At 39.0% G+C, this 101,605-nt stretch overlaps 1 protein-coding gene across 2 annotated transcripts; it reads left to right on the top strand.

The window, feature by feature from the left end:
* Positions 1-52,232: 52,232 nt before the first annotated feature.
* LOC779362 (signal transduction regulatory protein SAP-2) lies at positions 52,233-101,028 on the top strand. 2 transcript variants are annotated; one of them, XM_041572198.1, is made up of 5 exons: positions 52,233-52,394; positions 85,056-85,248; positions 95,416-95,479; positions 97,744-97,876; positions 100,592-101,028. In XM_041572198.1, the coding sequence occupies exons 2-4, from the start codon at positions 85,112-85,114 to the stop codon at positions 97,873-97,875; spliced, it is 333 nt and encodes a 110-aa protein (XP_041428132.1). In that variant the 5' UTR covers positions 52,233-52,394; positions 85,056-85,111; the 3' UTR covers position 97,876; positions 100,592-101,028.
* Positions 101,029-101,605: the final 577 nt, after the last annotated feature.

The following is a 101,605-nucleotide window of genomic DNA, read 5'->3' on the forward strand; positions in this document are numbered from 1 at the left end:
CAATAGCAGCAATGATCCCGGACTTCAAACTTGTCACAGGGGGTCACCATCTTGGAAAGTGGGCTCTGAGCAGCTGTTGAGGAGCTAAGCTTAGGGGTCGGCGCAAATTATCAAGCAGAAAATGAAGTTGGCCTGTAATATAAGCTGATGCTGCAGGGCTGACTATTAAATGCTGGTGCTAATTGCACTGGTTTCTGTGCTGCTATGTAGTAATTATCTGTATTAATTGCTAATCCGCCTTATACAGTGACATTTCTATTCTGTATATTGTGAGTGGGTCCCTAAGCTCAGTAAGTGACAGCAGCACAGAGCATGTGCAGTGAATCAGCAGAAAAGAAGATGGGGAGCTACTGGGGCATCTTTGGAGACACAGATCTTTACTGCTAAAGGGTTGTGGTTGCCTTGGGCTGGTACAGAAGCACAAAACATAAATGTACAACATTTCTAGCCTACTTATTTAGTTTAACTTTCCTTGTCCTATTAGAGGGCCAATATACCTTCCCCCTTTTCCCACTCTAGTTCAATGAATAGGGCTTAATTAAGAAGGAAAATTCTATCCCAAGAATGAACTTTCTACCTAATAAACTGCAACATGCATATCCAGAATGCTTGGGACCTGGGGTTTTCCAGATAAGGAATCTTTCTATAATTTGGATCAGCATATGCCTTGGACCTGTTATCCAGAATGCTTGGGACCTGTGGTTTTGCAGATGAGAGCTTCAATCGTTTTTAAAATTAGTGCCAAGCTGTTCTGAAAAGTATATCCCTTCTGCAGTACAAAAATCCCTCTACTCGCGGCACACGCATGCGCAGATATTGTCAGAGGTGCCCTGCACAAGCGCACACCATTCTTTCATCCCTGTGAAGCGATGAAGTTCAGATCACGTGACCAACCCCGAACGTTATCTATGACTTCTCTGCATTCTCTCACACGCCAATAAGATTAATGCTAGTTAAGTTAAGGGAAAGCTTTCAAGCTCCTGCCCTCGCTTTTTTTAAGTGTGCAAATGAGCCAAGGAGCAGGGGACGGCAAATGGCAGTAGTGTACTGGTCCGTCTGACTGAGGTCTGTACTAATAAAGCATTATTTTTTTGTGTGGTCAAAAAGCTGTGTAGTCAAATTCTTATGTGTGCTTAGTATCTCTACAGACTTCATGTTATCAGCATAAACCTCCAGGGCTTGAGCATGCTCAGTTTGCTCCTCTCCCCCTTCCTCTTCCCTTCCAGAGAAACTCAGGCAGGAAATTGTCACACCAAACTAATATGGCAGCTGCTATCCTCAACAAACAGAGAGCTTCTGGAGCTGAAATTGTAAGCATAAACTTTATGAAGAACGGGGAAATTTAAATTCATAATTAGTGCCTTGTCAGTATGCATACCTAATCAAACATATTCCTCTTAATTTTACCATGATGTGTGGATGGAAATAGTGTAATCATGACTAATCAACCAGTTTAAGCACCCTCTTCACAGCACTCATTTCATCATACATGCACGAGAACTTGGTCTGTCAACATCTCTGGAGGGACAGTAGTGAGATCATCCCTTTTTTTTTTCTTTGTTGAGTAAATATTTTTAACTGGGTGTATCAATATATAATACACAAAAGCCATGAATATCTTGTAAATTATATCCTTATAAACGGTGAGTTCTGATGTCATCAGTTATAAACGGTGAGTTCTGATGTCATTTCTGTCACATGACTCACTCAAACTTGTGTATTATAATAAATAAAGTACCCCCAGTTGCAAAATATGAGGATATTAGAAGTTACCTCGGAGTTCCATGACCTGTATAAAAACACTCGGCCTTCGGCCTCGTGTTTTTATATGGTCATGAAACTCCTCGGTAACTTATAATATCCTTATATTTTACAAAAGGGGGTACTTTATTCACTATATATATATATATATATATATACCTCACGGGGCAGCTTCTGAAATCTGAAGCAATTCCTGCCGGTGATTCATATACTTGCCAGCAGGAAGCTACTTCAGGGAGATTAGTCCCTGGACGACTAATCTTCCTGTCTGCCAACACTTTTAAAGTGGCCATAACATAGATGTAACAATTACGATCTTTCCAAGAAAATCGTTCGTTTCAATACACACGTGTAGAGCTGAATCGTACGATGAACAGATAGAAGCAATGGAATTCTATCTGTATCTGACGATTTAGCACTAAAATGGATGATGTTTGGGTGTCTTCAAAGGCACCCGATCAAAATTTCCCGTCCAGCCCGATCGACGAGCCAACAAATATCCAAGTCTTGCCGATATCGGTCGGCTCTTTTCCCACCATACACGAACTGAATATTGTACGAAAATTCGTTTTATACAATATCTGTGCGTCTATGGCCACAAGCAAAAAAAAAAAGCACAATTTTTTAATCCACAGGGCTTCTTTTTGTAAAAGCAATTTCCTTCTATCAGCTCCTCTCTGTGGTTCCTGAATCACTGTGCTGTGACTTTTTTTCTACATAGATTAACATAGCATGAGATGGGGTATCTGTGTCAGTATTTGCTTTAAAATTCTTGTCTAAAAAGTACTTTTAGTCTGGCTTTTATCTGTCTGCCAGTCTGTCCTACGTATATTTTTCTGCAGGGACATTTTAACATATGCGCAACCCCTGCTGTGTCACAGGTAGCATACTGTTTCAATTGGATAATGTTGCCATTAGTAGGATGTTGTACAACTACACCTTTAATAATCGAAGGGCAACAAACACAGTGAAGACATGGAAAAGTATCAGGCTTACTTTTAAATATTCTTTCCATCCACTTTGGCCAGTGAGGCTCTGCAGGGCACAAAACATCCCTTAAGGTAGGACCTTTTTTATAACTGAACATAGGTGGTTGTGAGCAGATTTTGCCTAATGTTTTCTCCCCATAGAGGATCACTCAAAATCTTTTAATGATTTTTTCAATATAGTCACTTTGTTTCGCGTATTTACTAACAAAGGGTATTCTCTGTTCTTTACCCCTCCCCAAGTCTACTTGTAGTGTGCTTCTTGACAACCCCCAACTTGTTTAGCAGTATTTATGAGGGATCTTTCATTGCAACCTTATTCTTTGAACCTTTCAGTTAAGGTGGATGCTGCTTTCCAATACCTCTCATTACTTGAAGCTATTCTTCTAACCCTAACGAATTGCCCTTTCGGGATTCCTCTAATACAATGCTGTCCAACTTCTGTGGTACCGAGGGTCGGAATTTTTCTGACCTACGTGGTGGAGGGCCTATATGCCTCCTCCCCTGTAAATAACACAGCACCCCCCAGCAAATGATTAAACACCTTGGGGCCCCTAACAAGTATTTCCAAATGCTAACAAACCCCCACCAGGTTCACCTACCACAGGCAGAGCATGGCAAACACAGGCAGATTAGGGCAGGCAGAGTATGACACATGCAGACACACAGGGAGCATAGGACAGACAGAGTATGACATGCAGTATAGGGCAGGCAGAGTATGGCACACACAGGGAGTATAGGGCTGGCAGAGTATGGCACACACAGGGAGTATAGGGCTGGCAGAGTATGACACACACAGGGAGTATAGGGCTGGCAGAGTATGGCACACACAGGGAGTATAGGGCTGGCAGAGTATGGCACACACAGGGAGTATAGGGAAGACAGAGTATGGCACACACAGGGCAGTTTCAGTCTGGGTCTGAGGCATGAAAAGTACAGGGGCTTTTAGGGGTGTGAACAACAGAGGTGTTACAGGTGTGTACAATGTAGGGGGATTACAGGTGTGAACAATGTAGATGATTACAGTCTGAATTTGAGATGTAAACAATGCAGGGTCCAGTTAATCTCAGTATTGAAACATTTATAATTAACACAAGTTAAGCATGACTTTTATGTGGGGGCCACACAAGGAGGGGGGTCGCCAGTTGGACAGCACTGCTCGAATACATTGGGGATTATGAAAGATGGAAATATTTAGTAAATTGTTTCTATCAGTGGCCTTTCTATATAGGGCAGTGATCAATTTACACCTATACACCACAAGCTTAACATCCAAGAAGACTTTGAGGTTTCAGCGATGAACTGAATAGTGGGATGCCTGGTATTCGCTTCAGAGACCATTTTCATGAAACAAGGAAACTTCACTCTTCCAAATGACTAAAATGTCATCCAAAAAAGTAAATACATCATGATAAATTCACTGTATTGAAAAAAATAGATTTTCAATCATGCGGACAAACAGATTAACTAATGAAGGTGCAACTGCAGCCGCCATTGATGTTCCTTTCAGTAGTATTCACCTTCAACTCTGAAATAGTTTCTTATAAGACCAATGTTCAAACAATCAAGTAGAAAATAAATCAAGTCATTAGATAAAGTGGTCCCAAGTAAAACCTCTTTTATACACTTTAAACCTTCTTCCTGTGGTATTGAAGTATATAGGCTCTCAATATCGATACTGCAAAGTGTATCTATAGTCACGGCTGGTAACATAGTTAAATGGTTCAATAAGCCATTTGTGTCTTTTAAGCATGTATTAATAATCTTAACCACTGGCTACAAATATTGCAGTCAACAAATTAAGAGAGGGGTTCTAAGACTGAGCCTGCAACTGAGACAATCAGTCTCCCTGGAGGGTTTTCTAGTGACTTATATATTTTGGCTAACAGATATAGAACAGGAGTATGAGGATGGTTAGTCATCAGGTCTCTTATCGTATCTTACTTATCAGTACTCTTTTTGATTCTTCCATTATTAAATGCTTCAGTCACTAGGTTACAAATTTCTTTCATTATATCATGTTCAGGGTCTTATTGGATTATTTGGTAATGTCCTGTCTATGACCTATGGTTAAGGGGTCTGTTAGATTAGGGATGAACTCTGCACTCCGTACCTTCAATTGCTTAGTGATAGCACTTCTAAAAAGGTTTCAGGACCCACTTGTCCTTAAGTAATGGAAAATAAACGGCAGGATTAAAGTGTTCTTCTAAGACTTTGACCAAATCCTAAGAAAATGGCAATAGTGTGTTGCCCTCAATTTAAATGGCCGTGGTATTATCGGACCTACTTACAATCGGTAAAAATAGTGATCAGCGTGTATCTGTAGAGCCTTCACAGGCTTCGGAATACCTTTGGGACCGTAATAATGAAGCAGTGTGGTAACCCTCTCCGGTGGTCCAGATACAGGATGTACTTACTAGATGCAGGATGTAAAGGAGCATGTCTCAAAATACGGTGGACGTAAGAGCGTAAGGCTGGTCTGTGTAAGAGCGGGGTTTCCGATGTTAGCCCCGCAGACGTGCAGAGCTTTTCTTCCGATACGGTCCTCTTTCTCCGTGTGGATCGCAGCCACGTGGTGTGTCTGTTCCTTATTCACAGTTGGTCTTGGCATTGCTCCTAATTTCGCAAAACGTTAATATTGTTTTGTGCAAGTATTTTTAGGTTAATAATGAATATGGGTGCACCTTTTCTTCAATTAGAATTTATTAAATACTTTTATTAGTTATTGCAAAAGCCTTATGCGTTTCATATATGTCTATAATTCCACAGGGGCATTACACATAGTACAGTACTATGGGAAAAGTCCCTGAGGATCCACACGGAGAAAAAGGACTGTTATCTTGTGTTCGGGAGCTGCTATCTGGTTACCTTCCCATTGTTCTGTTGTCTGGCTGCTGGGGGGAAAGGGAGCGGGTGATATCACTCCAACTTGCAGTCCAGCAGTAAAGAGCAACTGAAGTTTATCAGAGCACAAGTCACAGGACTGGGGGCAACTGGGAAACCGACAATATGTCTAGCCCCATGTCTGATTTCAAAATTAAATATAAAAAAAATCTGTTTGCTCTTTTGAAAAACGGATTTCAGCACTATTAACTGATGCATTTTGAAAAAATAAAAATTTCCCATGACGGTATCATTTAATGTATTAATAAACAGTGATATTTACTCTATGAGGCAGTGCGCCCTCCAAATATTTTTTTCTCTTTTGGTCTTGAATGTCACGGCTTATACTGCTTCAACACCTCCCTCCTGTATCCATCATTGTCCATGATAACAATGGCACCTCCTTTTTTTGCCTTTTTAATTATGATGTTCTCATAAGTGCCGTTTTCTCATCATGTGATATGTTAGGTTTACTTTTCACAGGATTGCCCCACCATTTTTTAACTTCATTAATCAATTTAAATGCAGTTAAGGCATCACTATTGATTAAAGTCAGTTTGATACATAGGTTTATCACCCAATCCCTTATGTAATAAGTCTAGTTCTGCAGGGGTTAACTCATAAGAGGATATGTTAGCAACATTACTTTCCTTTACCCTATGTTCCTCTGTCTGCTTGGGTACTTTCCCCTTAGAATTGGAGTTACATAATGGTTTCTATTAGGGTCTTATATATTTTTCTCAGCTAAATGTCCTGTGTCCCCAGTACATCTAATCCTCCTGTTCCCTATTTACTAGTTGGAGTGGAGAGCACGAATCAAACCAGACGGGGCAGCATAATGTACCCATGGGTCCCATATCTTTTAAAATTGAGTCGGTTTATCATTTAAAATACTTGTCAATTTCTCATTAACTAAAATCCAGCTTATTTGCAAATAACATTTTCTAAGAACTTCATACGCTACCGATCTTACTAAAAAAATGAAAACACTGAGAAACAATAGAAGGTAATTGGCGGCAAGTGGATTGATACAATAATTTTTTTTAATTGTACTTTCTTTCTTCGCTGCTTAGAAAGCACATTCTGTGCAGACACTTTAGATCATTGTCAGTTGCAATTAATTTTTAAATTGGTTCCTAGGGTAATGTGAGGTAAAATATATATATCAGGTTATTTCTGGGCATACGTTTAGCCTATGTTTCCATTTTTTCCCCAGTATATCTTGTATTTATGCCTGCGGCGGCAAAATGTATTAACAGTTTAACAGAATCATTATTCTGGTGTTCATCAAAAAGGTTTTGGGTGTTTTCTTCTTTGTAGCTAGGACTATACAATAACATATACTACTTGAAACAATGTCTTCAGGCTACCAGGAGATGGTGGTGTAGTACAACAGAAATTCTCTTCCTCAACCCAGTACAATTCTACTGTGCAGATCTGCTCATAAGCAGCATAGAACATTTTTTTCCTTCTGCGGACATTTCTGTTTGTCTAATAATGACTATAAGGATAATGGCAGATGGGACATTTGTAGTGATGGGCGAATTTGTGGTGTGTCGCCGAAAAATGTGCTTTTTTTACTGCGAAATTTGTGAAATGGCGAAAAATTTGCGAAACGGCACCGCCATCTAGTTTTTTTTCGCTGTGAATTCGCACCTGGAGAATAAATTTGCCCATCAATAGACATTTTCATGCCTGTGCTTCAGCGGGGCCATCAAAATGCCCAAAGTTGCATTCCTACCAATATTAAAGGGGATGTTCAACTTTAAATCAACTTTTAGTATGATGTAAAGAGTGATATTCTGAAACAATTTGCAGTTAGTTTGCATTTTATATAATTTGTGGTTGTTTGAGTTATTTAGCTTTTTATTCAGCAGCTCTCCATTTTGCTATTTCAACAGTCTGGTTGCAGGGGTCCAAATTACCCTAGAAACCATGCACTGATGAATAAGAGAATGGAATATGAATAGGAGAGGTCCTGCGGGTTTTCCAGATGGAGTCAATGACCCCCATTTGAAATCTGGAAAGACTCAGACAAAGAAGGCAAATAATTCAAAAACTATAAAAGAGAAAATATGACGGCCAACTGAAAAGTTGCTTAGAATTAGCCATTCAATAAAAGTTAACTTGTAACTTGTAAAATGTCCCTTCTAACAGGGCCCTTAATGATAAACCTGCTCAATACGAACATTAACCCTTACTATGTCTCCTCTGTTTTGAGATAAGTCTCTTGCGCAAGCCTGTCAAAGATAAATGCCATTAATTTGGGGAATGACAGATTGCCGGCCATTTAATGGCTATGGGCCATAGTGCAGACCAATTGAAATGTATTGTATTGGAAGGGATTCCACCGCTTAAATATGGAGGTAACCGGGAGTTGAAGCTGAAGCAGAGAGAGGTGTGGGGGATTCACAAACTCAATACACTTGCACCAAATGGGTTAAATAGAGATTACAACTTAGTAGACATAGTAAGGGTTAATGTTGCGACTAAGTTCGTTACCTTGTACCCCTGATGTCATTTCCTGTTTGAGCTGTTTAAATGTTTGGCTTACATATGTACTTTGTGACTACCTGTTAAAGCCAGAGAAAGGGCACAATGCTGGCCCGAAACGTCGCAAATTAACAGGTCATGTATGATGTAACATTGTGAACTTTTATCTTTTTAATACACTTTTTTTCCACTATTTTTGCATATATTGAGTGCTGCCTTTTTCTTGCCATAAATAATAAGACCTGATATTAAATATATAAAAGTCTTATTCAGTCCATGTACTTACGTATAATATTCCAGTGTCTCATGCAAGCCACTGCCTGGTTGCTAAGATAAAATGGACCATAGCAACCAGATAGATGCTAAAATTCCAAACTGGAGAGATGCTGAACATAAAGCTTACTTATTAAAAAGCATTAAGAAAATAGACTGACTCATTGCAACTTGTCTAATTGGACTGAATGAAAGGTCGCAGGTAAAAACGATATTACATCCGACGCGACACGACACGACTGTCGGATGTGGACCCCGAAAGCTGCATCTTCATCCGACAGACCGTGTAGTTCCGACTTTTCATTCCATTCAATTATATCTTGACGGTCGCGACTCCATCCGACTTGACGATCGCGACTCCATCCGACTTGTCGCTCGCATTTTGTCACCAGGGTGGCGATCCAACGAAAAACGATTGTGGAGTTAAACCCTTAATCTTACTTTCTTAGCAGATTCCTGGGGGGTTCATTTATTGGTACACTAAAATGTTTCCAGTGGCCTATTGTTAACAAAAGTTTTTGTTTTGGTGCAGAGTTTTTCTTGACAACTAGAAGAAAGGTATTTACATGATTTAGTAATAAACAGGATATGCTGATTTCGCTGGCTTCCCACTCATGCTCTTGCTGCAACACGTTACCCCACTTTTACTCGTCTGCATGATTATTTATGGTACCCTCGGCTTGACAATCCACGCTCTTCCCAAAGATCTGTCTCTTAAGCCCCCCCACCTTTATGGTCTTTTATTTAAATCGAATTTTCATTTATTACTTCCTGAAATAGTTCCATGATCAAAATTATGCTTTTTCACCATCACCCTTAAGTATTGGAACGTGCAAAGCAAATTCCTGGTATAACATGGGGAAACAGAATATAAATCCTCTGCAGCTGTTTTGTGTTTTGGTTTAGAGCAGGGGTCCCTTTTTTTACCTATGAGCCACATTCAAATGTAAAAAGAGTTGGGAAGCAACACAAAGCATGAAAAATTTCCTTGGGCTGCTAAATAAGGCCTGTGATTGGCTATTTGGTAGCCCCTATGTGGACTAGCAGCCTACAAGAGGCTCTACTTGGCACTATATTTAGTTCCAATTCCAAGCCTGGAATTAAAAAATAAGCCCCTGCTTCGAGGACACTGAGAGCAACATATTGCTCACGAGCTACTGGTTGCCGATCACTGGTTTAGAGTCATGCAGAAAAGCATTGCTCTCATTTCTTCCATTGTTATACCTAGCTTCATTATATCACTATATCCTTAACAAATACCGGTAAAAAATAACTTTTCTAAACGGTAATATCTCATATTTCAAGTGCATACTTACCATGCCCAATGGCATTGGGTGCTGAAATTGTCCCCTGCTGCCTTGCATTGAATTGGGGAATGGGAGTGAAAAATTACAGCACTGGAACTGGCTGTTCAGACCAAAAGGCACCAGTACAGGTCTGGGATACTTTATTTGGAAACCTGTTATCCAGATAACTCTAAATTCTGGAAAGACAATCTCCAACAGAATCCATTTTTAGCAAATAATACACATTTTTAAATTGATTTCTTTTTTCTCTGATAATAGAACAGTAGCTTGTACTTGATGGTAACAAATCTGCACAAATCCATATTGGAGGCAAAACAATCCTATTGGGTTTATTTAATGTTTAAATGATTTTTTAGCAGAATTAAAGGGATTCTGTCATGATTTTTATGATGCAGTTTTTATTTCTAAATTACACTGTTTACACTGCAAATAATTCACTAAAAATAATATAAAACTGCATTCCTGAACCAGCAAGAATATCCTTCATAAAGCTACAGCAACTGGCTTCTGATTCGAGAAGGTGATGTCGGGAGCTGCTGTGGAACGCACACATAGGTGTCTGGCACAACTGAAGTCGCCCTATTGCCTTTATAGAGAACAGGAAGAGAACTTTTTAAATTGTATTTTTACATAGAGCACTTAAAATAGGATGTATTGTGCAGGGTAAATGTATTGTTAGAGGGGTATAGAATGGATTTTGAAATTCATAATTTTTTGTGCTACTGTTCCTTTATGTGCTATTCTCATATCTACCAGGAAGCTGTTATCTGGTTGCCTTCCCATTGTTCTGCTGATGGGCTGCCTGGGGGGGGAGGGAAGGGGTGATATTACTCCAACTTGCAGTGCAACAATAAAGAATGACTGAAGCTTATCAGAGCGCAAGTCACATGACTGGGGGCTCCTGGGAAATTGACAATATGTCTAACCCATGTCAGATTTCAAAATAAAATATGAAAAAATCAGTTTGCTCTTTTGAAAAACTGATTTTAGTGCAGAAGTCTGCAGCATTAGTAACTGATGCATTTTTTAAAAACATGTTTTCCCATGACAGTGTCCAAGGCAGTGATCCCCAACCAGTAGCTCGTGAGCAACATGTTGCTCTCCAACCCCTTGGATGTTGCTCTCAGTGGCCTCAAAGCAGGAGCTTATTTTTGAATTTCAGGCTAGGAGGCACGTTTTGGTTGTATAAAAACAGGTGTACTGCCAAACAGAGCCTCAATGTAGGTTGAGAATCCACATAGGGGCTATCCAATGGCCAATCACAGCACTTATTTGGCACCCCAGGAACATTTTTCATTCTAGTGTTGCTCCCCAACTCCTTTTACTTCTGAATGTTGCTCACGAGTTCTAAAGGTTGGGGATCCCTGGTCCAAGGTATGGTTCTATGTACCATAGCATCAACTGTAGGCAACTGGGGTTTCTGTTTTTAATTTTGTCCAAAATCAGTGCTGTTTAGTTTAAAAGCAAACATCTGACTGCAATTGATTAATTTACCTGAGCAAATTTTGTGATCTTTATTAAACGGGGGGAAGCTATTATGAGTGAAAGTTACACTCAGCAGACTTTATAGCAGTGGTACGTCAGTTTGAGCTGTATGTACTGTAATGCAGTTTTGCTAATTGTACAGTGCTGGGCTAGCAGAGTGCATGTAAACCTCCTACATAGGGGATTTTATCAAATGTGTTTCATTAACAAGAAAAACAAAAACACGCACAAGCCTAGAAATCTTCCCAGAAATAGCTTGCAGAAAGATGCAAACTGATTAGGTAATAACACCAAGCTCATTCTGCAAGTCTGAAACTGTGTGCAAAGTTGGAGGAATAAGTTTTAACATATGCTGACATGGGGAGTCCTGACGGATTCCCAGCAGTTCAACGATTTCCCCATTTTACTGAACGTCAAGAACATTTTTCTCACGGTTAGGAAAGGTTTTCTTAAAATGATTTTAATTGACAGGTCAGATACATTGGCTTGTGCTCCTTTTGCTCAGATTTCGTATTATTAATCAACTCCGATTCAAAGCTCTATGTAGAGAGACAAATTGCTGAGAGGAGGCTATGGAAGAATAACATCATATTATCTTTAAAAATAACCAACTATAACACACCCAACAAGCTGCATGTAGATAAACAAATTGAAGGGGATACTGAAGTGTAACTTTATTCTTTATATGAAGACTATGGGACCCATTCACTAAGTTCGAGTGAAGGAATAGAGGTAAAATAGTTCAAATTTCGAATGGTCGTATATGGCTACTTTGACCATCGAATGGGCTACTTCGACCTTCGACTTCGAATCGAACGATTCAAACTAAAAATCGTTTGACTATTCGATAATCGAAGTACTGTCTCTTTAAAAATTTTCTTCGACTCCCTAGTTCGCCAGCTAAAACCTACCAAGGCCAATGTTAGCCTATGGGGAAGGTCCCCATAGGCTTGCTAACACTTTTGTGATCGATGTATTAAAATCCTTAGATCGATGGATTAAAATCCTTCGAATCGTTCGATCCGAAGGATTTAATCGTTCGATTGAACGATTATTCCTTCCATTCCAAACGAATTGCGCAAAATCCTTCGATATTCAAAGTCGAAGGATTTTAATTCGGCAGTCGAATATCGAGGGTTAGGGTTAATTAACCCTCGATATTCGACCCTTAATACATCTGCCCCTATGTATTACATCTAACTGTCTTTTAAAATAACCGACTCTGGCACAAAGCTGCATGTAGATAAATTACCGAGAGTGGGATACTAAAGAGTAACTGGATTATTTCAGAAATGGAACAGAACTTTTAACGGATTAGATTTAGGAAGTTTCTAATTTCCACGAGTTGAAGTTTATATCAAAGAAATTGCTGTGGGACCGCAAGGCACCTTTTCATAAATAAGTATTTGAAACTGGCTAAACACTCGAAAATCTGTTCATTTGAACTCAGAGCAAGAACTTGATTGGCATAGGCCCTTCTGGACATTTGCTCAGCAATTCCTCTGAATAGTGAACCAATTAAAGTAGTAGATCACTTTTAAAATAACATTTGGTATAATGTAGACAGCGATATTCTGAGTAAGCTCGTCAGTTTGGATTTCAGAAACTGCCTGGTTGTTAGTATCCAGGGAATGGTTTTTAATGACAGACTAGAAGACAAAGTATATTTTGAAAATCTAACCTTCAATTACACCGTAAAAGTTGACTTCTAGGTGTACTACCTCTTTAAATCTATATCTTTACATAAAATAAACAGCATTTCTTACAGTTGATTTCACATTTTAAAAATGCTCACCACCAAGTACATGAAGTACTATGTATGTTTTCTTCTGACTCTCTCACAGTTTCTTTACTAGGCCTACTCATAGCCAGTTGACTGCCAGTTAGTACCTCTCTCAGCAGGTGCTTGGCTTCCAGCTGAAGCTGCTCTTTGGTGGCAGTGGGCTACCTCTAGTACTTGGAGGATCATTGCTTCTCTATCTTTTATCAGTACCAGTCCCACTATAGGAGAGAGACGAGGACGTTTGCGGAGACTCCCCAAGGGAACTTGGAGCCTCCCTGTCTGTATGAATGGTTTTATTTTTCCTTGCTAATAGTAATTTAAACTGGGACAGTTAAGGATAAGACATGTATCGTATGCATCAGTATGACCTCTCTTCTAAACTATATGTTCATTTTACAATAAGACATTTCTGTACAATTGTGGAGTATAATGTCTACTCATCAACATTTACTTTGTTTACTTTATTTGTTTTTTTGTTGAGGCCGAAGAGTTCTATTTTGCACACACATCTTGCCTGTCACCGTTGTCTGTTTAATTAATAGTTTAATAGCACGGCTTTCACGCTGCGGTGATTTTTCTGATTAAAAATGGAAAATACAGTAGATGTTTGCAAAATGGGAAAATTAAAAAAGGGAGGGGAAATTGAAATAAATGATCACACCTACGTTGTCTTTTCTGCAACCCTACCTCAGGATACAGAAGTTGGGAAATACAGTATGTTTCTTTTATATTGCATATAATATAAGTGACAAGAATTCCTAGCCACATGGCTTTGTCTATAAGTATAGATACCCTTTGAAACCTCGTACTTTTGGTATGCTTCACATGTATTGGGTGCAGGGCATGAGTCTGGTAGGGGCCTATTGGGGCTCTTTGTTTCTTAGTTTTGGATTTGATTGTTCTCTCCTTTCCTATCTCTGCAATTTAATGGTCTCATTCCCCTCTCTGCTCTGTCTGGGACTGCCATTAAAGGAGAAGCTCTTTGTTTCTTAGTTTTGGATTTGATTGTTCTCTCCTTTCCTATCTCTGCAATTTAATGGTCTCATTCCCCTCTCTGCTCTGTCTGGGACTGCCATTAAAGGAGAAGCAAAGTCTTTTTGCACTTGGGAGTGCCAAATGTTAGGCACCCCAAGTCATTATATTGACTTCCCTGAAACCCCGGGCCAGTGCTCCTATCAGCAGAAAACTGCACTGGGCCGGGGTTATTTCAGCGAGCACCACGGAGCAATCCTCTTCCGGTTTCAAATTTCCCGGGGCAGACGCATGCGCAGTAGAATGAAATAGCCAACTCTTTAGTTATACTTTGGCTTTTCACTCTACTGTGAATGCGCATCCGTGCAAAAAAAAAAAACGGCTGGAAGAACCCCGGGCCGGTGCCGTTTTCTGCTGATAGGAGCACCGACCCAGGGTTTCCGGTACGTGAATATAATCACTTGGGGGTGCCTAACATTTGGCACCCCCAAGTGCAAGAAAACTTCAATGTATTCTTCTTAATGGGTTATGTAATAAAAGTTTGCCCAAGTGAAATAAAATAAACAAAATTGGGGGGTTGTGGAAGCACTCTTAAGACTAAATTAAAGTATATTTAAGTATAGTGGAGGTGCTACTTACAATGGACTTCCCTGGGCCCCTGCCTTTTAAGTAATTCAGTATAAATGCAAGTGCATGTGTTTAAGGACAGGGGTTTTTTGTTACAAAGTTATGATCATAAAGTTGAGAAGCCACCATACCACGTCACGGTAAACCCCATATGGTGGTCCCTAACTTGTTTACCTCTGGTCATAGTAGTGTAAAGGATTTTGTGCCTCTCTGCATAGTAGAATTAAATTAAGTAAATGTCTGCTGAGGTTTGGTTTCAATCTGAAGGCGAAATCCTTCATTGCCTTGTGGCTTTTAAGAGGGAGTAATTGCCCAAACCAACGCCCATTTTTTTAAAACAATGTAATGACATACAAGTAGTGAAGGCAAAGTAAAACCAAATGCACAGCTGCACACTTAAAGCATGTGTATATAAGTATGTGTGTCAGTTGGATGTAAAGAACTAAAAATATACGAGTGAACTAAAATAAATAAATAACGGAGAAACAAAATTAAGTGTAATAATAAGAGTAATAAGTGTAAATGGATTCAAAGTGTTACTTGGTGCAGTTAAAAACATGGGACCACCATTAGTTTGAAGGGGTGGGTATGGGGTGCTATTAGAAAACCACATGAAGCTCAACCAACCAGCTAATACAATATACAAAATTGGGGGATTGTGGGAGTACTCTTAAGGCTAAATTAAAGTATATTTAAGTATAGTGGAAGGCCCAGAGAAGTGCATTGTAAGTAGCACTTCCACTATACTTAAATATACTTTAATTTAGCCTAAAGAGTGCTTCCACAACCCCCCAATTTTGTATGAAATAAAATAACTCATATAAACATTTATTGGTGACTTTGGTCAGAAAGCATTTATTTATCTATCCTTCCACTGACCACCTTTCAGGGTTACAAAACATCTGGCGACACAAGATTGCTGTTTAGATTCTACAACATGGAATCAGCTCCTAAGTAGAGAAAGCTTCCACCCTGTTTCTATAATGGCTTTGTAAAGAGTAAATATAATTAAGTAATTGTATTTTTATATTAGTTTACTGATGTTCTCGCCAATAGATAACACCTTACAACAGGGAATCCCCTGAAGGGGGAATGTTCTAAAAGTAGGTGTCCCTTAGTGTAAATCAAAAGCGAGGGCTTTGCTTTGGGAAGTCTATATTAGGAAGTGAGTGGTTGGCCCAATCCTCCTTGGTTGATGAAATTGTGAATTCATGTAGCCAAGTGCCTTTACCTCAGTAGAGCACCTTATTATCCAGCACCAGCTAGTGTTATGGCAGCTTCTGTTGAGCTCAGGGACACGACCTTAGGATTAGGGTGGGCATAGGGAGAAGATAGACATGCTTTGGTTCTCTGTTTTTAAACTGTTCATTGTACAAAGGTGAACTCCAGTTTCATCAATAAAGTGTTCATCCAGGAAACTATGTACTAGTAGGTTTGGTGGCTGTAGTGAGATAGGATTTAGGAGGGATATTAATTAATAATTTATTTGGACAAATTTCATATCACAACATTTTCAGTGTCTCCATGTGGCCATGGACATGGACAATTATGATATTGGCAGGAAAGATCATTTGTTTTTTAATACAGAAATTTAAAGCTGAATCGTCGGGTATACAGGTAGAAACAATATAAATCTACCTATATCTGACTCAGCAGTAAACAGTGGCTAATGTTCGGATACCTTCAAAGGCCCCCAATCAAAATTTTCTGACATGCCCGATCAACGAGCTGACCACTATCCAAGTCTTTTGCCATTATCAATCGTCTCATCACCCATACACGCACTGAATATCGTACAAATGTTTTGTACAATAATATCTGTGCATTTGTGGCCACCTTTAGATGTTATTAAAGTCAGCGTAATGCAGTTCTGCACAAAAATGACATGCTATTCATATGTGGATAGAAAACTGAAGAACTGGATTCCAGGAAGTGATAACTGGACCATGGGGATCTGTACTTGGTCTACTGTTTTTTTTAATCCCTATTTTATTATAAGTAACAATGGCATTCCTAGCCGGAATGCAATAATGTCTTCACACTTGAGAAAGGGCACTATTAGCCCGAAACATGTCGAGCAGCATGAATAAAAATAAACACTAGCAGTTAATCTGCGTCTGAGTGCTCTCCTCTCCCTCATTGAAAACAGGGAATGCAATACATGTTTTAATTTACCAATTATGTTATTGCAGTAGTTGAAATGGCTGATGTAAGTAGGGATGCACCGAATCCACTATTTTGGATTCGGCTGAACCCCCGAATCCTTCGCGAAAGATTCAGTCGAATACCGAACCCAATCCAAATCCTGGGGAGGGGAAAACATTGTTTACTTCCCTTCCCGCCCCTAATTTGCATATGCAAATAAGGATTCGACCAAATCCTGCTGAAAACGGCCGAATCCTGAACCGAATCCTGGATTCGGTGCATCCCTAGATGTAAGGCTATTATAAGACTTCCCATGCTGGAGTCGTGCATTGGGTTGGGTACCAGTGGAATGCCCGCAATATGATTGGGACTGGATTTTACTTGATTTGCCCAGTGTGCGGGTGGTCCGTGGGCACCTGATCCACTGCCATGTGTGTGTGTGTGTGTGTGTGTGTGTGGGGGGGTCGGGGGGCCTACAGGGGCCAATCCAAAGGACCGCCATATGGGGTTTACCTTGATGTGGTATGGTGGCTTTTCAGCTTTATGATCATAACTTTGTAACTAAAAAACCTCTATGGTTATGTCAGTAGCACTTCCCTTATACTTATATACATTTCTACTTAGCAATTTGAGTGCTCCCACAACCCCCCTTTTGTATTTGCTATTGTAGCCTGAAGCTTTAGCTAAACTTCATGTGGTTTGTAGCACCCTCCATACCCACCACGATCAACTAATGGTGGCCCTATGTTTTTAACCGCACTAAATCACACTTCTGACACCCATTTACATTCACTATATCTATTACTACACTTATTTAACTTATCCTTTACTTATTTTAGTTCACATTTTTCTTATTTATACCTATATTAACACATATACTTATATATACACTTTCTAAGTATGCACTTATATATTTCATTTTACTTTGTCTTTACCATTTTCATAATATACTTTTTTTTTTAAAAATGGGAGTTGGTTTGGGCAATCACTCTCTCTTAAAAGCTGCAAGTTAGCAGCGGGGGAGGATCTAGCCCTCAGACAGAAACCAAGGTTCAGCAGATTTCTACTTTAACTAATGCTATTATGCAGAGAGGCACAGGATCCTCAATACTATGACTGGAGGTAAACAAGTTAGGCACCGCCATATGGGGTTTACCTTGACGTAGTATGGTGGCTTTTCAACTTTATGATCATAACTTTGTAACTAAAAACCCCGGCTTTGTGAACACATGCATTTGCATATATACTGAATTACTTAGACAGGGGCCCAGGGAATGTGCACTGACCCATATGGTTATGTCAGTAGCACTTCCCTTATACTTATATATATTTCTACTTAGCAATGTGAGTGCTCCCACAATCCCCTTTTGTATTTGCCAATCCAAAGGAAACACACCTAAATCCTAATGGTAAAAATCAACAGTTGTGACGTCACTTCAGGGCAATGTGATGGCATTTCCGGGCAATGTGACAGCACTTCTGGGCAATGTGACGTCACTTCCTGGCAATGTGACGTCACTTCCAGCCAACACAGCGATCAGTGCAGGGAGCAGGTAGGGTCGAAATACTGTACATGTCGTTGGGAAGGCAGGTAAGCAGATCTAAGTCAGGCTAAAGGAAAGCAGGTTGGACGCTAGTCTTGAAAAACAGACCCATGCAGGTCTGCTAAGAAGCAGCAGTTGAGTGCTATGTAGTATCTGACTGGCCATAGTGAAATACAAACAGTTACCCTTACATGAAAAATAAGGTGGAAAATAGAAGACTGGAACATAGATTCATCTTACATCATGTATATTTGTAATTTGAACAACAGACAAGTTTTGTGATGTTAACAACTGAAGTGCCAAGATCTGTTTTTTCTCACAGCTACGCTGATGTCTAAATGGATGCCTTGCAGTGCAGATGTGAAATGTGTGATCTGCTTCAGGCACTTGTTTGGCAGGATGAGTACAAAAAAAAAAAATGAAAGAAGAGAAAAAGATGAAAAGTTTGAGGCTGTAATGAGATATACATCACAGGATTGGCAGCAAAATATATGTTAAAGAACACCATGCTGAAAACAGCAGCTGCACATGCCCATTTTAAAGGGTAAAGGCTTGAGGGATGTATCCTCCACTGGAGTTTTTCAGCTCATGAATGCTGCCGAGGAGTCTGTTATTAGTTGTAATAGGAGCTGTCTAGCTCCAGCAATGACCGACGTTTCCCATTAATACTAACAACAGATTTCTCATCTCAGTCTGGCCTCTACTTTGTTTTTTGGAGCTAGATAATGTACATGCCTACTGTACCATGAGCCTAAAGAGATTCTGTCAACTTTAGATCAGATATTTAAGTCAGGATCTAGGGTGATAGATTAAGGGTTTCCATTGACAAAAACACGTATTTAAGTAAGACAGGAGAATTTCTTATTATTATGACTCTTAGTTTTGACCATGATATCACTGTACAAATATATAAAAGTCCGGACACTGCAGCTCATCCATCTGTTTTGTTTGCTTATTGCCCCTATAGATTGTGACAATACTCATGCTTGCAGTCATCCTCAGTGGCCTGGTGCCTCAGTTTGCTGACCCCCCACATTTTAGGAGAAGAGTTTTAGATGGATGTTAGTACCAAGTAAATATAGACTGATTTAAATATTATAAAAGACAGAATAAAGGCCTTTACAGCATTGAGATATAAGATGATTATACACATAAATATGCTAAATTAGAAGATCTCATTGAGGAGATCCCATCCAATGAGAAGATCTCATTCCATGAGAAGATCTCATTCCATCCCATCCCATCCCATGAGAAGATCCCATCCCATGAGAAGATCTCATCCCATCCCATCCCATGAGAAAATCTCATCTCATGAGAAGGTGCTCAGTTTGGCTACTTATGTGCTGGGCCAGATCAGTCTGATCCAATTGTTTGGCCCTAGCCAACAATCAGATAATAATGCAGGCCCATTGGGAGAGGATCACATCAACTTGCTGATACAATCCTTGCCCATTGAATTTTTTAACCTGCCTGATAGATATCTGCCTGATTTCAGGGAGGAACTTGGACAGGGCCCAAACATGGGCTGCTGACCAGGTCTGAGGTCACTAAATCAAAAGGGAAGAAAATGTACAATCACTGGGGTAAGGTTGCCAAAATGTTAGGCGCCTGACATCCTGGGCCCGTACTGCTGTTTGCTGCAGGGCCACAGTGATGATCCAAGAAGAAAAAGAAGATTGTGACAGTACCCAGGACCAGTGCTGTTTTCCGAAAACAGGAGCATAAGCTTGGCATCTCAGGTAACCTATTATAATCACTGAGATGTGTCATTTGTTACCTTTCCTTCTCATGTGTAGGTTCAGTAGTAATGTGTGGGTCAGGAAATACTCAACCCGCACCTGACCCTAACCTGCAAATCTTAACTTGTACCCAACCCTAACCCACAAAATGTTGCCATTGTAGTACCTGACCACTACCTGTGTCATCTCGTTCTGTACACTACTTCTGTGCATGCCTCTGGTTCCAAGACATGGAATCTTTGGGAGCAGTGCAGGAGTACTTCCCCAATATGACCCGCACTCAATCCAAACCTGCAGTGGTTGGCCAAATTTCAAACCAAACCTGCCCAACTGGTGGTCAACCTGGTTGGATCTCTGGTTTAGGGTCAACCCGCACATCACTACTGTTATGCTTTAGTTGCATTCAATATTAATTATACACCGTTTGGATACCCTACTATGTGGTTCTAAGGGCTGTCTGTTATGAGACATTTTCTGGCCATACACAGGTCAATTTATGTATTTATCATCTCCCACAAGACTGAGAAAAAATAAATTGGGCAGGTGCCTTTACTTCCTGCCCCTATTTCTGGCCCTTCTGCATAAGTCCCTATGGTGATTAGTGATGGGTGAAAAATGTTACCATTGTTGAATGTGCAGCGAATTTGGCAGTTTTGCCGATAAAACCGGACGCGTGCGGCAAAGAAATTTGATGCGCGACAATTTTTACATATATATATATATATATACATATATATATATATATATATATATATATATATATATATGCATGAGATACATTTGCTGAGGTTAAGTATGGAACATCATCAGCTGTAGACAAAAGCCCGTCTCTGTTATCTTTTTGAAGCTAAAATTTTACAACCCTCTGAAATGCTTTGGAACTTTCACAGGCATCCGGAGTCTGACTAATGATTGCAGCTGCACATAAAATAGAAAGATTAGCATCTCAGTGGCCTGCTTAATATGTAAATGTAGCCAATGATGTGCCAGTGCTCTTAATGCAATAATGTAGACTCCAGTTTCATATTTTACCGCTGGGTAGGAGCAATCGATATGCAATGCTGATGTCCCTAAATGATTTACAAGGTACATTCCCTTTTAACCAACTGAAATGCATATTTAATGCTTCCTGTTTACTCAAAGCAGTTAATGGCATGTGTGTATTGTGCTATGTTATGTTACATTGTTGAGATGAGAAACTTTTTTGCTCCTCTTTAAAGAGCTATAAACAATAAAAAAATGCTTCATATTAATGGGCTATCACCCTGCAGTTGTTTGAACTGTTTATTTGGTTCAGTAGTTGCAATAGCATTTACATAAATAAATTCCATTTTAGCAGTAGGGGCTGCCATGTAGTATACTAGTCTACTCTCAGAATACAATACTTTTACACATGGGGGGGTCACTGGATACAGGTCCATGCAATGGCCATTTAAATATAAATCAAGGGTCAATTCCAAGAATTTTGCAGCTGAAAAAAACCCACTTAGAATAGCCCCTTCTGGGACTGCATTTTTTAGGTATCCCTTCCATTGGTCCTCTTTTGTTTACCCAATAATAAAGGGTAAATATCATCACATATGGCATTTGTGATCCCATCCCAAGCTTATCAATAACTGAAATAACTGTGTCATGTTTTCATTGATATTCAGAGATCAGGGTTTCAAAAAAAAATATATATATATACATATACAGGAATAGGTCTCTTATCAGGAAACCCGTTATCTAGAAAGCTCTGAATTTATTGGAAGGTTATTTCCCATAGACTCCGTTTCAATTAAATCATTTAAAAATGATTTCCTTTATCTCTGTAATAATAAAACAGTACCTTGTACTTGATGCCAACTAAGATATAATTCATCCAGAAACAATCCCATGGGGTTTAATTAAAATATAAATGATTTTTTTTTTTTAGCAGACATAAGGTATGAAGATCCAAATTATGGAAAGATCCCTTATCCCGAAAACCCCAGATCCCAAGCATTCTGTATAACAGGTTCCATATCTGTTTCTCACTTTCTCTTTTGCTTTATATATATATATATATATATATATATATATATATATATATATATATATATATATATATATATATATATATATATATGTATATATATATATATATATATATATATATATATATATTCCGGAACACTTTAAAGTTTGCTGTTAGGTAGACCAAAACATATCCTCAAAACATCCCCATTGACTAAAATGACAATAGCTTCATGAACGCTCATACTAGTGTTTAGCAGAACTGTATTCGTAACTCTCAGGTTCCTGTGGGTGCAAAGGGATCCTGTCTTTACTGGTCTATCATATGGCAATCTTGCACAAAGTGCAGAGCTACATGTATTCCAAAATTAAAAAGTTACAAAAATCTTTATTATAGCATGAGTTCTTTTACATCTTACTATCTACATTAGGGATGCACCGAATCCAGGCTTCGGTTCGGGATTCGGCCAGGATTTGGCCTTTTTCAGCAGGATTCGGATTCGCCGAATCCTTTGGGCCAGCCGAACCGAATCCTAATTTGCATATGCAAATTAGGGGTGGGGAGGGAAATTGTGTGACTTTTTGTCAGAAAACAAGGAAGTAAAAATGTTGCATCCCTAATATACATATACTGCAGGGTTGGTTCTCTTCGACTCTTACTTGGCCTGCACATTATTGAGTACAAAGGTGTTGTTTTAACCCTTTTAACTCATTACTTTAAATCATGCTATAAAAGCAATGTTTGTAACTAGTTCTGGAGTGCAGAATTATACATAACATTTGGGATGCTAGGGATTATCTGCGCTCCAGTGAATTTCTACAATAGCACTTAAAGAGGTTGTTCGCCTTCCAAACACTTTTTCAGTTCAGTTGTTTTCACCATAAACAAATACATTTTTCAATTGCTTTACCGTTTTTTATTTTTTACCGTTTTCCCAAAATGTAAGTTTAACGTTTAATGCTCCTGTCTAGTGTTTCAGTCTGGCAGCTCAGTGATCCGGCATGTTCTGAACTGTTACAACTTGCTACATTTTGTTGATACATTTCTCAGCTGCATCTGTGAATATTGGCAACTATTGTGTCCGTTCTAACAGCTGCTTTTAATGGAACTCCCCTGAGTTCTGCTCAGCAGGGACAAAGATAACAAAGAAATAGCTAAATGTATCAATTTAAAACCAGTTAAAGAGTTCCTGTCATCAGAAAACATGTTTTTTTTTTCAAAACACATCAGTTAATAGTGCTACTCTAGCAGAATTCTACACTGAAATCCATTTCTCAAAAGAGCGAACAGATTTTTTTATATTCAATTTTGAAATCTGACATGGGGCTAGACATTTTGTCAATTTCCCAGCTGTCCCTGGTCATGTGACTTGTGCCTGCACTTTAGGAGAGAAATGCTTTCTGGCAGGCTGCTGTTTTTCCTTCTCAATGTAACTGAATGGGTCTCAGTGGGACATGGAGTTTTACTATTGAGTGCTGTTCTTAGATCTACCAGGCAGCTGTTATCTTGTGTTAGGGAGCTGCTATCTGGTTACCTTCCCATTGTTCTTTTGTTTGGCTGCTGGGGGGGGGGGGAGGGAGAGGGTGATATCACTCCAACTTGCAGTACAGCAGTAAAGAGTGATTGAAGTTTATCAGAGCACAAGTCACATGACTTGGGGCAGCTGGGAAATTGACAATATGTCTAGCCCCATGTCAGATTTCAAAATTGAATATAAAAAAAATCTGTTTGCTCTTTTGAGAAATGGATTTCAGTGCAGAATTCTGCTAAAGCAGCACTATTAACTGATTCATTTTGAAAATTTATTTTTTTCCCATGACAGTATCCCTTTAAAGAGTCGGCGACCCCCCTCCCAGAGCTGCCTTAGAATGTGAAAAATGAAACTTTACACTTCAGTAAAAAAAAAATTGTCCCATATAGAAAATAGAAAGTAATTGGAAAAAGTCTCCAAAATCAAACATAGGGATTGCACACTCAGATAAAAAGTCCAAGTTTATTACATCAAAAAGCGTACATGATAAATGGTCTACATGTTTCAACCACAGTGGCGGTCTTCATCAGGGGAAAAACACATCAAGTACAAAAAGAGATAAAAAGGGCACTTTTGATTTTGGATTTAACTAATTAGGAGGCTTCATTTGAGCAGTCTCCTTGGGATTAATACCTTAGTATTGATTTAGAAAATGGGTGTGCGCTTTCTAAATGATAGCTTCCTATTTCTGGTGAACTACCTGAAACCAATTGAACTTAAAAAAGTGTTTGAAGGTGAACAACCCCTTTAATATACCTCACCAGTTTATAGTGTTTTACAGGGCAGTATGTAGGCCCCGGATGAAAGTGCTTATTGAATAAGCAACAAGGGCTGAGCTTTTGAACCTTTTATGTATCAGTCAGGGGCATCCATATATAAGGTCCTATAAGGTCCTGTAAAAAGGTAAGTGCTGGAAAGGGCATCTGCATGGCAAGGGTTTCCCATAGAAAGTAACAATTCTAATTATATAAACAGGTATGGGATTCGTTCTCCAGAAACCCATTATCCAGACAGCTCTGAATTATGGGAAGTCCATCTCCCATAGACTCCATTTGAATTAAATAATTCAAATTTTTTAATTCAAATGTTTTATTATTCTCTGTAATAATAAAACAGTAGCTTGTACTTGATCCCAACTAAAATATAATTAATCCTTATTGGAGGCAAAACAATCCTATGGTTTTAATTAATGTTTAAAGGATTTTTTTTTAGTAGATTTAAAGTTTGGAGATCCACATTATGGGATGATCCCTTATACAGTAAATCCTATGTCCCAAGCATTCTGGATAACAGGTTCCATACCTGTACTTAGAACTTCTCAAACCATCATTCCAAGTTTTCATGGAGGATGGGATACTAAATAAGAAACATTTTTAAATAGAATATTAGGACTCGAGCCAGAGCTTGACCATGTTGTCTTGGCTGACATATAGAACTATATTAGAGTACTGCATATGTTTTATTCAGGTGTTCCTCCATATGTAACCTCTCATTGTATTAATATCTGAACATTATTGTTTAAGAGGTGGTATACATTTTTTAGTATGTTATAGAATGACCTATTGTAAGCAACTTTTCAATTGGTCTTCATTATTTATTTATTTTTATAGTTTTTTTAATTATTTGCCTTTTTCTTCAAACTCCTTACAGCTTTCAAATGGGGGCCACTGACCCCCTCTAAAAACAATTTCTCTATAAGGCTACACATTTATTGTTATTGCTACTATTTATTACTCATCTTTCTATTCAGGCCCTCTCCTATTCATATTCCAGTCTTTTATTTTAATAAATGTATGGTTCAGTAATTTAGGCCCTAGCAACCAGATTGTTGAAATTGCAAACTGGAGAGATGCTGAATAAAAGCTAAATAACCACAAATAATGAAGAATGAAAACCAAATTGCAAATTGTCTCAGAATATCACTCTCTACATACGTAGGGCAGATTTAATAAGCTCTAGTGAATTTTCAAAGTTAAAAAAGTTCGAATTTCGAAGTAAATTTTTGGGTACTTCGACCATCGAATAGGCTATATTCGACCATTCGAATAAAAAAAAAACGTTTGATAAATTCGGTGAAAAATCCTTCGACTTCGATATTCAATTCGAGGGTTGAATTTCAAAGTTTTTTTAACTTTGAAATTCGACCCTTAGTAAATCTGACCCTTAAAATTAACTCAAAGGTGTACAACTGCTTTAAGAAATAAACTGACCAAGGAAAGAAGAAAAAAAAGCCTTTTACATTATTTAACCAATGTCACTCAAATTGAAAAAGAGAGGCTCCCTGCTAGACCTTATGATTAGTTCTGCCTGATACAGAATAAGAAATGGATTTTAAATATGCAGATGAATTAACCGCTACAATTTCAGAACTAGCTGAGCATAGTAAAAAGATATCTGCCTTTATGACTAATGTTAAAAATTTAAGTTGTCGGAAAAATATGGGAAAGAGTAGGAAAATCAAAATGTATATGGGACATAAAAAAATGAATGGATGTTACAATCTTACTGAAACAAAGTACCAATCTCTAAAACTAAAGTAAAATATTTTAATAAATAAAGGAGGATAAGGATGGATACATGAACGGAGTATTATCCCAAGGTAATGGCACAGTTCAAAATAAGAAACTGAGCCCTGCAGTAAGCACACATTCATTTTCAGACATAATATTATGTACCCTTACATGATCTTTGAAATAGGAACGCTGGGCTATTTCTCACTGCCGATAACTCACTATAACATTTGTTTCATACCTTCTCCTGAAAATTAGCTTTGGTGTTTGAGACGCAAAAGCATATTGTGGAGGGTCAGTGGGGATTTACGTGACTTCATCAAATGGGGTGTTGACTATTGAGTTAACTTTTAGTATGATGTAGAGAGTGATATTCTGAGACAATTTGCTATTGGTTTTCATTTTTTATTACTTGCGGAGTTATTTCGCTTTTTATTCAGCAGCTCTCCAGTTTGCGATTTCAGCAGTCTGATTGCTAGGGTCCAAATTACTCTAGCAGCCATGCACTCAAGAGACTGAAATATGTATAGGGGAGGGTCTGAGTAATAAAAACTAGTAATAACTTTTACTTTAATAGCCTTACTGAGCATTTGTTTTAGACGGGGGTCAACGACCCCCATTTAAACGCTGGAAAAGAGTCAGATTTAATTTAAAAACTATAAAAAAATTAAATAATGAAGACCAATTGAAAAATGGTTTTGAATCGACCATTCTATAACATACCAAAAAATAACTTAAACGTGAACACCTGGGTGTGAAGGTTGGGCTTACAATAGTTTCCTGGAGCAAGTCACCACTGTGAGCACTGTAAACTATTATATAAAATCAATATATCTGCCTATACTATCCCTGTGTTAATATGATCAAGTGGATACAATTATCTATAGTATCTATGAGTGATTGAATATTGTACCCTCAGCTTTGAGTTAACGTTTGGTATGATGTGATGTTCTGAGACAATTTGCAATTGGTTTTAATTTTTTATTATTTGGGGTTTTTTCCCGTAATTTTGCTTTTTATTCAGAAGCTCTGCAGTTTGCAATTTTGGCAAGCTGGTTGCTAGTGTGCAAATGACCCTAGCAGCCATGCATTGGTCTGAATAAAAGACCGGCATATAAATAGGAGAGGGTCTGCATATCAAAAGTAGCAATACATTTGTAGCCTTCCAGAGTGTGAGAGTGAAAGTGGTTAACCCTTCCTCCATCAATGCATTGAGAGAGAGTCCTGTGTAATGCAAGCTCTACCCAAAGTCTGAGTTGGGTAAGAATAAGAACAAGCAAGGTCCAATATTGCATTCCATAGTGCTGCTGACATATTATGCAGTGCTATACATACGGTAAGTCCTTGTCCCTGGAGTTTCAATCTAAGTTTCCTAACTAATACTACAAACAGGCTGTTCAGGACCCAATAAACTTCCCTTTATATGTTAATTGGGTCCTGCAGTGGGCAGGAGGAGACCCAAACAGAAATTTCTTTTATTTTTATTAAATTTAAGTCTCATTCCCCGCACTACAAGGCAGCAATACAAACCACTGAGATACTGCCTGTGTATGAAAAACGTTTCTACTTCCACTTCTTGTAAACTGTGTCAAATACATTCTCATGTGTAAAACGAGCAATTACAATTCATTAAACATCAGTTCTTTTTTGTTACTTTTCCCCCCCAGATGATCGAAGCATAGGTGATTAAGTCACTATTCACAGGTCAATTTAATGCCTTATACTCATTGTTTCCCAATTGTACTATATATCCCTGCACTTTAAAAGGTTATGGCACCCAGTGCTCTTCCAGAGAACAACTACTATCATAGCACCCTTAATTGCCTGTCAAGGCTTCTCTAACCAAGCACATGAAACACTGTACTTTTGGCCTTGGGGTTTTCAATGTTTTGCCATGGGAATAGTGACAGGCAATTATGTTTTTTTTGTTATTCTCTGCAACAGCAGTCAAAACACCTGGTGTGCTATACATATAAAACATATAGCTATTCTGAATAGGAAGCTACTTTTTTCATTAATACCTATTCTAATTTCTTGGACAATATTGATGAAAAGTTATGCATAAGAGCGCGCGTGAGCAGCCATAATAAAGAGATCAGTACTGACAGCATGAGACACACAGATGTAACAGTGAGACAGAGGTGTGAAACTGTTTGCATAGGTAGGGTGTTTATTTCCACAGCACACTTCCTATGTACAAGAAACAAATTAAAGGCACATTTCTGAGAAAACAGCGAGAAAGAAAGGCAGAACCGCACATACAGTAATTCGATCTTAGAGCACGGGTCCCCAACCTTTTTTACCCGAATATATTAAAAGAGTCAGGGAGCAAAACCAGCATGAAAATATCCCTTGGGGAGCCAAATAAGGGCTGTGATTGGCTACTTGGTAGCCCCTATGTGGACTGGCAGCCTACAAGAGGATATACGTGGCACTATACTGAATTTGTATACAATTAAAACTTGCTTCCAAGCCTGGAGTTCAAAAATAAGCGCCTGCTTTGAAAGCAACATCCAAGAGGTTAGAGAGCAACATGTTGCGCAGGAGCTACTGGTTGGGGATCACTGATTTAGACTAGGATAGGAATTCCTATAAGAAATATAACAGCCACGTATACAATGGTCTGAAATCAAAAGTAGCATGATGCTATGGATGCTGGTTTTTTTTATGGATGTTGGGTTTTCATTTGGAGGGGTTGAACTTGATGGACTTTTTCTAACTATGTAACTATTCAACTGTGCTAACACTAGTACACTAGTTACTTAGATAACACAGACATGCATTCTTTATCTATCTGTACAAAGTCACAAGGACTTTACCATACCTCCCAACTGTCCCGGTACAGTCCCGATTTTGACAGCTCAACCTGCAGTCCCCCATTGGACTGAAATATCCCGACTTTCGCAGCCAGAAGAAGATACAATGGTTCTAAAACTTAATTTAAAAAAAAAAAAGGCTTTTGGCAGAGAGCACAGAATATGTGACAGCTGCGCTGTCTAACTATTTAAGATAAGCAAAAGATACAATTGTAACTGTTTAAGATAAGCAGGTCTCTTGGGAGAACTGTGACTCGCAGCTTAAAGGGCAATTCACCTTCATTAGTAAAACTTTAATAACACATAAAACCTGACCCTAAAACCCCCAGAAATGTGTTCAAACTTTCCATAGCCTGCCAAATTTTGTAAAATGGATATGTATTTAGAGGGTGTGGTCAGACAATGGGCGTGGTCAAAAAATTTGGCTGCGCTAGGTTGGAAGGTATTCTTAACTGTGACTGTGTGCTAGATATGCACTTGAACTCTGTTCAGTGTCGGACTGGGACACCAGGGGCCCACCCAAAAACCTTAGATCAGGGGCCCACTCTCAGTACTATTTTTCTTCCTCTCCTCAGTCAATCTTTATTTTTCTACTCTCTATTCTTTACATACTATGAACTATTATTCCATCTATTTAGCTTCATAGAAATAGGGAATGGCCATGAAATCAGCCAAATGTTTAACAGCATGAGGGGCCACGGACACCTGGGCCCACCGGGAGTTTTCCTGGTATCCCTGTGGGCCAGTCCGACACTGACTCTGTTTCTTCTGTTAGCAAGTTACTTTGCCATTCTCTTCTGAAACTGGCAGTCTGTATCTGTGCATTTCTCAATGTGGATCATATGTATTGTTTGCTTTTATGCCTATAGTATACAGCAGGGGTCCACAACTTTTTTTTTTTTTACCTGTGAGCCACATTGAAATGTAAAAAAAATTGGGTTTTTAGGTTAAAACCCATGAAGGGAAAACAGCAGCAACAACAACAAAAAGCTTTAGTAAACAAAATGCAAATTTTTGATGAGCATGAAAAACACACATAAGGAACTTGAATTAAGCATTTCACTGAGGAAAAAGACAATGTTTACTTACATTTTCATAGGGAATAAAGGGGTTTACAGCTTAGCTACATGTTCCATACTGTATCAGGTGATTCCCTTTTATGTAGAATGGATTGGCATGTTCTGTCCCCAACTTGAGGCAGTGCAGTCAAATGCTTGGGGTATGTGACAGCAGGGAATGAAGCCTTTTAGGGTCTGGCCACACGAGCAGATTCGGGGAGATTAGTTGCCCTTAGGGGCGACAATCTCTCCTACTGCCTTCCCACGGACGACTTCGCAAAACGAAGCGCCGCTTGTGCATTGCCACAGGCGATTTTCATTTTAGCCGGCGGAGGGCAGGGAGAAGGCAGTTTGGGGCGATTTTCGCCCCAAAAAAGACCTGGGACCTGTTATCCAGAATGCTTAGGACCTGCTTAGGATGCTTTCTGGATAGCGGATCTTTCCATAATTTGGAACTAATAGAAATTCATATACATTAAACAAACCCAATAGGCTGGTTTTGACTCCAATAAGAATTAATTAAATCTTAGTTGGGATCAAGTACAAGCTGCTGTTTTATTACTACAAAGAGAAAGGAAATGGTTTCTAAAAATGCTAATTATTTGATTAAAATGGAGTCTATGGAAGATGGCCTTCCCTTAATTTGGAGGGTTTCCAGATAACGGATCCCATACCTGGGATAAATAAATGTATATAAGCTTATATACATGTGGGAGCATACTAAGATCCTGTAAAGAATATAACATTGCAATTTAGTGAATAGGAAGAAGTTTTTAGCTGTATCTGTAACTCTGTAACCAGGGCAAGCTGACACAAGGCATGATTTAGTTATAAGGTGCTCTGCTGTGAGAAATGTGCACGTTCATTGGAAAAAATGTGCTTCTGCTACACTGTTTCATGTAAGCTGAAGAGTGTTGAATATTAATTAGACTATTAATTAGTTGCTGTAAAAGCCTATGGGGCCGATCTACTAACGATAGCAAAAATTTGCCAACATGACGTCAGTTTGTTACTTCGCCGGTTTACTAACAGGCGCAGGTGTAACTTTGCTTCACTAGCGGTAATTCGCTACCTTATGCCTTGCGAAGTTGCACTACGTAACTATGCAAATTCACTAAGATGCGTATTTTACTGAACGTTACCTCTTGCCCCAGACTTGCCTTTGCCACCTCAGACCAGGCGAAGTGCAATAGAGTCGATAGGACTTCCTCAAAAAATAGTTAAAATTTTTTCTAAGTCCCAAAAAACGCTGGCGACTTTTCATTTTTCAGGGTGATAGGCTCCAAAGATCGTACATTTTTTCTGGGGTCCCTACATTTCCTAACATATGGCACATAAACTATATACTGGGCTCATGTATAGGGCAAAATAAGATAACAACTTATTTGATTTTGTTAAAGTTTTCCAGGCTTGTGTAATGTAATGTATTTGCTGCTACATATACGTCCATTCAACTTTAACTTCCCGCCATATGCAAATTAGGCAACAATACTGCAACTTCGCTTCGCTTGCTGCAGTAACGCTAGCGCAACTTCGCCATCCCTGGATGCAACTTTGGATTTTAGCGAATTAGCGTTGTCCTGGCGAATCTACGCCTGGCGAAGTGTTGCGATGTAAGCGAACCTGTCGCTGGCGAATATTCGGAGGTTAGTGAATTTGCCCCTATGTCCCTTGTTGCGGTAGAAAAATAACGTTTTATTATTTAAAACAATCTGTGTGTTATAGGGCTCCACGCCTTTTTCTTGGTACTCACAGTTCCTGCAGGGGGCTGGGGATGTAACATTTGCATTGCTAACAGTAATCAAAAGCAGAGCTGCCCATGGTATTATTCACTCCCTTTTTAATTAGTGGTGAGGATATTGACGACTATTCTCTGGGAATAGAAGATTTTGATCTATCTCTGTCTCAGTATATCATTTTTTTATATATGAAGTGATTATTGATGCAAACTAAACACACGCATAAAATAGTTTTAAAATGTGAGTTGATGTTGCACAAATATTGTTACATTGGGGAAATAAACTCTGGTATTCATGGAAGAATGGGACACTGAAAGGGACAGCTTCCAGGGACTTCCAGACTCATGTAAACAGGGGTGAGCTGACAGATTGCTGCAGCTGACAGCTAAGTGGTTGACCTGTAAAACTAGTTGTAAGCATGTGTTGTACCCGGAGCACTTGTTAGTCATTGTACAAAGGCACTGCCAATGACAGGGAGATGGAGAGTGTTGTGCTTTCTATTTCTGACAAAGTTCAGAAGAATTCCTAGGGAACGGACACGAATAGCTCTCTTGCAGCTGTGACAATGCCTGTAAATGTATTAAAATGTTGTCTCGTATTAAAACATAACTATGCGGGGGGAAACAGTTCTAATTCAATGAGGCATTAGCAATGCTTTTTGGATTGACTTACAAATGGGTTTCCTAATGTTATCTATGAGAAAAAAATGGCTTGGTGGAATTTAAGGCAATTTGGCAGAATTTCCTTATTTCTAAAGGAATAATGGCAACATAGGAATCTGACTTCTTTTGATAAACACTTCCTTTTTCATCAAAGGGTTGGTTCACCTTTAAAATAACTTTGATTATGTTATAGAACGACCAATTCTAAGCAACTTTTTAATTTGTTTTCATTATTTATTTATTATAGTTTTATAGTGATTTGTCTTTTTCTTCTGACTCTTTGCAGCTTTCAAATGGGCGTCGCTGTCCCCTTCTAAAACAAATGCTCTGTAAGGCTACAAATGTATTGTTATTGTTACTTTTCATTACTGATCTTTCTATTCAGGTCCTCTCCTATTCATATTCCAGTCTCTTGTTCAAATCAATGTGTATTTTTATTTATATAGCACTACTACTGTATGCAGCAGGGTACAGAAGCAGAACAATTCAGGGGGTCGCTGCAAAATAAATACAAATAAAGATAAAAAGATTAAGCATGTCAGAGAGACATGAGGATGGAGGTCTCTGCCCCATAGAACTTACAATTTAAACTAAAAACCTAACTAAACTAACTAACTAAAAAGCTAATTTCATTAATATAGTGTGAGTATTAAAAGCATTATAAAAAGGCACATGTGCTAACATTCTGGGGTAAATTTACTAAGCGGCGAAAATTCACAAGCAACGGCTTTGAAGCCATCGCAACACTTTTCCAGGCAAAAATTCGCTCAGACAACGCTCATTTACTAAGATACGAAGTTTCGTTCCGGCCGATCAACGTTGGCGAATTTCCGCTACCGTTACTTTGGCATTGTGAGCAAATTAAAGCGAAGATGTGCTAGCGTTCAATTCTGCCTAGCGCTTAAGAGGTCTTGCACTCAGGCTTTGCATATGGCAGGAAATTTAAAGTAGAATGCACTTCTTTATGTTAGATGGTGCATCTAATACATTACATTTACACTGATAACTACACATGTCAAGGGAACCTTAATAAAATCAATACAGTTGTAATAATGCCCTACACATAAGCCCCACTGTAAAATAATGTTTCCATATGTTAAAATATATGGGGGAAACCGGTTACACAAAATACATTTTAAGACTTTTGCAGCCTATAACCCTGAAAAAAAGGACTTTTCTGAACTTAGACTTTTTGCACTCAAAAATATGATGTAAGTGACAGAAGAATGAGGAAGATCTATGCACTCCAGTGCACTTCGCCTGGTCTGAGCTGGCAAAAGCAAGTCTGGCGAAAGAGGTAACGTTCAGTAAAATCCGCATCTTAGTGAATTTGCGGAGTAACGTCCATTCGCCAGAGCGAAAATTCTCCTTGTGATAGAGTGCGAATCACTGCTATCGTCTATCTCCTTCGCTAGCGAAATGACACCTGCGCCCATTAGTCCCTGAACGCGGTAATGCTGGTGAATCTTCACCAGCGTTAGTCACTTCACCCTTCAGTAAATCTGCCCCTCTGAATTACCAAGTGGCAATGCTGTGAAGTTTAGAAACCATAGTAGTCAGTGGGAGGTTTTCCAGAACCTGAACATTATATCAGACTGAAGATAAGTCGGTCACTGTTAGAAAGGCACAAAGGGGAGGCAGGACTGTCTCTTTTGCTCTGGAGCCCAGTACAGGTTTAACATTTTACCCCCTCCCTCTAAACAACGTGAAAACCATACAAAACCTAGATTCCCCTCCAGGTCCGGACTGAGAATTAAAATAGGTCCTGGCATTTCAGGTACACAGAGGCCCAAACAGCCCTCACCAGCCCACTAAATACTGACTTTCTATAGCAACTTATAGCAGCCCCTCTGGCATTTGCCAGAATCCACAGATTGCCAGTCCGGGCCCCTCCTAAACAATGTTGGGAGTCAATACGGCTGTAACAGCTATCCTCTCCAATGGCTGACCTGGAAGAAGGACTGAATAGAATCACAACAAACAGCTTGGTAGCTGGAGTTATCTTTTAATCAAAAATCACTCCATGCAGTAGTTGGGTATCAACTAGTATCAGGTTGGGACAGGGATGGAGAATACATGGAAATCTGATGGCAATATGGAGTATTTGAAACATCAAAGCTCTTCATGGTTCCTGACCCTGAAACACAAACGCTGGTATATTTCTAAATCATAACCACAGGTCCAGGACTAATCATGGTGCATTCCACTGACATAATTAGCTAATGCCCATTGAGTTTTTATCGCCATTAGTAACAGCAGTGATACTATAGTAATGCCTGTACCATAATCCTCAAAATGTCATGTAACAAGTAGGGATGCACTTAATCCACTATTTTGGATTCGGCCAAACCCTTGAATCCCTTACAAAAGATTCGGTCGAATCCTGCTGAAAAAGGCTGTCCTGGCCGAATCCCGAACCGGATCCTGGATTCGTTGCATCCCTAGTAACAAGGTAACTAGTCAGCACTCACAAATGTTATCCCTTCAAACTGAATTTTTGGAATGTTGCTGTATTATAAATGATACAAATCAACGGCTTATTTATTTATATACAATTAGTGTGGTCTTAAAATGATGAGCCATCTGTCTGTCACGGAGGTGATTTCTCATGCTTTGAGTCTTAATTTTTTGCAATGGCAGAATTATTGTCTTTTGAGGAAAAGATATATATTTTTCGAGTTCTCTAAGTCGTTCTGGGTGACCTCACAGGAAACAGGAGCTGCTGAGAAGATTTAAAGCTTTTCACATTCGCTGACAGGGCCTAACATTATTCTGTATATGATTAGTTTTAAAGTCATTTCTAGTTTGACTCAGCTTGCAGGAAAGTACAAGCCAAATCCTCTCATCTTACAGATAGAAGGTGGGGAAGGAAGAAGAAGAAGTGGGAGGAAGAGGAGGTGGGAGGAACTGAGATTGAATTATGCCAGATATACAGGAGGTCATTTACTAAACTCCGAATGCAAAAATACCGAAAAACTTGTGATTTTTTTTTTTATATAAAATCTGGCTTTTAAAAAAATCACAAATTGTTTGGGATTTAATTAACCCACGAGGATGGAAAAGTCTGAATCAGAAGATCCGGCATATCAGACCTGTCGAGGTTGCATATAAGTCAATGGGAAAAGTCATAATGATTTTTTGATGTGCGTTGGGTTTCGTGCAATACCCCGATGTTTTTCTAGTTTTTGGGCAAAAAGCATAAGAGATCTTAATTTTCGGGTGAAAAATCTGAAAAATCTGAAAAAAATCATGCAAAAATGATTCTTTCCTGCAAACCAAATTTTCGGGAAAATTTAATAATAAATAAGCGGATTTGATCGGAGTTTGTAGCAGAAAATGTTGAGATAAAATCGGACTTTTATAACCCCCCAGCTTAAAGGGCACAATGCCCAACCATAACCTGTTGCATTATGGAAGCAAATGTAATTCTGTAAGTGAATGTCCAATATACATTTATGTTCATTTTTCATTGATTTTCAAGTTATTTGTAGACATAATTGCTACTGAAAGCAACATCTTACAGTCTGTTGCTATTCCCTAGTCCTAACTACCTGCTTCTTCACTGAATGGTGCATGCAGTCGGGACTTCCAGTGCAGGGTACAGTACACAACAGATACTCCTTTCAATAGCCACTTAACTTTAAAATCACTTAAAAAGGTTTAAATAAAGATATACTGGAACATAAAAAAAATACACTTATTTGGAAATATATGTGTGTGTATGTGTTGTTTTACTATTTCAAAAAAGGGATGTGCTTCAGTTAACCTTTAGTAAAGTAAGTTTCAAGGATGGCTGTAAATTCCTTTTATCGTTGGCACTGAAAATGTCATCTTTTTTCTTCTCGACCACAAAAAAATCAAGACGGATTTTTTTTCTGAAATCTTTCCTATAACCCACAGTTGAACCTGGGAACCCGAACTAAAGCAGAACAAAGTAACATTTCCTTTCAAAACAGCTTTGCGTTGAGCTTATCTTATTTGATCCTATCGCTTATCCCATTTATAATTTCGATCTTTATTGTATTTCACATTGGATGTTCTGTACTATAAGGATGACGGTTTTAATAACATTACAATCAGATAGATAGAACCTTGCTGTTTTTATTTGAGACCATATATCAGTTTAAATTTCAGGCTGAAGAGAGACAGTAGAGAGACAGAGATAATCGATTCAAAAATCCAAATAATTTCTTGCTAAAAACATGGAATCTGAATTTCTAAAATTCAGCAATATCATTTTCTCAATCTAAATCTTTTGCCAGGGCTGTTGCTCTGGAAAATTCTTGATTTCACTTTATTAAACTATTAAGCTGGCCATAGACACACAGATTTGATCATACGAATCATTTCGTACAAGTTTTGGGCTGTGGAGTGTCGTGCCATGGCCATGGGTCATTTAGTTGATCGGGGATGTTAGAAAATTTCTGTTGGCTACCGATAATATCTCTGCATGTATTGCCTGTATCTGGTGATATCAGTGGGAGACTGTCACTACTTTTTGTCCGTCATGTCAGGGGCAGAACATCGTCTGATTTGTTATTTTACTACTTTATTTGATCTGAATGGTTAGTAGCATGTTGGGAGATTGCACTGCACAATCAGTCGCCAGACATTGAAGATATATCTGCACGTCTATGGCCAGCTTTAAGGTGGCAATCCATGGGCAGATCCGTTCGTTTGGAGAGGTCGCCAAATGAGCCGACCTTGCACCGAAATGCACACCTTAAGTGGGTGAATTCTGGCTACTCAGATCATGGGCCTTAGGGCCCAACAATCGGATCACAAGGCCAGGAAAGCAGGCAATGCTGTCCTTGATCCGACGCAAATTTAGGCTTGCTCAATTGACATCTGGATATTGTTTGGGGAAGCCCGATACTGCCCCATATACTGGCCAATAAGCTGCTGACTTTGTCCCTTTCCAGGGTGAAAAAGTATCTTATCCCAAGCAAGGCTTATCCATGGATGGCTATTTTCAGAAATGTTTTGTTAACTTTGCTTCCAGAGGAAATATAGCATCCCAACTTGACTTTCCATACAAAAGAAGCATATATTTACTTGTGAAGAAGGAGTATCATGGTTTCCAACGGCAGACTCACATATTTGCTAATAAAAAACAAATGCACAAGAACACAAACTCTTATTGAACCTTTTGAGGGCATTATTTATGGGAGTATGGGAGGAGACAGAATGCAGCAACGAATACAAATAAAATTAACCAGACTTGCCTACACAAGAGGATGTGCCAGCTTAGAGTGTGTACAGTAAATAGAGAAGTGTTACAATAACCCAAAGAAAAAAAAAAACATTCTCACAAGGGTGTGGTACTATAAATGTGTAAATATAAACTGTTGTTTTCAATGTGGAATTAAGGCTTGTTAGATAATTGGAAAGGTTGATTTTAAGAGAAACTGGTATTTTGTAAAACCTTAATAACTTTAAGATCTTTCTGTTCTCTTGATTTGCACAATCTGTTTTACTGGGAAAGAGAACATTAAAAATGCTTATATAAATAATAATAAAACATCAGTAAAAATTTGAAAATCTTATCTGATTTGACTTGATGATGAGTCCTGACTTTAAAATATATGATTGTTATTAAAATTGTAGCCATGGTAGCCCCTTCTGCCAAATTATCTGCCAATCATTCACCCTTTTTCTACGTGCTATTGGTTCTTGGTGTTTTTATTTTTAAACTTACTATATGAAAAGGTTAAATATCTCATCCTTTTTTATTCTTGCGCCTCTGACTTTCCTTCTTCCTATCTTTTGTATCACTATTTAAGATACCATAGTTTTCTGTCATATTGTGATTTCATACAGAGATGCTTCTTTTGCTCCAGGAAGATAATGATAATGAAGGTCACTTGTGGGGCTTCAGACCAGTATCGATTTACTCAGCAAAGGTTGAAGAAGTTGTAGGAGAACATCCAGAAAAAGAAATGATCTAGCGATGGCTGGTTTTGCAGTGAGGGGCTCACCGGACTGAACACTTCCAATGGATTTGAATAGAAAATGTTCTGTGCGTATGTTCTTTAATTAGACTTTGGTAAAATACAGTGGAAAGTAGGTTTCAAGTATGCCTGTAAATTGCTTTCATGATTGACAGTAAAAAAAAAAAAAAATTGTAAACTCAACCGCAAAATATTATAAGGGAATTTTTCTTTTTCCTTCCAGTAATCTATAGCTGAACCTGCTCACCCAAACCGCATTATATTTCCTTTCATGATCACTTTTCATTGGCTTTATGTTTACGTTCTTTATTTCATTTCAGGTTAGTGAAGCATGTTCAAAACAACACCTGTACAGCCTGACAATAGGCAGCAGTAGAATGAACCACTGCCATTCGGTTTCATCACAGGACGGTGTATCTAAAATGTTGTCGTGAGGGTGCATGCAGGTACAACCACATTGGTGTATGTATTGGCAGACTTAGAGGCCTAGTTAAGATTGCTCAAGCCTTTTGACTAAATAGCCTAAAAGCTGCTTTCCTTCCAAAAACCCATTCAGGTAAAATTACAGAAATTGACGAGGTTTTTCGGTCTGAAACGCAAGGAAACTCACACAGAATTTCCTTAAAGGTTGCTCTAGCCCACCCCTCTGATATGGGTGCTTTAGCAGCCCCTAACTTGTTCTATTACTACCTAGCAACAAAACTTGTCAATACTTGGTGGCGGGCTGCCCCATAATCCCAGAACACTGCTACAACTATTGAGGCCCAAGCTGTAGGCTCCATCTAAACCCTCAAAGACGTCCTCTTCCCAGGAACTAAAGGAAAAAACCCTCCAATCTACACTAACAAAAGCTATAGTACAAATCTGGAAAGCAGTGCTACTACAATTCCCTAGCGTTGACTCTCAAGGCTCCATTTGTCCCACTATGGTACAATCTTCAACTTCCCCTCCTAATACCTATCCCTGACCCACAGGTATGGGCTAAATACATGGTTAAATACCCGGGTCAAATTACTGAACGTTGGGAAAATACTTTCCTTTGACGACCTAAAATAATCTAACGCATAGAATGTTCTTTCGCTGTATCCAACTGCCCTGAAAGCCTAATTCAGAAATATCAGAATTGACACTACGTCCCATAGATTGGAACAAATGCCATTTACCCCGGATCTACCTGAGCCAGTTTACCACTATTATTCTCTCCTGATCAAACTTGGAGATCTGGTATTGCCAAAACTATATGAGAATTGGACTGTACCGCACCTCACGCCAAGTATGGACTGACATTTTGTAAACCCACCGTGCAATGTTATTTAGCTCTAAAAACAAAATGATACAATTCAGATATTTACATAGATCCTATCCAACCCCCAACAAATTACACCTGAAGACCCCAGATATACCTGACATATTATTCAGACCTGTAGACCTATTGTCCCCAAAGAAAGGCAGTTAATAGAGCTTACCTACGCAGGGGTAGGCCCAAAAATGTTTAGCAAAGTATGGTCCCCATGGATCTCCGAATACTTGCCGTCATTGCTGCCTCAAACCAAAACAAACACATGCAACATGCAACACATGCAACAGCACCCCCTACTCCTCAACCGCCGCCCCAGAGGAACGACAGTGATCTTTAATAGTTTGGGAAAAATTGTTCTGTTAAGTGATTGACATAAGTTTAGGGGGATATTTACTATTCAATCTTATTTCTGGTTGGGTTTTTTGGGGAAAAACTTGAATTATTAGAGGTTTATTACACCCCGATGCTGCGAAAAGCCAGAATTCGAAAACCCATAATCTCAAACCTGTCAAGGTCATATATAAGTTAATGGCAGATCCCTATCCCAATTTGAAGATATCATAGTCTGTGCTGGGTTTAGCCCAATAATCCGAAAAATTCTGGGTTTTTGGGCAATAACCCAAAAAAATACAGTGATTCGGGAATAAAGTCCAAAAAATTAGTTTGATTCGGGTTTTCACTTGATTCTATCAAGTTTTTTCCCAGCCTGGCTTTTTCAAGTTATTTTATTGATAAATAAGGTAAAACTGTGGATGTAAGTTTGGTCCAGTTTTGTTTAATACATTTTTTTTTGTATAAATGTATAAGACAAATACTTTACTTGCTGACATCTATCTACGTCCACTGCTCTGCCTGGTCTAACAGTAACTCCTGCTTAGTCAGTGTTTATGTCATTGCTGTTTTATGTACATTTGAACTTATTATTTTCTAGGTGAAAAGCAAAATATCAATTAAAAAACAAAACAAAACTCTAGTTGAAAATGATTCCCCCCTTGCTCAACTTGAGTGCAATGAATAAGGCTTGTGCTGAACATACTTGTTGCCTATTATATTAATCACAAAAAAAATAGTTTGTCCTGTTTGGCTCTGGAAATAATAAAGAACAAAGATTTCTCATGCTTTCTCGTGCAAAAAGTAGCACAAACCATATTAGTGCTGTACAGTTATGCATTCAGAGGTAACATTTTGAAATACTTGAATAATATGAAGAACTTGTAGGGACCCTTTTTTGTTTCTTTAAACTACAGACTATTTTAAGAAATATGTAGTTGCTATTAAAACCATAGTCCTATCTTCAAAAAGACCTTTGATTATATACAGCAAAGTGAGTAGAAGTTACTCAGCCTCACAACAAAATTCTTATGCTCCCCCCAAATATTTTTGATAAATATATATATTGAACCTGCTTAAGCTCATTAGTGGAGCCCCCAGCAGTCACAGGACCTTAATTACCTATTAAACCCTTAGGACCCTTAATTAGATTAAATGTAAGATTTCTAAACTAATTCAATGTGAAAGGAAAAAAAGGAAACTGCCCTTTTGAGTTTGACTGCATTGTCATTAGGATTTTAGCACTAAGTACTATAAAATTTCCCTTTCACATTTGCTCTGCGCTACAAAAGAAAATTGCTGTTCTGATTAACCAGTTTGTTACCAGAGGCATTCGCATTGTCCCTAAATACATTTATGTTTCTGTTGCCGAGAGAAGTTGAAAAAAAAAGATTGGCATTTCTGGCTGTGATAAGCTGCTGAAATTGATCCGCTGTTTCAAGCAGCAGCATTTATGGCCTCATTTTGCATCCAATAACCGCTTGGCACAGTAATCTTTAAATCAGCCTCGCAGTGTTCACATTTTACATTATGGAAATTTCCCTAAATTGCTAGAGCTATTTCAGTGTGTCCTAGTGGCCCCCAAAAGGGCAATCTGTGCATTTCACGTAGCAGGCAATAAAGTTTTCAAACAAGAGCTGAAAATACACACTTCCCAATGACAGAGACCAGAGATACATGTGACAGTCAACAGAGAAGCCTTGAAATGGACTCAGGGAAAGGATACATTTACTACTATTCCATCTGCCAGATTGCTTTGCCAATAGTACATAATGGCAGTGACAGCCATGCTTAATTAGGATCTGTGGGGCAATTATCTCAGCAAAGGTCTTAGTCAAATGGAAACACATTACATAACTCACAAATAACGTCTGTGCTCCCACATCTTGTGCGCTTGGCCAACAGTTGATGTTGCGGACATGACCTGAGAAAAGGGGAATTTTATATCATGTCATGGCAACAAAACATCTTCTTGCCTAATGATGATAAATAACATTCAGTTGGGAACCATGGTCTCAGGAGAAGAAATTCAGATGGGGAACTGGTTGAACTTGAATAAATGTAATAGTTGGGCAATGAGCTAGTTCATCCAGCAGGTGGCACCAACCCCTAAGGTTGGTCTGTAGGGGAATTCCCCTCCAGAAACTTATATAAGTGCAGGAGCTGTGCTCCTCTTTTGGCCTAGGAAGATCTAGAGGCAGCACCAATACCGATGTGGCCAGACCATTTTTGGAAGACTGACGTCTTTGTGGCTAGCTAGTGATAGAATGGTGTGTGATTTCATGAGTCAAATGTAGGCAGGCAGGCTAGTGAGAAAGGTCAGTCTGTTGTCCAGATGAAGAGCGATTTGGTTGGGCGACTGTATGCCATGTAGGGAAATTAAGCATTTAGGAGTAAGTTAGAGGAGAAGCTTAGACACTGCATAAGAAGTCACTGCTGAGAGGTTTAGAGAGGAGGCCACTGTATGGCTAACGGCACTCTGCCTGTGTATCCCTTTCATGACAGGGATCTTTGAGGCTTCACTGTGAATGTGAAAGGAAAGCTGATGGAGTTTTGAAAGCTGCAGTGAGAATAGCAGTGGTTAGAATTCTCTAATGTCTGTCTCCTCTCCTTTTTCACGTGTGGTGACAGGTGGGCACTGCTTGTGAATGGCATGTATTCAAGTGACAGGCAGACTTTTGAATGCCACGGTTCACCACAAGAGCAACTTGATTGGCCTTAGTGTATCATAATCATCACTTCATCGTCAATCATTCCACCAGCTCTTGTAGAATAGTTTGAAAAACAACTGTTTACCATAATTCTTAAAAGACAAGGAAAGGGTTAATAAAAGGTTGGCTAACATATAGGCAGACTTTTGACTCGGGGCTAGTGCTCCTCTTGGTTGAAAACTCCAGCAGCCCATGGTATGTTCCTACTAGAGCTGCGCCCCCATCTGTCTCTTCCCAGCAATCCCTGTGGCTGTCTGAGATTATGCGCATGAATTCCATGGTCTCAGCAGAATCCAACATCAGACTTATAACCTACGATCAACCTATGATTAATCCCACCATAATCGATTCATGTGTGAAACAGTTGGTATGCTGACATGGTATATAAAGGACTTTATTCTATATACACTCAGAATCATTAAAGGGAGCCTGTCTCTCCGTCAGGAAAAGCTGCATCATAAAAGTCCTTGTCAAATTAAACATGAAGCCCAAATTCTTTTTATTTTTTTATTAAAACACCCATACCTACCCAATCATATATTGCCTGTCCCACCTTCCATGCCTGAGGCACAGCAATCACTTTCACTTTCATTTCTGCACTTCCTTGATTTTACTGACATCCTCACATGCCCCACCCTACTCTCTGCCTATAACTGTGTAGCCTGTGCCTGGGTATGGCATCAGGTCACCCATTCTGGCACATACAATAGAATATGGGATGGTGCAAAGCTTGCCTTGATAACAGTGTCCACAAAATAGCACCTACCTGTATGTTCTAATTAGGGTTGCCACCTTGGGTGCGGTGGAACTCCGGGCAGTGGGGCAGGACCGTAATGTGTTGGGGGCAGGGCCGCACCATAATGGGGACTGGCCCATGATGAAAAGGCATGCCACAATATCATAGGCTGGGCTATGACGTGGCAATCGGTGATTTGTTAATCACCGCATCAATCTTAGGAAATCCTGCCCGGCTTTCCTAATTTGGAAAATCAGACAGGCAGTTGTGACCCGGGCAGCCCTTCAAAAAAACAGGCGGTCCTAGTCAAAACCGTACAGGTGGCAACCCTAGTTCTAATTGTGGATTCCAAAAGAATGAAGGACACAGATTTAGAACCATGATGCATGATACATGCCCAGATTTTTCATTTTCTTGGAACTGGTGCTGTTTTTTGCGGCCCCATGCAGGCAAACAGTGTTTTCCCCTCTGGCTATTACGTTTCTGTTAGAATCTACACTGCTTTGCTGTCAGCCCCTGAGCAAAATAAAACTGGGGTTCAACTTTTTTATTTGTGGCCGCAATCAGTGCCGGGGGGAGGGCATGTTGCCGCACCCAGGGCTTCTGCAAAATGTTCTGGGTCGGTAGGGCCCACAAAGGCTGGGGCCTACCAGGTTTTTTCCTGATGTCCTGCCAGTCCAGTCCTACCCTGGTTCCAGTATAAGGAAGCAATTTGCAGCACTATTTCTACAGTAAACTAATAGTAGCAGCTTTTGTTATAGTAATAAAGGCAGGGGGAACAATTGCCTGTCTCTGCAAAAGCAGAGGGAAAGCACAGAATATAAAAAATTCTAATACTAAATATATATATATATATATATATATATATATATATATATATATATATATATATATATATATATATATATATATATATATATATATATTTATTTATATCCAACTATGAGCTGAGCTGGTGCACATAAAAATCCAAACACTAGCCGATGCTCTGAAAAAAATGTGAAGACCTTATTAAAGAAAAATTAAAGTTATTTTTTTTAATCATTTTATCATTTAAGACAATCTTTTATCTCTTAAGATACAAAGAATAATATTTATGCCAGCAGATAATGTCTGGGTTTGCTAATAAAAAAAATACATGTATGTACCTTATGTTCTGTGTTTTCTGCAAACTTTGGAAACATATTCCCTCCCAGTAGGCCTATACTATCTGACTTTGTATCCATCTTAAGCAACGTTAGAGCATGCCTATGTTCAAACCCTAAAACAAGGTCATCATGGAGCTAATTTATACAACACTATATATACCAGCATTCCCAATAAATTAGTATGTTATACAGTTACCCATGTTTAATTTAGGAACAGCTCACTACCAGAAAGTCCTTTGTCAACAGCATTTGTTTTATTCTGACACACAACTGATTTATAGAGAATAATGTATAGTTACAAGGGCACGCTATGCAAACTCACTTTGCTGAGATCTATGCAAATGTCTAACTTAGCAATGAGTGAGAAGAAATGCTCCCAATCTGTTCAGAAATAACACCCTTTTCTCAGATGCTGCTGTGATGGTATTTTCCTCTAACCCTGTGATTTCTGTTTCAGTACTAAAAGCTGCAAGCTTGTACAGTATTCAGTGAAAAGAAACATTTCTCACTATTATTCATAAAGGATAAAGGTGCCAATCTTTTAACTGACAATAATTTTTCTCCCTTAGTAAACCAGTTCCAGTGCAGAAAATCATTGTCTAAATGACTTCGGCAAGTGATAGAGCTCAGCTACTGCTGAATTGCACTGAGCACTATCACTCTATAGGGCTGCTCTAAGCTGTCAGACACTTCCTGCCAAGCTGACACTTGTATCTACTTTGGTAAATGTGTCACTTTGTTACAGTTAAGTTGGGTTGAAAAAAGTCCAAAGTACATGAAGTTCATAGTCATACACACACATATACATACCTATCTACTGTGCCTCAGTCCTGAGTACTACTTGTAGCACCTCTAACCCCCCCCCCTTTTTGTTTGTTTTTTTGTATTTGAGTTTTCATTTTTATATCAAACCCTTCATACATCATGTTTTACATTCTGGGGGGAGCAGAAATTTCCCAAGTTTTCTTATGTTAAACATACAATTAGCTATGCAAAGGAGTCTTAGGTATTTTTAGACGTCCCATCCCAGTGAGAGAATGATAAATTATGTGACTTATATGATTAGAAGAAATAACAGAAACAAAAAGGAGAAGGTAAAAAGCAAAGCATAAAAAATATAACCAAAAGAAAACATTTTTTTGAACCATTTGAGCCCCGGGGATTGTTTGGGAAGAGGGGAAAATAGTTATACGATCTCAGTCTATGATATTGATCTGGGGAATTATTGTTATTTGGTGACATGTTTCTATGTAATCAAGGGGTGCAATGCGTCCCATAGTGACCACACTTTCCCAAAATTTGGTAGTTGGGAGCGGTGTAGTGCAACTAAGTATTTCATCCATTGGATATCTTGGACTTGCTGTCTTTCGTTCAACTCCAGTGGGGGCTGTACCTTTTTCAAGTTGTGAGCTATAACTCGTTAAGATGCAGTCAATATGAGATTGGCTAATTTCTGCATATGGTTTTTGAGTTTGGGAAATGGCATTCCTAATAGGAATGTTTGTGGGTCTAGCTGTAAGTTACATCACAGTAGGGTTCTAGCAGAGATAGTACTTCTTTACAGTAGTTCTCCAGGTGAGGACAGGTCCAAAAAGTGTGGTATAGGGTACCTGTTCCTTCACATTGTCTCCAGCACCATGATGAGACTGTTTTGTAGGTTGAATGTAACTTAGTGGGCGTCATTTACCATTGCACGATGATTTTATAGTTTATTTCTTTGTGTGTGACACATGTTGAGGCCTTTTTAAGGTTGATGTATTTCCCATGTTGCGTGCACTTCCACAGACCAGCAGACGACGGTGGTTAAAAAGAAACTTTATTTCCCCAACACTCCTATGTGCCATGAGTACATGCCTATGAGTACGTGTGACACCATAAGAAAAACGTTAGGAGGAGCGTTGGGGAAATAATGTTTCTTTTTAACCACCATCGTCTGCTGGTCTGTGGAAGCGCACACAACATTGGAAATACATTGTCTGTTAAGTCTCCCTAAGCTGCGGGTTTGGGGCGTTGAACCCGAGACATGGATTCCCAGCGGTGAGTAACCTGTAAATGAATGCCTGTGATAGCAATTGTTCAAGTGAAAGGTCCAGGGCATTTGCACCTGGACCCAATAATAGGGTGAGCGGTTATTTTAACTAGTCAATTTAAATTGCTCCACTTTTTTCTAAAAAGTAGTTGAGGAGTTTGAGCACATTTAATCTATTTATTACAAGCCTTTTTAAGGTTCTCCTAAAGTGATGTCCATTTGTAGAGAGGTATGTCCTCAGCCAGGGTTTGTTCCCACGATTCCATATAAGTGTGTTTAATGATTTGGGTTTCCTAGTATGTGTTAAGTATTCCATAAGTCCTTTCCTGTTCGCTCTGGTTGCCATGATTGTATCCAATGACTTATGTTCTGTAGGTGACTGGGGTCCCATTATTTAGAGGGCAAAATGCTTGATTTGAAGGTATTGGTATTGTAAGTCTGTATGGTTCTGGGGCCGTATTATATTGCACCTTAGTTCCATAGAGAAAGGGTCAGTTTTACTAAGTTTAGTGGAGTATCCTTTAAGTTCATGAATTTCATGAATTTTTTTTGGGTTTCATAGTAAAGAGGAGATAGTGTAAGGAGAAACAGTATCATTTTCTAAAGTTCCCCATTTTCCACAATGCATCCTGTCCGAACATGCCACCGCTTGTCGTATAGAGTATGTGCTGCTAGATAGTACTAAAGTATGTCGGGGGCACCCAATTCCCCCCATGAAAGTGGGGATGTTGATAACCTCTTGGATATTGTATACGATTTAGTGGCCCATATGAATTTTACAATTTTCAGTTATTTTCAGAACTTTGAAAGGAATTTGTTCAGGTACAATTTCAAAATAGTACAATAATCTGGGGAGGGTTACCATTTTAACTGTTGTAATTCTACCAAACCAAGAGAGTGTGTAGGGATTCCATTTGTCCAGGTCCTTGTGTATCTGTGTAAGAAGGGGGTATAAGTTTCTTTATATAGTGTAGCATAGGTGGGGGTCAGGTGGATCCCCAGGTACTTAATATGGTTTGATTTCCATTTATAGTTAAAGTTCAACTTCAGGACCTTAATTTGCATTTGGGGAATGTCTGAGGAATTCCTGATTTTGACAGCAAAAGGTTCAATTGAGAGTGCGTATATCAGGGGGCACCCCTGTCTTGTCCCATTAGTTATTTCTATGTTAGAGAACAGGCGGTCTTCTATTTTGACAGCTGCTGAAGGGCAGGAATACAAGGCTGAGATGACCTTTTGGAAAGGGCCCTCAAATCCCTTTAAGTCTAACACCCTATTCATGTATGCCCAGTTCAGGCGATCAAACGCCTTTTCTGCATCCAAACATAGGACTATGACGGGGGTCTTTGAAGAATTTGCTATGTCTATAAGATTGATTGTTTTTCTGGTGTTGTCCCCCGCATGCCTACCAGTGATGAATCCCACTTGGTCTTGGTTGATCAGAGATGGCATTAAAAGAGTTAAGCGATTAGCTAAGATTTTTACATCAGTGTTCAATAAGGCAGTTGGGCGGTAGCTAGTACAGGATTGAGGGTCCTTTCCTTTCTTTAAGATAAGGGAGATGTGTGAGTAGATCATAGAGGGTGGTGGCATGGAGCTGCTTAAGACCATCTGGGCCTGGTTTTTTTTTTTTTTGTTGGAGTGAATTAAAGTGTTTCCTCAAGTTCCTACTCCCAATTTTTATTATTCTGTAAACCTTGTTTGTTAAATTATCTTAAGACATCTGATGTCAATTTGTGTAAAGCACTGCATAACTTGCTGGTGCGATAAACTTAATGATGATCCAGAGGAAGGAAAAACAACCCCATCTGAAGCCTCTCTAATTTTCCTCTAAGACTCTGACTCTAAGATGGCAATTGGACCAGTCCCTTGATCAACTGTGAACTAAAAACTGATTTCAGTAACCCTGTATTTTCCCCCTTTTCATCCATTTCTTTTGGGAAGCTATCTAATGTATCTGCCCACAAATAAAAATACTGGGGGTGGGGTTGGCACACCAATAAGGACTTTATTAAACAGGTTTAAAACAATTTAACAGTGGGACAGGCGCTTATCTGAGTGTCCCACTGCTGAATTGTTCATAAGCATGTTTAATAAGGTTAATTGAACTTTTAAATTTGAGTGGATGTCTCCATCGTTGGATCACAGAGTTTCAAATGTCCCCACCACTTTGTGTTTGCCTATTGGTTGTTATCTCCGGAGCCATAACGGAGGTTGGATTGTTCATTGAAGACTCAACAACCACAAGGGTAAGCCTTTACTGCTCCCTCTTCATATTCTATGAAGTAACATCAATAAGGACTGGCAGAGGGATGGTTCATGGGTCATGAGTACAGCTGGTGGGGTACTGTGCAACATGCAGTAGATAATGCGGATTTATGGGGTTGGCGGGGGGAGCAATTTTTGGTAATGGGGTCGGGGTCATAAGTTGGAACCCTGACTATACTGTGTGTAAATAAATATATATATATATATATATATATATATTTATTTATTTTTTTAAGCTAAACTATTCAAACCTTCTATACTGCAGTAATTTCCTCCTTATGGATCTGCCTCTGAATACTATTCTGATGTATACAGTCTATATTATATTATTATATAAATAAATATTATCTTATATTATTATAGAAAGCTATTAAAAGAATATTATTGTCCAAAAAATCAATTACATCTGAAAAGAATGTGTTAAGTTGGAATAGTTTAGCTTTAAAATACATTTTTTCCCAAGATATAGCGACTTTTTCTAATGGCGTAATATAGTTCATCCAATCTCTCTCTCTCTGCATAACAGAAAATTAGATTTGATCAGTGATCCTTATCTAAATTACTCATGATTATTTTCCAGGGTTGGCAGATAAGAAAAGGTAAAGGGTTCACATAATCATGCAAATTTTATTTATTTTCTTATTGCCTCTACTTTTCTTGTGTAAACAAATAATCAGCCTGTTTTAATATAAGAGAACCACAGACTGCTGCTTTTATTTCTCAGCTGAGACTGAGCTACGATCACACGACTGGAAAACAGTGGAGAAGTTTAAAATCAAACTAGGAAGAAAAAAATAAATGCTTTTTATTTTATTTATAGTATTGCGTTAATGTTCCAAAATCAGCTTTAGCTCCTTAGTGCAACCCAAAAAAAGTTTTGGCTGATATTACTTGATGGACAAGTGTATGTATTTTGTGGGTTAAACCAAGCGAATAAGGAGAAAACTTTTGCTTTGAGCCCCAGCTCTCTATAGTACATAGTAACAATCCTCATACACGGGTGAGTCGGTAGGCAACTATCTATTGTAATATTATGTACAAGTGTGAGATAGGTTATCCAGAAAACACATTCTCCAGAAAGCTCTGAATTATGGAAAGTCCATCTACCAAAGACTCCGTTATAATAAAATAATCCAAATTTTTAAAATGTATTTCCTTTTTCTCTGTAATAATAAAACAGTACCTTGTACTTGATCCCAACTAAGATATAATTAATCCTTATTGTAAGGAAACCTTACCGTGGTGGCCTGTCTGACGGTTCTCTGCTTGTGCTGGCCGGCCTGCCTGTTCCTGGTGGTTTTCTTCCTTCCAGTATCCTGGTGAGACGATGGTGCTCCTTTGCTCATCCAGAACCGTTAGCTTTGCTCCTCTCTCAAATAAGACCTGGCAGCATCCGATTAGCCGAGGGCTCCTCCCGAGGTGAAAGGCGGTGGTTATAGGCAGAAGTGAGAGTCGTGACCAAGGAGCTTAGCTTGGGTTCTGGATCTAGGGTGCCGTACGTGACACTTATTGGAGGCAAAACAATCCTATTGGCTTTGATTAATGTTTAATTATTTTTTAGAAGACAAGGCATGGAGATCCAAATTACAGAAATATCCCTTACGCACAAAACCCCATGTCCCAAGCATTCTGAAAATTAGGTCCCATACTTGTATAGGGAAAAATGTAATGAAAAGTAAAAATGCTGATTAATACTAACCCTAGAGAAACCAGGAGAAAATGACAGGCGCCAGCTAGGCCTGATCCAGCAACATTAGTGCTCAACCTCACTAATCATCTTGTTCCAACTAGTGCTTAAATGTTCCAACAACTAGTGGAGAGTAAAGGTTAAAATAAAGCAAAGGGAAGACCAAATTATATAAATACCCTTGTTTTGGGGATGAGATTTTGGATAGGCAGGTGACCTGTTACTTTTGCTCATCTAATGTACATTTATTTAATACAGAGTTAATAAAGTAGCACACTACAGTCATGGGACATGTTATCCCATGCTTGGGACCTGGGGTTTTCTGGATAATGGACCTTTCCATAATTTAGATCTTCATACCTTAAGTCTACTATAAAACCATGTAAACATTAAATAAACCCAATAGTCTTCCATTAAGGATGAATTATATTTAAAGGGAAACTATTGCGAAAATGAAAATTGAATATAAGCTTCGGCATACTGAAATAAATAACTTTATAGAAACAATCAATTCAATATTCTGAATTGTTTCTGAAATTATCAAGTTTATCTTCACTATCCCTCTCTCAGCATCTGTCTATCTTTATTCTGCCTCCATGCAGCAGTTGGGTGTCAGATAACCATTAACAGTTAGATCCAATATATCTTATAGGGGGGCTCCCTTTCCTAGCAGATGAATTAGAGCTCCCTCAAATACAGGTAACTGATTCCACTACAAACAAAATATCTAACAAAATAACTGCCTTTTGCACAAATCCTGCATGTAGAGAGACATGATGTCTGGTGATTTAATAGAGTGAGCTCTAAAACTTCTTCTAGGCAAAAGGAGCCCCCCTATAAGATATATTAGATTTAACCGACACCCAACTCCTGCATGAAGACAGAATGAAGAGAAACAGATGCTGAAAGAGGGATAGTGAACTTGATTATTTCAGAATCAATGCAGAATTTTTAATTGATTGTTTTTACAAAGTTTCTTATTTCAGTATGACGAAGCTTATATTAAATTTAAATTTTCATGATAGTTCCCCTCAAGTGCAAGGTACTGTTTATTATTACAGAAAAAATGGAAATCATTTTTAAAAATGTGGATTATTTGGTTTTCAGGTAAAGGATTTCGTTCCTGTATTATGCAGCCCTGAATTTATGACAGAATTTGGGATCTCCTACCCGGAAACCTGTTATCCAGTCCATTTGAATCCAATAAATAGAATTGAAAAAAAACAAATGATTTCCTTTTTTGCTTGTAAAATAAAACAGTCGCTTGTAGTTGATGGTAACTAAAGCAGGAATCCCTATTGGTGGTAAAACAATCCTATTTAACATTTATGGCATGGTCTAAATGACATCAAGACCCTTTATCTAGAAAAACTCAGATCCAAAGCATTCTGGATAATAGATCTCATACCTGTACTGAAAAAACAAACTGTACTGCTCATTTGCATTTGTTTCCCAGTTCTGTTGCTGGCTGAAGCATTTTGCATGGCTTTAGGAATTTTCACTTGTTTCACCAGTTCCCATGAGCAGGATTTACTGACACATTTCCTTTTTGTATTTTATGTAAAAATATAAGTTCTGCTTTATACTTTGGGGGAGGGGGGGAGGGGACAGAAGAAAAAAGAGGCATGGGAAAAACAAAGAATAAAAAGGCTTGGTTTACATGTATATACCGTATATATGTATATATATGTGCACATTCTAATACATAAAGTGTTTGTATAGTAGCATATAGGACTTTATTGAGTGGCTTAGTACCGGAGTTTCATTTTAACTTAACTTCCCTTTTACAACACAGTTATGGTATAAAGGCCTGTTGCTTTATCCAACACATCATCCTCCCCAGCAACTTCCTGCCAAGTCTCTAGCTTGACCATTTGTGTAGCTTCATGCGAGACAGCATCAGACGGGAGCTAGCAACAAAATGGTAGGCACTTGCTATACTTATATTTTCCTGTCATAGAACTGCAAATAACTTGAATTCAATGGCAGAGGCCGATTTAGATTGTCTAAATATAAAAATATAACATAATAAAAAGAATCTTATTGCCATGGGGAGGATGATATGAATTTAGAATTTTAGAATTAAGTGTAGAAACTGAACATTGTTCAGTTCCAGGCTTGAGTTTGAATAGGACTTATATAGTGGAGTTTCTCCAGGTAAATGTTTATGAATGCATATGAGAAAGCACTGAAGCATGGTGGGAGTTGTAGTCCACCAACCGTAGAGATGGAACACTGCACAACCAAAGTCCAGCAGGGAAATAATAATTATATATGAATAAATAAAATAACTACGCCAATAAAAAGACAATTGGTGATTTCTCCAATCATTTAAAACTTATATTTAATGGCAAATAGTACGAAGACAATATATCAAATGTTGAAACTGAGAAACTTTATTGTTTTCTGAAATGTATAGGCCCATTTTGAATTTGATGGCCGTAATACATTTCAAACAAGTTGGGACATGGACATGTTTCCCGTTGTGTTGCATCACCTCTTCTTTTAATCACACTCACTTTTGGGAAGTAAAGAGACCTACTGGTGTCGTTTTTGAAGTGAAATGTTGTCCTATTCTTGCCTCATATTGGATTTCAGCTGCTCAAATGTTCAGTTCAGCAGCGGTCAGGGTGCACAGTTCAGTTGTTGGAGGCAGTAGGCCCACCCAATGTAGGCTGTGTGTCCTGCTGGTGGTGGGAGGGGAAGATGTTCCACCCCTCCACTTTTTAATCTAGCTTCAGAGCTTCTGCGTCAACACGCCAGCATGCATGCGCCTATAAATACAGCAGAAGCGCACCACGCGCACCCTAGATACTGCCGTGCACAGAGGAATGGCGTGGCGGGCGTCCCCGCTGCACCGACCACCAGGGTGAGTCGTTACACCCTGTCCCAACTTTTTTTGAAACGTGTTGCTGAAATCAAATTTAAAAGTATATATTTTTCAGAAAGCAATAACATTTCCCAATTTGATATGTTGTCTTTGTACCATTTGCAATTAAAGGGGAACCATTGCGGAAATGAAAATTAAATATAAGCTTCAGCATACTGAAATAAGAAGTTTTCTAAATACAATCAATTAAAAATTCTGTACTGTTTGTACTTCATTATTCCTCTCTCAGCATCTGTTTCTCTTCATTAGCGATGGGCGAATTTATTCGCCAGGCGCGAATTTGCGGCAAAACGGCGCAAATTCGCCCATCACTACTCTTCATTCTTTCTTCATGCAGGAGTTGGGTGTCAGATATTCATTGACAGTTAGATACAATGTATGGCTCCTTTTGCCTAGAAGATGTATTAGAGCTCACTCTATTAATATCACCTGACATCATGTCTCTCTACATGCAGGATTTTTGCTAAAGGCAGTTATTTTGTTAGATTTTTTTGTACTGGAATCAGTTATTTGTGTGAGCTGTAATTCATCTGCTAGGAAAGGACCCCCCGCAAAGATATATTGGATTTAACTGTCAACGACTATCTGACACCCAATTTCTGCATGAAGACAGAATGAAAAGAAACAGATGCTCAGAAGGATAGTGAAGATAAACTTGTTTACTTCAGGAACAATGCAGAATATTCAGTTAGCTGTATTTAGAAATTTTCTTATTTCAGTATGATGAAGCTTTTATTAAATGAAAATTTTCGCGATTTTTCCCATTTAAATGGCCCATATTTTTTTCCAAGCTCTAAGTGGCGAGAACATATCTGATACCAAGGGGACTGTTATATTGGCTCTGGGGAGCGATTGTCACAGGACCAACATCCAAACAGCAGGCATGATCCATTTTGACTGCTCCTTCTCCCTTCCCCCAGTGACACCCACGCGGGGACAATCTTATTTTTATTTTGGGGCCTTTGGGGGGGGGGTTGCACATTTTATGAAATGTCTTAAAAATTGCTAATTTTAGTGAATCTTTGCAGTTTGGTAGTTTTGAAATAGGAAGAAATTTTATCCTTGTTTGCAGAATTTGCAATTTGCCGGACATGCACTTTACATAAATTGTTTCTTTATGTTTGGAGTATTTTGATGCATAATACATTTTTTTGTAGAAGCTGAATTGGCATTCATGAAAAAATTCATATGCACTATTTTATTCTTGGTCCCTACAGGCCATATACTTTGGAAAATCTATGCATATTGGATGTTAAACTGTTCAGTAGACCTACGGCATATCATTGTGGGTGTTATTTTCGTACATATTTCTTTCTATGTAAGAAATATTTTAGACAAATTTCAGAAATGTCATAAAAACAGCTAACTATAGGAAAGCTTTGTGGTTTGGTACTTTGGAGTAGATAAACATATTTACCCATTTGTCAGAATGTGTACTTTCCAAAAATATATGATTTTCAGGGGTCAGCGTAGTTTTTGGCAGCTTTTACCACACATAAAACAGGCAGTGTGCTTTTGAATTAAGTTGAAATGTATACCATGAAATTACTATTTCTAATTACTAAGTTTATTTTGGGCTTCTACATCTCATGTAGGTCAATAAACCTGTGCACAAAAGACATCAAACTGTTCAGTAGACCCCTGTGATTCACATTTAGGAGGTTTTATCTTGGTACCTAATGATATGTGGGATATTTGCTGCAAAATGGAAGCTTTGAATGAATTTTTCATAAATTTCATCAAAATCACCAACTTGAATAAAGCTTTGCAGTTTGGTGCATGAAATAAATGTAATTTCTAATATATGTGTATACATTAATTAATTTTTTTAGATATTTAGAAGCCATTATTTTGTTACAGAAGCAAAAATTAAATTTTTTTTAAAAATTTTTTTTAGCATTCTTTAAAACAGATGTCTTGAGAAAACAATATATCGTTTTCTAGCTAAACTAAAAGTTCCCCCAATATATTAATTAATTAATTTTATCTTAGTTGGGATCCAGTACACGGTACTGTTTTATTATTACAGAGAAAAAGGAAATCATTTTTAAAAATTTGGATTATTTGGATAAAATGGAGTCTATGGGAGACAGACATTCCATAATATGGAGCTTTCTGGATAACAGGTTTCCAGATAACTCATCCCACACCTTTAGTGATAACTGACAAAGGGGGGCACAAGGTTCTCATGTTTTTGTAGTGGGTCAAAATTCAGGCTTTGTGACAATTTTCAGAAATTTCATAAAAACGTATACATTTATCAATGCTTTCGTAGTTTGCAGTAGAAAGATGTATTTACCTATTTTGGATTCATCAGAATTAGTGATGGGCGAATTTATTCGCCAGGCGCGAATTTGCGCGATTCGCCGCCAGCGAATAAATTCGTGAAACGCCCGCGAAAATTCGCATTAAAAATTCGCCGGCGTCAAAAAATTTTTTTCCGCAAAAAATGGAGGCCAGCATCAAAAACGCTGTTTTGCAAATTCGCCCATCACTAATCAGAATGTGTACTTTTAGAAAATATATAGTTTTTTTTAGGATCTCGCTACTGGAGGGAGTCTTATAGCTCATAATACTGGGTGTTAATATTGCAGCAGCCAGAATGTAAAATTCACATGCATTATTTTCATTTGGGTGCCTCTGTACACCACATAATTTGGTAAATCTATACATATTAGACATCAAAGTGTTCAGTAGACCCCTGGCATTCATATTTAGGATGTTTTTTCTTGGTACCTAATGCTATGTGGGAGATAAGATGCTATTCATTAAAACTGGGAATTTTGGGAAATCATTGTGACTAGTTTGGAGTAAAAAGACATGGCTACCCATTTTGGATTTGTCTGAATGTGTACTTCCCAAAAATATATTGTTTAGGGAGGTCAACAAGTTTTTTTGTGTTTTTACCCCGCAAAAAAAAAAGTATTCAGTAGCTGAAGTGACTTCCAGGACAAGTTGTATGGGCTAACTTCAATTTGGGGTTTCTAAACGCCAGATACTTTGGTAATCCTATGCACAATGGACATCAAACTGTTCAGTGGACCCCTGGCATTTATATTTTTCTTGGTACCTAATGCTATGTGGGAGATATGAACTTGCAAAGTAAAAGTTTTGAGGTGATTTTTCTGAATTTTCATACATTTTTATAGAAACCAATAAGTTCAGAAAAGCTTTGATGTTTGGTAATTAGGAGCAGAAAGACATGGTTATCCACTTTTCAAAAATATATGGTTTCCTGGGGTAAACCTACTGTTCCAGGATTTATTGGCTTTGGAATCCAAAGTACGCCATATTCTACTGTAGTGCTTTAAAATTCTGTAATTTACTGCTTGGATCTCTAGAAGTCAGAAATCTTCATAAAACTATACAAATCTGGTATTGGCATGTTTGAGACATTTGAGGCTTTCCAAATCATTTGCATTTTTGTGCATAAAATAAAATATTCTTCTGGTATATATCCCTATATTGTGAAACATGGAAACTTTTAAATTTTTTTTGTATTCAGAACACTAAATCTTATTCCAGAAGTGGAAATACATCACAGCTCATGCAGATCTAGAAAAACCTTTTCTAGGTAAACTAAAAATTCCCCCTCCCAGGAAATGCCCCTAAAATGAGAGAGCACAAAATGTTCAAAAAACATCTGGCACTTAGTGAAAATGAAATGCTAAATTTTGCTGGCACTTAAAAGGTTAACTTTGGATAACAGCATTTAACTTTTATTTATATCTGAATACAAATATTGTCCTCTATCCCTATCTAGAGTTATGCCCACTTTATTTACAATTTACTTTGATGAATAAATAATGAACCACAACCTACAACCTATAGTTTGTTTCCTACTTATCCGTGGAATCATTTGTTAAAGGTGCCATTGGCTGGTGGTTAGCCAACACTTCAATCCTTCCCACATACCTCAAGATATATGTAAAATTAGTATGCTTCAGACCAGAGCTGTCCAACTTCTATGGTACCGATTTTTTTGGCCTACGTGATGGAGGGCCAGTGTGGAAGCTAGTGTTGAGCACTCCGTGGTTTTAAACCACACCCACTTTAAGCCACACGCATGTTACCACAAGAACTTTCAAGACCATATCCACATTAATGTTGGCACACCAAAAAACCCAAATGGTTGGTGCTCACTGCAGGGATATCTCTCATCACTCATAAGTCAAAAGTTGAAGTCACATTAAAACATACCCTTAAATACATAGGCCTCCTCCACTGTGGATAACGCAGCACCCCCTCCATCACATGATTAAACATTAGGGGCCCCTAACAAATCATCAGAACAAACCCTATCAGGCTTACTTCCCACAGGTAGCAGAGTATTGCACACAGGGAGCATAGGGCAGGCAGAGTATGGCACACACAGGGAGCATAGGACAGGCAGAGTATGGCACACACAGGGAGCATAGGACAGGCAGAGTATGGCACACACAGGGAGCATAGGACAGGCAGAGTATGGCACACACAGGGAGCATAGAGAAAGCAGGAGACAGTGAAAACTATGAACAGTTCATGCTGTGCTACATAAAGAGGCACAATGCTAATGCCCCAGTACACATAGAGGTGTTACAAGTGTGAACAATGCAGAGGGATTAAAGGTATGAACAATGTAGGAATTTGCAGTCTGTATTTGAGGTGTAAACAATGTGGGGGCCATTAGTCTCAGTACTGATACCTTTTAAATCTTACACAAGGTAAGCAATCACATCAGGCAGACTTTCATGAGGGGGGCCACACAAAGCCCTTTTCTTGTCTGCTGTAAATCAATTATGCATCTGCTTATATTTGTAGAACGTTATATTAAAAGCTAATTGGCACTGATTTTGAATCCCAGCCAATGGCATGGCTCATTCTTCTCTGCGGCTGCTGCAATTCCAAAAAAACAATGTTGTGTCAGGTCTGGTTCCCTTTAATTTCATCACTGGCTTGAATTCACAAAAAAAGGGTTAAAAATTGTATATATATATATATATATATATATATATATATATATATATATATATATATATATATATATATATATCATCAGTCCAGGCAGTTCCCTGCCACAAGGAATATCCTAGAGATTGTCCCTTAAATAAATATGCTGTGAACCCACTTACTGACTAGTGCAGAAGTACTGTAACCTAACCCTAGAGCTCCAATTCATAGAGAAGCCATGGAATAACTAAATGGGTCCCACAGCATTGTAATTTTAGGAACCCCCAAAACTTACAGTATTGACCTATTCTACCAATGTATAATGAAACTGCCCACCCAATTACCAACTGAGTCTTCCAGGGACCCCCCACAAGAGTTTCACCTACATTCATATTGATGGCTATCATAGTACAACTGGCAAGCTGTTACTGACTAACAGGCTACACAAAGAGCTTTTGTTGAAGCCAAACGTTCATTATTTATCATGTTAACAATATTTACAGGAAATAATAAGACCCCCATATAGCTTCAGTGTGAACAAAACTGAATAATCCATTTCACGCCTCTTGCTACCACATGCTGCAACAACCTATGCAACTGTTAACAGATAATGATACACGTCCCAGCTAAATGACGTGTCTGTGCCGATGTGTCAAACCACATGCACAGAATTAACATCACAACAATATCACAGAACTGCCCCATGAAAATATCATGTTAGTTATCTGTTCAAAGATAAATTCTATCCAATCCTGTTAAAGGGATACTGTCATGGGGAAAAATTTTTTTTTCCAAAACGAATCAGTTAATAGTGCTGCTCCAGCAGAATTCTGCACTGAAATCCATTTCTCAAAAGAGAAGTCACATGACCAGGGGCAGCTGGGAAATTGACAAAATGTCTAGCCCCATGTCAGATTTCAAAATTGAATATAAAAAAATCTGTTTGCTCTTTTGAGAAATGGATTGCAGCGCAGAATTCTGCTGGAGCAGCACTATTAACTGATTTACTTTGAATTTTTTTTTTTTTCCCATGACAGTATCCCTTTAAGCGGCAAACTAGTATAATATAATTAATCTTATAATGGATAAATTAAAACCACCTTTTATGGTAGTATTCCAGAGATTGCTACTGCTCTTTAAGCCACAACCGGTCCATATAACATATAAAATACTGCATGAGTGTATGATAAATATACTGTTGCTGCTAAATGCACTGTTGTTATGACGGAGGCATGCTAAGCTATAATGTCCTCATCTTGAAATTGTTAGTCCGACCAGTTGAACCGGAATGTAAGGAAATAATATACTTCCTATTGTGAATGTACATTCCTAATGTCTTCTAGTGCAATCCTTCTTTTATACTGTACTCCTTACCATCTCTCCAGGCTAAGACCTGCAGGGGCACTATATTTCCTTGATTTTTATATGCTCTAGGTTGCTGAATTAAATGGTATCTGGTATCCCCCCTTCTCTTCCGTGTTAATACATTAGCAGCCATCATTGTAAATGCAAGCGCAAGTGCAAGTCTTTTTTCAACCCGATTTAACTATGTAACTAAATAAAGGGAGCCCTGGAGAAAGGTGCAACATATTACTTATGGTGACAAAAACAGAGATACAGGGAAACCAATAATGTTGTTAAGCAAGTCTCTGCCTTGCTAATATGGCACCAATCAGATCTTAGTTTGTATTTCACCATTTCACTATACTTATAAAATATAATATTTCTATTTAAGTCAATGTCATAATAAAAATACATACATACTGACCCGTATGACCCACCTTACGCGTTTCGCACCCTCCGGTGCTTAATCATAGGTATTTCTGACAGTATTTTCTCAATTCAAAAATTTAAAAATCCGGTTGATGCCACCCATTTTAGTTTAAAACCAATCAGTAAGGTTCAGTCTTTATATTTAGAACGTGCTCTTTCCGGGGTATTAGTTCCATTCCCGTTATCATGTATAGACTATAGTTAACCTGTGAAGGACCGGCCATTTGCTATACAGCCATAATAGTTAAATCACAATTCAGAATTAGTATAATTAAATACCGTATATATTCGAGTATAAGCCGACCCGAGTATAAGCCGAGGTACCTAATTTTACCTACGAAAACTGGGAAAACTTATTGACTCTAGTATAAGCCTAGACACAACTACAGCCCTGCCAAAGCGACCCCCCCAGCGATCAACCGGACTTCTTTGCAAAGTTGATGGTGACAGAGAATTGCCAAACGGATTACTGTGTGCATTGTCCCACTGTCCCACTACCATGTGCAGAGGGTGCGGTTTGATATTGCCATCACTGTTAATCTTTCGTATAACCAACAGAGGGCGCTGTGTGATATTGCAGTCACTGTTATTCTTTCATATAACCAACAGAGGGTGCTGTGTGATATTGCAGTCACTGTTAATCTTTCATATAACTAACAGAGGGCACTGTGTGATTGTGTGATATTGCAGTCACTGTTATTCTTCCATATAACCAACAGATGGCGCTGTGTGATATTGCAGTCACTGTTATTCTTTCATATAACCAACAGAGGGCGCACTGTTATTCTTTCATATAACCAACAGAGGGTGCTGTGTGATATTGCAGTCACTGTTATTCTTTAATATAACCAACAGAGGGCGCACTGTTATTCTTTCATACAACCAACAGATGGCGCTGTGTGATATTGCAGTCACTGTTATTCTTTCATATAACCAACAGATGGCGCTGTGTGATATTGCAGTCACTGTTATTCTTTCATATAACCAACAGAGGGCGCACTGTTATTCTTTCATATAATCAACAGAGGGCATTGTGGGATATTGCAGTCTCTCCCCAAGTGTACTGTTGGTATAGGAATGATTAAAAGTGACTGCAATCTCAGCTACTCGGGTCGGTTACCGCTGACCCGAGTATAAGCTGAGGTAGACTTTTTCAGCACATTTTGGATGCTGAAAAACTCGGTTTATACTCTGGTATATACGGTAGTACATTTATATATCTTAAAATTTCCCATCGTTATGAACTTTATAAAAGCAAAGAATACTCTCATATATTTAATTACTTACTCCTAAATACCATGGATATAGATGTACTTCAACCGCTAACATTTCCAAACTTGACTAAGCCATGAAGTTCGACGTCACATACTTGAAGTTTAGTCGAGTTCGGAAATGTTAGCGGTTGAAGTACATCTATATCCATTGGATTTAGGAGTAAGTAATTAAATATACGGGAGTATTCTTTGCTTGTAGAAAGTTCATAATGATGTGAAATTTTAAGATATATAACTGTACTATTAAATTATACTAATTCTGAACTGTGATTTAACTAGTATGGGCTGTATTACAAATGGCCGGTCCTTCATAGGTTAACTATTGTCTATACAATATAAAGGGAAATGGAACTAATACCCTGGAAAGAGCATGATCTAAATATAGAGAATGAACCTTACTGATTGGTTTTAAACTAAAATGAGTGGGATTATCCGGGTTTTAAATTTTAAAATTTCCAAAATACTGTCAGAAATACCTATGATTATGCACTGGAGGGTGCGAAACGCGTAAGGTGGATCATACAGGGTCAGTATGTATGTATTTTTATTATGACATCGACTTATTATGACATTGGGACATTTTTGTTTAATAATGGTTTAATAGTGCCTTGAGAACTGGGGCAAGTCCCTGACACTCAGCTGCCTCATTTTGGACTGGCAATATAGACCCCCCATGTCTTAATTCAACCCCTTAGCTTTTATTTGCTTACTTGGAGTGGACCAATCCATGTATGATGGAGATACAAGCTGAAACTCAATGAAGTTCATAAGCTCATAGCATTTGATTAATAATAATGAGGTCTGGGAAACAGCATACAAATATATTATTTAAGGGAGATGGAGGTGCATCTAAGCAGCATTGATTGGACTTCATATGTTTGTATACCACCTTTCAATGGATTAACATACACAGACTAGCAGAGTACAATGCCCCCATTCCCCCATTGCACTCCCACATAATGGTTTAGAATTTAGTGGTGAGCACAACTTTCCCTTATTTTGCATCCCCCAGAAACCTGTAGATCATGCACTTGTGCTGGGTTCTTTTCCACAAAATCCTTCCCTTGAAGCGGTGTCAATATATCAGTAGAAAAGTTGTAATTCAGTAGCACATCGATAACTTGCTTGGTGTAAAGGTGATGTATTCAGTTTTGGGCCCCACTAGGCTTTTAATCAAGGCCCTTTATCGGTGTGCTACTGAATTTTTTTCTAATGATAAAAGAGGACCTTGTGGCTCATATATAAATTGCAAGACCAGAGCACATAGGCCACAAGGAGTGAAAGGAGCACATAATGTCAGATTGTTTCAGTGGTGCAGATAGGTGCTCCATGCAGGTACATTAGACAGCACTCTAATAGGGTTATGTTGACTTTTTATAACACATCTCCTAATGTACTCCTGATTTTTCATACATTTCTAAATAATAAGTCTTTGCCATGTTGCAGGTGCATTATTTCACCTATGACTGCTGTTTTTCATACAATATTAAAAAAAATCTGGAGGAAAGCCAAGCAAGAGACTAGCTTATGGGTTATCACTAGTAACATTTCAGCAGCCTCATAATGATTGACTTCAGTCCAGTCAAAGAATCTTCCACAAAAAAAATATTTGTTGTCTCCATCCAGTGCACAGATGCTCGAGAAAAGAGGATGTAACCATGTGGCTGTTGTGGCTGAGAAGTTGGGGTCATTTTAGGTTCTTGAGCGCTTCATGCCATGCTCTGTGGAAGATAGTTATTATAAGAGAATGCACGTACATATTGAGATAATAAAGGTGTGATATTGTTAGTACTGTAGAGCCATATAGTCATTTAGGCAGTTATGAGGAATGTCAGTAGAGATGTCGCGAACTGTTCGCCGGCGAACTTGTTCGCGCGAACATCGGGTGTTCGCGCTCGCCGGAAGTTCGCGAACGTCGCGCGACGTTCGCCATTTTGGGTTCGCCATTTTGGGTTCGCCATTGTTGGCGCTTTTTTTTGCCCTCTCACCCCAGACCAGCAGGTACATGGCAGCCAATCAGGAAGCTCTCCCCTGGACCACTCCCCTTCCCTATAAAAACCGAAGCCCTGCAGCGTTTTTTCACTCTGCCTGTGTGTGCTGAAGAGATAGTGTAGGGAGAGAGCTGCTGCCTGTTAGTGATTTCAGGGACAGTTGAAAGTTTGCTGGCTAGTAATCGTTTTGATACTGCTCTGTTATTGGAGGGACAGAAGTCTGCAGGGGTTTGAGGGACATTTAAGCTTAGGTAGCTTTGCTGGCTAGTAATCTACCTTCTACTGCAGTGCTCTGTATGTAGCTGCAGTGGGCAGCTGTCCTGCTTCTGATCTCATCTGCTGACTGCTGCAATAACAGTAGTCCTTGTAAGGACTGCTTTTATTTATTTTTTTGTTGTTTTACTACTACTACTACTACTACTACTACTACTACTACTACTACTATAAGAGCCCAGTGCTATTAGTCTAGCAGTGTTGGGGAGTGGGACTGGTGTGCTAATCTGCTGCTCCTAGTAGTTCAGCAGCACCAACTTTAATTTTTTTTTTTTAATATTCATTTTTTTTTTATTTTACTTTTTTTTATTTTACTACCGCTGTAGTAGTGTATAAGTTGACCTTTTAGGCATTATTTGCCCTGTAGGCATTATTTGCACACTGTTTTCTTCAACCCGCCATCGAGCTGTGTGACCTTGTTCACATTCTGTCTAAATATCCATAATATTACCGTCTCCAGAAAAAACACCGGAGTCACTTTTTTCAAGCAGCCATAATATATTTTACGTAATCCGTATCCACCGCTGTAGTAGTGTATACGTTGGCCTTGTAGGCATTATTTGCACACTGTTTTCTTCAACCCGCCATCGAGCTGTGTGACCTTGTTCACATTCTGTCTAAATATCCATAATATTACCGTCTCCAGAAAAAACACCGGAGTCACTTTTTTCAAGCAGCATTCATATATTTTACGTAATCCGTATCCACCGCTGTAGTAGTGTATACGTTGGCCTTGTAGGCATTATTTGCACACTGTTTTCTTCAACCCGCCATCGAGCTGTGTGACCTTGTTCACATTCTGTCTAAATATCCATAATATTACCGTCTCCAGAAAAAACACCGGAGTCACTTTTTTCAAGCAGCATTCATATATTTTACGTAATCCGTATCCACCGCTGTAGTAGTGTATACGTTGGCCTTGTAGGCATTATTTGCACACTGTTTTCTTCAACCCGCCATCGAGCTGTGTGACCTTGTTCACATTCTGTCTAAATATCCATAATATTACCGTCTCCAGAAAAAACACCGGAGTCACTTTTTTCAAGCAGCATTCATATATTTTACGTAATCCGTATCCACCGCTGTAGTAGTGTATACGTTGGCCTTGTAGGCATTATTTGCACACTGTTTTCTTCAACCCGCCATCGAGCTGTGTGACCTTGTTCCCATTCTGTCTAAATATCCATAATATTACCGTCTCCAGAAAAAACACCGGAGTCACTTTTTTCAAGCAGCATTCATATATTTTACGTAATCCGTATCCACCGCTGTAGTAGTGTATACGTTGGCCTTGTAGGCATTATTTGCACACTGTTTTCTTCAACCCGCCATCGAGCTGTGTGACCTTGTTCACATTCTGTCTAAATATCCATAATATTACCGTCTCCAGAAAAAACACCGGAGTCACTTTTTTCAAGCAGCATTCATATATTTTACGTAATCCGTATCCACCGCTGTAGTAGTGTATACGTTGGCCTTGTAGGCATTATTTGCACACTGTTTTCTTCAACCCGCCATCGAGCTGTGTGACCTTGTTCCCATTCTGTCTAAATATCCATAATATTACCGTCTCCAGAAAAAACACCGGAGTCACTTTTTTCAAGCAGCATTCATATATTTTACGTAATCCGTATCCACCGCTGTAGTAGTGAATACGTTGGCCTTGTAGGCATTATTTGCACACTGTTTTCTTCAACCCGCCATCGAGCTGTGTGACCTTGTTCACATTCTGTCTAAATATCCATAATATTACCGTCTCCAGAAAAAACACCGGAGTCACTTTTTTCAAGCAGCATTCATATATTTTACGTAATCCGTATCCACCGCTGTAGTAGTGTATACGTTGGCCTTGTAGGCATTATTTGCACACTGTTTTCTTCAACCCGCCATCGAGCTGTGTGACCTTGTTCCCATTCTGTCTAAATATCCATAATATTACCGTCTCCAGAAAAAACACCGGAGTCACTTTTTTCAAGCAGCATTCATATATTTTACGTAATCCGTATCCACCGCTGTAGTAGTGAATACGTTGGCCTTGTAGGCATTATTTGCACACTGTTTTCTTCAACCCGCCATCGAGCTGTGTGACCTTGTTCACATTCTGTCTAAATATCCATAATATTACCGTCTCCAGAAAAAACACCGGAGTCACTTTTTTCAAGCAGCATTCATATATTTTACGTAATCCGTATCCACCGCTGTAGTAGTGTATACGTTGGCCTTGTAGGCATTATTTGCACACTGTTTTCTTCAACCCGCCATCGAGCTGTGTGACCTTGTTCCCATTCTGTCTAAATATCCATAATATTACCGTCTCCAGAAAAAACACCGGAGTCACTTTTTTCAAGCAGCATTCATATATTTTACGTAATCCGTATCCACCGCTGTAGTAGTGAATACGTTGGCCTTGTAGGCATTATTTGCACACTGTTTTCTTCAACCCGCCATCGAGCTGTGTGACCTTGTTCACATTCTGTCTAAATATCCATAATATTACCGTCTCCAGAAAAAACACCGGAGTCACTTTTTTCAAGCAGCATTCATATATTTTACGTAATCCGTATCCACCGCTGTAGTAGTGTATACGTTGGCCTTGTAGGCATTATTTGCACACTGTTTTCTTCAACCCGCCATCGAGCTGTGTGACCTTGTTCACATTTTGTCTAAATATTGATAATATTATCGTCTCTAGAAAAACCACTTGAGTTACTTTTTTTCAAGCAGCATTCATATATTTTACGTAATCCGTATCCACCGCTGTAGTAGTGTATACGTTGACTTTGTAGGCATTATTTGCACAGTGTTTTCTTCAACCCGCCATCTAGCTGTGTGTATTATCGTTTCCAGAAAAACCAACTGAGTTTTTGTTGTTGTTGTTGTTTTTTTAAAAATAATGCCAGGCAAAGGCAGGCCGCCACGCAGAGGCCGTGCTAGGGGCCGTGCTGCTATGCAATCCTGTGGCCCTAGCAAATTGCCCAGTTTTAAAAAGCCAATGACCCTGAACTCCCAAAATGCTGAAGAGGTAGTTGACTGGCTTACACAGCACACCCCATCCTCTACCGTTTCTAACTTTACCACAACATCCTCCTCATCCTCCACTGCTATGGCCACCCCACGTAACACTTCCTCCACCACCGGTGCCCCTTCTTCACTGGGGTCAGAGGAGTTATTTTCCAATGAGTTTCTTGAACTGAGTAATGCGCAACCATTATTGCCAGAAGAAGATGAAGGAGATGAGGACCTTACACCAGATTTAATTCTGGCAGAGAACACGATAGAGATGGACATAATGAGTGATGAGGAGGAGGTCCCCGCTGCTGCTTCCTTCTGTGATGTGTCAGAAGAAATTGATGCATCTGAGGAGAATGATGATGAGGAGATTGATGTTTTGTGGGTGCCTAGTAGAAGAGAGCAAGAGGAGGGTAGTTCAGATGGAGAGACGGAGAGTCAGAGAGGCAGTAGGAGAATAAGACTTAGAAGAAGCAGGGAGGACAGCCCGCAGGGATCAGCAGGGCAACAACATGTATCGGCACCTGTGTTCAGCCGGCCAACGCACCCGCCATTGCCGCAAATACCGCCAACTCCGCCAACTTCTACTGTTACCGCCAGATCGCACACTTCCAAAAAGTCAGCAGTGTGGGATTTTTTTAATGTGTGTGCCTCTGACAAAAGCATTGTAATTTGCAATGAGTGCAGTCAGAAACTGAGCCTTGGTAAGCCCAACAGCCACATAGGTACAACTTCTATGCGAAGGCACATGAGCGGCAAGCACAAAGCACTTTGGGAGCAACACCTCAAAGGCAACAGGCAAACTAAAAGCCACACTCCTTCTGGTCCAGCATCTTACTGCTCTACCTCTGCTCTCCTTGACCCGTCTGAACCACCCTCCACTCCGCCTTCCACCTTGACCACCTGTTCCCATTCCCAGTCATCTGCCACCAGCCAAGTTTCTGTGAAGGCCATGTTTGAGCGTAAGAAGCCAATGTCTGACTGTCACCCCCTTGCCCGGCGTCTGACAGCTGGCTTGTCTGCACTCTTAGCCCGCCAGCTTTTACCATACCAGCTGGTGGACTCTGAGGCCTTCCGCAAATTTGTAGCAATTGGGACACCGCAGTGGAAGGTACCCAGCCGCAATTTTTTTCTAAAAAGGGAATACCACACCTGTACCAACATGTGCAGAGCCAAGTTACCGCATCTCTGTCACTTAGTGTTGGGCCAAAGGTCCATATGACTACTGACGCATGGTCCTCCAAGCATGGTCAGGGCAGGTATGTCACCTACACTGCCCACTGGGTGAACTTGGTAATGGCTGGGAAGCAGGGAATGGGTAGCTCAACAACAACAGTGGAGTTGGTGTCACCGCCACGGATTGCACGCGGTTCTGCCACCACCTCTACTCCTCCATCGCTCTCTACCTCGTCTTCTTCTTCTTCTTACTCTGCTGCTGGGTCCTCCTTCTCCTCCTCCACACCTGTGCACCCCCAGCTCCCCCTAGGCTATTCGACGTGCCAGGTACGCCGTTGTCACGCTGTCTTGGGGATGACGTGCCTGGAAAGCAAAAACCATACCGGATCTGTACTCCTGTCATCTCTGCAGTCACAGGCCGATCGGTGGCTGACCCCACACCAACTGCAGATCGGAAAAGTGGTGTGTGACAATGGAAGCAATCTGTTGGCATGGCACATGTGTTAAATTTAATAGTCCAACGTTTTGTCTCCAAGTACCCAGGATTCCAGGACGTTCTCACCCAGTCCAGAAAGGTGTCGGCCCATTTCAGACGTTCCTACACAGCCATGGCACGCCTTGCTGACATTCAGCAGCGCTACAACATGCCAGTCAGGCGTTTGATTTCTGACAGCCAGACTCGCTGGAATTCAACGCTCCTTATGTTGGAACGTCTGCTGCAACAACAAAGGGCCGTCAACGAGTACCTTTTTGAACTGGGTGGTAGGACTGGATCTGCACAGCTGGGGATTTTTTTCCCCCGTTACTGGGTGCTTATGCGCGATGCCTGCAGGCTCATGCGACCTTTTGAAGAGGTGACAAATATGATCAGTCGCACCGAAGGCACCATCAGCGACCTAATACCCTTCGCTTTCTTCCTGGAGCGTGCCGTGCGACGAGTGACAGATGAGGCTGTAGACCAGCGTGACGAGGAGCTGGAAGCGCACGATTTCTGGTCGGAATCACCAGAACGAACCCAGGCACCTGCTGCAACGCAGGGAGAGGTGCCAGAAGTGGAGTCAGAGGAGGAAGGTGGCTTTGTGGAGGAGGAGGAGGAGGACCAACAGGAGCAGGCTTCCCAGGGGGCTAGTGGTGACCTTTTGGGGACCCCTGGTCTTGTACGTGGCTGGGGGGAGGAGACCGTGGATGATGCAGTCCTTGATAATGAGGAAGCGGAGATGGATAGCTCTGCATCCAACCTTGTGAGAATGGGGTCTTTCATGCTGTCATGCCTGTTGAAGGACCCCCGTATCAAGAGGCTTAAGGAGAAGGACCTGTACTGGGTCGCAACGCTACTAGACCCTCGGTACAAGCATAAAGTGTCAGAAATGTTACCAACATACCACAAGTCCGAAAAGATGCGGCATTTACAAACCAGCCTGCAAAACATGTTGTACAATGCTTTTAAGGGTGATGTCACTTCAGGAACTCATCAACATTCCAGGGGCAGAGGTGCCAGTAATCCTGCCACGAGCACACCTGCAAGGACAAAGCCCTTTGGCCAGTCTGTAACGTCAGACATGCAAATGTTTTTCTGTCCAAGGCAGCGCCACAACCCTTCTGGATCCACCCTCAAAGAACGCCTCGACCGGCAGGTAGCGGACTACCTGGCATTAACTGCAGATATCGACACTCTGAGGAGCGATGAACCCCTGGACTACTGGGTGCGCAGGCTTGATCTGTGGCCAGAGCTGTCACAATTTGCCATGAACCTCTTGTCTTGCCCAGCCTCAAGTGTGCTCTCAGAAAGGACCTTCAGTGCAGCAGGAGGGATTGTAACTGAGAAGAGAACTCGCCTAGGTCACAAAAGTGTCGATTACCTGACCTTTATTAAAATGAATGAGGGGTGGATCTCGGAGGGTTACTGCACGCCGGAAGACTTGTTCTGACTTCTATGCAGCTGTCCTTCTCTTCAAGCCTCATGACTCCACACACAGCTGTCCTTTAGCGTCCTCCTCCTCCCTCCGCCACCGTTACAAACTAGGGTGCAAACCCTACTGGTTTAATTTTTTCTGGCCTCTGTGCTTCAGTGGCTGCAACCAAAAAAACTGGGCAAACAATGTCTACAAGGTCAACGTATGGCAAAAAATGACTATTTTCAGCATTTATATGGCATATTTTTTCTGGCAACTGTGCTTCAGTGGCTGCATCCAAAAAAATGCATATTTTCTGCATTTATATGGCATAATTTTTCTGGCCTCTGTGCTTCAGTGGCTGCAACCAAAAAAATGCATATTTTCTGCATTTATATGGCATAATTTTTCTGGCCTCTGTGCTTCAGTGGCTGCAACCAAAAAAATTTATATTTTCAGCATTTATATGGCATAATTTTTCTGGCAACTGTGCTTCAGTGGCTGCGACCAAAAAAATGACTATTTTCAGCATTTATATGGCATATTTTTTCTGGCCTCTGTGCTTCAGTGGCTGCGGCCAAAAAAACTGGGCAAACAATGCCTACAAGGTCAACGACGTTGACCTTGTAGGCATTGTTTGCCCAGTTTTTTTGGCCGCAGCCACTGAAGCACAGAGGCCAGAAAAAATATGCCATATAAATGCTGAAAATAGTCATTTTTTGCCATACGTTGACTCAACGTATATGGCAAAAAATGACTATTTTCAGCATTTATATGGCATATTTTTTCTGGCAACTGTGCTTCAGTGGCTGCGACCAAAAAAATGCATATTTTCTGCATTTATATGGCATAATTTTTCTGGCCTCTGTGCTTCAGTGGCTGCAACCAAAAAATTTATATTTTCAGCATTTATATGGCATAATTTTTCTGTCAACTGTGCTTCAGTGGCTGCGACCAAAAAAATGCATGTTTTCTGCATTTATATGGCATAATTTTTCTGGCCTCTGTGCTTCAGTGGCTGCAACCAAAAAAGTTTATATTTTCAGCATTTATATGGCATAATTTTTCTGTCAACTGTGCTTCAGTGGCTGCGACCAAAAAAATGCATATTTTCTGCATTTATATGGCGTAATTTTTCTGGCCTCTGTGCTTCAGTGGCTGCAACCAAAAAAATTTATATTTTCAGCATTTATATGGCATAATTTTTCTGGCAACTGTGCTTCAGTGGCTGCGTCCAAAAAAACTGGGCAAACAATGTCTACAAGGTCAACGTATGGCGAAAAATGACTATTTTCAGCATTTATATGGCATATTTTTTCTGGCAACTGTGCTTCAGTGGCTGCGTCCAAAAAAACTGGGCAAACAATGCCTACAAGGTCAACGTATGGCAGTTGTTTAAAGAGAACAGTAGATTACTAGCCAGCAAAGCTACCTAAGCTAAAATGTCCCTCAAATCCCTGCAGACTTCTGTCCCTCCAATACAGAGCAGTATCAAGCAGATTACTAGCCAGCAAACTTACTATCATCTGTCCCTGAAATCACTAACAGCTCTCCCCCTACACTATCTCTTCCAAGCACACACAGGCAGATTTTTCAGATACATTTTTGCCCTTGATCCCCCTCTGGCATGCCACTGTCCAGGTCGTTGCACCCTTTAAACAACTTTAAAATCATTTTTCTGGCCAGAAATGTCTTTTCTAGATGTTAAAGTTCGCCTTCCCATTGAAGTCTATGGGGTTCGCGAACCGTTCGCGAACCGCTCGCGTTTTTGCGCAAGTTCGCGAATATGTTCGCGAACTTTTTTTCCGACGTTTGCTACATCCCTAAATGTCAGATCTAGAGGCGGCGAGAAAAAACTTTTGAAATGAAAGTAATGAAAAGGTGATACTTCTCTCAACTCAACTGCAAAGGGCTGGGTAAAGTTTAAAGTAAACAGTGCAGAAAGCACCACAGCTCCTCTTTACTTCCTTCTGTTCCAAATGTATCTGGAAAGCAGTACGGCTCAATACAACTTTTTTTTAACATTTTAAGCATTTCACCTTAAAAGTACCACGGCTGTCTTCTGTGGGTCCCATTCACTTAAAATGGAAGCACGGGGAGTGATTAAGAATGTGTTTCATCCAGCTGAAACATACCAGATAGGGCTACTATTAGAACTGATACTACTTGATTAGGAGGACCCTCCCCATCAGGGACCCATGCAGTGGGCCCTGCCAATTAAGTAAAATGGGGACCACACTAAGTTACATGCCTCATCTCACTTGCTCACACCCTGCTACACCCAAACCTCAAGATTGCCCCAAACCACACCAACTTCTTTTTTTGTAGACAATACTCTCATCTCTTTCAGTTTCCCTTGGCTATGGGGCTCATGGTTGTGAAACATACGAAACTATAAATCACATAAGATCAGCCCACTGCAGATGGAGAATGTAAATTTAGGAAGCTTCAAATCGTACAGACACTTTATCACGTCTAAAGCAAATGTAGCCTGAGGTTTCAAACGGGAAGTGGAAACCACTTCAAAGTTCCTCTCATAAAGCTGATTATTAGGCACACAGGACATCTTCATTGCTGCTGCTTTTGACCGTAAACGAAATTTTGCAGGATAACAGAATAGAAAGCAATCTGTGCAAGTAACAGCAGTCTGATTGTTGTTGCAATTAGTGATGATCAAACTGGCACTTGTGCAATTCCCAGAACATGCAAGTCAAATTGGACCCTGGAGATGTCTGTAGTGATAATATTCATTCATTCCCCACCCCCTTGTCACCAATCGATTTGTGTTTCTGATGCCCACGTGCCACCCACCTCCTCCCCAATAGAAATGCAGGTCTGCTGAATGCAGGCAGCACAGTTTCATAGGAGGGCACAATTATTTGGATTCCACGTTGGGAGCCTTGGGCATAGAGGCGGGGCAGGCAATTACTTTCACTTTCCATTCTGCATTTCCTACATGTCACTGTTCTCCCCACATTGCCCTTGCATCCCCACAGTCTATAATTGTGTAGCCAGTGTGAAGGCATGGGCATCAGATCCCCATTGTGGAACATAAACAATATTTGAGGTGATGCAAAGCTTGTCTTAATAACAGTGTCCACAAAATGTCCAAAGTGTCCACAAAATGGCTGCTGCCTGCTTGCTGTGATGGTGCATTCCACGACTGAAGGCAGGCAAAGTTTGAAATAATTTATATAGTTTAAGTAAAGTGACAGGTCCCTTTTAAGGCCATGAGGCTCGTACCACATTTGGAATATATTTTAGGTATTTTAGACTCTAACCCACATGTCATAAATGGCACTAAGTTTGCCCAGGTGCAGTAACCTAAAGCAACCAATACGATACTGGTGGCCAGTAAATACAACATGCTGATTGGTTGCTATATACTGCACCTGGGCAACTTAGCACAGTTTATTATATAACCCCATAAAATCTTCTACACTAGCACATATTAATGGAACATTTGAAAAATCACATTTGTGGACAATAAAGACCACTGAAACTTCCCAAAACATCACCCCAGAAAGCACTGCTTCATACAGATCTGGCACTGAGCGAATTAAGATTTAGGTACAGCATATCTGAATAGAGAGCACAAACTGAAGGTATATAGGAGCAAGTCTTCCATCAATGAATCTCCAGTCAACATTCCTAACATCTGCCATTCATAAAGTAGAGCAGTGAAATAAAAAGAGAAGAATCACGAAACAAGCCTAACCCCTACCTTAGAGCAAGGCGCTTTTACAGAACATATAAACAATGAAGCCTCAGCTTTATTAAGGGCTTTATTTACTAATCCTACAGGTGCTGGAGCACAAAACAAGACCCCTACAGACCCATCTGCAGAGAACTTGCGCTCATGGGATATCAGTGCAGTCTGTGCTCTACCAGGGATGCACCAAACCCAGGATTCGGTTCCTTCTGGCTGGCCGAGCTGAATCTGAATCCTAATTTGCATATAAAAATTAGGGCCGGGGAGAAAAATTGCATGACTTTTTGTGACAAAACAAGGAAGTAAAAAATGTTTTCCCACCCCTAATTTGCATATGCAAATTAGGATTCGGATTTGGTTAGGTATTCAACCAAATCTTTTGTGATGTTGCTCTACAACTTCTGATGTCTACATGCCACAAGATAGGAGCATCTACATAGCCCACCCACCCCTTCTGAATGCAGTGCTGCCAATTGCATGTAGCACAGAATTCATAACATGTACTCCATTCTTCACTCCATTTAGGGTTTTCACACATAAAAGACAAAGGAAAACCTGTTCATCTAAACCCAAAGCAGTGTTTAAAAATGTTTTCCCCTGAAAACAAACACAAACAAATACTGGAGCCTGCAAATTGAACAAAAAAAGCAACTTTGCTTTTATCATTCCTTCTGACAACTTAAAGGTGTGGTCCACCTTTACGTATATTATAGACTGGCCACTTCTAAGCAACTTTGCAACTGGCCTTCATTGTTTTTTCATTATTTGCATTTTTCTTCTTCTGATTTTTTCCAGATTTAAAATGGGGGTCGCTGACCCCATCTAAAAAAACCCATATGCTCTGTAAGGCTACAAATATATTTCTACTTTTTATTACTCGTCTTTCTATTCAGGCCCCTCCTATTCATATGCCAGTCTCTTATTTAAACCAGTACATGGTCGCTAGGGTATTTTGGGCCCTAGCAACCAGGCTGCTGAAATTGCAAACTGAAGAGCTGTTGAATAAAAAGCTGTACAGTCCCTTTAATGTGGACATCCTGGAAATGTCAGATCACTATTGCATGATAAAATAGATTGTAAAAACCATCATTGCACAGCTGCATTGCAATGTTGTATATTAAATTTTAACCATGTTGAAGCTTGCACCATAGCTGATAAAACTAGTCCAAGTGGTTGTTTGATGGCTGCAGACCTTGTGGAAGGTTCTCATGAAATTAGAGAGAGTGTTAGGAATTTGGTCCAGCAAGGGTAGGGGTTAATGGCTCCATGTCTACCTCCAATCAGCATTCACAAGAAGCCTTTTATAGATCCTGCCCACCAAGGCACATTGCCTGCGCAAAAAGATTTCTGTATGTGAGCTGAGTGTTCCTGGAAAATTCACAATTAGGGAGTCAGGGTGTTGCAGTAATTGAGCTAGTGCTCTTGAATCTTGGCCTGTTGGACCTCCTCTTGCCTTGCCTCTACCTCATCCCTGGTTACCTTTGCTAAACCTCCTGTCTCGTTTTGTCGTTCGCTACACACAAGTCCCTCTCCCCCACTTGTTACATTGTAACTAATTCTGGCAGGGTGTTCAGAACTATCCTGCTTTAATTGGACTAGTTCTGCAACTACTTGTGTGCCTAATCAGGAAGGTGTTTGCCTTCAGCTTGTACTGGGTTCCCAGCCACGGAAATCGTATAACTCGGAATTTGCTATGAACAAACAATTTTCTAAGACCCAGTAATGAATGGATCTTACTGGGAATGAGCAAGCCTTGAAAGGGTAAATTCAGCAGCTTGTATCAATGGTGCAAATTGTGCCTGCAGATTGAAATGCAGCAGTTGCAGTTACATGCAGCCCAGGGAGCTACAGGCCTCCTCTAGTGTTTCTAAAATGCCCCTATGGATCCGTTTCAGAGGGACCAAGCTAAATTCTGGGTATTTAAGTTACAACCCACTCATTACCCAGATGATTCCACTATGAGAGTAGGGTTAAAGTGATTGTTCACCTTTGAGTTAACTTTTATTAATACGTAGAGAGGGTTATTCTGAGACAATTTGCAATTTTTTTTCCTTTTTTTATTTGTGGTTCTTGAGTTATTTGTCTCCAGTTTGCAATTGCAGCAATCTGGTTGCTAGGATCCAAATTACCCTTGCAAGCATGCACTGATTTGAATAAGATAATGATATACAAATAGGAAAATAGAAATATGAATAAAAAAAAGCAATAATAATACAAGTGTAGCCTTACAGAATATTTGGTTTTTATATGGGGTCAGTGACCTCGTTTGAAAGCTGGAAAATCAGAGAAAGCGGCAAACAATGTAAAGACTATAAAAAATAAATAATAAAAGCCAATTTAAAAGGTTGCTTAGAATTATTCTATAACATACTAGAATGTTAAAAATATACTTAAATATACTAACGTTGCTTCAGGGTGAAGTATTGGCTTGGGCAGCCCCTTTAATTGAACAGCAAAGTCCTTAGCTGATTTAAATGGGTTTTTGGCAGCCATGGCCACCTTGTTTGATTCTAATAGGTGTCTCACGGATATATATATCCTGGTAAGTCTGTTGCAGGGTCAGCGTACTGTGGCTGATTTTAAAGATGTGGGGCTGACACCACTTAGAATGAATCAACTCAAAAATCTGTTCAGAAAGGGGTTAGCAGGTAAAATTCAAGACAAGCTTGCTAGAACAGATCCCTCCAGATAATATGCAATCATTTATCAAGCTTTGCATTAAAACTGACATCATCTTATGGAGAAACAGAGAGAAGAAATGGGGGACTACAGCCAGTTAACTTAGTAGCTGACTAAAGAATATTTTCCTACCCAGGCTCCATCTGTAGAGGAACCATTGTGGCTTAGTTTTATCAGAGACCTTCTTTCTACAGATGAAAAACTCTGAAAGAAGCAGAGAACTAATGCCTGTAAGAGCAAACTTTCAAGCCCTCCCTTGAGTCAGTCTTGCCATTTGAGAGTTGTAGTTCAACCCTATCTCTCCCATACCTGAAATATCTAACTGCAGCTATTTCCTTATTCCAGGGAAGTCACAGGGTTGAGGAAACAGCCCTGGTTCATTGAGTAGCAGGAGGAAATTACATTTCTGCGTGTGAAACTCTCTACAAATCCCAAGCTTTATACATTCAATCTCCCTGTGTGTTGTAAAGTACAAGATGTTTTACTTACTTTTGCCCACAATAAAAACTCATGTGGAAAACATTTTATTTGATGTTCTTCCTTCATTAGTTATCCGTGGGTTTAGATTAGATATTCTTGGGTTTTCATAGTTATTAAAAAAGAATCCCAAGATGAACTATGTAGAGGGGTCTCTATCTTTTCTGACTCATATAAATATCAATAATAATAAAAAATAATAAAAAAGTAAAACAGATAACATTACGCTCCCTCCTGCTTATATATATATTTGATAAGAAAGAGGCTGATAAACCCTTCACTGTCCTAATGACTCCCCAATAATCTGTAAGCCGGAACTAAAATTCCATTTGAGAGGGTTTTGAACCTTTCAGAGCCTGAGCTCAAGGAACTAAATAACTACTTGAAAAAGAATCTTGAGAATGGTTTTATTTGTCATTCTTCATCTCCAGCCGGTGCTCCTATCAATTTTGTTGAAAAGAAAGATGGTTCCTTACGACCATGCATTGATTTTAGGGAATTGAATCCTGTAACTGTTAAAAAAACAAGTATCTCTTGTCTCACAATTACTTGACTGTCTGGTTGAAGAATCCATTCTTACTAAGTTAGATTTAGGGGGAGCGTATCACCTGATTCTCATTTTTCAATTTGTGTAAGGGTATTTATATGGAGAGCGAGACGAGGAATTCCTTCTTCAAAAATTCATTGGTTTTACCAATAGGCAATTTATTTACAATCACTGCCTGCTTTTGAAAAATCTTAAACCTTGTTTACCTCTGCCCCAATACTTGTTCACCCAGATCCCCAGCTCCCCTTTATTGTTGAGACCTTCTTTGGTATCATGTTCCTAAAGTTTGTGGGAATGTTGTGTCAGGTCTTGGGCATCGTCTTTTATCATGGACTGGCTGCAGGGCGGTAGGGCAAAAGAGGTCTGTGTAAGGCAGAGCTATTTCCCACCACACATTGCCCATGCCCTTAAGCTGATAAAGAGGTGGGGCACTGGGGTGGCAGAGATCACATCAACCCCACAGATACAAACCTATGCCAGGGTACTTACATTCTTCTTCTCTGTTCCATTGGCTATAAGCAACTGTACCAGTAAGAGCCTGGAGGAGACATTAAAATATTTAAACAGTGTGAGACTCCCTGCAAAGCAGTTTGTTAATGCCTCGCTGTCACTGCAGGGCAAACTATGTGTACAGGGCAACTTGAAATACCAAAGCCATGTAAATAAAGTGTGGGGTGAAGGAGAGTCAAGAGCACTTTTTGGTTGGTTTTTCTGTATCATGTAGTTTATATGAAGGTGTGTTTAAGGTGTTGTTTTTTTATAATATATGTGTCAATGATTACGCTGAGAGATACTATGGAATTATTCCCAGAAATCATTGCTGTAAGAGACAGTGTACATTATTTTGTCAGTGATTCTGTATCACCTCTGGTCCATGAGAGATAATGATTCAATAGACCTTAGACAATAAAACAAATACATAGACCCTACAATAAAACAAAAATCTTAAGGGAATTAAGTTTTATTATCCAGAAACAAAGTATGAATGAGAAATATTGGATGAACTTGATGTTCTTCTACTTTCTCATTGTGAATATTGTCATATAGTATCATTCTGATATGTCATGATTTTGTTTTGTAAACATTTTTTAAATTTTTAAGAAAAATCCTTTTTATGGTTGAGGTGGATGCTTCTGATACTGCTGTTGGTATGGTCTTTTCACAAAGACAGGGGATAAGGGTCTTCTCTACCATGAGCTCTCTCAAACTTTGTTATTCTAAAAAAACTATGACATTGGGAAGAAAGGCTTACTAGCTTTTCAAGAAGCTTTTCAAGAGTGGAGACAGTACTTGAAAGGGAGCTAATCACCCTGTTACAGTTATTACTTATTATTAAATTTTAGAAAACTTGATTTTTCACATATCGTCCTGTTTTCAAGAATGAACATCTGAATCAGACTGTAGAACAATATTTACGGTGCTATGTTACTTACCTTCAACATGATTTGTTCTGTTTTTCTTATAATTATTCTTACCCTTCATCTATTCAACAAACCCCATTTTTACTTATTATTATTGGTACCACTCTTCCCTGCAGTGGCTTAACTACATTTCACTGGGCCCCTTGCAAATAATATTTGGAGGGGCCTGGCAACACAGCAGTCCTCCCCTCGCCAGCCCTCTCCACTAGTCCACCCGCTCCCTCCTCTTGCATCCTGGATGGAAGGAGCAGACCCAGAACCCGGGTCCCCCAGCAACCACGAGCTCTGCTTCCTCTATAGTTATGCCACTGTTTCTATGTTACCATCGTAGAGGGTTCTTCACAGTCAGGACAGTGAGGTTGTGGAATGCACTGCCGGGTGATGTTGTGATGGCTGATTCAGTTAATGCCTTTAAGAATGGCTTGGATGATTTTTTGGACAGACATAATATTAAAGGCTATTGTGATACTAAACTCTATAGTTAATATAGGTATGGGTATATAGAATTTTAATTAAAAGTAGGGAGGGGTGTGTGTATGGATGCTGGGTTTTCATTTGGAGGGGTTGAACTTGATGGACTTTGTCTTTTTTCAACCCAATTTAACTATGTAACTATGTAACCATCAGATCCTCTCCACTTTTCTTTGCTCATTCTTGAGTAGAGTATATCAACCCTTAGGGCGGGTGCAATGCACTCTTCTAGCTTCTCTAAAAAATGCACAATCCCAGGCAAAAAGATTATTTTTTTAAGAATAGTGGATATAGTGTGGCTCTCCACTAGAAATATGAAACTGGAAATGCCCTCTGCTAAACTGGGCCCTAAGTTTATTATTATTATTATTATTATTTCAGATAAGATCAATGTGACTTCAGTAATGACCCAGCCTGGTTTTCATGTTACTCTACGGAAACCCTTTATTCTGAATAAATTCTCTGTTTTGGATCCTCTGTTTTGGATCCTGTCCCTCCTACTTCTGTTTTTGTGATTGAAGCAATTTTTTGACTTATACCGTCATAGAAAATTAAGATCTAGTAAGTCATGGTGATGCAGTAATTCATCTGGTTTTGAATACTGGCCTTTCTGACCTCGCTATAGTAATAAAAGCTCCTTATCCTGTAAAAAGGGGTAAACGTGAATTTGTAGTCAGTTAATTCTGATTACATGGTTATGTAAGCCAGAAGGAAGTGTAAGATGTAGAATAAATTATGTTAGGAAATACTGCCATTACTGCTTTCGGAAATATATTACAAACCACGCCTACGTTAATACAAATACAGTTAGTAAGATAATTAAGAATACATTACCTGAGTTAATGAAACAAGTATCATCTGCACCAAGTGACTGGGAGATACCGATTCAGCCGGCAGATAGGTCTCAAACAGAAAAGTGACCCTGGGCAGCACACACTTTTGCTCCACAGGAGAGATCTCTGCCAAAAGAATGGGACCCTCCATTTTTATAATCAATAATGATAATTATAATTTTCAAAACCACTTGGAAGACAATTCAACAAAATGTCTTTATTTTCTTCTGATGCGCTCATCAGGAACTGGCCAGGTTCCCAACAAACACACCCAAAGGTAGACCTCAAGAGCTTCTCTTTTCAATGCTATTAGTATTCGAGTACATACAGTATTTTGCCCCTAACTCTCAGAACAAAGAGTTTCTATGAGAACTTTCAGAAGTTATAAACACATTATGTAATTGACATTGGCACCATGCCAAACCATAATTGAATATTTAGAGTTCAACAGTTCTTTCTACAAAATTATTTCATAACCATAATTGAATATTTAGCCTTCAACAGTTCTTTCTACAAAACTGTTTTATCAAAGTATTACTCTGAACCACCGTTTAATATATAAAAGGCTCAACAAAAACTCTCATTAAATTTCACCCTTTGGCTCTGAGTAATACATTTGATAACAATCAGGCATTATTTGTTATTCAAATAAGTTGTCTAGATAGCTTATTGTCTATCTGCTGGCTGCTTGTTTATTCCAAGGATATTTGCAGGTAAAAATATCTGTACTGTTTAGCCTGCGTTACTGCACATTATACCTTAAATGTTTGACAACAGCTGTCCTAAAATCTGCTGCTTTTAACTGAACTTGATTCATACGTCAAAGTATATCTATATATATATATATATATATATATATATATATATATATTGATATTTATTGATATATATTGATATATATACACATTGTAAATCATTATGAAATCAATTATAGAAAACCAAAATGTAACACTTGCAAGTGGTGCCATGTAAGGGAAATGCCCCCAGGATTCCATATAAGGGAGGACACAGATTACTACCTTCTCATTGGCTAAGAAGGAAAACAAATGAATGCCAATGGGGAACATGAGTCCCGACACCTCAGCCAGGGACTCACCTACTAGAGGAGTAGTAGAGGAGTAAAAGATAGGGTAGTAAAGAGCATGCTGTACTCATTGAGTTTAGTGGTAGGCTACTGAGATGAGCAGCTGAGGCTCCATTGAGGAGAGAGCAAGGGACCAGTATCCCAGTGGTATCTTACTCTGATAGGGATACAGTGGAAGAGGAACTAGGCTAAGTAGGGCTTAGCCAAGGCTGACCTCAGTGACCTGTACTGGAAGTCTGTAAGAAGGTATAGCTTCCCTGAAGATACAAAAGGAGCAGGGGTGTAGGTATCAGGCTGGGGCCTTGTGGCCTGGGACACCTTATGCTTGTTACATTGTTCATCAGGCAAGTTGTATGGTGAATTTGTCCTGGAGAGTGTAAATAAGGTGTTGCTGTGTTTATTGACAACATTGTGTGTATTATTCAATGCTAAGGTTTTAAAAGTTGCCCTATGTGTGATAGTGGTGTAAACTAAGAGGTTAAAAATCACAATGTTACAAGCTCTGTAAACAGTTTTTAAAATGTGCAGTCTTAACAGAAGCTTAATGCCACTCCAAAAATTTTAACTGATTGCTCCCACAACCCCCAATTCGGTATGGTGTTTACAGAAGCAAGTAGCTCAGTGGTAGGTTTCATTCTTCAATTAGACTGATAATTACCTTGATAATTTTAGTGGTGAGATCAGTAGAGACCTATTGCTCAGAAACAGCATCCAATGAGGAGCTCCTAAGAAGATTTGAATGAAATACATTCAGGGAAATGTATGACAACATAATAAGGGGGGCATTCTGGAGAATTAGATGGAATGGGGCACTCAGGGAGATGTGGAGGATCCCGCCATGGAGGCAGGTCCAGGATATGATTCCTGGTTCATTTGGAGGAGGACTTTGAAAGATTGGGGGTCAGAGGAGAACCAGAACAGCAAACAGAGAAGATTTTGTATTCTACAATTGGTTTCATGATAATGCAAATTTTTGCATTTGTACTCACTGTAAAGAGGAGAGAAAATTAAAACTGTTGACTGAAACCTAGAGTCACAAGGCCCATAGCAGGGCTGTAGTTAGGGATGTAGCGAACGTCGGAAAAAAAGTTCGCGAACATATTCGCGAACTTGCGCAAAAATGCGAGCGGTTCGCGAACGGTTCGCGAACCCCATAGACTTCAATGGGAAGGCGAACTTTAACATCTAGAAAAGACATTTCTGGCCAGAAAAATGATTTTAAAGTTGTTTAAAGGGTGCAACGACCTGGACAGTGGCATGCCAGAGGGGGATCAAGGGCAAAAATGTATCTGAAAAATCTGCCTGTGTGTGCTTGGAAGAGATAGTGTAGGGGGAGAGCTGTTAGTGATTTCAGGGACAGATGATAGTAAGCTTGCTGGCTAGTAATCTGCTTGATACTGCTCTGTATTGGAGGGACAGAAGTCTGCAGGGATTTGAGGGACATTTTAGCTTAGGTAGCTTTGCTGGCTAGTAATCTACTGTTCTCTTTAAACAACTGCCATACGTTGACCTTGTAGGCATTGTTTGCCCAGTTTTTTTGGACGCAGCCACTGAAGCACAGTTGCCAGAAAAAATATGCCATATAAATGCTGAAAATAGTAATTTATACACTACTACAGCGGTAGTAAAATAAAAAAAAGTAAAATAAAAAAAAATGAATATTAAAAAAAAAAAATTAAAGTTGGTGCTGCTGAACTACTAGGAGCAGCAGATTAGCACACCAGTCCCACTCCCCAACACTGCTAGACTAATAGCACTGGGCTCTTATAGTAGTAGTAGTAGTAGTAGTAGTAAAACAACAAAAAAATAAATAAAAGCAGTCCTTACAAGGACTACTGTTATTGCAGCAGTCAGCAGATGAGATCAGAAGCAGGACAGCTGCCCACTGCAGCTACATACAGAGCACTGCAGTAGAAGGTAGATTACTAGCCAGCAAAGCTACCTAAGCTTAAATGTCCCTCAAACCCCTGCAGACTTCTGTCCCTCCAATAACAGAGCAGTATCAAAACGATTACTAGCCAGCAAACTTTCAACTGTCCCTGAAATCACTAACAGGCAGCAGCTCTCTCCCTACACTATCTCTTCAGCACACACAGGCAGAGTGAAAAAACGCTGCAGGGCTTCGGTTTTTATAGGGAAGGGGAGTGGTCCAGGGGAGAGCTTCCTGATTGGCTGCCATGTACCTGCTGGTCTGGGGTGAGAGGGCAAAAAAAAGCGCCAACAATGGCGAACCCAAAATGGCGAACGTCGCGCGACGTTCGCGAACTTCCGGCGAGCGCGAACACCCGATGTTCGCGCGAACAAGTTCGCCGGCGAACAGTTCGCGACATCTCTAGCTGTAGTCTCTTAGAAATCAATCTGATAATATACCTTAAATTTTAAAAAGGTGATACAGTACATTTGCCCCTTTAAAATTGAAAGTATGTATAAAAAAGGTGGTTATTTGTTTGTGTTAAAACTCTGATACTCACCCACCTATAGCCTACATTAGGGGAAATATCACAGATGCTATTTTTGTCTTTACAACTTTCCTTGAGACATTATAGTATTCTTATATATAATTCAAAATGTGACAACATATCCTATCTTATTGTGCACAGCACTTTTTAAAAAATATGTATATTTATTTTTTTCCTTGAGGCACAATAATTTACACAGTGTTATAAAAAAAACCTCAAGATATATGAATATATAATTATCATATAAACAACTGAAAAGGTCCTGCGGATTTTTGTGGATAACAAGCTGTGCAACTCTAGTCAAAGAAATTGCTATCATGCATAAAAAGGGCATTAATCTGAAGGAAGAAAACATAATTTTGCCTCTTTATAGATCCCTGGAACAGCCTCACCTTGAGTATGCAGTGCAGTTTTGGGCTCCAGTCCTTATAAGGATATCAATGAGCAGGAAGTAGGCTTTTATTGTATTGGTGGAACATTCCCCCCTCCTTAAAAAATAATTGGTCCTGGCCTTGGTTTTATATTTATTAAGCTGGGTAGAAGTTATACATAATCTGGAAGCCATCAATTTAGACTTTCTTTTCTAGATATTTTTCTTTTCTAGATATGCTTAGTGTTCTTTTCTAGATATGCCATCAATTAAGACTTTCTTTTCTAGATATTTTTCTTTTCTAGATATGCTTAGCGTTAGGCATTAATTTGAAGGAAGAAAACATCATTTTGCCTCTTTATAGATCCCTGGAACAGCCTCACCTTGAGTATGCAGTGCAGTTTTGGGCTCCAGTCCTTATAAGGATATCAATGAGCAGGGAGTAGGCTTTTATTGTATTGGTGGAACATTACCCCCTCCTTAAAAAATAATTGGTCCTGGCCTTGGTTTTATATTTATTAAGTTGGGTAGAAGTTATACATAACCTGGAAGCCATCAATTTAGACTTTCTTTTCTAGATATTTTTCTTTTCTAGATATGCTTAGTGTTAATTTTAAATTCACCAAAAATGTACAAGGTTGAAGAAGGTAAAATATCACCACTCTGCCCATGTAACAATGTATTAAGTTCTTGCCAATCACTAACACCATGCTCTTTCCACTCATTGGGTACCATACTACCAGAGTACCATGCTCCTGCCACTCAGTAACAGAGTACAATGCTCATTACATGCAGTCTCTTATATAAACACTTCCAGCTCTCACTCTGTCACATTATTATTAATATTTTACTAAAACCACTGTCATTCTTTGAAAAGGGAAGTTTGTAACTAGGGCAAAGGATGATGAAATTTAGAGACAGAGTTCAACCATAAAGGAATTCAGAGTGTTGACAGGTTAGTGGAGAGGGTGATATATGGGTCACAGATACCATCCGTTTTACGAACATCTTTAAAAGTGATGCTTCTTATCAATCGAGGAAACCTTTTTGTATTAATTAAATGGAGCTTCTGCGGTGTTGCCCTGTTTTAGATTTCATGACTCAAATGCTTTAGATAATCATGATGGAAATTATTTCCACTTTATTTTTTCCTATTATTGTTGTAGTCCTGGCAAGAGTCATTTCACTTCAGCCTACGAGTGTCTATTCGTGTGCTTGTGGGATGGTTTAGTAATTAACACGTTTATGTCTCCACCTGTGGGATCCTGTCTCGTCTTTGCTGCATTTACTTTTGAAGAGTTTAAAGGCAGCTTCTTCCTCTCCAGCTTGTCTAGAGGTGCATCTGCCATTGCCACTCTTTCATCACACTGTTCTGCCCGCAATGGAGAAGGTATCCGTTTATCATGGGAACATAAGCCGTGAGATGGGCGAGAAGCTCCTGAGTGATGCCGGGAAAGATGGGAGTTACTTGCTACGGGATAGCGAGACCATGCCGGGAATGTATTGCCTCTGTGTTCTGTAAGTATCTCATTCTCTACCCTTTTTACAGTATCAAAAAAAGTAATTTTCACATGGGAGACCAATCTCCAGATTATAAGAAATAAATATACCTAGGAATCCTGCAGATAGAATATAGGGGTCTATATCACTTCATGAACATTTACTCATTGTATCAAGAGTTTTAACAGATGGTATTATGGATGACTTAGGAAGTGTTTGCTTTAATGAGATGTTTCTGGGCCCCACAGCTATACCTTGCTAGGACCCAAAACTTCAAGAAAAAAACTTGTTTTGCAAATATATGCTACAACTATATTTTAATCACATCTCCACTGGGTCCTTTATACACCTGAGCCCCTTTGCATCTGCTCTTACGGCCTCCCTGAAATGCAGCACGTGTTCTATGTGGTTTAAAGGAAGAGTTCATCTCAATATAAGCAATTATTATGATGTAAACAGTGATATTTTGAGACAATTTGCAATTAGACTTGTATGTTTTTGGTGCTGTTTGTCTCTTAAATCTGCTTTACACCAGCATCACATTTAATATGCCTTTGGGTGCCGCTGAGCCCAGCCAACAGAAAGCATATTCATCGTAAGGCTATATGTTTATTATTAATATGATTATTAATATTTCTTGTCACTTAATCTCTAATTGTCACTTAATCTCTCTTTTAAGAACCTTGTCTATTCATCTTTAGCTCTGCCTGGTTGCCAGGATCTGATTTGCACGTACTGTGTACTAAAAACTTTTTATTAAGGATATAATCATGTAAATGGAAAAGTATATACATTATTAGTCATTTGAGAAATATTCCTCTATAGTCTTGAAAGCTAAATATGAGAAATGTCACAAATAAAAATATAAGATGAAAATTTAAATCTAATTTAGAAATTTTGGATCCAGTTTTCAATATTCCCATTTATTTTATTATGCACACCATATCATTACCTAGGACAACTGCCCAACTGGAGGTCCGCAGGCCAGATGTGGCCCCTCAAAGGATATTTTGGCCCCCAGTCTGCTCAAAGGTTCCATAGCCTTCACTATATGACATTATATGACATCAATGAATTTAATCTGGCCCTTGAACATTCTGTATGAGAAATAATTGGCCCACTATACGTAATCAGTTGGAGAGCACTGATCTAGAATAATGTACCTTGTTCAAGTAAAAATTATCATTTTTTTTTTTTTAAATCATACCATTCCATACCATTTTAAATCATACCATTCATACCAATATATATATATATATATATATATATATATATATATATATATATATATATATATATATATATATATATATATATATATATATATATATATATATATATATATATAAAATGGGGTGTTCCAAGGGTGCACTCTGTTTACTTGGTGAAGACCCGGGTGCCAGCCGTAGATAATATATATGGACAAAGAGCGACACTCACGGGATCATTTTGATTGCAGGCAAACTGTGTTTATTCCACTCACAGTGGAATAAACACAGTTTGCCTGCAATCAAAATGATCCCATGAGTGTCGCTCTTTGTCCATAAATTATATATATATATATATATATGAAGAAGCAGGATCAGCACACTCTGTATTGTGATAAAAATGTGATTATTTATTTCATAGTTTCGGTCCCACATGAAAAAGGTCCCCATGGGGGACCGAAACGTCGGCTAAAATGCTTCTTCTATGAAATGAATAATGACTTTTTCATCACAAAACAGAGTGTGCTGATCCTGCTTCTTCATGTATACAACATATTGATTGTGCACCTCTGGCTTCATCTAGATTGGAGTGCAGGCACTGAGGGACAGTATATATATATATTTATTTAATTTTTTCTACAAATTCATCAAGACAAAACTAAAGAAATTTCTGGGTCATGGAAATGGCTCCATATTAATTAACAGGGAACAATTAAGCACCGATTTTTACTGATGATAAATATGAAATATTTCTCTTGAACGTATTTCACCATCAAAAGGGATGAAATAAAATGTGAAATGGTCATTCATAAAAAAACATTAAGAATGACATGTTTTTGCTGCTGTTGTACTTGAGCATTGTTATAATATATGATAAGTAAATAGGTAACTACAGGTCTACCATCCTTTATCCAGAAAGCTCCAAAGTACAAACAGGCCATAGACTCCATTTTAATAAAATAATTCAAATATTAACAAATGATTTCCTTAATAAAAAAACAGTACTTTGTACTCGATCCTACCTAAGACATAATTGATCTTTAGTAGAGACATAACAATCCTATTGGATTTGAATTCATTTTTAAATAAGTTTTTAGTAGACCTAATGTATGGAGATCCAAATTCCGTTATTTGAAAAACCCCAAATCCTGAGCATTCTGGATAACAGGTCCCATATCTCTACCAAACTAAGATCTCCAGTAACCCAGTAACCCATAGTAACCACCAGATATTTGCTTTAACTCCTGTAGAACAATCAATGCTAATTGTGGTGAATTTATAGCTCTTGTGTGGTATAATATTAGGAGAAAACATCAAAGGGAGAAATCATCAAAGGATGCAGAAAACACAAAATTCAGCACTCCTCAATAAAATTCTGTTGAAACCAAAACCCCAGCAACGCTGAGGAATATATAGGTCACCGGCAGAGAGAAAGTAAATTCCACTATTTCAAGATTACTGGGCTGAGGGTAAAAATACAAATGCAACTCTAGATTTGAGTGTCAAGCCCATGTTCTTGTGGGAAAAAAAGAGGATCAAAGAAGACATGTTGCCGAGACATTCCAATATTGCACATTTCATGTCACTTTGGGATTTCTTTTATATTTTTGTTTTATACATTTCAAAAATTTCAAGAGCCATCTTTCTGGCACATGTAGTTTCCATGCCAGCTCTTGTTTTATTGCAATTTTTTCATGTACAAAGCAGTCTTTATTAGCTGTTAAATATGGTCACATTCAGGCACATGTACAAACTCAATGACTTAATGGAGGAAGTTATGAGAATGTTCTTGCTTTCTAGTAAGCAGCTATCCGTTTAGTGCAGTAGCACAATTGGGATCTGGTTATAGCACCAACTTGTGTATCTACTGTACCTCTTTTCTCATTATATTAGCAGGGTCGTACTAGTCTGGAAAAACCCGATGGACCCCGGCTCTTGTGGGACCTGATCCCTGCATGAAGCTATTGCCACAGCCCAGACCACTCTCCCTAACCCCAGTCGTGTCCATGAGAAGAAAAATGTACTAGCAGGTGGGATGGTGGCCGAGGAGGGTTGCTGCTGAGGCGGGGAGGCCCTGGGGCCCCGGTTCAACACTGTAGATTATAATTATAATACTAAAATTAACATTTTCAGTTAATTGCAAGAGCAATTTTGGGGCACAAGAGAACCCCCTCCTTTCTAGTAATGCTTGTATTATGGTTTATTACCAAGCAAGTGTGGTGTTTTTATTTTGGTACCTGCACTTTATTTAGCAGGGATTTCTGGGGCAAGCATTGATTATGTTTATGATTATTGAACACATTATAGCTGGCCATACATAGGATCATATAAGCTGCTGAATTGACCCATCCAGAACAAGTTGGTAACTATGTGTATAGGGTCTGCCTGGTAAACATCTGGCTAAAATGTAGTCCAAATATCTTTTGGACTGGTTAGAAATTCACATTTTCCACATTTTAGAGTGATTCTGCTGCTACATATGGTATGTTTCACATTCAGCAGTTGCCCATGGGCGATATATTGTTGACCCTGTCAGCCATCTCCCTTATGCGTATGGCCAACTTAAGGAGGGAAGAGGGTTGTTTACTTGACAAAGAGAAAAGTGAGGTGCCACAAACAACCAAAGCAGACAACTCTTGTGTTTAGGTCCAGATGCACCAGTACACCATCAGCTCGGGGAACAGTAAACCAATGTTCCGCAGATAAACAGAAACGGGCCATTCAGCACTCAATGGAATCCATAGGGCCAAGAATAGCAGAGTGGGGGATCTATCTTAAATGTTTTCAAAACGTAAGGTGTTTAAAATGTTAATTGTGTTTATATTGAACTTTATGGGTATTGGTCCCTTTAAGACATTCATGGGACACTGTGTCTTTTTTTTTTTTGTAATTGTTTTCTTATAATTTTCTGATTGGCTGTGGCTTCCCTTAAATTCTCACTTCCTGTGAGGGAGATTTCAGCCCATATATTGGGCACAAAACAAGTTGGGCCTATGGAGTTGTATATTTTTTAACTGCAACAATAAAATATTACTTTTTCTTCCATATCTTTTGCCCGGTGGATTCCATTGAGTACCAGATGGCCCATTTCTGTTTATCTGCTTAACATGAGGGTTGTTTAGACATCAGATAAAAGACGGATACACACAGCATAGATGATGATAGATGCGGGGAAAAAAAAAATCAGAAAAATTCTTATTTTCTATGTACAAAATGTCAGTTCAAATGAAAATATGTCATGATTCTGTGCTACTGATCTTTTAAGCAAAGTGTACCTTAAACATGATCCATAGTGTCTGGCAATGCAAACTATAAAACTACAGCCTAATACTCCAGTCTATGAGAAGAGAACGAGTAATTTTTTGTACTGTTACTTTTCTACATGTGTTAAAGAGGAAGTGAGGTTTGAGGTTAAACTTTCTTATATTCTGCTGACATCTCTCAAAATACAGCAAATAACATTGAATGAAGCCATGCTCACATGAGTCCTACAACTGGATCATTTGAAGCATTTTGCCTTCCAAAGTATTGCAAGCAAATTATATTTGAAATGTTTCCCAAAAATCTTTTCAGTTAAACACCCGGTTTAACTACACATGCTGTAGCTAAAATCTGATTTTTTTTCCAGCAAAGCAAATTTTCGGGAAAATGTAAAACCGTATATACTCGAGTCTAAGCCAAGTTTTTCAGCACCCAAAAAGTGCTGAAAAAGTCTGTCTTGGCTTATACATGTCCAAAGTGTGAAACAGAAAGTTATCAAAGATCGGCGCACTCACGATTGAAAAAGGTTAATTGCCGGTACCTAAATAAAAGATCACAAAATATAGTGTAGCGTGCTTCTTTCCAGGTGTTAAGTAAACATTGGATCTACTCACAAAATAGATTCTTGAATGTCGGCTTAGCACAGCAGTTGGTATCATAATGATGCAGGGGAGAACCGGTTTTCTTAAATGTCTGGAAAAGAAGCTCTAATAGTGTAATATTGCCGAAGCTCATGAATTGTCCTGCTGGAAGTGCCGCTTCTCTGTCTCGAAAGGCCCAGGGACAGAGCAGCGTCGTCTCCACTTCAGCGTGTTTCACAGGCTTTGTCAGGGTTTTTTTCTCTGAGTGAGATTGATTAACGAAATCCAGTACTGAACCCCGGACCGCCGCGCCAACATACAGAGAATAAAAAAAACCCTGACGAAGCCTGTGAGACACTCTGAAGTGGAGACGCCGCTGCTCTGTCTTTCACTTCGTGGATCCACAATTACCTCCAGTGCTGCCAATTATTCCCTTGATTAGACTCTGCGTAGAACTCTAACTTAACTACCATGTCCAAAATGTGGTCCGCGGGCCAATTGCGGCCCATGTTCAAATTTAAAACGGACCACAGTATTCGTCTGTGACGGTATCCAAACAGTTTTATATAGCAAGTATATACTGTAGTATAGGCTTATACTCGAGTCATTACGTTTTCCTAGGTAAAATTAGGTACCTTGGCTTATACTCGGGTATAAAAAAAGCGCAAAAAACCAGAGTGGATTTGCCTGTTCTCTCTTCCAGTTTTATGGTTTTATTGTATTACACAGGGAATGATATAGTGAATAAAGTTCCCTTCTTGTAAAATATAATGATATTATAAATTATGGAAGAGTTAACATGACTATATAAAAACACAAGGCTGAAGGCAACAGGGGGTACTTTATTTATTTTAATACACAAGTTTCAGTGAGTCATGTGACAGAAATGACATCAGAACTCACCGTTTATAACTGATGACATCAGTACTCACCGTTTATAAGGATATAATTTACAAGACATGGCTTTTGTGTATTATAAATGAATATGTTATCAGGGAAGTTCATGACTACTGTATATAAAAAGCCACTTGGCTGCAGTCTTTTAGAGAGGCGATGACAGGTAAAAATACTAAGCTGTACAGTTTGTATGAACATGTTTAATTATATAGCACTGGTGTGTATATATAGGGATCCAATGATATTATATAAATGATTGTTGCTGGGCTCAAGCAGTTGGATCATGTGCTTTGGCAATTATGTTATATAAATGAAGTTTCCTGTCTATGGTCAGATTCAGAGAAAGAATGTCTGATTGGTTAGTATCGTTTGCCGCATATAAATTGTGTACCTAGGCAATAAATAAGTCCCACTAGTATCTGAGTTGAATTTTGAGTAAAAGTTCTGTAAATGATCTCATCTCTATCATAGTGGGAAAAAAAAGCTGCTCTTAACCCGAACGATAACATCTTTGAAGTGGTAGCAAACATGCCGTAGAAATGTGATAAGATCTGTTCCGTTGCAAAATGGCAGTTCAAATCAAATTGCAGGTTACAAAGAGAACAACAATAATGAGAACAGAGGAAAAGAAACAAAAACTGTCACTTTACTGTCACCCTGCTAACCTGCTGAATCATACAGAAATGGGAAACAATATTTCAACAAAATAGAAGTTTAAAGGGGCGGTTCACCTCACAATTAACTTTATAAGTATGAAATAGGCGGCATTATTCTAAGACAATTTGCAGTGAAAATCTATTTTTCAATATTTTTACAGCCATCTCCCATAGATTCAATTTTATCCAAATAATCCACATTTTTAAAACATGATTTCCTTTTTCTCTGTAATAACAAAATAGTAGCTTGTACTTGATCCTAACTAAGATATAATGCATCCTTAATGGAGGCAAAACATTCTTACTGGGTTAATTTAATGTTTGAATCATTTTCTAGTAGAAATGATAGTATAGGGATACAAATTTAAGAAAGATCCCTTATCCAGAAAACCCCAGATCCTGATAGCAGGTTTCATACCTGTATTAATTAGGGAGGGCAAACTTATTAACCAGGCGTGAAGTGCGAATTTCCGCGTTTCGCCGCCGGAGAATAAATTCACAAAATTGCAGCGAAAATTTGCAGACGAAAATTCGGCAGTGTCAAATTTCTTTGATGCTGGTGACAATCCTGACTCAGATATAAAGCATGCATATAAAGAGAAATATTGTTGAAAAGGGGATAGTTAAGATAACGTGATTTGAACTTGATTTAGAGAACTTTTTCTCAAAATTACTTTTAGAAAACGAGGGGCTAATTTATTAAAGGTATACTGTCATGGGAAAACATGTTCCAGCAGAATTCTGCACTGAAATCCATTTTTTAAAAGAGCAAACAGATTTTTTTACATTTAATTTTCAAATCTGACATGGGGCTAGACATATTGTCAGTTTCCCAGCTGCCCCCAGTCATGTAATTTGTGCTCAGATAAACTTCAGTCACTCTTTACTGCTAAACTGCAAGTTGGAGTGATATCACCCCCCTCCCTTTACCCCCCAGCAGCCAAACAACAGAACAATGGGAAGGTAACCAGATAACAGCTCCCTAACACAAGATAACAGCTGCCTGGTAGATTTATGAACAGCACTCAATAGTAAAAAGCCAAGTCCCACTGCGACACATTCAGTTACATTGAGTAGGAGAAACAACAGCCTGCCAGAAAGCAGTTCCATCCTAAAAGTGCTGGCTCTTTCTGAAATCACATGACCAGTCAAAATGACCTGAGATGGCCGCCTACACACATATTATAAATTAAAAAAACATACACTTGCTGGTTCAAGAATGAATTTTTTATTGTAGAGTGAATTATTTGCAGTGTAAACAGTGTAATTTAGAAATAAAAATGACACCATAAAAATCATCACAGAATCCCTTTAACCTAGGTCCTAAACTGCATATGTGTATCAACCCATATCAACAATCAGACATTCATTGTATATTTAAGCCAGACTGCCCTCTGTGTTCTTCAAATGGTAGAGAACCATTCCAAGCAACCCCTATCTCCTCTGTGAATAGGAGCCACTGGGCATACTGATGATTTTCAGCCCAAAAATGCTCCTATGTGGACTCTCTAGCAGATAATTGTCAGGATTGGTGTTGCCTGGAAGATCCTGTTTAAACAAATGGGAGCAATGAGGGGAGTGAGGCCTTATCTCCACCAGCTATAGTCTTGTACATTAATCAAGAAAATGCTACTTGTGACATTATCCTCTGTGCTTTATGTCAGATGTATGTTCACGTTGCAGAGCACAAATAGCCCTATACTAATAGATTCTCCATTGACCTGAGTCTTTAGGTCATTTTTTGGCTCCCACAAAACTCTCTATTGCACAAGAACCATGTTATCAGAGAGGAGCACATAGTTAGAGGAAAAGCCTGAGAAGACTTTCCCTGGAAAAAAATGCCCTCCGGAAAATAGACTAGTATATCCCATAATGATACATAAATATTTTACATTTATATATTGATATCAAATCTGGTGCACTCCTGCATTTCTTAAACCGATTTGAGATCTCCAAGCCCTTGTCTTCCTGCTATGCTAAGAGCCCCCTTTCCTTTAACTCACCCCTAAATCATGCTGGCAAAAACTTTATATTTATTAGAGTAAGAAGTGTGATGTATAACTTCAACGGATACATTCTCCACACACCTGATGACATATGCATGCAATAGTCGGCCTTATCTTATTTATGAAACCCCACTTACCACAACCACAAAAATGCTCATGTCATTATATTTCATTCAAAACTTTAAAGGCGTATCATTAAAGATATATTTTAATTTAATTACAGGCCCCTCTGCAAGGTTTTTATTCTGTGTATCATAAAGCTCCTGTGACTAAGTAATTCAGCTTCTCCCAAACATATTTAAAGCTAGTGTTTTACTGCAATACTCAGGCTCCTTAATAGAATCTTCACTTTCTGCATTTGCATTTTTCATATAAAATTGGGTGAGGAGTGTCTTTAGCTGTAACAGGGTGTTGAACAACATTGATAAAGTGATTCTTGTCCTGACTGCTATTATGGTCACTATCTCACCTACTATACCTGCTATCCCACAGTCACACTCCCTTCCCAGTGACTATTATCCCTCTGTTACTATAGGCACCATCTCTCCCTACTATACCTGCTATCCCACAGCCACACTCCCTTCCCAGTGACTATTATCCCTCTGTTACTATAGGCACCATCTCTCCCTACTATACCTGCTATCCCACAGCCACACTCCCTTCCCAGTGACTATTATCCCACTGCTACTATAGGCACCATCTCCCTACTATACCTGCTATCCCACAGTCACAGTCCCTTCGCAGAGACTATTATCCCACTGTTACTATAGGCACCATCTCTCCCTACTATACCTGCTATCCCACAGTCACACTCCCTTCCCAGAGACTATTATCCCACTGTTACTATAGGCACCATCTCTCCCTACTATACCTGCTATCCCACAGTCACACTCCCTTCCCAGAGACTATTATCCCTACTGTAACTATAGGCACCATCTCTCTCTACTATACCTGCTATCCCACAGCCACACTCCCTTCCCAGAGACTATTATCCCACTGTTACTATAGGCACCATCTCTCCCTACTATACCTGCTATCCCACAGTCACACTCCCTTCCCAGAGACTATTATCCCACTGTTACTATAGGCACCATCTCTCCCTACTATACCTGCTATCCCACAGTCACACTCCCTTCCCAGAGACTATTATTCCCACTGTTACTATAGGCACCATCTCTCCCTACTATACCTGCTATCCCACAGTCACACTCCCTTCCCAGAGACTATTATCCCACTGTTATTATAGGCACCATCTCTCCCTACTATACCTGCTATCCCATAGTCACACTCCCTTCCCAGAGACTATTATCCCACTGCTACTATAGGCACCATCTCTCCCTACTATACCTGCTATTTCAAAGCCACACTCCTTTCCCAGAGGTTATTATCCCACTGCTACTATAGATCTTCATCAACACCAAAAGATCTAAAACTTCCTAACAATGTAAATTGCTATATGACCGGAGAAGAATAACATAGACCGCATTATTAGTTTAAAAATTAATATTTTAGCACACCATGTATTTTTTAGATTTGTTTTAATGATGGAATAACATTGTTTAAACCTTTCACACAGGCACAAAAATTTGGTCTATACATACAGAGTTCATCAGACATCAACTGGTTCCTGGACTGCTGAGGTAGGCTTTCTTGGAAAACTTCAATTAGAATGTGTATTTATTATATAGAGAGAAGACAGACAGACTTCATAAAAAGATCCAAGCCTATAGACCATTATATTGTATAATTATGTATAACCAGCCATAAACGTTTAGATTTTGTGCAAGGGAATCACTTCCTAGATTGCTGTTACAATAAAAGGAACACTGCTACAATAAAATGTGATATGCAGATTCTAAGTGTTAGAAATTACTTGTTTCCTAACATTACGAGAATAAAGTGAATAATTGTAATTGTTAATGCAGTTAAATATAGATCACACTGGTTGATTCAGGTTGTCAACTTGATCATTCCTGACTGAGATTTCAGGTTATTGTCTTGTGTATGGTTCCAAAATGGGAGCCTCCATTACTGATATCTGATCAATGCTCAGGCAGATATTGTTGGGTTGACTGAATAATCCTCAGGAGAAGACCACACTGGGCTGCGGATACAGTCTATGAACTCCCAGAGGGATCTAATGGTTGGACTGGGAGTTGAATGATTAACTCAATTTCTCCCCTCACTTCAGATTCCCTTTGTGATTTAGAGGTTTGTTTCATAAGGAAGAATTTCACCTTCAAATTCCATTCAGTTGCTCTTTTTTTGTTGTTTTTGGAATTCTTTTGTTTCTACACTGTCCATAGTTTGGCCCTTTCTCTACTTTCCAGTAACCTTAACAGCCAGACAGAAACTTGAATGACAGACATGGAAATGTATGAAGATTGGCCCACGATGGTATCTGACCATCAGACTGCTATGGGCAAAAATCTGCAGTACAGCATCAGTTAGAAGACAACAAGCTTAGAGACTAGGAATCCTTGTCTCCATATGTATATGCTTCACATAAAATGCCAATATACCCAAACTGTTATATTATCCATATCTGTAAACAATTTATAGAATGTGGTGATTAATATCTGTGCATTAAATGAATGAGCTGGGTTAAGAGAACTACAGGAATATAATATTTTGGCTGGAAATACTGCATTTCACAGTTAGGCCCATAAATCTTTGGAAAAAGACAATTTTTTTCTAATTTTGGTTCTGTACATTATCACAATGACTTTTAAATGTAACAACTCAGATGCAGTTGAACTGCAGACTTTCAGCTTAAATTCAGTGGGTTGAACAAAAAGATTACATAAAAATGTGAGGAACTAAAGCTTTTTTTTAACACAATCACTTCATTTCAGGGCCTCGAAAGTAATAAGACAAATTAAAAAACTGAAAATAAAATGTTAATTTCTACTACTTTGTTGAAAATCCTTTGCTGCCAATTATAGCCTGAATGAAGTCTTAAACTCATGGACATCACCAGATTCTGGATTTCCACCTTTTAAATGCTCTGCCAGACCTTTACTGCAGTGGCTTTCAGTTGTTTGTGGGCCTTTCTGTCCGAAGTTTAGTCTTCAACAAGTGAAATTTATGCTCAATTGGGTTCAGATCAGGCCATTCAAGAATATTCCACTTCTTTGCTTTAATAAACTCCTGGGTTGCTTTGGCTGTATGTTTTGAGTCATTGTCCATCTGTATTATTATTTCCTCACATTTTTATGCAATCTTTTTGTTCAACCCACTGAATTAAAGCTGAAAGTCTGCAGTTCAACTGCATCTGAGTTGTTTTATTTAAAATTCATTGTGGTAACATACAGAACTAAAATTAGAAAAAAGTTGTCTCTGTCCAAATAACTGTATATACTGAACTTACTGTACAACCCAGAGGTTCAGAGGACCTGTAATAGTGGTGATTCAAATCTTCAAATTTGTCCAAAGCAGCTCCCCATCTTGGATCTTTTTCTTGCCATTCACGCTGCACATGCTCAGTGTGTTCCAAGTCACTATTAAGAAGCTAAGCCTGGGGTGGTCAATATTAAAACATTAGCAGAAAGTGAGGTTACATATGTATTAGAAGATGAGCTACAGGGCTCTTTATTTCTTTATTATTTCTGGAGGAGAGTGCAATGGTTTAGTTGTTTGCAAGTAATCTGAATTTGAATTACTGATCAGCCTTGTATCATGATTTTTTTATTTTGTTATATTTTGATTGGCCCCTCTGACAGCAGCTTAAAGCATGTTTTGGGAATCACGTATAAAGGAAATAGAGCGTCTAGGGGCATATTCTGAGACACAGAACTTTACTGTTTAAGTGCAGGGGTGGCCTTTGGCTGGCTGTGTGTGTACAGTATGTGATGTTTAACAATAAAGCTGTGCCCTAAATACTACAATCTTGAATGATTCACAGGCTGCACCTGGCGTTACAAGAAGGCTGTTCCGGAAGGTGCAAAATTTGATTTCTGCATATGAAAAACCAAACCAGGGAATTGCAACACATCTGCAGCACCCAGTGGAGAGGACGGTGACAAAAATTGTTTAAGGTAATACAATATATTTCTAATATTATTAAAATATTAAAAAAATCATTGCAGTCTCCCCCTACTTTGCCCCTACGCATAAAAACAGGGCGATTACATTAGTGAGGTAGTGCTCGCACATGGGTCCATTCCAAGTATATGGAGTAGTTCTGCTATTCCCCCCCTTTTGCCCATATTGAAATTATATGAAATGCTACCTGCAGCTTACGCAACAAAACCTTTGTGATCACACCAAGTAACAACAATAATAAAAGGGTTAGTTAAATCATTTTTCAATATTTTTGCATCACTGTCACAGGCTCCATTTAAAGGAGACCTGTCACCCAACAAAATGATTCCAAATTCTATTTTATTGCATTTAGTCAAGCAAAATAACACTATATAAATTATTTGAATCTTGTTTCCTTCAGTCTGGGAACTCATAATTATAGTAAGGAGGCAGGAGCCATTTTGTGGACACAGTTATTAAGGCAAGTCTTGTATCATCTCAGAATATTGTTTGTGCACCAGAATGGGGGACTTGATGTCCATCCCCATGCACTGGCTACACAATTAAATGGTAAAGAGAACTGGGGGGATGTGGGGAGAGCAGTGACATCTAGGAAGTGCCGAATGGAAAATAAAAGTAATTGCCTGCCCCATGTCTATGCCTAAGGCATAGAGGAGGGGCAGGCAATATTTGATTGACAGTTGAGATTTTTAAATGAGTTTACAACAACTACGGATGCTTTCATAAAAAAAGAATTTGGATTTCATGTTTAATTTAAAAAGGGCTTTTATTATACAGCTTTTTTTATATCTGGGTGACAGGTCCCCTTTAAAACGTCCCACAGGTTGAAATCTCTTTTCTCTTGATTCCAGCTAAATACAGGCGTTCGTCAATAACCTTTGAAGGATTTTTTGTAAATTCGTTTTTCACAGACGTTGTAATGAACTTTAACTGCATGTTTCTACCTTCTTGGGCTGAAGATGACACTGTGCAATGGTACCTACAGATGGCACTGAATTATGATCAGACAATAGAGATAAAAGGGTATGGATATATAGTAGAAGACATAATGCAGTTGAGGCGATGCCTTCTATGTCCATACTATATTATATTGCAGTGTCTAATGAATGCGGAGCCTACTCCACAAGCATATTGGTCAAACCTTATTAAAGTTTGTCCAGCTAGTCTAAGGGGCAGATTAGTATTAAGGGTTGAATAGTAAAGTCAAATTCGAAATTTCAAGTATCAAAATTCACACATTATAATTTTAATTCCCCTTATTCGAAAGGAAATTTGAATGGGAGATTTATCACACCTCGGCCACGGAAACAGTCCTAATTTGAATATTCGCCACCTAAAACCTGCCGAGTTTATTTACAAGTCGATGGCAGAGGTCCCTTGAGCCATTTGGAGATGTTAATAGCCTTACTGACATTTGAGCTTTTTTTTACGGGAGAAAAACTTGATTCTTACAAATCTAATACAAACCGAATATGATTACAATCTTTGGGTCGGAACCATTAGATCCAATATTAGACATTCATATTTTTTCTTGAATAACCTCCCTGTCGAATTGTGAGTATATCCAAATTAAAAAATATAATTCACAATTTCGTCCTTTGATAAATGAGCCTCTAAAAGTCAAATCATTGCATACTGAGATATGTAAAGTAACGAAACTCGAAAAAGAAGTGAACAGGAGAACAACAACTCTTGAGACTGACTTCTATTAGGGTCTGAGCCCTTTAGCTAGAGAAGTAGTAGACCTTAAAGGAGAAGGAAAGCTACGGAGGCATTTTATTGCCAATAGATTAGCTGCAATAGTGTAAGCTAGAATTCTATATTTATTCTGTAGAATGTTTTACCATACCCGAGTAAAAAGCTCTAGAAACTCTTGTTTGTTTAGTATAGGAGCTGCAGTATTAACATGGTGTGACATCACTTCCTGCCTGAGTCTCTCCCTGCTCTGGGCTCAGATTACAGCAGAGAAGGGAGGGGGGGGGAGAGGAGAGGAGCAAACTGAGCATGCTCTTGCCCAGGGCAATGAGGTTTAAGCTGAAGGCAGGAAGTCTGATACAGAAGCCCATGTGCATGCAATAGAAGGAAAAAAATGCAGTGTTTCTTTTGACAGGGGACTCAGAGCAGCATTAATTTGGGGGTTTACTGGTATATTTAGATGGACCTTTCTGATAAGGCTTACTTAGTTTTAACCTTTCCTTCTCCTTTAAGGCTAAAAGTACATGGTTATATTGACTACCATTACCCTTTTGTAGACACCAGCAGCAGTCAAAACACCCCTCTCTATCTGTAACTGTTCCTGATGTTTATTAATGTCAAGCACCCTGGATGAGGCATGCAGAGCAGTGACAGGCAGAACTCATTGCAAAAAATGCTCAAGTGTCATGAAGGTCCAACTGTCACCATTCCGTGTGCATTAGCCTGGGAGCTTAATAATTAAGAATGGTGACAGCCCTTTATGCCATTGCCCAAAGTGATTGTTGAATAGAATAGTCTGTTATTCACTTTGTAATGCCTTCACCCTTAGGAAGAACGTATTCAGATGAGCCTTGATAGAACTATTTCAGGAAGTAGAAAAGTAGCCAAGTGACTTAGATAACACCCACTATGTTCCCAGATGCAATAGGCAAAATGTTCAAAATTACAAAGCGAGTCATTACCTTCGCAAGAACATAATGGTTTGCTAACGTTTGTTTCTTTTCATCCCGAAGGGTGATTAATGGATGGATGCTTAAACAAATGAGTCATTTGCAGATCAATTCATTCGACGCTGCCTTGAAGAGAGAGAGAAACGGATGTGTAATATTTACAAATGTTTAAACCTGTAAATGCCAAAGATGAAATCTTCAGTCTTATATTTTCTTATTTAGGCTCCGAGTTAAATTTTAACAGAACGAAAAAGGCTTAGAATTGGCCAAAGTCCCAAAATGTAAAAAAAATAAAAAAGTGGGGTTTAGGATATATTCTTGCTATTTTACCTTTTAAAATGATAAAGGAAATATATGCTCTGTGGCTCTCCAAAGTAGGCACCTTAACCTTAAAGGAAAACTATACCCCCCAAACAATGTAGGTCTCTATAAAAAGATATTGCATAAAACAGCTCATATGTAAAATCCTGCTTCATGTAAATAAACCATTTTCATAATAATATACTTTTCTAGTAGTATGTGCCATTGGGTAATCATAAATAGAAAATTGCCATTTTAAAAAATAAGGGCCGCCCCCTGAGATCGTAGGATTCACTGTACTGTATGTTAGGTCACATGAGCCAATTAACAGACAGAGTTGTGTCTTTTGCTTCCACACTTCTTCCTGTTACAGTTAGAGCTGTAGTATTTCTGGTCAGGTGATCTCTGAGACAGCACACAGACCATCACAAAATGGTGGTTCAAGGCAAGAGATGTAAAAGGGTAATATTTACTTAAATATATATTCCAGTTTGGTAAGATTCTTTAATATGCCACTTAATATGATATGAACTATCTGTTGCTTAAGTGTTCATTTTGGGGGGGTATAGTTTTCCTTTAAGTACAGATGCAGGAGAATTCTCCAATGAGAATCAGTCCAACCAGCTCTATGCCAGTCTTCTCACAGCTATCATATGAATATATTAGGGTTACGGTACAATTTTAATGTACTTTGCTAATATCACATTGGAAGCAGGGTTTAGAATGAACAAAATTAACTGCAACAATCATATATTACTAAAAGCAGAGAGTCAAGAG

This window comes from Xenopus laevis, chromosome 8L, assembly GCF_017654675.1.
Source record: "Xenopus laevis strain J_2021 chromosome 8L, Xenopus_laevis_v10.1, whole genome shotgun sequence".
NCBI lineage: Eukaryota > Metazoa > Chordata > Amphibia > Anura > Pipidae > Xenopus > Xenopus laevis.

Bases quoted from the DNA above. Each gene is read 5' to 3' on its own strand.
- LOC779362 (XM_041572198.1), top strand. From the start codon at position 85,112: ATGGAGAAGGTATCCGTTTATCATGGGAACATAAGCCGTGAGATGGGC. The intron at 85,249-95,415 runs GTAAGTATCTCA...CCTTTCACACAG, and splicing joins ATGTATTGCCTCTGTGTTCT to GCACAAAAATTTGGTCTATA. The intron at 95,480-97,743 runs GTAGGCTTTCTT...AATGATTCACAG, and splicing joins CTGGTTCCTGGACTGCTGAG to GCTGCACCTGGCGTTACAAG.